The sequence below is a fragment of the Polypterus senegalus genome, chromosome 14, assembly GCF_016835505.1.
Source record: "Polypterus senegalus isolate Bchr_013 chromosome 14, ASM1683550v1, whole genome shotgun sequence".
NCBI classification, from domain to species: domain Eukaryota; kingdom Metazoa; phylum Chordata; class Cladistia; order Polypteriformes; family Polypteridae; genus Polypterus; species Polypterus senegalus.
Window position 1 is genome coordinate 28,698,195 of NC_053167.1, and position 144,179 is coordinate 28,842,373.

Below are 144,179 nucleotides of genomic sequence, written 5' to 3' on the forward strand. Positions count from 1 at the left end.
TGCTTTCTTAATGATTATTTGAAAATCCAAAAAGCTAAGAGACAAGTGTGGCTACAAGGAGAACAGGAACCTTTAGGTATCTTTTATTAGTGTTGTTAGAGTGAAATACAATTTGGTTTCTAAACTTACTTTAATTTGGCTCTATTTTTTGAATCACACACATACTTTCTTAAGTCATGGCACCTAAGAAACTGTGCAAATCACCCGCATGCCTTCCTTTTTTTAACTTGTAGTGTTGTAAATATTATGTTAGAAGATTTATGCTGATCTTCTGTAGAAATATTTCACCAAAGCAATTATCTGTTAAAAGTCTTCAAGTGGTCTAAAAGTATGTGAAAGCTATAAAGAGAAGTAATAGTGAAGCCTATTTCATTAGGTGTTTTTTTATCATAAATGTATACATTTTTTTCTTAATCAATAAGAACCAGAAAGTAGAAATAAAATATGCTCCAAGTGTTTGCACAGCATTTTGTCTTGCCAAAGCAAAATAAGAAACAAGTAAGATTTATTCCAATACATAACTGTTATTATGTGCAATAGATAGCAGGATAAGAATTAAAATATCACTGTATATATCATTTGCAGCAGTTAGGATGTCTATTGTAGACAACAATAAATGCATAAACACGATCAAACAGGTTCTGCATAAATTGGCAGCCTTGGTGACATCTTTATTTTTTGAAAGATCCAATGATTTTAAGACATACATTTCAGTTCTTTTCCACACATATCCATTAGTTTATCCTGTTTTCTTAACCAAATTATCAAGTGCAGGGTTGTAGTGAGGTGAAGCCTCTGCCAGCAAGCATGGGGTGCAAGGCAGAAACAATCCCTCTACAGGGTGCCAGTCCATGGCAGGTTTTCAAAAATGAGCTTTTGCTAAACATACCACCTTTTTAGAAATAGTTACGTTTGTGGTTAGATTTAAGCAAGCTGATTACATTATAATGTATTGCAACCTTTTTATAAAAGGAGTATGTTGGTTTTTGTACGGCAACTTAGGAAAATTTAATCGCTCACTTTCTTTGTCAGTTCTCCCAGGATTGGAAATCTGATATTAATCGTATTGCCTTCCCGAGAATGAATGTGCTGCTAGCAAGTGGCCATGTCTTATTCTGTAAATAGAGCTCCATGTTCTAGAGTACTAGCATATGTTCTGTTACCACTTAGAGACATTGCTAAACCATCGTCATACTGAAAGGTCACTTGTCTCTTGGGACAGATTTGTCCGACAGGGCACAGTTCGAACTTTCTGTGAACTGCAGTTTTAAAACAGTGGCTGGCAAATTGGAAACGAGGTGAAAGAAATTTAAACAAAACCAAAAATCTTCATCAGTAACATTGCTTACCACAAAGATGTTGATCGATTAGACTAATTATCCCAACATTTGGATAATTTCCAAGACATATACAACCTTAATTATGTTTATATTGTTAGTGTGATGGTGTATATTCCAAAAAATTAGTTAACATGATTTTTGTAAAGAATTACCCATGACAAATAGATAGATCAGGGTGTCCAACTCCGGCCCTGGTTGACCACAGGTTTTCATTCTAACCCTGTTCCTTATCAGCATGTAGTTTTCTCTGCTAATTAACTCCTTTTTACTTCATTTTAATAGCCCTGTTTTTAAGGATTCAGTCCTCCTCATTAAATGGCAGCCAAACAGAGATGAGATATGAAACGAGCCAACAGATGACCAGCTAAATTGGAACATCAAACTCCAGCCAGTTTCACTCCAACCAGTTTCTCAATGAGAAGCCAATTCTTGCTGTTAAATAAAGCCGTTATTGAATATCATGACTTGTTGCTGTTCTCATTCTGCCACAGCTGACTCTTGATTTTTGTTTTTTTCTAAGACCACCATTAAGATGTTTCTGTTACCTGAGCAGACCAACATGACAAGACCTTTGCCTCTCTTTATTTTTAGGTTAGCTGGTCATGTGGTGGCTTGTTTTGTGTCTCATTATTTGGCACTGTCAGAGATGACATTCTACTGTCCAGAATGGAGAACATGCTGGGTATCTCTGGCACTGCCCTCCAGTGGTTCAAGTCCAATCTGACTGATAGGCAAGAGTTTGTTAGTCTTGGCAACAGCAGGTCCAGCACAGCACTAGTCATACACGGAGTTCCTCAGGGCTCTGTCCTCGGCCCTCTTCTCTTCTGTATTTATATACTTCCCCTTGGCCATATTATCCACAGCTATGGACTGGCTTATCATTTTTATGCAGATGATACTCAACTCTATTTCAATGTTAAGAGAGGAATTTCATCAGGGCTTTCTCAGCTCACAACCTGCCTCAGTGAAATTAAAACCTGGATGGAGCAGAACACTTTAAAATTAAACTGCAACAAAACTGAACTCCTGCAAGTCGGGACTAAAATGCAACTTAATACAATGAGCTCCTTCCCAGTCCATCTTGGCAGTGATCTCATCAGACCTGCCTCTACTGCAAAGAATCCTCCCTTTCTTATTCCGCCCACATAAATCACATTAAGAAACTTTCTTACTTTCACCTCCGTAACATATCACGTGTTCGCTCCTTCCTCTCCTTTTCTAACGCTGAGAAACTTGTCCCTGCTTTTATCACATCCTGCATCGATTATTGTAATTCCCTACTGGCAGGTGCCCCTTCTAATCTTATATCGCAGCTCCAGCTTATTCAAAACTCAGCTGCAAGAGTCCTTACACGAACCAGCAGCAGCGAGCACATCACACCCATCCTGCTCCGCCATCACTGGCTCCCTGTGTCTTACAGAATTGAATATAAAATCTTACAAATAACCTACAAAGCCTTAAATAACCTCGTGACAAACTACATCAGTGACCTTCTCCATCACTATGTCCCTGTCCGCCCACTAAGGTCCTCTGATTCTGGCAATCTTGTTGTGCCCCACACTAATCTACACTCCATGGGTGACAGGGCCTTCGGCTGTATAGCGCCCAGACTCTGGAATGACCTACCAAAATTAATCAGGTTAGCTGACTCCATGAATTCTTTTAAAAAACAACTCAAAACTCATCTGTTCAGGAAGGCTTTTAACTCTGCCTATTACCCTTCTTTCAGTTTACCTCTTTGTCAAGATGCTCACGTAACCTGTGTGTGTGTGCTAGACCATCAACTATGTTGTCTGTTAGGCTTTGTTTTTTCTTTTTTTCTCTGAATTCACTGTTGTAATCTTCTTTATTTATTTATTTGGTTTGTACAATGCTATATACTGTACAGGTATACCCTGCCGTTCTTTCTTATATTCTGTAAGTACCTTGAGCATGGGAAAGGCGCTATATAAATAAAATGTATTATTATTATTATTGTTGTTGGGCTGCTCATTAAGGAAAAAGAAACAAGTAAGGGGTCTGAGTCACTTCAGTTAACACTAAGGCAAAATAAGTTAAAGAGCAGCAAAAACGACTCACTAATTAAAAAGATGGTTAGAATGAAAACCTGCAGCCACTGTGGCCCACCAGCACTAGAATTGGACCCACCTGAGATAGATAAATGCTAAAAAAAAAAACCTCATAAATAAGCAGGAAAAAAGACAGTGCTCATGGATGAAAGTAGTGACTGTCTGCGATGCTAAACTGATGGTTTGAGCTGCCAGAAGTTGAGAAGAATGTTCTTTACATGTTATCTTTTAAACACATCAGTGACAACCACCTTCCTTGTCAAACCATTCTGGGCATGTTGGAATGTTTAAATCATCCTGAGTTCCTTTTACAGCATGACCCCTGGCAGGAAACTCTTCATCTGACCTTTGGCCTGCTCTCCACCTTATTTTGACGTCAGATAAAGATGACACAATATTCCTGTTTTCTAGGAAGGTGTTGACCAGGGATTGTTTTTTACAGATTACTAGCCCATTGCCTACAGATTTAGTAGAAGTTTAAATTCAATCCACATCTGTTATGAACAATTTTGACATGATTCTAGTACAACATAAGTCAAAAATATGTTAACTTTGAAGCTCAATTAGCTCCAGCCCATTCAATTGATTTGGAATCATTCATAATAAGTGATTTATTGTATAGTAATAAAATATTCAAAGAATGAATTGCTTCATGCCTAAGTTAGGTTCATCATATTACTAGCATATCTAAAACTTTTGCATATTCCATGCTCAATAATAGCTAGTAGCCTGTAAAATACCATGTACTGCAACTCTAAGAGCTAAAGTGAGAGATGACATTATGTAAAAGGAACTGTGTTGGAATTAAAGCTGCTTAGAAAAGCAATTATATGTATAAATAAGGTATGAAGGGAAAGCTCTATTTATCGGTGAATATTTACAGCCAGCATTGCACATTCCTTGCTACTCATTGAGTTGAGTTTTTTGAATCCAGTTGCATTTGGGATAATTGAGTGATCCAGGTATCCAGCAAGGACAAAAGAAATGTCTTATGTGTGTGAGAGATAGATAGATAGATAGATAGATAGATAGATAGATAGATAGATAGATAGATAGATAGATAGATAGATACTTTATTAATCCCAGGGGGAAATTCACATAATCCAGCAGCAGTATACTGATATAAAAACAATATTAAAGAGTAATATAAGGGCATGTAAAAGCTGACAATAACTTTAAATAATGTTAGCATTTACTCCCCCGGGTGGAATTGAAGAGTCGCATAGTGTGGGGGAGGAACGATCTCCTCAGTCTGTCAGTGGAGCAGGACAGTGACAAAAGTCTGTCACTGAAGCTGCTCCTCTGTCTGGAGATGATCCTGTTCAGTGGATGCAGTGGATTCTTCTTCATGATTGACAGGAGTTTGCTTAGCGCCCGTCGCTCTGCTACAGATGTTAAACTGTCCAGCTTGATTCCTACAATAAGCCTTCCTAACAAGTTTGTCCAGGCATGAGACGTCCAAGTTTGCAGAGGTCTGTTTTCACATCAACTGTAAAGAGTCTTTTTCAGCTGATCAATGACATAACAGCCAAACTAAATCCTTTCTGATTTAGTGATATCTACTCTCTCTCTCTCTCTCTCTCTATATATATATATAGATACAGTATATATAAAATCCAAAGCCTAAAAGTGCAATGATTTTATGTCACATTTTTGTCATGCTTTAAATTGGGCTTATTTTAAAAGCTACATATGTATGTTTGGTATCATTCTTTTCAGAATTTATCAAACTTTATTGTGATGATGTTATATTTTCTGATTCTTATTCTGTTTTTAAATTCTAAACTAAAATATAAAGAACTCATAATCCCACGAGACAAGCCTTTGTGCCAAGAGATTTAACCACACTCGGAGCCGGAAATAAAAAACAAAGAGTAAGACGGCTGCTATACAGGCTTTTAAATGTTTAAAGCGCCGTGTGAGATGCAGATCATGGGGCACGGTGGCAACAGCAGCAGCTGATCAAGCAAAGAGGAGGTAAAAAAAAACTGTATTTGTTTTTCTCATTGTATCACCATTTAAGAGGGGGTTTCGGAGGAGCAACTGCATCTCCTTGGGGTGCGTTCAGTCCCCCTCTTCACAACACGAGTGGCAGAGACGTGAAGTGGCTGGCGCGTAGCGCAGGAAAGGGGGGCAGGTTGGCGAGTGAAGTGAGCAGGGGGTAAGCCCGCTAGTACAACAATAAAATGTGAAAACTTATAGGGGCCGAGTAATTTTTATAGGCACTGTATATGCAGTGCAACCAACTGGTTACATCACAAGACTGTCAAGAACAATTTAGAATTATCAAGAAATGGCCAATATTACTTACATTTGCAAATGCTATAGTGGCAGCCATATACAGTATATCTGATTGAAATATAACATCACCAGTCTCAGTTATGTATCAATAGACCAATGCTAAAAAGCTCTATCTGAAAAAGACAGTTTAAGAGTCGGAACAGTTATATACTGTAAATAAGGGATTTCAGTTTTTTTCTTTTGGATACATTTGCAAACCATTCCAAAAAATGTTTTCACATTTCCATTAGGGTTTATTATGTGTAGATTGATGGGCAAATTTATCCTTGTAAAATTATATTTACACGACAATAAAATGTACAGAAAGTGAAGGGGTCTGAATAAAACAAAAACACCAACATGGTTGCTGTCAGTAGCAGTACTGGAGAGGTTGCTCACAAAGTGCTTTGACGGAATAAAAAATCAAAGAGCTCATCGGTGAAAACTGAAATGTGAAAATCATTGAAATGAAGCTTCCCTGGCAGAAGTGCATCCATCACTTTATACATAAGGTTTGATTAGAGTTCTTTTGCAAGGGTATTGTCAGTCTTCTGCAACACTCACAAAAACCTAATAGTCAGGAAAGGATTTGACACAAAAGTAAACAAATGTATGTAGATTCAATTTTATATGCAATTCCCGATTCACATCTTTATTAAATAATAAAATCACCATGCAGATCACTTGTGGTGCTGTAGGCCAAAGCTATCATTTAATAAACGGGTGCTTACAGAGTTTCTTCAGAATTTTTTTTTTTTCCATAAACCTAAGAGTATTTAACCTCTCAGCCTCAACAATGAAAGTTGAGCTTGTTAAAAATCCATGAAATGGGCCTAATCCAGAGCCATCAAGGGTGATTACCTTAAGACACTTTGCTTCTGACAGTATGAAATGTAACCATATGTTCGATATTATGATGAGTACATCCTACTGACATTCTGGAGGGGTGTCTTATTGTGAAGAACAAAGAATTCTGCTGGTATTCCTAAAGCCGACTGTCCTTGCGATAACAAAAGATCCAATGAAAGCCTTAAAAGTGAGGCTCTGAAAAATAAATGTAAGGCATTCTCGCCAAGACAAAGGCAGTAGTGTTTTTGATTGTGTTAATACAAAAATTATGTCTAGCATTTATGCCGAGCCAGTGAAGACAGTTCAAATAAAATTTGTAATTTAATAAAAGCAACTGGCGTTGCGTGTAAAATACTCATTTTAGTACTAATAACTTTGAATTGCAGATGCACATCGGAAATATAAAGTTATGCTAGATCGAAATGGACATATACAAAGTATGACAATTCTTTACATGTTCATTTTATTAGTGTTTCTCTTACATAAGAATACATTGCAAGCACTGTATATACATTTATTCAAGACATCCATACTCCTCTTCATTTTCTGAACCTGCATCTTTCTTTAAATGGTCATGAAGAGCAAGATGACCCTATCCCGGCAGATTTTGAGCACATCTTCAAAAAAGTCTGGATGGAAGGACAGTACACTCTGGAGTACACTCTCAGTCACTGCTGAATAACTAATCCAAATGCACTTGTTTGAGAGAACCCCAGAGAGGCACAATGTGAGCTGGGAAGCAGGGCTGAAGCCATGGAGCGGGGAGGTAGCAGCGGCGGCCACAGGATGTACTTGGTTGGTCAAATTATGTAAATTCCAGCTTCTGCCCAAAGTACTTAGTGAATTGAAATTTTGAAAGTGCTTCAAAATGGGCTTTATTTTATTATTTGAATTTCCTTAAAGCATACAACTTATTCATAGGTTTGGGGAAGGTTTTGAAATTTAGTAAAGCAAGTCCAGCAATCTAAAAAACCAGATTAATAGAGTAGGGGTTTGGAAAAAGAGTTTGCAAACTGGAACAAAGTTTCTTTTTACAGATGCTCATTAAAACTTCTCAAATGGTGACAGACTGCATGTAAAATATCCTTATATTTATTTAGGTGTTTGTATCCATTAAACTGCTGTAAAACTGTGCCAAAATGTAGCTTTGCTCTATGACTAGCCTCGTCTTTATCGACAAATCTGTGAGAGGCCTTACACAGCCAAAGATGTTTCTCCTTACAGTGCTAAAGTTCATTTCCATTGAAGCACATTATGGACTGAAGCTGTATCCAATTAGCTCCCCAGGATTATGTAAGATAATCAGTTAATCCAAATATGATCTTCAGGACATCCACAAAACTTGTATCAGGAGAACTGCCTATGTTCTGGTTTGTAGCCATGGAAGGTCATCATAATTGACACAAAGTACTTAGCTCTGGGGTATCCATGTCCTAAAAATCAGCTCCAAGTTTGTTTCCTCATCCTCCCAGCAACTGCCATCAGTGTATTAACTGTAAAGTATCATAGTAAAAACATGGAAAGTTGCACCTTTTTTGGTTACGCCCTCACAGTCCTTCAGCACTTTCAAAGTGTGCTTGCCCCCTGTTTTCGTTGTAAATTCTAATTCTCAATATATGGGTGCGTATACAGTATGTGCGTTAAATACTTATATAATATACATATATATTCACTGTTATTATGTACATATATGTGTACTTTAGGACTTTAAGACTTAGTACACCTTGGCTATTCTCCTAAATGTGATGAGTTCATTCTATAGGATACTGAGGTCATTGTACTGAAGAACAGGAGCACTGGAGGCTTTTATTTCTTTATTTCCACCATAAAATAGCCAAAGACTTGAATGTAATGAAAAATAACCTGAAGAATCACCTTGCTGTGATGCACTACATGATCTTATCTTTTTATTTGCTCCCACTTCAAGTCCCTGTTGAGATAAGAGAGACACAAAGGAAAATATCTTGTTAGTACAAGTAAGTGGCAATATATTGATAACAGTATTCTTTATGCTGTCAAGGATGTATTTAAATAGTCTACACCACTTAAAAGAGTATGCACTGCACCCATATTCCCTGTAGTTTTTGAACAGGCTACATGCACGTTCTCTTCCGAATTCCACTTCAGCCAGCTGCTGCACTTCTGACGTTGATATGAAAACGGAGAGATGTGGTCACACAAGCAGCTAAAAAGGAGAAGGACTTCAAACTATATGTTTCAAGCTACATCAACAATTATGAAGGCAAGATCCTAATGTATTAAAAACATTTGTCTGCTATGTACTTTCATGGGACAAATGTGCAATTCTGTAAAAAAAAATAGAATTTCAATAATTAGCCATTAAACTTTATTCAGGGAGAAGTGAATACAGTATATATGTAAGCTTAATATTGCAACGGAGCTGGACAAGTTGTATCAGCCAGGGATGAGCCACCAAGTGAGCTGGCATTACATCATCAATAGCAGAAGCTCCAATAAAAACAGTAGCCCTGCACAGTCACATGTGCTTTTTCCAACTAGTGTGGCAAAAGGCAAGCAGTGAGCCTCCTCAAAGTGCCATGTCAAGAGCTGAGAGTCTATTCATTGTGATGCTTGGCGCTGATGCTACAATCCAAAATAACATGAGTCTGCTGGATATCTTACCTTGTAAAAAAGCAAATACCTGTCTGAGCCAGCAAAACAGTGAATTCAAACTGCTGCTTCATTGCTAAGAGTTTCAAATTGTTTAATCAGCTGGAGGAACTCCTCTCTGAGAGACATGTTTACATCAAGCGGCAGGTTGATAACTGCTGGATTAGGAGCTGAAGCGCAGCCATGGTCCTGGAGGATTTTATCATCCTCTGCCTCTTCGTCTGATGTGTCAACCTCTGTCGGTCACCTACTTCACTACTACTGAGCTGGCTGCGATTTCACCAGAAGTATATCAACATTACCCTGTGCATGTAAAGCATTATCCATTTTAAGTGAAGCTTAAAGAAGAAGGACTTTCCATGGGTGTCTGCCGAGGGGAGCAAGAAGGGAGGCCCTATTTACATTTACTGTCTTCACCTTAATTGAGTTGAAATGTATTACCGTGCCAAAACCATTCATTATTTTAAGCTTTCAACCTTTACTCTGCAACACTGGCTTTAGCTATTGTACTTAACTGTACTTCAATCCTTCATTATTTATAATTACTCTGTCCAACAACTGCTCTATTATACGTGTATCCAGAGTTCACTGTCCACATAAAAACTGTTATATTCTGAATCTGCATTAAAAAAAAATGTAAAAAGTGTGTGCAACAGCAGAAAGTGTAAATTACTCGCCCATCCAGAAAATAAGTTGAGTGTGCCACCGCCAGTCTGGTCATAGGGTTGCATTTTGCTGCTGTCACTGATTAATAGTGTTGTACTGAGCCCCTAAGGAAATATGAGGAAAAAAAAATGTAATAGTGTTGTGCTTTTAATTTTTTGTTATTATTTTTTGCCTTATTAAATGAAAAACATTTACAAAGAGTGGACAAGAAGAATACATGTCCAACATGCCCTCTGGTCACCATCCAAATACCATTCAGTTTTTCAGTTGGTAATCTGCCACATTTTATTTTGCTAAGCATTATATCTATTCCTTATGTGTTTTAAATGTTTATTTTATATTATAGTACAAGCCCATTAAAGAAGTAATTAGTGTGTCAGATTCTTTAAATTATGCTGAGGCCCCCCGTTGGCTTTTACATATATATATTTCCAACCCGTGTGGACATTTTGTTAACCTGGCAATAAACGACTTCCAAGGCCACAACAGCGAGCACAGATTTGACCAGTGGCTGACGACACAGTCCAGTACACACAGCACTGAAGTTTCTCAAAGTTAAAGACTGATAGTAAAGTATCAATGATTCCGATCCCGACTTTTTAATTTAAACATCAATGTTGATATTAAAAGTATTAATATTACATTTTCAATATTATGCAAGTTTATTATGTTTGGACATGTTGGTGAAGGGAACTGAGGAGATGAGGAGGAGATGAGGAGGTGATGGGTAGGTATGGTGTCAAGGAGAGGACTGAAGGTCAGATGATAGTGGATTTTGTGAAAAGGATGGACATGGCTGTGGTGAATACGCATTTTAAGAAGAGGGAGGAACATAGGGTGATATACAAGAGTGAAGGAGAAGAGTCAATCTGAAGGAGACTGAAGACTGTAAAGCGGTGGCAGGGGAAAGTGTAGTTACACAGCATAGGATGGTGATCTGTAGGATGATGTTGGAGATCAAGAAGCGGAGGACAGTGAGGGCAGAGCCAAGGATCAAATGGTGGAAGTTGAAAAAGGAAGACTGCAAGGTTGAGTTTAGGGAGGAGGTAAGACAGGCACTGGGTGGCAGTGAAGAGTTTCCAGTTGGGCAACTACAGCAGAAGTAGTAAGGATGACAGAAGGAAGGGTGCTTGAGTAACATCTGGACAGAGAAATGTTTGTTCTGAGGGTGTTAACGGAGAAGTATAGGGAAGACCAGAAGGAGTTGCATTGTGTCTTTGTGGACCTGGAGAAAGCATATGACAAGGTGACTCGAAAGGAGCTGTGGTATTGTATGATGAGGTCGGGAGTGGCAGAGAAGTATGTAAGAGTTGTACAGGATATGTACGAGGGAAGTGTGACAGTGGTGAGGTCTACGGTAGGAGTGACAGATGCATTCAGTATGGAGGTGGAAGTGCATCAGGGATCGGTTCTGAGCCCTTTCTTATTTGCAATGGTGATAGACAGTTTGACAGACGAGATTAGACAGGAGTCCCTATGGACTATGAGGTTTACTAATGACATTGTGATCTGCAGGGAGTGTAGGGGCCAGGTTGAGGAGACCCTGGAGAGGTGGAAATATGCTCCGGATAGGAGAGGAATGAAGGCCAGTAGAAACAAGACAGAATATATGTGTGTGAATGAGAGGAAGGTCAGTGGAATGGTGAGGATGCAGGGAGTAGAGCTGGCGAAGGTGGAGGAGTTTAAACACTTGGGATCAACAATACAGAGTAACGGGGATTCTGGAAGAGAGGTGAAACAGTGAGTGCAGGCAGAGTGGGATGGGTGGAGAAGAGTGTCAGTAATGATTTGTGACAGACGGGTATCAGCAAAAGTAAAAGGGAAGGTCTACAGGACGGTAGTGAAACCAGCTATGTTATATGGGTTGAAGACGGTGGCACTGACCAGAAAGCAGGAGACAGAGCTGGAGGTGGCAGAGTTAAAGATGCTAAAATTTGCATTGGGTGTGATGAGGATGGATAGGATTAGAAATGAGTACATTAGAGGGTCAGCTCAGGGTGAATGATTGACAGACAAAGTCAGAGAGGCGAGATTGCCTTTGTTTGGACATGTGCATAGAAGAGATACTGGGTATATTGGGAAAAGGATGTTAAGAAAGGAGCTGCCAGGCAAGAGGATGGCCTAAGAGAAGCTTTATGGATGTGGTGAGAGAGGACATACAGGTGATGGGTGACAGAACAAGATGTAGAGGACATGAAGATATGAAAGAAGATGATCCGCTGTGGCAACCTCTGCCACTACACTGCCCTGCATTTAAACTGGACGTGCTGCAGTCCACCAGCCAAAGCAGTGTGTATGTATGCACAACTGTGTATGTGAGGAATTGGTAGAAAGAAAGCAAAGCATTTTTTGGAGTTATTTTACACCACTGAGTGAACTTTAATGAAGCAAAATGTGATACATCTCAGAAAACCGTACGTTATTGCTGCAATGCCACAAATCTAACAAAACACATGAAAGTCAGTCACATTGAGAACCCAAGGAGTTACAACAGAGTTGAACAGAAGAGTGTACAGACACTCAAATTCAAGTCTACTCTTAAAGAAACCTGCCAGAAAGGCAGGCAGTACCCAGGTACCAGCTGTACATAAGATGATGTAAGGTTGTTGTGATTATTTGAATAGAAAATAATTAACGTCTGTTTTTAGGAAGGAGTACATTACATTTACAGTATAGCTTGATGAATGGACATACTTCAAACACATTTCCAAACTGTCTATATTTATTATGTCCATTTTGTAAGAAAAAAAAATATTACTCAATATTATCTTTAAATTCCTCTCCCTAGTATTTTATCTGAGTGCTAAAAGCGGTAGTGTAGAGCGCTACTCAGGCAACAATATAGGCGTATCTTTTCCTCTCACCTACAGTCAAACCTAAGTAATAATGGCATCTCGTAAAAAACGTTTATCAGCAGCCACAATGTTGCTCCTTAATGAGTGATATGACCACTAATGTTGAGGAGCCACTCATCAGTAGTGATGACGAAGTGAACCTGTGTTCAGGAAGTGAAATTGAAACGGACAATAAAACCGAACATGATTCTGATGAATCCACAAGTGATGCTTCCTTGGTATTTGCATCATTATACTTTTTACATTTCTGCTTGCTTACTTACTTTTAGTGTTTTGCACATTTACAGTAAAAACTAAAAAAGTAATTTTTTGAGTCAAAAAATGCAATTCTTTTTACATGCTTCTTCAAGAAAAAATGTAACACTATTGCTTGTTGTTCCACATATCATTTGTAAGAATTGAACATGTTTAATAATTTCTGTTAATAAACAAGCAAAGAACTTTGATCTTTGGCACTATATGTAATAGTCTACTATGCAAAATCTTTAAAATGTGACTTTGATGTCGACACATACTGTAGGTTTTTACAGAAGATTAACCATTCTTGCAAGATGACACTCAGGCTGCATCAATATTGGCTTCAGTATCACTTGATATCAGATTGAAAAGAAAACCAGTAGTATTACTCATTACTAGTGTTCATCTAACTGAGTGTTTACACTCAAGAATATTACATTTAGATGTTAGTTCAGAAAAAAAATAAGTACTGTCTACATCTAGACTAAACTTACTATCCACTATGAAATATTTAAAGTTAAAATAACAGAATACAATAACACTGTCCGTCTTGAGAGGCGCTGCTATTTCTTTAAGATTATAAATAACAATGCTAGTAATCCCAGAGTCTTATTTTCTACAATCGATCGCCTACTAAACCCAGGTAGCTCAAAGGAATGCCTCCTAAGTACTTCCAGTAAAACCTGTGAGGCTATCGCTGTATTTTTCAATCAAAAAATTTATGATATTAGAAATAACATAGTATATCCCTCCAACACTAAGGATCCTCCTAAACCCCAGCATTCTGTTATAAACAAATGAAACTCTTTCACTAGGATAAATTTACCCGATTTACAAAAAATAATATCTCAATTAAAACCCTCCACCTGTGTCCTTGATCCAATACCAACAAATTATTTCAAAGAAGTATCGTGCGTGCTAATTGATAATGTTCTTGACATAGTAAATTCGTCATTAGATACAGGGGTCTTCCCAGACTGTCTTAAGACTGCTGTAGTTAAACCCCTTCTTAAGAAACATAATCTCGACTCATCGGCTCTTGAAAATTTTAGACCCATCTCTAACCTGCCTTTCTTAAGTAAAATTCTGGAGAAGGCAGTCATTATGCAGTTAAATGACCACCTCAATAAACATGCTATTCTTGATAAATTTCAGTCGGGTTTTGGAACAAATCACAGCACAGAAACTGCACTCGTTAAAGTAGTAAATGACTTGCGGGTAAATGCAGACAGAGGCCATTTATCTCTTCTCATCCTCTTAGATCTGAGTGCTGCATTTGACACCATTGATCATAATATTCTTAGAAATCACCTTAGTCAATGGGTGGGCCACTCTGGCAGTGTCTTAAATTGGTTTGAATCCTAGCTGACAGGGAGAAAATTCTTTGTTAGTTGTGGTAATTACAACTCGAAGACACATGATATCCAATATGGTGTTCCACAAGGCTCTATCCTGGGTCCTCTGCTCTTCTCAATCTACATGCTTCCGTTAGGTCAGATTATCTCAGGGCACAACGTGAGCTACCACAGCTATGCTGATGACACACAGCTGTACTTATCAATAGCTCCTGATGACCCTGATTCTATTGATTCACTAATACAATGTCTGACTTGTATCTCAGAATGGATGAATAATAACTTTCTCAAGTTAAATAAAGAGAAAACTGAAATCTTAGTGATTGGCAATAATGGATACAATGAGGCTATTAGAAATAAACTGGATACATTAGGATTAAAAGTCAAGACGGAGGTAAAAAGCTTAGGGGTAACTGTTGACTGTAATCTGAATTTTAAATCGCATATTAATCAGATCATTAGGACAGTATTTTTTCACTTAGAGACCTCTAAGTTAGACCTCTTATATCATTGAAAGATGCTGAGAAATTAGTTCACGCGTTTGTTTTCAGTCGACTAGATTACTGTAACGCACTCCTCTCAGGACTACCCAAAAAAGATATAAATCATTTGCAACTAGTGCAGAATGCAGCTGCTAGAATCCTAACTAGGAAAAGAAAATCCGAGCACATTTCTCCAGTTTTTATGTCACTACACTGGTTACCTGTGTCATTCAGGATTGACTTTAAAATTCTGCTTATGGTTTATAAAGCCTTAAATAATCTCGCCCCATCTTATATATCGGAATGTCTGACACCTTATATTCCAAATCGTAACCTTAGATACTCAAATCAGTGTCTCCTTAGAATTCCAAGAACAAAGCTTAAAAGAAGTGGTGAGGTGGCCTTCTTCTGCTGTGCACCTAAAATCTGGAATAGCCTGCCAATAGGAATTCGCCAGGCTAGTACAGTAGAGCACTTTAAAACACTGCTGAAAACACATTACTTTAACATGGCCTTTCTATAAGTTCAATTTAACTTAATCCTGATACTCTGTATGTTCAATTCATCATAATAACTATTCATAGTGGCTCTAAAATCCGTACTGACCCCAACTCTCTCTTCTGTTTCTTATTCCGGTTTCTTTGTGGTGGTGGCCTGCACCACCTCCACCTATTAAAAGCATCATGTTGCTCCAGCAATGTTGGATGGATTAAAAGGCAGAAGTCTACATGACCATCATCATCAAGTCCTTCGGTGAGAACTCTAAATCCAAAGAGGACTGTTTCATTTATGTTAGGTAGATTGCCCAGAGGGGACTGGGCAGTCTAATGGTCTGGAATCCCTACAGATTTTATTTTTCTCCAGCCGTCTGGAGTTTTTTTTTTTTTGTTTTTTCTGTCCACCCTCGCCATTGGACCATACTCTTATTCTATGTTAATTAATGTTGACTTATTTTATTTTCTTATTGTGTCTTTTATTTTTCTATTCTTATGTAAAGCTCTTTGAGCTACTGTTTGTATTAAAATGTGCTATATAAATAAATTTTGTTGTTGTTGTATCTGACATTCACGCAACAGTGATGTATCTCTTATATAATCAAGATGAGATTAAGGCCGGAGTTATACTTCACGCAACGCAACGCATCCTGCAGAGGACGCTCCTGCTACGCAAGCGTTGTTCTGTTTATACTTGCGTGCGTACTTTACGTAAATCTGGAGGAATCCACCAGGTGGCAGTGCGAGATATTATCGCGGTGAGAACATGTTCGGCTTCTCTGTGTTGTGAATTGCCTAAAACACCTATTAAATTCCGATAACACCTTACCGCAATATCTCTGAAAAGGATGTCTATTGATTAAATCCATAAATCCAGGGATGTGTCCATTCCAGGAAGCATTGGGCACGAGTGAGAAACAGTCCCTTGACGAGGCCTCAGCTCATCGCAAGGTGAATACAAGCACACACATACACTAGCGTCATTTTAGCGTCACCAAATCCCCAAATCTGCATATCTTTGGAAGGAAAGCGGAGCACAGTGTGGAATACAAGCAGGAAATACCAGCAACATAACTCCCTGCGAGACAGCAGTGCTATCGCTCCGCCACCGTGACACCCCCATGTGTGTAATTATTCCCCCATGTGTGTATTTATTAACAGTATTCATTATTTAAACGAAATTATATGTAAAATGTAACATACACATTTTAATGCATTTCATCATGAAAGTGATATCAAGTATAAATCTAAAGATTCTAAATGTGCAGAGAGAGTTGGAATATCATACATTTAATTTGTTCTGTTTGGCGATCTATTGCTACTTTCCGCTGCTGAAGCAAAATGCCGACATACAGATGCATTCGTGGTGCTTTTATATTCAAGCGTCGCATATTCCCGATCGTAATGACATGATACATTTTAAAAGTCTCACATACCATCTTTTGTGCCATCTATTTTTTATTGTTTTACTTTACCTGCTGTCAGGTCCAAGAAGCTCGTAGCGATTAAAAACTGGGATGACGTTTACGACCGACTGCTTTAATGATAAAGTAAACTACGAAGTTAAAGTGGAAATTTCGAGATTAAAGCCGAAATTTACACTTTAATCACAAAGTACACGTTTTCACCGGGTCCTTTATTTTTTTCTCAGTGGCTCAAATATAACGCTATACATTATGTTGCTGTTGTTAAGTTGCGAAATTTAAAAAGTAAAAAAGACATATATAAATGACACGATACATTTTAAAAGTCTCACATACCATCTTTTGTGCCGTCTTTTTTTTTTTTTGCAACTTCACATCAGCAAACATAATGTATAGCGCTGTATTTGAGCCATTCATCAAACAGCAAAGTGCGCACATTGATCCCCGAAGGATCTCCATAGAGGCTTGCTGTCACATGTACATAGTAAACAGAGACTCTGACGTCACGTTCCGACTTTTAGCACACTGCGCCCGACTTTTTGCTGGTACTGCAACTCGCGACGCGCACGCGTTAATTTCTGAGGACCTGCTCAGAGGACGCGTGAAATGAACGCTGGGAACGCGTGGCAGCCATGATGCGGGCATGTACGCGTTCTGAGCGTGAAGTATAAATGAGCCCTTACACTCCCACCTCATTACCTTCACCAAAGACACACACATGTTACTCAAACATTATGCAATTCACATATGCAGGTAAAACATGCAAATAATAGTCTTCTCTACTCAACCTCACAATCTTAGGCTTAACCAGTTTATTGGAATATAATATCATTAATTAAAACCTATAGTAAAAAATCATTGTAAAATGTAGAAAATTTATGTTATTTGCTAATATTGCTGTTTAACACAATTTCTATAATCCAGTTGCATTGACCTCGTTGGTTATGAAAGTATTCAAACAATTTGTGCTTTCCTACCTAAAGTACATCACTGACCCTCTCCTTGATCCACTACAGTTCACATATGGGGAAAATCACTCAGTGGAGGATCCAGTTAATTTATGCCTTCACTACAGTCTTCAGCACCTGGACTTGCCTAACACCTAGTGTAGGGGTTTTGTTTGTGGATTTCTACTCAGCCTTCAATACTATTTTTCAGAGTTGCTTCAGAGTAAACTAATCCAGTTATGTGTACCCTATGGTTTATGCCAGTGGATTATGAGTTTCTTGACAGGTAGGAAGCAGAATGTAAGAATGGGCCTCTATATATCAGACTCAATGTCAATTAGCAATGGCTCACCCCAAGGCTGTGTTCTTTCACCCCTCCTGTTTTTACTTTACACAAATGACTGTAGATCCATGGACAAATCTGTAAAAATCCTAAAGTTTGCAGATGACACAACCATAGTGGGTTTCATTCCCAATAATGAAGTGTCTTTCTATGAAAGAGAGGTGGGCCGTCTTATAGAGTGGTGTTCTTGTAACAACTTGGAGCTCAATGCTGCTAAGACATTGGAAATGAGGATTGACTTCTAGCAGTGAGTCACTAATTGTCCACTTTTGCAAGTTAATGGCCAAACTGTGTCTGTGGTTCAGTAATTTAAATTCTTGTGGACTTTCACTAATACATTAAAAAGAAACAAGCACATCACCTCCATCATTAAGAAAGCCAGGGATTGTTTTTCCTTCATCAGCTTAAGAAGCTGGGCATATCAAGGCGTATATTGTTAATTTTTTACTCAGCCACCATTGAGAGTATTGTGACCTCCTCCATCACCGTTTGGTTTCATTCTGCCTCCTCTTTTTCTAAGTGCTGGTTGTAGCACATGAGTTTTTTTCAGCTGAGAAAATCATTGGCTGTCGTCTCCTAACATTAAAAGATCTTTCATCACCAGAGCGAAAAAGAAAGCAGGAACGACTGCTGTTTACTCCACCCACCCCAGCAGCCATCTGTTCATAAATTGCCATCACAGAGGGGGTACAGGTCTATTGTGACCTGAAGTACGCACCATCTCCGCAGCTTCTTTCCTCAGATTATTCCAATCCTAATAAAACTTACACAGGGTTACTCCTGTTTTTGCAACATATGTAACTGTGCTGTTTGTCTACAAAGTATTTGTAAATACTTCATACTTGCTCAAATTGTACTATTTGATATCTGTATAATCTTTTATAGTTTTCTATTTATTTGAGATAACTATTGAAGTTTGTAATGGTTTATGTGGAAGAAATTGTTGCATGTGTATAGTGGTTTCCACAGTGTCAGGTTAATGGTGGGTTGCAATTGTGTTGTCTCGAGTTGGTCTTATATCCCATGTTTTGCACCTAAAAAAAGTCAATTCTGGTATGTCAGTCAGTCAGTCATTTTCCAACCCGCTATATCCTAACACAGGGTCACGGGGGTCTGCTGGAGTCAATCCCAGCCAACACAGGGTGCAAGGCAGGAACAAACAATGGGCAGGGCAACAGCCCACCGCAGATTCTGGTATGTTTCACATGTTATCAATAAAGTGATTCTGATTCACGTTATATCAGAGGTGGGCAAACTTTTCTCTCTGAGGGCCACACAGACATCTGTAAGGTCTCTAGGAGACCACGTGTGACAAAAATCTACCATGTACAATTGAAACTTCAGTGTATAGTTTCCCACTGCAGTTTGGGTTCTTCCATTATGCATAGCACAAAGTGCACTTTCATAAACACAAGCTTCTGCTTCTATACATGTAACATTATTAACAAGCTTGCTCATTTGCTCACATGTTCCAAAATGTGCACTGATTATGTATTTCATTATGTCATTTTTGTTAATAAAATCATGATTTTAAACTTATGCGTGGGCCACTCACATTGATGTCGCTGTCATTTTTGTTAACAAAATCATGAAGGTTTTAAATTTGTGTGCAGGTGGAGCACAATTGGGTTATTAGTGTATTGCCAAATTGACATTATGGGCCACATATTCTTTTAAAACTGGAAGTTAGGTAGAGCCATGCCGCCTTCTGCCTTTTGTCTTTGTAGTGCTTTTGATGCGTGGATGTTTAGAATTCCAAATAAATGAGGTTATTGTTGAATTAAAGAACGATTTATTAATGTATATTGGTATGTTTTGAAATAAAAAGGAGCTTAGGAAGAATATTCATCTTAACAGTGTTAATTCTTCCAGCTAGTGTGAGATGAAGGGTTGACCATCTATGCAAGTCTTGTTTAATTTTTTCCATACAGGCGACGAAATTTTGTTGATAAAGAGCTTTATGTTTACTTGTGATGTTTACCCGAGGTATTTAAACTGTTCTGCAATGATAAAAGGAAGGGTGTCTAATCTAATATTATATGCTTGCGAATTCACGGAAAGAGTACACTTTTATTCAGATTAATTCTGAGACCAGAGAGCTTTTGAAATTCTGTGAGTGCTGCTAAGACTGCAGGCACAGAATTTTCTGGGTCCGATATATACAGTACCATGTCATCTGCATATAATGAGATTTTCTGTTCCAGTCCTTCTCTGCTAATCCCCTTTATCTGATCAGTATTTCGACAATGTATTGCCAGTGGTCAATGGCAATTCAGTGGTGACAAAGGGCATCCTTGTCTTGTGCCACGTTCTAGTTTAAAGTAGTCTGAGCAAATGTTATTGATGCAAACTGAAGCTTCTGGGTTAGTATACAGTAATTTAATCCATGCACAAATGTTGGGCCAAACCCAAACCTCCAAAATAGTAAAAGGTATTTCCATTCAATCAGAATGCTTTTCTGCATCCAATGATAATAATATTTCTGGGGTGTTTGATTTAGTTGGTGAGTATATTACATTGCGTCAAGATTTGAAGATAAGTGTGCCCCTAATAAATCCAGTTTGGTCTTGTGATAAAGCACTTTCTCCATCCTTCTAGCTATGATTTTAGAGAGTATTTTAACGTCGTTATTCAGAAGTGAAATTGGTCTGTATGATGCACATTGTAATAAGTCCTTATTTTGTTTTGGAAAGACAGTGATTAGTGCTTGGCGAAAGGTTTGTGGAAGAGATTGGTTATCTCTGGCTTCTGTAAATGTTGCTAATAGGAGGGAGCTAGCTAATTTCTTGTAAAACTCTGCAGGGTAGCCATCAGGGCCTGCTGCTTTTCCACCTTGGAGTGACTTTATAGCATCCAGTAATTCTGATAATGACAGAGGTTTATCGATCCTCCACACTAATTCAATTTGTGGTATCTGTAATTTATCCAGAAATGCATTAGATTGTATATTGTCTTCTTTAAACTCAGTAGTATATAGGGATTTATAGTAGTCTCTAAAAGTGCACATTATATTTTTGTGTTCGATGATTTTATCTCCATTCGTGTTAGTAATTACGAGACAACTTCTTGCTTGTGAATTTGTTGCTAAAAGCTTATTAGCTTTCTCTCCATGTTCATAATAATGATGTCTGGATTTGTAAATTAGTTGTTCGGTTTCTTTAGTTGTCAAGAGGTTTAATTCTGAATGTAGAGCCTGCCTCCTCTTATGTAGAGTCTCGCTTGGTAGTCTGGCATGTTCTTCATCTATTTTAGTAATTTCGCTTTTTATCTCTGCTACTTTCTTCGCGGATTTATTTCTGTGGGAAAGATATGAGATAATCTGTCCTCTTAAGAAGGCCTTAAGAGTTTCCCAGAGTGTTCCTGCAGAGATCTCAGGGGATGTATTTGTCTCTAGAAAGAATTCAATTTGTTTGGATATAAATTCAGTACAATTTCGTCAGCATCTGCGGGTGAAGCATGGTCCGAAATAACAATAGCATCGTATTTACAAGATTTAATAGGCAAGAAGTTATTATCTATAAAGAAGTAATCAATCCTTGAGTAGCAATGATGTACTGGTGAGTAGAAAGAATATGTTCTTGAATTTGGGTTTAAAACCTCCAGGGATCTGATAAGTTGTGATCAGTTATAAACTTTGTAATTATCTTTGCGGTGTTAGTTGCGTTCCCCTGTGGAGGAAGTCTTATCTAAAAGTGGATTTAGAACACAATTAAAGTCCCCAGCCATTATAAGTTTATGAGTGTTCAGATTGGGAATGGATGCAAATAAATTTTGTATAAATTCCTTATCATCAACATTAGGTGCATAAACATTTATCAAAATCATTTTACAGTTAGATAAGTCTCCCATGACCATCACATATCTCCCTTCAGGATCCAATACTACATCTGATGCTACAAATGGTACTGTTCTATGTATGAGAATTCCCACCCCTCTAGTTTTCTTTGTAAAACTAGAATGGAACATTTGGCCAGTCCAGTCTTTTGCAGCGGAACTGATCCTTACTTAGTAAGTGGGTTTCCTGTAAAAATACTATTTTAGCATTTAGACCTGTTAGGTGAGAAAGTACTTTCTTTCTCTTTAATTATGATTCAGGCCTTTAACATTCCAGCTTACGAAGTTAACTGTCCCATCATGGAGACACTGATTCTGAGTTTTTGGTGTCATATTATAGTCTTAACTGGAAGTGAAATAGTTTAGGTCTTAATTTCCTATTCCCCCAAGAGTTGTTGCCATGCAGCTTATTATTACGTTGATAGTTATAATTATAAAGATTGAGATGATAGATTAGATATAGATCAAGCCTGCTCTCTTTCTCTTCCCCTTAACCCCCACCCTCCCTTTTTGCCTCCCCAGGTGAGGCTAAAACCCACTTCATGCAGTCCCAGTCCTCTGACATACCCAGAGACAGAGCACGTCCAAAGCACATCAAGCCCCCATGCAGTGGCGCTTTAAGGTTAAAAGATAGAGATATCTGTTACCAATATAGTCTTTAAAAGAGGAAAAAGAAAGAAAAGAATTTTGCACTTAATATATATATATATATATATATACATATACACATATATATATATATATATATATATATACATACATACATACATATAATCTTCATCAATTTTAGTGCATTAAGATGATATCCCCAGATAATAAACCCAGGTGATGGTGTTAAAGATGTGTCCAAAACAAGCATAACAAGTCTTAATGCAGTAATAGCAATAACAGCAAACCAAGGGTATGATATTGAACAGTCTCATTTAGGGTACACATGAAATAATTAGAAAAGAAAAAAAGAGGAGGAAAACGTAATTAAGCACAATAAAACACAAACATTTAGCCCTAGTAATACTAAGTAATGATAAGTAATAAGTAAGTAATAATAATATAAGAATATGAGAATATATGCTGATAAAAACCCGTATTTTAAAACAAATAGATCAGACAGTAGATTATTAATCCTAGCTTTATCATTTACCGCCATGACTCACAATTATGTATCAGAATAGTCCCGGATCAGCTTTCTTAACTCATTTTCTGCCTCCTCCTTGCTAGCGAAAAATAGAAATGCCCTGCCATTCCACTTTCAGTTTTGCGGATACAGGAGGCCGTATTTGACATTGGCTTGCCGTAGCGCTGTTTAATATTATAGAAGGCGCGTTTGATAGCTGTTGCTGGAGAGAAGTCAGGGAAGACGCGAATGTGGCAATCTTCATATATAATATCTTCCTTTTTTCCTGAGGAGTTCCATCACCTCTAACTTAAATGATAATCGTTCAAAACGGACTATAAAAGATCTTGGTCGGGGTCTGACGGTGTTTGATCCAGACGCTGTAAGCCGCTGCTATCTCAGATTCTGCTTTAAAGTCGCCCCGATTATTTTAGAAAAAGTTCAGTTGCGAATTTCACGGGTTTAAACTTTCGATTCTCCGGCAAGCCTTCAATTCTGACATTATACCTTCTATTCCCATCTTCTAAAGCAGCCAGTCTGTCTCCAAGTTTTTCTCCGAGTCTTTTACATTCGAACTGACATTTACTGCTCTTTCCTCGGCACTGGCAGCTAGATGTTCGGCTATTTCGATCCGATTCGTGAATGTCTCACTAAGATGCTCCAATCGATCAGCAAGCGTGCTCAGTTTAGCGAGTTTTTCTCAATGCGCTCTTCAATTTTACCCAGCACCTGTCGAAGTTCAAGCTGTACCTCTTGACAGCCTTTCATTTGCCTGTTGGATTTCCTGTCAGACATTCATTGGCCTGTTTCATCTCCTGTTTCATTCCTGTTTCAGTCTCTCATGTGCCTTTGCCGTTGCTTTCTCATTAGCCTTCTCGCTTTTCTTTATATCTTGCCTGAGGTCAGCGAGCAACACTTTCAGTTCAGATAGCTCAAATGTGCCTTCTTGTACCGTAGATGAAGCAGCAGACTCTGCTGAAGCGGTGTCCCGCTGCTCCAGTCCGCGTGATTGCGTAACTGAAGCCGGACCTCCCGGCCTTTTCCAGTTTCAGGTAATCCTCTCCAATCGGCGAGCTATCCACATCTGCACTCACGATCGCACCTTCGCTCCCCTTTTCGCTCTCAGCAGGCGACGATGTAGCGGACCGTGGTCCCGAGGAGTCTGTACTTTCGCCCATCTGATCCAGGTCTGTCTCTGAGAGGCCGTATCTCGAACTAGGGCTTGCTGATCGCAGCTTGGATGTAGCTTTAGTCTTCGATTCTTTCGGACCCCCCTTCTTGTTGGCCATGTTTATATGTGTTTACATATACTGTAGCGGTCCCTCTCGGGTTGAATAAATACAGGATATCTCAGAATAATAAGCAAATAATATGAAAAATAGCACCACTGCTAGCGGAGCTCCACTTCAGACGTCCATCTCTCGCATCGGACGAGACCAAATTCTTTTCAAAGTGCCTCATAATTCAGTGCTTAGTACTTATGTACATTTTGGAATAACCAAGAAATGCTTAACAATATTGACATTCATAGCACAATGATTAGTGGTTTTAGCTGTGGTCTAACATCTCAAGTGAAAAATGATGTTAACTGCCTCAGTGAAGTGTTCACAGTTCCTGCATGAGAAAGTAGCAGAGATGGGCATGTCTACCATAATATTTAGTGACTGAACTTCTAATGAAGAAGAAAAAAAACTAACTACTGACATTTATTCACTTAACGGTGTCAGATAATGGGGTGATGTAATTTAAAGATGACAACACAAATTTGGACTATCAGATAATAATTATAATCATCCATTAACTATCTCTAGCAAAAGGTGTAAAAAGAAAATTGAGCCAAGGAAAAGAAACTGACATGTAGCGAAAGAGAAATGGTAGTGAAGACTACAGCAGGGAAATGGAGGAGAATAAAGGATATAGAGCAGTGGCTCTCAATCTGTGGGGTAGGCCCCCCTAGGGGGGCATGAAGATATGAAAAAAAGAAAACAAGAATTGAAAATATGAAAAATACATCTATTGAAACCAAAACAAATTAATTTAAACTACATTCTGATACTAGAACAATAAATATAAAGTTAGATAAATGTCGATAAAAGTTAAGTAGGTATAATAAAATATGCATCTATGATATATCATTAATTAAAAAAGAACAAATTGGTATTAGTGGGCTTCTTTCAAAAAAACTTTAGGGGGGCGCGATTAAAACTTATGAAAACTCGGGTCGCAAATACGTAAAGGAAGTTTGTACCTGTCAGGTGACACACCAACCAACAGAAGAGCGGAGCGCAATTGACCAAAAAATATTTCCTTGTAATTTTCATAATGCTGTGTTATTGAAGAAAATTAATTGTCTGCACCGTGTTGTTATTAAAGCTAGTTTCATCACTTACAATTTGAAAGGAGTTCTATTACAAAGAGTTATCTAAAGTGGTATCAGAAATGCATAGGTTGAGATGGGGATTTTGTTAAAAAGTTAACCAAGGCACAATATACAGATTTGTTTGATTAAAAAGTCTACACCAGTTGGAGAATAAATGGAACACATATTCCCAGTAGCCTTTCTAATGTCTAGCTTAAATGTAGTTTACAGAGCAAGGGCTGTCCTGTTTAATCTGTCCAACCTCCACCATTTAAAACTAAGGATCTCTGATTTAATATCTACTTCAGTGCCTGTCACAGCTTCTGCTTGCATTCTACATCTTTAATGAATCATACATTTAATATTCTCATTACATTTACTGCAAGCCGGTAGAATAAATTCTGATTTTTGATCTAGATTATGTAAATTCCTCAAACCTGTAACAGCTCACTCTCCTGCTTTAAATGAGGTCACACACCCAGCCTTAAATGGGACAGAGGAAAATGTTGCCGACTAAGGCAACATCAAACCATATAAGATTAAATCACATTGTTCCCCTCCAGGTCCCAGTATAAAATGAAAGATAAACGCATCATCAAGATGAATTATATGTACATATATAAACACTGAAAAACACTTATAGGTACCCATACATATACACTGTATAACAGTTACGCTGTTTTAATGGTATTAATCCACAACTCAAAAGAGTCACTATTCACATAACAAACATTCCACCCTCATACCTTGAAACACCCATATCCAAAATAAAAGTAAAACAATGGCAAAGTCCACGCAAGATATGTAACAACAAAGTCTAGATTTGAATAAGATACTATGCCAGGTGGAAACTGGAAATGTAGAAACAGCTACAAGTAAGTTGTTTGTAACTGTCATGATTGAGACAGAATTGGAAGATGGTGCTCTCCCCTCAAAAAAAGAAAAAACAAATTGATCTCACCATTCTGTTAGATAGAGATAGCCTGTTTAATGCTTTCGACCTGTGTTCAAGCCAACTTACTAACTGTGCTTTGTCAAATATAAGGAGATGAGAATGCCAATGTGTCATATTCAGTGCTGGCACCCATCTTCTTTGACCTTTTCTACCAGAACATGACATAGCTGGTTTTGTGAGTGACATATAGAAAATATGGAACCTTATTGCTTTGTCGTCCTGTTTTTTAATTGGATTCAATTAGGAAATAATACTTGAAAGAAACAAGAAGTATCACCTCCTAAGGGCCGTCACATTATCTGATGCCCTACTATTGCTTTAACGGAACTGGAAAAAACTCTGTACATGTACACTATCCACATGTACATTCAGCGAACAACAAAAATTTGCAAGCAGAAATCACATATCCAGTATTTACAGTATCTGCAGCACTATAAACATAGTAGAAACCAGATAGGAGACAATGAGCTCCACTCCAAATAATTAACTCGCACTTATGTTCCTCTTGGCTGTAACATGCTTTTCAGGAATTTTCAGATCAGTGAGTACTGTCAGGTTGGTCAGTGCTAGCTTCTCTTTTCTTATGTAATTGGGTATTATGTGGTGAGACTCCTTGCACACCTTGCAGTGTTTCTAGTGTCTGATATTCAGACTAACCCTAATTTAAAACTGAAAAAAAACTGAGACAGGTTGTGTGTTTATTTTCAGGGCCAAGACTTACACACATGGTTATGTAAAATACATCTGCTTTTTGGAAGATGATATAACTTCCTTAGACCTGGCTCATCTGAATTTTTTATTACAAATATAATTTAAAAAATATAAAAGTAAAGATTTGCTATGTGTAGAATTCCAAAAGAGAACTATTTTACATTTCTCTGTTCACTACATTGACTGTATGTTGTCACACACGTACGCTTAAGAGACACCTAAAGGGCTTGAGTAAATGTAATGCTACATCAGACCTGGGGGTGGCAGAGTGTGCTGACTGTCTCTCTCAGTTCCTTGCAGACCATTCCCGCGAAATCCCGCCAGGTAACGGCACTGGCATAGATGACATCATTTCCTCTGACAGCCTTTAAAACTGCCATCTTACCTCCATGTATTCAGTTCTGTTTTGGACTCAATCTTGTAAACAACTCAATCTAATTTCAACTTTTGCAACCAGGATCATAATATACAGGTGGCTGCCCTAAGCCTTTCTGACTGTCTGGAGTCTTTTTGGGACAATGTTTTAACTGTGGGGATTGGGTGTTCACTTTGTTCAAAAGATTTGCTGGTGGATTGGACAATACATGTCATTGCATTTTGCATGTTAAAAATTAAAACGTTTTTACTCAAATTGGTTTTTTGAGATTACAATATGCAAGGTTTCGAGGCAGCTCAGGCCCCTCCTTCGGGCAAGGTTTTCCCTCACTTCTCATTGCATCCATAATGGCTAACATGGTACATCACCCTACTACTTCATACTGGGTTTGAAAAAGGTACAGTTGAGTTGCAGGAGGGATTTTAATTTGGGTCCTCTAGTTTTCCCTCATGCTTGTTATTTGGTTCCTTTAGAATGGTTCAGCATGCCATGAGTCATGTGATTGACTAACTTCTGAAAATGGATTCAAGATCTTGTTCATTGTCACATTGTACAAAGCATACTGAAACTCTTACTTGGTTACTGCATTACAGGTATACTCAAGACTGCTGTGAGTTTAAATTGGGCAAAATTATATGGAAAATGGTTGGCTACATGGATAATTGTTGTTCATTAGCAACCTGTCTATTTACCTCTCTGTTTAAAAGACCAAACTTCTTTTAAATCTCATATATTCTTTTGTTTTTCCTTAATAAAGAGGATGAAGGACTGAAAATAAAAGAGCAATCTTTCACAGGTACTTAGGGATGAATAGCTCAGTCTCCACAAGAGACATGAACAATAGGAAAACACAACAACTAAGGCACTGTCTCCAGCTTTTAAAAACAACAGTCTGATCTTAACAAATCACATATCACCTGCAGTTATGGCATTTTGATCCCAGTGAGATGCAGGAAACACTTAAGATCTGTGGTTCTGATAAATGACCATGCTAGTAAAGACAAAGGGAACAGGGAACTAGTCATGTACAATTGTGCTCTAAGACACATTGAGTAATTTGGACTCTCTTATGTAACTGTGGCACTGTAGTTGCAACAAACCATACCGCATAAGAGCATGGCATCTTAAACTCTAAAGTACTATTTATTTCTGTGTTTTCCCTTATGTTGAAGCAATGTCTCTCTGTTTATTATATACTAACGGCCTAGTATAATATTTCAAAACCACAAAATCATTTAAATGTTTTATGCCATATTAAAAGATTAACTTAACAATTTGCCAGGACATTTCCTGCTGCTCAGCCAAGACTTTATTGTACCTGGTCTTTTCAGCTCTTACCTCAGCCAGTAACTCTCAGCCCACCTCACCTCAGCCCAGGCATTGACTTCTAATGGGATTCTGAACAGGTCTCCTCACTTCCCTGTCCACTTACTGGCTCCCATTATGACTCTAAATATGTTTCCTTGTTCCTCTGATTCCCAAAGTGACTCAAAACCACTCAGCTGCATTTACAGTTCGCCCACTGAATTCATGTGTAACACTCAATTACATCCCCTGTCTCATGAGAAAATCCTTTTCTCATTCCCATACTTAATTGGTATTCACAGTTAAATACTTTATAGGCATATAAGTAGAGTACCAGGTTTCACAAACCTGTTGGAGCACTGAAATGTGACAAATTAAAGTAATATTAAGTGAAATAAAGTAACTTCTCAGTAAAGTTATAAACTGTAATAATTTATCTACAATGAGTTCTCTTCATCATGTTTTGACAGTATGCATCCAGTTTGCAAAATGTGTCTCAATTCAAAATATGAAGAGCTGGGAGCATGATGCATGAAGCAAATATTTTTCACTCTGCACTAAACTACAACATACAGCAATAGGCAGAAACAATAATTTCAGTGATGTCTTATTTTTACAGTAAAAAAAAAAGTATTAGACTTTAGCAAGCTGTTTATGCTTATGTTTGTTCAAAGAGGCTCGAGACACAAATACATCACTGCAGCCGAAGTTTGTGAATGATTGAGGTGCCAGGTGCTGGAAGAGATAATCAAGATTTCCCCACTCCTAAGTATATTTAGAGAAATGTAAAATTAATGGAGAGCTCTACTAGCTATGATGTGAAGCAGGCAGGCAGTACACCTAATGCTTGACCTTTAAAAACAATTAAGCAGGAAACCTTCAGTCAGGCATTAAAATATAAGCAACAGCTATACTATAATGAAAAATGACAGACAATATATCTGTAAAGAATACAAGATGAAAAATATATCAGCATGCAGTTCTAGGGAATCCATTCCCGGATGGGTTTATTCATTCCCAGGAATTTGAGAATCCCGGGCTCCCAGGGATGACACAGTGCATGGGCATCTCACATGTGAATGGTTTTAGAAAGACCGACAATTATTTTTAATAAAACTACTGTAATATGTTGACACCAATAAAACACTAACCTTATATACAAGCAGTTCATGCTGTCGTATAAGTACATGCATCTAGTTCAGGGGTGCCCACACTTTTTCGGCTTGCAAGCTACTTTTAAAATGACCAGGTCGAAATGATCTACCTACATTAAAAATATATATATATATATATATATATATATATATATATATATATATATATATACAGTATATATATATATATATATTGCATAGTTTTACTCTCAAATAATGCAAAGAGTACGCAACAAGTGTTTCGCCCTTTATGTTGCGCCACGGCGTGTGGTTCATTTATTTGACAGTATGTAGATCGGGGTAATTACATTCATGGCATTCGTAGTCTGAATCACAATCTGATTGTATGAGTGCATGTGGGATGACCAGTGTGTTATTAGAAAGGAGATCTCAGACCGGCCGCCCTGTATGTCAATCAAATGGCAAATGCCATAGGGAGAATATATGATAGACTAACTAAAAAAATTTTTTTTTTGAATGCAACGCGATCTACCTGCTCAGATACTGATACACTTGTTCTAAACAATGCCCGCGCTTGCCGTTGCTCTGAAACACAACCATTTCAGCTTTTACTGATGCATCCAGTTTCTTGTCATCATTCTGTGATGGCAAGTTTCTTGGCACAGATAATGTGGATGCAACAGACTGACACATTGCAATTTCAAGTTGCTGTTCAAAGCTGTTGTCTGACAGAAATCAATGAAGTTTGCTCTGTCCCGGCATTCGTGAGCTGCAGAGTGCAGACTCCTCCCAGTCGACTATATTCAGTCTTAGTTGGAGCCGGAAGACTGAGGACTGCTGCTCTTTGACTGAATCAATCTGCAACACACTACACCATGGGCCAAAAAACCGTGCTACTTAATTATTTTCAACTATAACTCTGTTATTTCTTGATCGATTTTTACACGTTATACAGGTATATGTGAGCTTGGCTGTTCCTGGTTTCCTGGTAATCGGGAGCCCGGGAATGGATTCCCTATGCAGTTCTAAGTCATCCAGCATTACTGGATGACTAATCCTTACTTTCTGAGCCCTAGAAAACAAGTTTTCTTCCTTTTGAAAACGTTTGCACATGTTTTTCTTCTTTTTTTTACATTGTCGTAATTGCAGTAGTAAACAGATACTTTATTTTCCCCAAGGGGAGATTAAAATATTACAGAAGCTCAAAAATACAAATATTAAACTAAATCAAAGAAAAGCCCCCACAACAAACATAAGAACCTTTTTTTGTATAATAGAGAGCTGTTCGTATCAATAGCAGGCTTTTAGGTGGCAGTAAGGTTCAGCTAATGTCAGAATGATTCATTATTAGAATCTAAGTAACAGAGTGAATCATTTCTGTTGCTGAGTTGGCCGGGATGATGAAACTCATCTGCCTAGACAGTAACGTGGATGAACTCAGTCTGTAGTTCAATGTCTGGATCACACTTTTGTTTTAATTATAATGTGTTCACTTTGCTGCCATTGCTCTGTCACGCAGATGTCCAGTCCCCCTCATGGTTTTTCCACTTAGTCTTATTGTATCAGATGAAACCCATCCATTATTAAGGTAGCGACTGAAATAATAAAGTCAACACAGCACCATTCTGTGTTTTTATGATTTTGGATTGCAGGCAACATTTGGATATCTTCATGGATATGTCCATATTTATCGTTGCCATGCCTATTGCTGGTCATATGACAAGCAGAGCCCCCCTATATTTAAGATGATGGTATACTGCCTTTAGGGCTCGAACATAGAATTAAATTACACAAGACACATCATGGATTTTAGTGATACATAGGTGACACAAATACCAGTCATGTTTGAAGACCTTTTGTTACTCTGCATGTCCCATTTCCTGGTTATTTTCTTATCCTTTAAAAAATACTGTATCATTAATCATTCTCAATTCTTAGTGATGTTAACTCTGCTTTTAAATTAGCAATCAAACAAGCCTATTAAATTAAAAAGTGGCAAAATAACAATTAAAAACACAACATAGGAACGTTGTAAAATACCTGTGAACAAGACATTAACATTTAGTCTAGTCTTCCATGTTTATTTAGTTCAAGTTACCTTTTATGACAGCAGTGACCACAACATTGAAAGCTGAACTTATTTAACAATCTCTATTCATTTTATCCAGCAATAATGTGTAATTGTTAACTAGATATTGAAACAAACAGAATTCACTGAAGTATTTTCAAGATGTGGAATTTGATAAATGCTTTATATGTGAATGTGCTCAATGCTAAAAATAAAGCTGTAGCTGGGCAGAGGATTTCAAAGTTTCTTTTTAAATAACTCACAACTCAGTCTTTTGCCTAATACTTTTGTGCCCATTCAGCAGCAGGAGAATGTATAGTGGTGTAATCTGCAGCCTGCGTACAGATTGTGTTCTTGTGCACACTGCCTTATGAGTTCTAGCTTAATAAAGATGCAAGGAATTCTTCTTTGAATTCCAAAATGAAACAAACTTATCCTCTACTTTTGACTTATTTCCCTCTAAATTAGCACAAAATCTATGCCTTATACCCATTCATAACGTTTTTTAATAGAACATTATTGACAAGTATGGTTCCTGATACAATAAAGTTGATCATTGTCGGGCTATTATTGATATGGTTTGAATTTTGACATGAAAAGATTTAATAATTATAAGAAAGTTTCAAGCAGAATTTTTCATTCTAAAGCCATTGAAAAAACTAGAAGCCTTACAACTTTAAACACTAAAAACAATTTTGAGTATTTTAGTCTGGGAGTGTATTTGATAGACCACATAGTCAAAGGAAAGGAACCAGAAGATGAAATCAAAATCAAAACAAAGCTGACTTCAAAACCAGTAAACTAACATTTGTGCATCTAAACACAATGCAAAAACAAAGCTTGAAGTCTTTAAAACTTTTCTAGAAAAAGTTAAAAAATCAGAAAAGTTTTTAGATTGTATTCATAAGACTGGACAAGGTCTGTGATGCCAGCTTAAATACTATACTATTAACATTATACAACATACCTTCTAGGGGGCATACTTCCAGCAACAGACATCTTAATTTTAGAAATGGAAACAAAAAAAAATGCATCATGGTAGAGACAAAATATAATGATAAAAATAAAGTACTAAACCCCAAAACATGAGTAAAGCACATAATGAAACTGAAGCTAAAAAACACACAGATCCAAACCATAGGAAATAAATACAAGGTCTTCAACAAAAATTTATTAAGCCAACAAAAAAAAAATATCAAAGGTAATAAGAATCATATTGGGGACTGATCACAGCATAACAACTGCCTTACCTTTAGTTGTCAATGGCAATGTCTCCTGACAGAGAAAATGCTAAGCTATCATTATTATGCCGACAGAATCAAGTGCAGCTTTTAATACAACTGACTATGTTTTTCCATTAAGGCTATGTCACATTAGATGACCTTTCCAGAAATTTTCTGTGGTAGCCTTCATTTACATAATGAGGTGCACTCCCATGAAGTCAGTCATCTAATGTGTCATGCCCAGTGACAGAGACCAACTAGTCTGTGAATGGTTTAGCCAAAATCAAACTGGTTCAGTTACCTTGTTAGTCAGAGGGGCTGGCTATGTACACAGTTGAGCTCACATACAAATGAACCAATGAATGCTCATCTGGAAGTACAATGTGTAGAATGTAGCAATAAGGATAAAGGACACATGTTTTAAACCTCACACACAGGAGAGAAGCCCATCTGCCTGATGCCATGAACTTTACATACCATGACAGAATTGAAAAAAGGATACAAGGGCCGAGATTACTGTTGAACTTACTGTAGCTGTTAACCCTTCAGAAAGTGCCATTCTGTCAGGCAACTCTGTTTTGGTTGTAAGATAAAGGGGCAAGCAAGACTGCGCTGGAAGATTGTAGCTCAGTCGTTATATGTGACAAGGACAAGGGACAACTGCAATCGGCAAATCTGACATTTGACAAAATCTTACACTGACATTACAGAAGCTTCAAAACTATGTTAAATTTTAGGCTCTTTTTCTTTAGTGGGTTAGTTCATGCTTACCAAATATTTTTTTTAACATTATAAAAATGCATTGATAGTACTAGGTGGTTCTCAGGGCTTTGTTCTGGGGCTTGGACTGTAACAGTTTCCCTTGATATGCTACAATTAGATAATATAATTTTAAAACATACAGAAATTCTCACTTTTATTGACTTATCAATCAAACATAATGCAGATTTCATAATGGTGCCATTTAGTGATGTGAGGCACACTGATAAAAATGAGACACCGGTAGAAATTTTATTATATAGTTATTACCATGGTTTAGCACATCAGGAAGCAGTCTTTGTGACTTGTCACAAAAATGCATGTGGTGGGGATAGGTGATTTTGTTATACTGAAATGATGAACCATGTACTGTGTCATACACATACTTAAACGTATTGTATGTTGCTACCCAAAATGTGAATTGCTGTTTCACTTTGCTACAGATAATTCTACAATAAACACAGAAAAAATGTAACTTTTAATCACTAATATTTTTAGTACACGTAATAAAAAGATTATACTCTAGTTTGAAAATTATTGATGCTACAGTTATTTCAGTTAGCTAAAAAAAAAAGTATATAAACTCGCCTAAAACTATATTGCAGTTTTTTTGAACACATGGTGCACAAAGTACACTGCCAGATTCAATTTGACGTGCAGAAAGGAGAACACACTTGCTGGCCGCCTGTGGCCGGAGTGAGTTATGTGTAAAATATACAGAAGCGACTCACTTACAGTGCATCTGCAGACTTGACAAATGAAGTGAGCTTTCTTTTTGAAAATGGAAGAACTGATAGAATCATTAGAATGTGGTACTTGGCCACAAATTAGTTGCCTTAAAAAAAAAAAAAAAGCACGATTTGAGTATGGTTATGTTGAAATACTGGCATGCGCATTGAATCACATATACATAGCAGATGCATACACAAGTTAGAAAACCTATTGTTTATTCTTTCTTGAGATTCAAAGTACACAGACATCATCAACTTGATGTATACTGACAGCTTTGCTGACAGGTTTTTTTCTAAAATTATATTTATTAATTGGTAACTTTGTTCTCTGTTTGATTTGTCTGTTCAAATACAATAAAAATAAATCTTGTTTGATCTCAACTTTAAACAAAGTCAATAATAATAAATTTAATTAATTAAATTAATAAATAATTTAGACATTTATAGATTACTAGCCAACCCGCGGTGTACCATACGCCACATAATCAGGCCGGTTTTTTAATAATTTTTAAGCACAGGGAGAAAATTTAACATTTGCAAAATCGGTAATGTAATAAATCAGCAAGAAAAGCAACATTGTAACAATGCACGGAACGAACCAACACACAATCGTCCGTGCGGCGTAGCGAGGTGAGAGGGGGGTGTGTACAAAGTGCAGGAGCATCTAAGAAGACGCATGTTTGTCGCGGATGCGAATAGCTGTATGTAGCGTGTACAACACTTTGCTATACTGCACACGGTCGTGCGTCGTAACCGAAAACTCGTTTTTTAAAGACTGCTCACTTCATTGTATTTTAACCTCAGTTGTAAAGGAATGTTTTAATGATCCCATGGGATACCCCTCGCAAACAGTTTTACACGCTGCATATGGCGATTCACCTCCGCGAGAAACATGCCTCTATGAACAGTCAACGTGTGGGAGGGGGGTGTGTACAAAGGGTAGGGACGAAAATAGTGGGAGCGTATGAGTCGCACTTAGTGGCAATTCCACGGTTTGCAGCCCGAATGGGGTTCCAACGGCTTACCTACGCCTAGACACACGCTCAATCTCATGCATAATTATTTATTGAATGGTAAACACTTCTGGAAAGACACGGTTGTCTAAAACAGGTTAGTGTGAGAATACAACAGTAAGTGAATGAAAAGATGGAACTCTGGAGAGAGCAAAATACAACACAATAGTGAACCCGCGGCATAACAAACGCCGCATAATTATTTATTGATGGTTGAACACTTCTGGAAAGACACAGGGACACCCTTCGCAAACTGTTCTACACGCCGCATATAGCGATTCACATCTGCGACAAACAAACTGTTTTACACACTGCATACAGCGAATCACATCCGCGACATGATTTTTCCTAGATGGTCCTGTCGCGTCCACCCTCGCACTCGAAGCATACACACTGCCTGCTCATGTGTCCGGTCGCAAGCCGCGTCCAGCCTCGTTCTTGAAGCATACACACTGCCTCGTCATGTGTCTGCTCGCAAAAGAAACGCACGGAGAGCCGCCCACCAGCTGCCTGTGTGTGTGCCTCTGTCTGTCTCTGGCGCAGCTTTCTCTTACGCTGCCTCTGTGTGAACCGGTCAGGCACAGAGAAGGTCAGCTGCTGACAGAGCGTCTCGACTGTTGCAGAGCCTGCATTGGTGAAGCAGGTGAGACAGTAATGAAACAGAGGCACAGGGCTTATTGGTTTTTAAAGACTGATTCCGTCATTGTGCTTTAACCTCAGTTTTAAAGGATTGTTTTAAGGATCCCATGGGATACCCTCGCAAACCATTTCACACGCTGCATATGGCGATTCACCTCCGCGAGAAACATGCCTCTATGAACAGTCAACGTAGCGCGGAGGTACATGACATTAACCTGACCTGCACTGCATGTGGCCTCTACGACAGACGAACATATATGACGCCATTTTTTCTGTGTCGTCGCGTCCGAGTTGGTGGGCGTGGCCCTGCGAGTTGTTGTCGTATCCAATGGTCTTGGAGTTGGTGGGCGTGGCTCCTTCCTGTGTGCGCCATAGGTGTCTCACTTGTCGGCGGCTTAGTGAATCCACGCCCCTTCCGGCGTGCTTTTCATGGTTGTCTTGCCTTAGTGAATTATATATATATATAGATAGGTCTATACAATAAGAAATACCATTGCCGTCCTACATTATATAAATATCATGATATATAATTTTTCTGTTTTAAACATAAGAATAAACAATCTCTGCTAGTTTTGGGAAACGCATACTGCAAAAATATATTGTGAATTGCAACTAAGAGGGCTAAAGTGGGATACGGAAAAGTTAAGACGCATTTAATTTCATTTCATTTACTTTACTCACCGCTTTATTCATACTTTGTTCAAATAGTTTATTTCCAACATGTAATTAACACAGAATAATTCTACTAGCCCAAACTACAAATATAGAACTACTCTTCTTAAGCCTTTCCATTGGCTTCATGCAATTTAAGATTTGATTTAAAAATCCTCTTTCTACCATGCGAGGATTTAAATGCATTTGGCCAATTTACATATTGTGCATATTCAAGAGCATTTAAGTAAGTTTACAGTTGCCATGACTTCTAAACTTTGCAAAGATAAATACATCTGCTGGGGATAGTGGGATCCCAGATAAAGTATGTCTGCTAGCGTATGGAATGCCACATTGGACTCAGCATTTAAATCCAAGAAGAAGACTCAGTAATTCAGTACAGTGGATGCCTAATATAGATGCTAATTAGGCTGTTCAAACAGAGAGGTTGTTTTTGGCAATATCTGTTAAATGTGTGTCAATAACAATCAATGAGTGGTTAATGATGGTTTCCCATTCTGTTTTTCTGGGCATCATATTGTGACAATTGATGCTAGTACTACTTGGACCAAACCACTATTCCTGACAAGTGACACATCAGAACAGGTAGATACGTTACACATCAGCAGTTATTGAGACACCAGAAGGTAGGCCATTTTGTCTGATGGACTATGAACCCCACAGAGGTTTGTTTTCTCTAGAAATACTGTTACCTTCAGTTTTCATTTTTTTCTTCTCTGTCCACCAGTTATATCTATAACTGAGTTTTATATCAGTATGACATCAATTACATTTTAAACAAAGTTCATAACTCTCAGTATTTCTGTTTATTTAATTAGACATGCCTGGCTATGGACTATATGTAATGGTTCTATTGTTATGTAATTTATTACTGATGTATTATGTTTGTGGGTAACTTGCATTTATTCTCAGTGAACAGCACTGCAATTGAAATAAAATGACATGGTCAAATATTAAAAGTAGACATTATGTTGTAAGAAAAAGCATTTACCCTTTTTCCTCTTTGCTTGCTATACCTAGACAAAATGGAATTTGGCACACACTGTCAGAATTAACTTTCGATATAAATGTACTTCTTTTTGGGACTTGTGAGAGAACAAAATATAATTTTAACCTAAAATGACTAAACAGGGTTGCTTGACCTAAACAGAAAGGAAACAAATGAAATTAAAGTTTCAGCTTACTTTACACTGTATCAGAAGTGCCAAACGTATGTTCTCTGATGCTCTTCAGTGTAGGAGTAAATAAAAAAGACCCTTGACTAATTCTAAAAAGTATCAATTTGAGCACTTTATCTGGTCCAGATTTCAAACCACACTTCTTCCTTCATCTGGCAAATATAATGAACTATGATTATGGGGTTCAGAATAAGAAGAGTGAGCAACAAGCTGTTAGTCTATTTTATGAAGAAGTAAACAGCTAGCACAATAATTTCTATAATGAGGAGCAATGAACCAGAGGGAGAGGAAGGATTCAAGGAGGGGAGAGTGAGAGAGACAGAGAGAGAATCTGCTGCTGTGTAAAATGACACCCTCATAGTTGCAATTAGTATTCAGAATCCATCTCACTCACATGGGCAAGGTGAGCTACCTCAACTGGGTAAGCTGGTGCTTTCTCATTCAAAGTTTGTGTCCTCTCCAGGGGCCTCATGCATAAACGGTGCGTACGCACAAAAATGTTGCGTACTCCCATTTCCACGCTGAAATCGTGATGTATAAAACCTAAACTTGGCGTAAAGCCACACACATTTTCATGGTATCTCAAACCCTGGAGTACGCAAGTTCTCTGCTCGGTTTTGCAAACTGGCGACACCCAGCGTCAAAGCAGTGCTTTGGTTCAAGTGAGGTTTCCCTTTCTTTTTTAGATCCATATCCCTGACGCAGCTTTATCATATACACTGAAATTAACCACATATTGTTTATTAGTTTAAGGCATCTGATTTTAATTAACCTGTAACAATATAATGGTCCACGGAATGGCCAAACAAATTCCAAATACCATAACTGCTTTAGCATTGTTACTCTCACTGCACCTCAGATCCCACATCAGATCATCTTTTTCCATATTACTCTAACTGCACCACTCTGAGTATTTATATCACTGTATCTGAATGTGAATCACAGCTGTACAGCAGCTGATTGGAAAGAGAATTATCGGTATACAGCATCAAGCACACGCTGCCTCAGCCATGCTGTCTATTGAACTGCTCTCATATGACATACACTTCACAGCTTGTCCTGTACTGACCTCGCAGTTCAGAAACAGTTTCATCCCAAGAACAATGTGTGTATGTATGTATGTTCCAGCATCACACCCGAACGGCTGGAGCAATTTTCATGAAACTTGGTACACATATTTCTCAATGATCGACTACAAATACTGTAGGGTGAAATCAGCCCTAACCCACCCCCTTCTTAATGGGGGGGAGGGTGATCTTGCGGTCTTGTATGCATGCTGTCATCCAGATAACACTCGAAACGACCACCAGAGGGCGAACTGGAGGTGACTGCCAGCATTCTTTATGTTTGAGCACCACCGCACCCCTGTTGCTTTTGAAATTAAATTGAGTTCTATGCGTGCAAGTGTGTGTGTCAGTCGAGGATACACAAGCGAGGCCAGCACACCGGCAAAAGGAAACCTCCGAAGAAAGACAGTCGCATAGCTGCTAATGCACAAATAATGCAAGCATGTCGGCAACACGAATCCTCCTAGGAGAGAGATGCCCAGAGAAGTTCTGTAGATTTCAATACTTTCTAGGATCACATAGTTAGTATATAGCAGACGACTGCCAGCATTCTTTATGTTTAAGCACCACCGCACACCTGTTGCTTTTCAAATTAAATACAGTTGGCCAGTTCCGAGCATCAAGTGGATGATAACATACATACAAGACTACAAGACAAGGATATTTGTGAGTCTTTATTGTTTATTAATTTATTTGTATTTTTAATGTTGTTTTTTTTATTATGGTTTTCACAAACAATTAAAAAAAGTAACACCTTATATTCCTCCAAGGGCAACGCTGGGTATTTCGGCTAGTACAAATATAAGAATAGGGAGCAATCGGGTTAGGGCAGTAGAAACACCTCTGCTGACAAAGCAATGAAGAAAATGCACACATCAAAACCTATTAAAGCAATGTCAATGTACTGTATTTTGTGAAAAAGAAAATTAAATTCTGAAGAAAAAAATTATATATTCTGAAATCCTGAAGCTAAGTTAACATTCTCAAATATGTTACTTTTACTGTAGTGTTTGGAGAGATGAAGCCTATGTTGGTAGAATTAGGCGCAAAGATAGGAATCAGCCCTGGACAGGGCACCAGGTTGACCTACACACACAAATAAGTTCACCAATGAAATTTACCTGCACATCTTTAGGTATATGTAGGAAAACTGGTGGGCTGAGAGGAAAACCAATGAACACATGGTTATAATGTGAAAATTGCACATACTGTAAATAATGACTGAATGCTAGACCTTTTTCCTTTACCTTTCTTTTAATACTGTTGGTCATTCACTAATAATCAATATAAAATTAGAAATGGAATGATGTCTTACCTCTGCTTTCTTGCTCAGATAACCTACATTTTAATTGTTATTGTTATGTTTCATGGTCTGGCAAGGAATTTTCCTCTTTCTCTCAACTTTAAGCCCAAGTAGCTTTAGCACTATAGGAAACTATGCATTTTAAACCCCATCTAGGGTTCACTTCCAGGATCTCTCAGGAGTCACTCCAGGAGCAGTGGGCCTCAGGTCTAAGTGCTCTTTTATTGGCCTAGGATTTCTCTACAACTCTGAGCCAAGTTATTTTCTTAGGGGCATAGTAACTCGGGTCTGTGTCCTTGTAGGGCCACAGCAATTTACACCTATAATTCTCTGCTGCAACGTATTTAGGAAGACATAAACTGGGCCACCCCAAAGGTTTCAAATACCCTCCTCAGTGGGTGTTTTACTCAGCGTCTTAAATGATCGGGATCATTGCATAAATGGAAGTACCACTTCCTGGTGACAGCCCACATACATCAGTTAATGGAGGTCTTTCCCTCTTGCAATACTGTTTAACTCAGACCAGTTATAAGAGACTGTGGACACTTTTTCTATAGTGTCATTTCTTGTGACTGAAGACAGAGAGATATAATTAAAGTGAGTAAAAAATCTTTTATTAATACACACCAGGCAAAGGTAAGATGACAGAGAAGCACAATCCTAGGACACCTGCCCTTCATCTGCCTCGAGGGGTCGGTGTCCCAAATCTTTTTGTAGGGCAAAGCTTTGTCTTATGACTTTAGCTGCACAAGAATTTCAAGACATTACATCTTTACAACAATTTGCTTGGATCAGCATTTACAACATTTTTAAAGTTCATCAGTTGGTCACTTGTGGTTTTTTGTCTGTTAGGAAAAACAGGAAGTTGCACTTGTCATGTGCACTTATAGACAAAACAGGGCCTGAGTGGCTTTTGTCACGTGCACCAGATTGATCAATACTGATCAACTTTTTATTATTTTTCCACAAGACCTTCCCCCTCTCTTCTGACTTCTTTCACACTTTTCTAATTTATTTGACAGGTGTTGTGACTAACAAGCCACTTGCATTCAAGTCTTCAATTGAAATGCACTGAAATTACCTCTTGTGGCAGAAGTTTCTGCACCCGGAATCTCCAATGTCAGTGCAGTGACACCGATGTGAATCTGAACCCATCGATTCAGTCCTTGAAAGGTGCTCTGAAGATCGCTTTCCTCGCCGTGAGCCCCGATAGGCAGAGAGACCATAGGGAACAGTGCGCCTGCAGATAAGACAAAAAGTAGTGGGTAGGTTGCAAAATCTCTTTTTCTTTCTTATCAGAAATGGCATTATAGTTATTATTGGTCTCTTATAAGTCACGTATATGAATTTCTTTGACAGGAATAACAGAAACAGGAGACTGGACAGCAAGACAAGTTTTATAGTATTACTAGTAATTTACAGGATTGTTAAACTTTAATAGCATCTGTTTGCATGTATTAGTCTTGGGTTCTCCTTCACACTGATAGTCACTGTTGTTATAAATCAATGGAAAATATGATGGTTTTCCGCTGACATTATTGTATATCTCATGTGGAAAACGGAGATACATTTCTTAAAAGCTATAATAAATATACATGATTCCCCCATCCCCAAGGCTATCTTGGCATACCTTTAATCATGTGCAAAAATCATAAAATGTAGGAAAATAGAAACCGAGGAAGTGTGAATCACTTACAAACAGATTCAGCTATAAAATGAAAACTATAGTTGAAAAAAAAATTCATGACTTCTCAACTGATGCCTGAAACTATGTAACAGCTGTTTTCTGGTACTAAAATAAATTACTTCTTACTGTCCACAAATGAACGTTTGATAATGTAACGATATATCTGCAAGGTGTTGTTAAGTTGCTTATACATTAAAGGAGTAAAGTATTACGAATTGAATTTACATCCTAAACAAATACATATCTTAAACATACTGTGCAATATCCACATTTTTCACTTAAAGTGTTTATTTCTGCAATTAACTTAATATAATCACAAAGCATTATTCACTCACAGAAGATTGTTGTTCATTTATAAAATACCTTTCAATCACATTTGCTATAATGGTTGTAGTAATCTGATCTGCAGGAGCTCAAACAGCTTTGACAGGCTTAGCCCTCAGCCCATGTAGCCTGTGGCCTGTTGTCCATTGATTGTGTCCAAACTGCTTATCAATGACATTCTGTCAGAGTGATGCAGCTGTCTGTGAGTGTGTCCTGTGATGCACTAGCTTTCTGGCTGGAGGTTGTGCCTGCCTCAGTGCTGCTGGCCCGCCCATTACTCACAAATTGATTGAGCCGCTTTGAGAATGGTGTGTTGTTTGTAATGGCTAGTAACATGTGTTATAACTTGGCATGGAGCGTTTAGCACTAGGTAGTGTAGTCAGTACTGGAAAACACTACTTCACTCCTATCATGTGCCCAATGGCTGCTTGTACTGGAGTTGATCTTGCTAGTAAAGTAATTTGCTTTTTACATTTCTCAGGAGAGGGTGGTGCAGTGGGTAATGCTGCTACCTCATAGATCCACTGTCCAGGGTTCAAAAACAACATCTGGTAGTCGTCTGTATGGAATTTGCATGCTCTCTGTGTGCGATTCTTCCCATGTTCCAAAAGACATGCAGCTTAGGTTGTCAATCCAAATTGGTTCTGTGTGTCCTATGATGAACTAGTGCCCTTCCAGGGCTGTTTCCTGCATAGCACCCATTGCTGCCTGGATAGACTGTGAATTGGATCGAGTGGGTCTGAAAATTTTATTTTATGTTATAACTCAAAACAACTGTTCCAGTTATATAAGAATGTATGTGTAATAATATGCAATCAGCAGTTTGCCTTCAGCACTTAAACTGCTCCTCTGGCGATATAAATGTTTTGAGTTTTTTGTTGCTGACAGGGTAGTGTTAGGTTTCCTTTATTGCTCTTGTATTATTACTGACATGACTTCTGCTATGATGTCTTTTGAAAGCAGAATTTAAGCTAAAATTTTACCACTGGCAAAATGCACAAAAATGTTTAAACTGTTGAATATTTTACAATTATTACCAAGTGTAGCAACTGACTCCCAGTCATCATCCATCTCTTGTGGCATTGATCTAGCTGTTTTTTAAACCTGTTTTTTTTTTTAATTTACATTAACATAGTACATATTTAAGATCTGAAAAGGAATACCTACTATTATGTAAATCTAACAGTGTTACTGTATATGACTTTAGAAAGTTAAAAAAAAAAGGTTTGAATTACACCGTTTCACAACTTTTAAGATCAGGGTACAGTGTAGGGTCCTCATTTTTTCTCGGATGTCCCCCAGTGGTATGAGACACACTTATAGATCATTTTACTTTAGCTTAAGTCAGTGAGCTTATTGTGTATTATGTGGCTGTGCTCCAGCTCCTTACAGTCCTGAGTAGGGACTAGAAAATTTAGAATCTGGATAGACATGTTTGATATACTGGTAGCAGTAAGTTAGCCACTGGATGCTACTTCATTTCTTTTGTATGATTTCTTATTCTCATCAGTATTCTTCATTTGCATGTCCCAAGGTGTGGATTTAAACGGGGAATACTCAATTGTAGGGTATCTATTATTTATTATAAATAGATATTAACAGTCTGCACATTACACATTAGATTGTAAATACTTTCTCAACATAATATAAACACTAGAGAATGACTAACTTATTATGTTCATGATGTTTTATTGTTACATTTGTGGCAAATATAAGCTTTAATAAAATGTTCCTGTGTTGTTAATATCTGGTCTATAATCAATATCTAAACTAAAGCTATGACCAAATTATTTTTTTAATGTTATTTTAACAAAATAAAGAGGAAGAAATTCCATTTCATTTCTTGGGACAAACTTAAGACACATCATGAGCAATGATCCAACATTCCATGACGCTAGCCATTACTTATTCCTACATATATCAAGGCTGGCCTCTGGTATACACTCTTGAAATACACTTGCTTTTCATATTGGTTTCTGTTGTAGTAGAACCTCTGAAAGGACTGACTTATGGTGCCCACTTGTATTATGAAAGAAAAGTTTAAAAAAAAAAAAAAAAACGGGATCCAATAAACTGTGTACTGTATACAATGCGCATAGCATGAATGTAATCCAATGTACAGGATTAGTTTTGGAGATAAAATGATTTGTATGAAAATATGCATATTTTAAATCTCATATCTTTATAAACTCATACCGCATGCTTATAGCTTGATAAGCAATTTGAAATGGGTGAATATATATATAGATAAACACGCATACATATACACACATGCATATATAAATGTACACAATATATAGATTTTTTTTTTCCCATTTGAGCACCACATTTCAGAGCATGTTAAGGTATGGGAGGTGTGAGATGTTAGAGCACTTGCATACTGCATCAGACTAATCAGGATCTCTACTTTCTATCAGGAAGAGAAATTATAATCTGAAAGAAGGCATGTTTACAGAACAATTCCATCACTATAAAATTCTACCAGTAATGAATCCAACATCATATTTCATTTCAAACTCCTACATAATTTTCTTATGACAGCAAAGAATTTTACACTTCACCAGAATACACAAATGACACAGAATTGAACATAATACTGCTCTCTAGTTGCATCTAGTGGTAACTAACAGGAAATGAAACCGCACGCTTCTCTTGCCTGCATAATCTTAATCCTTAACCTACTTGTAAAACTAAATAACTGCTTTGTGACCTGTCCAACTAAAATTCTCTGAATGAGAGCTTCTCCATTGCAGATATTAAAAAATATCTGTATTACTAAGATTATTAACCAGATGTTCCCTCTATGATTCTTCTTTACCATTTTGTAGTGGAGGGTTCTTAAGTGCATCATACGTTCACATAACACATAATAGTGTTGGACAGCTAGTGAGAGACAAGATATGATGGATTTCAAAGCAGAAAAAAGGTAAGAAAATAAATATATAAATACATAAAATGAGCTATTCTTGGGACAGTGTCACAGGAAGTCACTCCTTTGGGTAATGTTGAGAGTGGTGATTTGGGGACTCCTGTGTCTGGCCAGCATCACCTTAAACAAATCATTTATGGTGACTGTGTGCAAGGCCAACCACAAGGTGATGGTTGGGAGTGGCTCCAGTGCCAACCAGTTGAAAGGCATACACAGGTAATGTAGGAGTATACTTTTGCTTTAGGAATAGGGTGTTGGGTAATGAAGAAATAAATTACTGTACCACATATTATCTTGCATTTCAAATACTAATTTGCTGAGAGACAGCTATTTTGATCACTTTTTACTCATGTTCCACAAACATGCTTTTACATTCTTCCCAAATTTGGAGTTTCATGTGTTCCTACCGAAGCAGGCGCTAGCCTCCCCTCAACAAGAACAAAACAGGTTTTAAAAATTGAATACATTTCAAAATGTATATCTTTTCTACAGTGAAGCTAGTTATGAGATACAGTGGAAACTTTCATTTTATTCACCTGTAAAGAAATACTCTTTACCTACCTGTTCCATATTTTACAAAATGTTTTAATACATTTCTCTATTTACAACTATGACAACTAGTTGACAAGCTTTTTTTGTATTTGAGATATGAGTTATTATGAAATTAAAAACCATCAATCAAAAACAGTGTCATTATTGAAATTAAATTAAATGGTCAGTAGTAAATCACTTACTAAAAGACAGTGATGGAACTTAAAAGGAAATACATTTGAAATAGAAGGCAGGAAGCACTTCTTCGTGAAACACATTTTTAGAATATGGAATAAACTTTTGAACTATGCAGTTGGATTGTTTTTAAAAACTGGGTGATGTGCTGCGCCAACTTAGGTGTTAGCTAATCAAGCCAATGTGTATCAGAGTCTAATCTCAAGGTCTCATTCCCTGCTCCACCATTTTTTATTTTCTGCTTTATTCTGGGTATCTTTTTCCCATTATTCGTAACTGTTATCAGTTTAGCTTGAAACCATTTTGGGCTAGCCTTCAAATGGTCACTTGCTCTCAAGTGTTGTAGCTAACAGAGCTGCAGTCACCTGAGAGAAATAAAAGGACTTTTTATGCCTCAGCATACTGCTATCCTATTAATTAGTACAGGCTGAAAAGTGTTATGGACAAAAAAGCTCCCAAGCACACAGAAAATACTTCTCAATATTCCCATGTGTGGGGGATTGACTGTCAAACCCAGGCTTGTCAGAAAAAGGCCAACTTAGTATCTTTATATACAAAAAGATTTATTAATACAAAAAATACTCTGAAGATAATCAAGCTCGAAGCACACAACAGGCACAGTAGGAGATGGCTGAAAAGGCAAAGGCAATCCAAGGCAAATAAATCCAAATTACAAATCCAGAATATGAAGTCAGAAAGAGAGCATTAATTCAGAAAATCCAGTAAATAACACAAAGTACAGGATAATTGTAGAAGATGCTCACTGCCACCAGGGCAGTCAATGAACCACAATGGATTATGGGTTTTCCTTGAGCTGTCCCTTGGGGTGATTGGCAAATGGTCCCACCTTCTGGGGGATCACCCTCAAAACACATGGAGCAAAAATAAGATGTACTGATATAAAGAAATGAAATTAACGCAATGTTAACATAAAAATAACCACAAGCCGGGGGGAACCCTGCCTGAAACACAACATAAATGTGTATGTGCATAAAGTGCAGGTGAGGCACTGTCCTCAATCCTTAACAGTAGGTGGTGTTTTACAAAAAAACTAAATAAGAATTAAATTCACTTCAATAATTTAACTTATTGATAAAATGTTAATAATAAACTCATTTAATCATCATAATCCAATTTTATAGGCTATGCTCAGCTCAATTTCTTGTCTATAAAAATATTTCTTTTTTTTGTGCCTGGCACTGCTAGTCTGTGTCTGGGTTACTTGTTGCAGGACCCTTTAACCTTGCGGTTTCTTATCATACCGTTGCTCGTGTGTTTAGATGTGCAGCCTGAACTTTTCAGTTCTACTTTGGTGCTTCAAGGTTACAGCTCTGTCAAGTGATCTATTTGTTGTTCTCCTGTGACACATTTTAAGGGGTCCATTAACTTGCAAATCTTGCTAGTTTGAACTAGCTGTTATCATTATTATGAATCATGTCCATTTCTAGTGTAGAATATGATTAATCAGTTTGACCACTGAATAAAAATTGGGAATGTATTCATTTTAATGTCCATTTCTGCTTTCAGTGTTGAGTTATTGATGTTGATGTTGAGATATCTTTTAATTCTGTCATTTACAGCGGACATACAGTACTATATGGAAAAATAATATGATGATAGATTTTCATTTTGTGCAATTTATGTGTGGCAATATTTGTCTCACATTTCACCATCACTGGTGCTAATAGCCTAAAATATTGTGAAATACAGTATCTCTCCTTTGTTTCCTCACACAAGGTTTACTGGAGACTGTCCGCTTCCTCTGCCTCCCTCCAATTCAGCTGCTGCTCCAGTCCTTCATGGCTCCTTTCATCAATTTTTTGCTGCTTTTTTTGTGCCCGCACATTCACACTGCCAACTCTACCTCACAATGCTTACTTAGGGACACAAAGTACACCATCTGCATCACTTTCCCCCAACTCCATTAGCAGGTCCAAGTTCAGGATCTTTTCTAAGACTCACCATGGTGCCAAGGTCAATGGATTTAAGCAGGGGAGCATATCTTGTAAGTGCTGCTCTCTCTCCCTCTCGCTATCATTCACATACACACAACGCACGCACACGCCTTTATGTCTGACATTTCAGGATGGTTTCACCCATTCTAATAGTCCGCACCAAGGACACCTTTGTAGCATCACTCTCTCTCTCTCTCTCTTATGGTTTTGTAATTATATTTGTTTTGCTACTCTGCTAGTTTTTCCAGTTGTTCTTTTCTGCATTTTTTTTAGATTTGATTTTATCAAATTTGAATTTTTGGTATTGTGTGTGCCATCACAACTGCACGGAATGTTTCTTTCTTTAAGGCCACTCCTCACTGAGTTAGAGATTTGTTTCTGGGAAAGATTTTGCTTTGTCAGTGTTTTTTGAAATGCTTTTAGTTTTTATATAATTTTGGGATTTTGGAACTGCACATCACAGTTCTGTTTCTTATTTTGGTTTAGTTCTGAAAAGTTGATTTTGACTCAGATTTTTATTACTTAATGCTGTTGGTGACCTTGATAATCACAATGAGGCCATAAATTTGCAACAATTCTTTAGTGTTTAAACCAACATTATGTTCTCTTTAGTATAGTTTGCTTATAATTCATGTAGGCCCTAATGCTCAATAGACTTTTAGGTTTGACAAGTCTCATTTTTGCCTTAGACTTCTGATTTTCATTTTGCGACTTGTCTTATGGTTGCTTAGACATTTTTTGACTTTCCGGTTTTGATCGTGTTTTTCTTCCCTGACTATACCTTGTTAAAATTACTATCTCCTGCTTTTTTTTTTGCTACTTATAATAATCCTCAGATTATTTGCTTATCATTTAACAGTTCTTATGTGGGTATTTGCAATGTTCTATCTATTTTTCTCATTTATGGAAGTAAGAGGAATAGTCACCCCTAACCAGTTTTCATGTCAGGGAACATTTAATGTTGGTTTATTATCATATTGTGGGTAAATAACAATTATCAGTACTCTAGCACTTGGCACAGTGAACATAAATGGGCAATTATTTTTACATTCCTTGAAGAGTAATGATCTATTGCCATATCCAGCAACCAGAGAAAATTCTGCAGGTCAGTGTGAGCAATAATTGTCTTAATTATTTTTTGCTGCAGTTTGTCCAGGATAGACATAACCTCTGTTTTACTGTTATTTTTTGGGTTGCAGAGAAATGATTACTCAGTGACATGCTGATATTCCATGAGTGCTTTGTTGGCTCAACAGCATTATTAAGATTTGCCTACTTATTCAACTTGAGTAACAATTCTTAACTAAATAACTGAAAGAGAAAACAACAAAACTTCATTTTAGATAATCTGTTCAGACATGATCATATCAATGACTCCATCTTAAACTTTTTTCAAAAATGTCAATGAGCATTTTTTGAAAGCCTACCAATGTGAAATAATGTAAATATGTAACAAAAATATTTTCTTATTCTTTTGCCCTCGAGGAATATTACAATAAAAAGAATAACCGATTTGCAAACAAATTAAAACTTGCCTGACTAAGAGGTTGTGCCTTAATTCTCACACCTTGAGTGAGAAAAGACAACTTAATTAACAGTTGCTGGCTCATTCTCTCCCTTTAGGGTCTGCTCACTAACTTCAGACAGGCAACTTCAAAGAAGCTGGCTTGTTTGAGAGTGACCTGAGGGGAATGGGTATGGCTAGGAAGCTATTTCATTCATCTATTTTGTAACTGAAGTAACTTCAAGTGAAGAAATATGCTTATCTGACATAGCTGAAAGACACATTTTTGCTAAATTTCTTACCTGAGCTCTCTTACCAGGTTAAAGAGGAGTTCAAACATTTCATGTATTTGTATGCAGACATTTAGCTTCCAAGAGCTACGTCTTTTTTGAGTATTCAGAGGTGGGCAGCATTATTTGAACAATACAATCTCATTGATGTTATGTGAATTTCCCCTTGGGATTAATAAAGTATCTATCTATCTATCTATCTATCTATCTATCTATCTATCTATCTATCTATCTATCTATCTATCTATCTATCTATCTATGTCTTGATCAACCTATAGTTGATGAATAAGTGCATGTAAGGTACATCATTTAAAACGGAAAATATGGTAATTGTCTTAAGTGACTGTTCAGATATTTACAGTGAAGTGTGAAGAAACAATATATTTGCAGTCCAGGCATGACAGTGTTTGTTGAATAAAGGAAATGGACCATATCAAGAGCATGAAAATGAATAACTGTATATATAAAAAAAAACAATGAATACTCTATTAAAAGCAAAAGGGTTATTGAAGAGGAAAAAACACCTTCCAACTGAACAAAAAAAAAAAAAAAACTTTCCGACATACAGTATACGGTCTATGCATATAGAGTCATAAGCAAGTCCCCCTTGTTACTCCAACCTGGAGTAACGTCAAGTGAATCAAAGGATATATTCAATTGTGTTTTATATCCAAAAATATAAATAGGCATGAACAGAATTAGAAAGCAAAGAATCAAGTCATCTTCCAAGAATAGAAATCTTACAGTCAATCTGGGTATATCTGAAGTGACATCTTTGCTCAAGTTTATCCCTTCCTTCTCTTTAAAATCCACATTCATATTGGGCCGTTCACAGGATGAGGCGTGTAATTTCATGATCCTGTCTTCTATGATTTCTTATCACTTAAATATTTTGATACGCACTGCTCTCTGAATGTAACGTTGAAGCAAATAAGGTGGTAATAATAATGTGATGCATGCCCAAATTGTTATATACAACTACTATAATGTAGATTTGTCCCTCCTGTGACCTCAGAACAGCCTAAATTTGTCATGAAATTGAATCAATAAGGTGTCAAAAGTGCAGAACAAGGATAATGCCCTTCTTGGCACCAATGCATCTTGTCATTTTTGCAGATCAACTGATTGTGGATCTCTTCATTAAATGTCTCATTCTATTCCATCCTTAAATTAGTTTAAGATGAATTGGCTGGAGATGATGTTGCATTAAGATTAATTCAATTCCATGTTTCTGAAGCTATTCCAGGTCTTTTTCAGCTACGTATTGTGGAGCATTACCCTACAAAAAGTGCCATTTGCTCTTGTATCAAGAGACACAGTATATATCATAAAAACTACCAGCACTCAGCTTCATTCAGAACACATGGCAGAGTGGATCTATGAACATGGAGATTGTTTACCACTGGGTACAGGGATTCTCTACAGGAGGCATTTTTCTAGTCAATTAATGTCCATTGTATAGGTTACTAACACCACTGCACCCAAACTACTTTTGGCAATCAAGACACGATTAGTGTGTTGCCTGCCATACATGGCAAGAAACAACAAACAGGTTTCTGATCAGCATCACTTGTGTATTCACTGACTGGGTGACTGATTGAAACTATTCTGTTATTCTACACAACTTATGTCAGATTCTATCAAACCACATGACCACGGTTACTGGTTCTAGTAAGAAATCAAATCACGATCTCACCCATCATTGATGTACGTTTTCACAGGGAGTGGCCAGATACAAACCCAGGGCCTCCAAGTCTGAAATGGCTACTTATGCAGCTTTGCTAAAGAAATTTTGCTTCCCCCAAATAAATATGCAGACCTCTGACTTCCACTTTAGGTGGGAGCTGATATCATATTATACAGTGGCAGGTTCTCACTCTCAGCCTTAATGCCCTTTTCCTACAGCTGGCTCAATATTTTATGATGTATCCCAATATAACCTGTCACAATATCATGCTTGAAAATTTTAAAAGATGTACTCTTCCTGATACACTCATCCAACTGCATTCTGTATCAACCATCATGCTGCACATACTAACATTTGGATCTGTGTCTGGAACATAATTATTTTTATTTGTATGTGTGCATATTTTGACCATTATTTTTGTGATATAAATACATTGCCAGTTTGTGGGAGTCTTTCTGCATGGGAACTTCTGTTTTGTGTGCTTGGCTGTTATAATAGCGAATGGCTGCTGCTCACGTGAGTACTGTCTGCACCAGGTGATGTTATTGTAGAATTTTAATCAGAACTAGGAGATGGAACAAAGTCAGAAAGCTAGTCAAGACTGTAACCACAAAGTCAAAAAAAGCATATCAACAAGACCAAGGATGTGAAGCCAAAATCTTAGTAAAGAAAACAGAGGAGAAGGTCAATAGCTAAAAACAAAAGGGATCATAACCAGAAAATGGTGAAGAACAGTAACAAACTAGTGCTATGTATAAAAGTGCGTATCCAGTTAGGAAGTGTACAGTGCTGATCTGTACGCTTGATCCAGAGATGTCGTATGCTGAACACTTCCAGGTGACCTTACCTAGCAATTGTTTGGCAACCACACCAAACAGAAAACAGAAAAGGGATATACTAGTATCAAAAACAAAACAGTGCCATGGTTAAACATATTTGTTTTTTTAACATTGTAACCACTGTATTTCTTGACCTGCCAAACCCTAAAACATACTTTTTTATTGGCCAACAAACAACTACTAAAAGGTTAAAATTATGAGTCAGCTCATGACAATGCAATATGCTTGCATTGTGACCCATAACATCATGGCGGTCATGACAGTTAAGATGCCTGCTCTCACTAAGCAGTCCAACCTGTAAGCAATTAAAGGAAAGACCCGACAAGAGACTAGCACTAGAGCAAACTAGAACTACTGTGGGGAAAGATTTGGGCTTTAACTTTTGTTATGACTTTTATTTGTTTGCTCTTAAAATCTGGGTGAAAGTTCAAACACAGCGGTGGGCTGGCGTCCTGCCCGGGGTTTGTTTCCTGCTTTGCGCCCTGTGTTGGCTGGGATTGGCTCCAGGAGACCCCCGTGACCCTGTAGTTAGGGTATAGCGGGTTGGATGATGGATGGATGGAAGTTCAAACAACTTTTATTTATCCCTTTCTAACAACCATGACAATCTTTTTGTTTTGTCCTTAAAATACTCTATTGATCTCTGCCAACTACTGTACAAGATCTGTCTAAAAGGATTTGCAGTAGGAATTACTTCAACATGGCAAATAAACACACATGTCTACACTAATTCCATAGTACCCACTTTTAAAAAGCATTGATGCCTTATACAGTGTGGCAGTGGCAATAATTAAGTAGTAGCAAACATCAGTGAGCATTTAATTCAGAAAGGAAATATAACCCAAGAGAACCATTGCAGAAAACCATTAAATTGCAGTGAAAAAATTTAGCAGTGTTACTCCCGCAGGACTGGCTCAGAGAAATCACTTATTTCCAGTCATACACTGTAACATCTGTTTCTGAACAATAACACAGGTGAACAAGTCATTTTCATTAGAGATAATTATGTGGGTTGTGTAGTGTTTTTCATGCTGGTTTCAAGTCTCTGGTTAGTTTTTTTCTGCAGCATGCCTAGTTTTTGTGATGAAGCTAATTATATATTGCATGATATTTGTTATAATTAGCTTAAGCGTTTCAGAAGATTTAACGACAGTTCTCTGTATTTTTTGTTACAGACGGCAATAACTGCGATTGATTTCAGTTGTTATCATGCCTAGAAACTGTATTAAGCATTCAGACAGTTTCTGTTATGTGTGGTTAATTCATAATGAGAAAACAACATCGTCCAATTACCACAGATCTTAAGAAGATACACACATTGTAGTTCGGCTGTCCACTTGGTGACCAGGCTAAATCTTGGGCTCCACATGTCATCTGTACCAGTTGTGCCAATGGAATGCGTGACTGACTACATCAGCGAAAGGCAACAATGCCACTTGCAATCCTGATGTTGCGGAGGAAACCTTGAGGCCATCTCAATGACTGCTACTTTTGCTGTGTGAACTCAGATGGATTCTCAGCTAAAACTAAGCACAAAATGTTATATCTCAGCCTAGTTTCTGCTTCAGGCATGTCTTTGAAAATACACTTCTTGCAATCACATCTACAGTTCTTTCCAAAAAATCTTGGTATGGTGAATGACAAGCAAGGAGAATGTTTTCGCCAGGACATTCAGTTAATGGAGAATCACTACCAAGATTTCTGCAATAAGAGTATGATGGCCGACTGCTGCTGGATGCTGTACTGTGACAATCCAGACACAGTATACACAAGAAAATCCTACTCTAAGCATTTGTGAAGAAACAGCGGTAGCTGACTGACACCGTTCAGCATATCTAGGCCACAGGGTGTGCCTATTTGACTTTTCGCTCCATCTTATATATCGGAATGCCTGACACGTTATATTCCAAATCGTAACCTTAGATCTTCAAATGAGTGTCTCCTTATAATTCCAAAAGCTAAACTTAAAAGAAGTTGTGAGGCGGCCTTCTGCTGCTATGCACCTAAAATCTGGAATAGCCTGCCGATAGGAATTCGCCAGGCAAATACAGTGGAGCAATTTAAAACACTGCTGAAAACACATTACTTTAACATGGCCTTTTTATAACTTCACTTTAACATAATCCTGATACTCTGTATGTTCAATTCTTCATAATAACTATTCATGGTGGCTCTAAAATCCGTACTGACCCCTACTCTCTCTTCTGTTTCTTTTTCCGGTTTCTTTGTGGTGGCGGCCTGCGCCACCACCACCTACTCAAAGCATCATGATGCTCCAACAATGATGGACTGAAAGCCAGAAGTCTACATGACCATCATCATCAGGTCCTTCCATGAAAATATGATGATTTATGTTAGGTAGAATGCCCAGAGGGGACTGGGCGGTCTCTTGGTCTGGAACCCCTACAGATTTTATTTTTTTCTCCAGCTTTTGGAGTTTTTTTGTTTTTCTGTCCACCCTGGCCATCGGACCTTACTCTTATTCTATGTTAATTAATGTTGACTTATGTTTATTTTTTATTGTGTCTTCTATTTTTCTATTCATTTTGTAAAGCACTTTGAGCTACATTTTTTTGTATGAATATGTGCTATATAAATAAATGTTGATTGATTGATTGATTCTCACTGAATATATTGAAACTTTTACTTCATTGGTGCTTACGTTTTAGTAAAAAACTACATGGAAGAGCACTGTAAACTTACATTACTCATAACTCAAAAAGCTGATGTGACTGGAAAAGACTGAACATGAATCTGAAACCAGCTTGAAAAACTGATTTAAAAAAGGGTGTTGTGGTCTGTGATGATTACCAAAACTAATTTTTTCTTGCCTTGTGTAATCTAAATTTTAAAATTCTACCTCTTGAAAGAATAAGGTTGTCAGTAGTCAATGAAAAAAAGATTCCATGAAAGGAAGGAGTATTATGAATCCTTGTACACAAATCATGCCTTGCTGAGTCAAAGGACTGGATGTATTAAGGTTGTATGAGGCTGCAAAGGTTTCAAATACCTTAAAATTTTAAATAGCTTAAAAAACAAAACTCTTCAAACTTCCCAGGATGAGAGCTGCAATTAAAATACTGTACAAGAAACTAAGACTTAAATAAAAATTTTTTGTACTTTTGCCTTAAAAGATTACTCCGCCCAAAAATTATTTTTTAAACTTTACTTACCCAAAGTAATTTGTACTGAAAGCAGGGGAAAAAAATGTAATCTCATGTTTTCACAGCCTTTCCAGCAGCTACGTGTATGACTTTATCTTTCTACCTTTTTCTCTATTTCACTGATCACTCCTACCACTTTCTTTTATGTGAACTCGTTCCCTGGACACTTTTTACTACTTGGACATGGATTTTTACACGCTGAAACTCGTCTATTCAGGTAGTCAACTTCAAGAGCTGAGAACAAATGCCCACACCGGCATGGTTCCCTATTTTTCTGATGAGGTAAGAAGATGGTATCGTGGCAGCAGAGCCGGAGCAAGCTAAATGCAAAGCGGCTTGCGAGAAAGTGGCGTTACAAGCCTTCGGTGCCTTCTGTGATCCTGGGAAATGTGAACTCACTACCAAATAAGATCGACGTACTGGCTGCGCTGGTGAAAAATGTCAGGACCTACAGAGAATGCAGTTTGTTGTGTTTTTGTGAAACATGGCTAACAACTACCACCCCAGATGCTAACATGGAGCTACTCGGGTTTAGCACAGTTTGAGCGGACAGAGACGAAAATTCCTGCGGGAAGTGGAAAGGAGGAGGACTCGCTCTCTATGTGAATACAAGGTAGTACAACTCTTGACATGTAAACGTTAAAATCTCCACTTGCTGCAGGGACATCGAACTGTTGGCCGTAAGTCTGCGTCCCCATTACTTGTCCAGAGAGTTTGGACACATCATTGTTGTTATTGTTTACATCCCTCCTCGGGCAGACATGGAAATAGCGGGTGACATAATCCATTCCGCTCTTGCTAAGTTACAAACACAGCACCCTGAGGAGCTTGTGCTAATCACTGGAAATTTTAACCATGTGACGCTGGACAAAACATTACCTGCCTTCTCCCAGTATTTGGATTGTAACACCCGGGGAAATAGGACTATTGACCTACTGTATACAAACGTTAAAGACGCATACAGCGCCACCCCGTTGCCTGCGCTAGGGAAAGCAGATCATAACCTGGTTCTGCTTCAGCCTCACTACAAACCAATAGTGAGGGAGCTACCTACAACCACACACTTATTCAGGAAGTGGTCCCCTGAGGCAGAGCAGGCTCTGAGAGACTGCTTTGGAACTACGGACTGGGATATCCTGTAGGGATCATATAGCAAGAACATTGAGGAGGTTGTTGAATGCACTACTGACTACATCAACTTCTGTATGGACACTGTAGTTCCAGTAAGAACAGTACGCTGCTATGCTAACAACAAGCCATGGATTACGAGTGACATCAAGGGCCTTTTGAACCAGAAGAAAATGGCTTTTAAAGGCGGTGGTCAGCATAAGCTCAAGCGAGTGCAGAAGGAACTCTGAGTCCAGCTCAGGGCGGCGAAGGAGCAGTACCGGGGAAAGCTGGAGCAGAAGTTGCAGTATAACAGCATGAAGGAATTGTGGGATGGGATGAAGATCATCACTGGCTGCAGCTCAAAGTGGGGTTTCACCATTGAGAGAGACGTGGAGAGAGCAAACCAGATGAACAACTTCTTCAAGAAGTTGCAACAAGGGGTTAACAGGTTTGACCACCCTAACCCACTCTCACGTCGGAGTACTACACCCTCCACCCATCCTTCTGCTGATACCAGCATAGGAGAGAGTTTCCCCCCACGCACAATTACAGCAGCCAAGGTAAGCAGAGAGCAGGGGAGACTTCATGCCAGCAAAGCAGAGGGTCCAGATGGAGTATCGCCATGACTGATGAAGGCCTGTGCACTGGAGCTGGGGAGTCCTCTACAGCGCATCTTTAACCTGAGCCTGGAACAGGGGAGAGTCCCGAAGCTTTGGAAAACATCTTGCATCACCCCAGTCCCAAAGGTATCATGTCCTAGTGAGCTGAATGACTTCCGGCCTGTCGCTCTGACGTCACATGTGATGAAGACCATGGAGCGGTTGTTGCTTCACCACCTGAAGCCACAGGTCCGCCATGCCCTCGACCCACTGCAGTTCACATACCAGGAGAAGGTGGGAGCGGAGGATGCCATCATCTATATGTTACACCGATCCCTCTCCCACTTGGACAGAGGTGCTGTAAGAATTATGTTTCTGGACTTCTCTCGCACCTTCAATACCATCCAACCTCTGCTCCTTAGGGACAAGCTGACAGAGATGGGAGTAGATTCATACCTGGTGGCATGGATTGTGGACTATCTTACGGACAGAAACCAGTATGTGCGTCTCGGGAACTGCAGGTCTGACATTGTGGTCAGCAACACAGGCGCACCGCAGGGCACTGACTTTCTCCGATCCTATTCGGCCTTTATACATCGGACTTCCAATACAACTGGGAGTCCTGTCACGTGCAAAAGTTTGCTGATGACAATGTTATCGTGGGCTGCATCAGGGGTGGGCAGGAGGAGGAGTATAGGAACTTAATCAAGGACTTTGTTAAATGGTGTGACTTAAACCACTTACACCTGAACACCAGCAAAACCAAGTAGCTGGTGGTGGATTTTAGGAGACCCAGGCCCCTCCTGGACCCTGTGATTATCAGAAGTGACTATGTGCAGAGGGTGCAGACCTATAAATACCTGTGAGTGCAGCTGGATGATAAATTGGACTGGACTGCCAATAATGATGCTCTGTGCAAGAGAGGACAGAGCCGACTATACTTCCTTAGAAGGCTGGCGTCCTTCAACATATACAATAAGATGCTGCAGATGTTCTATCAGATGGTTGTGGTGAGTGCCCTCTTCTATGCAGTGGTGTGCTGGGGAGGCAGCATAATGAAGGACACCTCACGCCTGGACAAACTGGTGAGGAAGGCAGGCTCTATTGTAGGCATGGAGCTGGAGTTTGACATCTGTGGTAGAGCAACGGGCACTAAGCAGCCTCCTGTCAATCATGGAGAATCCACTGCATACACTAAATAGTATCATCTCCAGATGGAGGAAGAGCTTCAGCGACAGACTGCTGTCACTGCCCTGCTCCACTGACAGACTGATGAGATCGTTCTTCCCCCACACTATGTGACTTTTCAATTCCTCCCTAGGGGGGTGTAAATGTTAACATTATACAAAGTTATTGTCTGTTTTTTAATATTGTTTTTTATCAGTATGCTGCTGCTGGAGTATGTGAATTTCCCCTTGGGATTAATAAAGTATCTATCTAAGACATAACAGTGATACTGATAGAATGGGAGCCAATGGTGACCAATGATGGACAATATAAAAAGTCTCATTACACATGTCTCATACTCCTCATGTCAAGTCAACCAAACATATGCTCACAGTCTGCAGAATACACAGATTTTTTCATTAAATATTTTTAAATAACTACAGAAATGAAACTAGTCTACAAACAGGAAGTCCCTTCACATGGAGTCATGCTGTTCCAGAAGCATTTTTAAGCAATATATTCTAAAAGATTATTGTGTTTTACACATTGTGAGTATACGACTGGATAACTTGACATGGGAATTATGTGAAACGAGGAACATGAATTTTTTCATAGGCATTTTTATGATTCGTTGTGTAAAGTTGGTTACCAATGTCTTATTTTATCAGAAATGTTAGGTCTGCTCTCCATGAAAACATGACATTAAACATTTTTACAAACCACAAGGAGTAAGTTACATAACAAAATGTCACTTTTAGATATATTGTTTCTTTAATGCAAAGGTATTTGCAGAACTTTCTGATATGAGGCAAAAGGAAAATAATATTAATATGATGTTAATATTTGGTAAAACAGTAATTGGTTAAATACTATGTGTTCATATTAGAGTATGTAGTGGTAAATCTATACTGTACTGTGTTTGGTTTTAATTCCTATAGTTCATTTATAAAAGCACAAATTAACAGTGATATCTTTGAAGAAGATAATATATTCAACTCAAATTAAACTTAGAAGAATCCCCTATTTCTTTTTAAGACAAACAAACCCATAGCCTACATCGTTCTAACCATTTCTAATGTTACGATCTGGTCACAAACGAATGTTTCGGCACTTTCCTATTGTTTTATGATAAGCCATTTGACCCACTTATTAAGTTTTAGAATGTGTGGATTTCAAATTTTAGATTTTTTTAATTATTCAAAAGTGTTGGATTATTTTCCACATTTTCACTTCAATTTTGTTTACAGAGGGCATGGTTATTTTGTGGAGCAGTTGTTACTGCTTTGCTAGGTAATCAGGCCATGTATAGGCATTAAAGTTAATTTGGCTCATAAGAGTCCATAATCTCAGGGAAAGTGGGACAGCACTCCGTAACAAATGTAGACAATAAAAGTAGTAGCTCTAGTATTATTATTATTGTATTATTGTTATTATTAATTTTTCTGACACTTATTTATCTTGATCATTACGACAATGACTTTATAATGGGCACAATTTTTGTACTTGCTTCTCATGTTCTTTAAAATAACAGCGGCTGTTGCTGACACTGTGATCACCAACGTCGATACTGAAGATGCTTCCTGTTCTTTTAATAGAGGACTGTACGGTAACATGGACATCCATGTACTGGGTTCCATTGGGAGAAAAAAAAAACGTATAACTTGTGTTAGTTAATGCCAATGAATTTAGAGAGTGAAAAACCTTTATTATGACTGCTACCTGCCTCTTAACGTTGACTGTCTCCTGCCGCAGTCAGTACCATCTCCTAAAACTTTTAATATATTTATTGTTTTACTCATATTTTTTGTACAGTTTCATTATTGTTAATTCCCAAAATAGCCCTTAGATTTTAAACTTTTCATTTCTAGCAATGTTTTCATTTCTGGGTCTCTCGGTCCTCATGGTGACATGTCCAAGGTGTTCTCTTCCTTTAGGCCAGCTCATTGGCATGCTGGTAAAGTGCTGCTGCCTGGCAAGTCCAAGGACCGGAGTTCTGGGCCCTGGCTGAGTCGCTGTCTCTGTGGTGTTGTCCACGTAGTTTTGTTCATGTGAATTTTCACTGGGTGTTCTTGATTTTCTCCACCTCCCAAACACATGCAGATGACGTGGATTGTCAACTACCAACTGCAGCTTTTTGAATGATCGTGGTGGTGTGATAGTATGTGTCCTATCCTAAGCTGGCTTCTGCTTCATGCTTAACAAAATCTGACCAGTCCTCTAATGTGCCTAAAGCAAAACCTTTAATGAAACGGGTGTATTTGAAAGATTGAAGGATATATTTTGATTTTAAATACATTCTGCTTGTTATTATAAAGTGATATCTGAACAGCGTAATCACGTGGTTTAGGATTCTGCATCCAACCATCCACAACTTGAATCCACTTCATTCATTTCATTCCTGTGGGAAATTACAGCATGGGGTACACGGTGGAACCAGCCATGGATATAGTAATGCAGGTAAATTGGAGGTCTCCCTAACACAGGACTAGTTTAGAATTTCCAGTCAATATAACCAGCATTTGGAATAGATGAACACTGGGAGAGCATGCAAATACTACACAGGCAATTAACAGAGTGAGATGTAGACTGAGCTCTATGGATTGTAAGTGGGCAAACGGTAATTACTGTGCCACCATGCCTCTTTGTTAGTGCCTGTGCCGACTGTTAAACTTGTTAAGCATGTGATTGAATTTAAGAGCCTTACTGATTTATGGAGAAAGCTGCTCAAATGACTGTTTATATATTTTGATGAAAAGGCCACCAAGGCCATGTAGGAAACTCTTGTATAAGAAGCTTGGCGCACAGTTGATGACACATAGTGAGATGTGTTTAAATTCAAGACCTGAAAATGATTAATCATGTCATATAGGAGTTACTGACAAAAGATGTACATCCCGCATTTAAAGAGGAAGGCGGCAACAGGATTCTTTGAAATGCAGTCCAGGATCAGGCCAAATGTGACCTCAGATTGTAGCCTTTTTGGCCTCTGTCACGCCAGCTGTGCACAATCAAAGGAATATTTAAAAAAATAGAAAGCACTAATAGGAATCTCTGTGGTTGGGACCCTGATTAGTTTATGCTAACCTGCTTAAAAACAGGTCAGCTGGAGAAAAATATGGCTTTGCTTACACTCCATACCACTTGGCAGATGTTCAACCCAGTGGTGCAAAAGTACAAAGTCAAAAACAAATATATATAATCCGGAGGAATGAAAATATTATAAAGAATCTGAAAAATATCCGACAAAGCCTTTTACATTTACTAGGAGCATTAAATAAATACAGAAATACAATCTTGGCTAGTCAATGACATGTTCAGCAGAGCCTTAGTGTTCACTTTTAGAAAATAGCTCTTCCCTAAATTGTTAACATATTTGTGCCTTAGCTGGGGAAGTACACATGGACAAATCACAAGGGTACTTGGTGCTGGAGAGTCATTGTACTAAGAGTAGTTTTAACTTCCTTAGCTACCCTCAGTGGTGCCATGACACCTGATCAGATTTTGAACCACCAGGCTTCTTACAGGCATAGTTCTGGGCTCCAGCTTGTTATATTTTGTATACACAGGATTCCCCGAGGGACACAGTCAAACGCCTTTTCCAAGTCCACAAAACACATGTAGACTGGTTGGGCAAACTCTCATGCACCCTCCAGGACCCTGCCAAGGGTGTAGAGCTGGCCCACTGTTCCGCGACCAGGACGAAAACCACACTGTTCCTCCCGAATCCGAGGTTCGACTATCCGACGGACCCTTCTCTCCAGAACCCCCGAATAGACTTTTCCAGGGAGGCTGAGGAGTGTGATCCCTCTGTAGTTGGAATACACCCTTCGGTCCCCCTTCTTAAAGAGGGGGACCACCACCCCCCCGGTCTGCCAATCCGCAGACAGAGGCACTGTCCCCGATGTCCATGCGACATTTCAGGATGAGAGACGGCGCTGTCTTTTGAGAACATTTGACTGCCCCTTCCAGTTAGGCCAGACACCCCAGAAGGAGGTGTTTTTCTTTTGGACCAAGCTGACCACCTGATGGAGTAGACCCACTCGAGAAAGCCATTGAAACTTGTCTCGAGAAGCTATTTTTTGATTTCCTTTGTTTTAGAAAACTTTTGCTGCGCCAATGTGCGCTTGTTTTGGAATAAAGCAGCAAATAAAATATTTTTTTCCTTCCAATTCTATCCCTTTAATTGCAAATCCTAAAAACAATTTCATATTCTTATGTTAAAGTTCACTTTTAAAAATGTAAATAATTAGTTTTATGATAGAACTTAAAAAATTTAAACTCTTTGAGCTATACATTTACTTGCTCTCAGACACCTAAAATTGTGTTAAATGGGCTAGAAAATGGATACATGGGTGGCTATGAAACATTTACAGAAGAGTAATTTGATTTCCAGTAGTTTTAGTGGCGCTGTTAAGGTCATATGGTTGCTTAAGTGACTAGGTCAGGGAGGACATCAGAAGGCCTGCCCTACACCATGACCTAGGCCATCTCATTGAATTTGGCCATTCTATCAATTTAATATGACAGGAAGCCCTTTCTTCAGCACATAAGATTTGTCCAGACTGTCTACATAAGAAAAGGTGGACTAATGTCAGCCAGGACAGGAGGGCATGCAAGGCAACTGCCATGAACAATTAAAGGTGGAACTTCTGGTGCTATTTTGTTAAGGCAGACCTCAGACTTTTTGAGGATGAATCGTCAAGTGACAATAATGAAATGTTAAGAGGGGTCTAAGACTAGTATCTGCAGTTAGGCCAAATATGTTGTAGTGCAATTGCCAGTTTTTCCCCAGAAGTGTCCCTGTGAATGTACTTTAATAAAATTGTCAGTGAACTGGAAGGTCAACACACTGTAGAATCATGGCTCTTGTGATATTCTGTCACATTTATGCTTTTCCTTGCCACATACTTTCCTGAAGTCCCGTTGCCTCCAGAAGAAGTTCTTAGTGATCTACACAGACTGCAGCACACTAATTCAGATTTTGAAATCTGATTTCAACAACCTCTTAAAAGTTTCATAACAATAGTATATTGTGGCTCCTTCAAGGGCCGTTTCCTGCTTTGTGCCCAATGCCAGACTTATTTACAATGGTGACATCAATTTCAAAAGCATGGGAATGTAATTCTTAAAGCCTGATTTCATATTGGCCTTAGCTCCTGTGTAGGGCTGTTCGATATAACGATATATATCGGATGACAATATGAAAACGTCTATCGCTGCACATTACGCTATCGTTTGTTTCGTGGTGTCGCAAAATAAACTGTTTACGGCAATATTTTTTTCATTGTTTTGATGGCCACCACGTGGATGCAGACACACTAGCATGGCTGATGAAGACGAGGCAACACCAGGTAGCTCCACACAGAAGGACCTTGTTCCTAAACGAGGGGCTACCTCTGTAGTATGGAGATGGTTTGGATTTGAAGAGTCTGACACGGATCAGAAAACGGTACTGTGCAAATTATGCTGCAAACCGATCGCTACCACAGACTCCAACACGACAAACCTCTTCTACCACCTCCGCAAAAAGCACGTGAGCGAGCATGCAGAGAGTTTACAACTGAGAGGCAGGCCACGTAGGATATTACAGTTGTAAAGGTACTATTTAAACGAGCATGTTAAAAGCTTGGAAGATTAATTGCTACCAAAACAATTTGCTTAAGGCATAATTTTCCTGCAGCGCTTGCTGTCAGCGCTAATCTTGTTAAAATTACGCTTACGCCACAACTGCATTACACGGCAAATCTCCGTTAACGAGTTATCGGATTGCCCGTGCTTGGGGCTGGACGGCATCAACACGCTAGCCGCCCAGTCCCACGCACGGGCATCAGCTGTAACTCATTAACGGAGATTTGCCACACTACGATGTGCAAATTAACATTTTACTAGAATGTAGCCTAAAAATATTATATTTAATATTATATATTTAATATATTTTTGTCGTAAGCCTTATTGCTGCTACAGTTTGAAGTACAATGTTTACATTTGGTTTTGACAGTTAATGTTAGACTTGTATTTATTTTGTTTAAAGGGTTTATTGGCCTTATATAGTTTAGTTGTTAGTGCTTTGATCCTTTTATATTTAATATATGTTGTGAGAGTTATTGCTGCTACAGTTCACATTTTGTTTATGTCAGGCATTTTATATAGCAGTATTTTATATTGGGCCTTTAGTAATTTGTTTTTGAAAAGTGTTTTATATTTGATACATTAACATTTTATGTTTACATTCTAAGTCAAACATTTGCTCAAATGTTCTAAATAAAAGAACAGAAATAATTACAAGTTGAGTACTTCTCATTTTTGATTTTTTTAATTTAAATGAAAAAAAGGAGTGGTGATTATATAAACTATTCAATGAATACAAAGAAAATGTACTATATCGTGATATCGGGATATGAAATGAAATATCGGGATATAAGATTTTGGTCATATCGCACAGCCCTACTCCTGTGGATATAAGCAGCTACAAAATAGTGATTTGCCAGAGGAGAATGTGCTTTTAATTAGAAATCATTTTAGTCCTGTTACACTATTTTAGATTTCATTTTACAAAATTACAAAATAAAAACTTTGTTAAATGAAGTTATAAATGAAAGCAGATGAGAAATCTCTCACTATGTTTTACTAGTGCTGATATGGTAATCAACACCAGTAATAATAAATTAATACATCATAAAAAAGCACTTGTTTTGTAGCTCTTATGTTCAATTGTTTTATAGTAAGTAATGGAGAAAAATATGGAGAGAAGTTTTTTGCATTTGCTGCATCAAGTCAAGTCAAGTCGGGAAGCATGCACTGTGTGGCACGCGGCTGGGGGTGGTACCCAGCAGGGACGCCCAGGAGGACAGGAGGGGGACTTGTGCCTCCTCCAGACCACGAGGGGGCGACCGCCCTGGTTCTGTTGGGGGCCACAGGTAGAGGGCTTGGAAGCCCAACCCTGTAGGGGCCCGTGGTCACCGCCAGGGGGCGCCCCAATGCCTTGGGAGCCCTGGACCTCAGCACTTCCACCACACCAGGAAGTGCTGGGGGGAAAAGGATCAGGGACACCCGGAGGGCTTCCGCCACACAGAGGTGTGTCGGCAGAGGCTCCTCAGGAAGCACCTGGAGTCCATCCGGGGGTGTATAAAAGGGGCCGTCTCCCTCCATTTGATGGCTGGAGTCGGGTGGAAGTGGACGGAGCTCGGAGGAGAGGAGTGGAGGCGGTCTGAAGACTGAGCAAGGCATTGTGTTGGCCAGGACTTGAAGAGGTGATTGGTGCTGCGGCACTGGGTTTGTGCACTTAGCTGTAAATAATAACTGTAAATAAACGTGTGTGTGGTGAAACATGTCTGCCTGTCTGTGTCCGGGCTGTACCCCACAACTGGTACAGTGCGTTGCTGCACCCAATACACAACGAAACAACTCGGGATCCCGGTTGGCAACCCCCCTCCCCAAGGCAGACACGCGGTCCAGTCCCATCCTCCGGAAATGACCCTCTATCTGCCACAGCCAGCCTGGTCCAGCCACTTGGATTCCCAACAGTGAGGATCTTAGGAGCCAGATCACCCTCGGGGAAACGCGCCACATGACCGTAGTGCTGTAACTGCTACATCAAATAAACCAATAAAATGCTCCTGAAATAAGCTGGTAATAGCTACAGTATGTAACTCGTTATAATGGACAGCTATACATGATATGAAATGCCTGTTGTCTCATCTATTGGCAAAAGAACAATTTTTGACCTGATCTTTGATCTCCTAAAGAAGCTAACATAAAATAATTTGGTGTAGACTTTGTCATGCCAGAATTCCAGAAAACTCAGATGACAATAAATTGAGCTGCCAATATATGAACGTTCTTTGCAAACCCTTCTGTAAATTATTTGAATTTGCCTTTGATATAATCTCAACTTAGTCACAAACTCATGACAGCAAAGCAGTGACATTGTATCTACTGTACCGGACACCTGAAGCTCTGTTCTTTCTCACTATTTCATTGTGCTTTGCTTCTTGATGTCCCACTCCCTCGATATGTGGCACTTTCACCCAGCCATGTATTCTCAGTAGTGTACAAGCACCTAAATCAGAAGTTCTTAACCTTTTAAAAAATGCAACCTTTCCCTCACTGCCACACAGTCCACTAACTACTACTCCAAATGTCCCATCTAAACTGCTGTTGCACACAAAATGGAATTATTTACAAATATTAAAATCTATAGTTTCATAAACTACAAATGGCAGCAATAGGCGAACCACACTTGAGAAATTTCAACAGCTGTCTCCCTTGCATTACACAATATGAATCCACTAAGCTCCTAGGGGTGTAAACAGCACAAAGAAAGCAGATCAATGAAAAACGTATGATAACAGCTGTGACCTTCAGGGGTGTAGCAGAGCCACAATAACCCAGACACAACTACACTAACACAGTCTTGGGTTCAAATAAAGTATTCTCATTTCAGCAAATACCTTTTACAGACATCTCCCAAAATACACAATACAGCTTGTTTCCCTTTTCTCCTTTCACCAATTCCTTCTTTTTCTCCTCTACTCTGCCCAGGTGTGCTTTGTCCAACTCCACCCCATCCCATGCAGCCCTGCAGGTCTTCAAGCTGGAGCCAGAGCACATATCATATTAAGGGAACAGCTTTGCCTGGCAGGCAGCTTCCCCCAGTCCATATTTTCTTCCTAACAGGGAAAGGGAATAGGACAGATCCCCCGAGATACATATTCATCCCAGTTGGGATATCAGTCTATCCATTACATCTAACACATAGCCGGTCGGGTACATTTAGCATTAACTATTGATAGTTTGTTTCAGGAAGTGATTAAAAATGATGTGTATGAAGGCTTGTTAATCATTGAACGTTCACAAGTTTGACGGTGGGGGTCCCTGCGCTTCAATGGGCATGTCTGTCTACAGCCAAATAGCAAGTTGCGGCTTCACTATTGTTACTGTGGTAAATGCCCCAGTGTAGTGGCTCCCCAGTAAAACACCACATTTTGTTTCAATGGAGAGTCAAGAGTACTCTAGATAGCTTTAACAAGGCTTATTACTTATCACTGCTTTTTGTCCGCTTCTTACAAAAAAAGGAAGAGAGCATTTCTAACAGTATAAGAGGGTACTTGGGAAAACGGGAAAAGGGACAGGAGCTTGAGCCACTGTAGCCACTCTTCTATACATATCTATGGAACTAAGGGGATAGGGTGACGCCGTGTCCTCCACTGCTTTCTCACAACATGTCCCTCTGTTCTGTAGTCACTTTACTGCCAGTCAGCTCACCCCCCAGCCCTTGCAGCACCTGGAATAACTAGCAGCTTTCTACCCAATGAATCAATAAATCTTCTGAAAACGTAACTGCTATTATCTGTCCAATCTCAAATAGTTGTTGTTAAACATTTTTTCTAAAAAATTCTAATAAAATGTGTTTGGACTTGAAAATCAGATTCCTTTTCAGTGAGAATTGCAGTGATAAAGATGTTCCTGTTGCAGCCCACTTCAATGGCCTTGGACATTGTGAGAGGAACCTTAAAGTCACAGTGCTTATGGGCAACTTCAGAACAAAGCAAGACAGAAACGAATGGGAAGTTAAACTCATGCTAAAATTTAACACATTACAATATGGTTTGAATAGAGACAAGAATTTTATGGCCAGATATCAGGATTGTTTGCATCTCTCGGACTGACACTTGGCAGCCTGTCTACAGATCCACAAAGACAGTAATCTTATCCAAAGACCTTGACCATACATTGTTCTCCTCTCTTGCTAAATGAATACAGTATTAGCCTGGAGAGGTCTATTAATTTTTTACATTTAAGATGTCTCATTTAAAGGTTTTCCAATGTTGTTTCTTGTCCTACTGTGTGGATATAAACACAGGGAACTCCAGTTTTTGTATTACATCTTGCCTGAAGAAGGGGCCCGAGTTGTCTCGAAAGCTTGCATATTGTAATCGTTTTAATTAGCCAATAAAAGGTGTCATTTTGCTCGACTTCTCACTACATCCATAATGACTAACATGGTAAAATACCATAGTACTACAGTAATAATTTTAGAAAAACAATTCTAGAGCAATTACAGCAATTTTGAGAAGAACAGGCCATCCAGCCCAGCAAAGCTTGTCAATTATATTTTCCTAAATAACTGATTTAAAATTAACTAGGACATGCAAAACAGCCAAATGCAACACATATAAATGTTACAACAATTTGACAGTGTAAACTAGGAGTTGGTGGGGCAGCTGACTGTGCTGCTGGATTACAACTCCTGAGTGTGAACCCTGGTCTGGTCACTGTTGCTGTGGAGTTTGCACATTGTGTCTTTGTAAGTTTTGTTCTAGGCACCCTGATTTTCAACAGAATTATATGCTGGGCTAACTGGAAACTTTAAAATAGGCCTGTATGCATAAGGATGAGTGCATATGTGTGTATACGTTTGTGGCCTACAACGGACTGGTATTCCACTCAAGGCTGTTTTTTCCCCCATGTATACTCTCCTCCCTTGGGTAAGTTCTGGCCTCCATGACTCTGAACTGGATTACCGTAAGTGGATTCAATAACAGATAGAAAAAGTAATAATTTGGTGTAGTTTTCAAATTCCGTTTGATTGAGAAAAACAATACAATTCTCAAAGTGTCCAGTGTAATCTTAGTTCCTCAATGTTACAAAAGACCAAATTTTAGGTTGTGGTTGTCCCTTTATTAAAGTACTGCTCCCGCTTTACTCACTATACTCATCGAGATGCCTGACCTGATGAAAGAATCAATGGTCTAACTTTGCTAATATATAATATATATAGTATCAGAGGATCAGGTACAATTCAGTTTTTTGATTCAACCTGTTGTTGTTTGACGGGCTCTTAGAGATTTTTCCCTTCAAAGAGTTCAGTTTTGTACCTGCCATTCCAAACACCTTTAGAAATATAGACAATGTTGCCCAGGCCTCTAGGAGTCTCATGTCCTCTACTTTTCTCAGAGGTATCATTTATACTGAAAAACAGAAGTAATGGAGGCATGACTAAAATTGTTTTAAAACACTTTTCCTTATTTTACTTGAATTGATTTCTGCATCTTTTAAATGAGAGGAATGAAGATTGTCTTTGAGTGACATTATTTTTACTTGTAAGCATGTAACTAATGCATGTTTTTTCAATAGTTAACTGTAAATGTCTCACATGTCCTACCCATAGAATGAGCTAGTGAAAGTTGATCATGTCATTATCGTTACGCCACAGCCTCATTTGTGTGGTTTTTATTTGATGATCTAAATCTTTGAAGCCAGCTGAGCAAGATTGCCATGCTGACACCAACTTTTATTACAGTTTACCAGAAAAAAAAAGCAATCCACACTTGCCTTAGCAATTCAGAAGTAACACACAATGCAATAGGCATCATTTACCCTTCTTGTTTTAATAAAGTATATATGCATATTGGTTTATTATAATACTTACTATCACTCATATAACAATTTCATTCAAAATGTGTACAAAATGCTCTTTCAGTTTCCATCCCTTTACCCCTGTAGCATCGTACCTGACAGAAACACTGTAGAGGATAACTTTGTGTTGTTTGCTAGATTTTCCTTCCTTGAGCTTTTAGTTGATAAGGTACAAGAAAATGTATTTGCTTTACTTACTGGTTCTCTCTTACGGACCCCCAAAGACATGTGCAAGACCAACCATAAGAAGTTATCAGCATGTAAGAGAACTGTTATTATACATAAATACGGAGGAAGCATGTGGTAATCTGCCTACTAGGCATTTACACCTTAAAGGGGTAAAAGTCCTAAGAACAGGGTAAAGTCGACTTTTGTGGAATAAAATGCTAAAGCACTTACCTGTTTAAATCGTTGAACAGAAGGGTGAGCTTTTGCAATTATTACTTTCTCGTATACTACGTATAGGGAAAGTACTGTTATTCTCCGAAAATTTCATTTCGACATTTTGATGAATCTCAACGTTTTAGACCTCCCCGAGTCCGAAAATACCATTTTTGGAATGACGACTATGTGTCTGACTGCGTGTGTGTAAACACGATAACTTGAGTAAGCTTTCACTTAGGTCAACCAAATTTTGCATACAAGGATTAGGTACAAAACGTAGATTTCTATCACCTTTTGGGCTATTTCCATTAACAGGTCGTGGCACTTCACCTTTTATTCATGCAGCTGCACAGTCCGATTTATTCAACTTTACTTTGATAATAATCGTTCAATATACTGTATTACTAATTTGATTCGATTTGTTGTTGATGGTCCTTTGAGCACATAATATAAAAATATAATCATTATTTTGCAGTTTACTCCTCAAATATCCATCCCCATATCGGAGTATAGGAGAAAATCTACGGGAGACCACTCCCGAACTTTTAACTGTGGCTTCGGCAGGTTCACACAGCGGAATGTCGGCGACAGGTCAGGCCTGCTGGAGGACGCATCGGGTACCCCGTCTTTTTAGCCCCAGCCGTTAGCAAAGAGAATGGTGAGAAGCGTTTAGTTGGCGCATGCATCGGTGTTAAAAGGGGATCCCCAAGAAAAAGTAACTTTACTTCTGCAGCGCGTCAGAATTCGCTCAATTTTGCGCGCGCGAGGCTAGCCCTAGTATTTAATATATGGACAGGCGCACCTGGGCAGAATGTACCTACGTCAGTCGCAATTGGTGAAATGGAGCAGCGTGTCACAGGATTGGCTGAAGATTTGTTCCCCGATTATAAGACGCACTTCCTGCTTTAAACGGTTGCCTTTAGACTCAGTGGTGTGTACAACAAATTTGTTTAGTATAGCAAACACTGGCTTGTGCTTACATTTGTTATATCTTTTATATAGATATCTTCTTCTTGTAGTATCGTTTTGGTGGAGGTATCTTATAATTTGGGTTTATGGTGCACTTTTTGTTTTTGTTGTATACAGTATACAATTTTTTTTTATTATTATTAAATATTTGGTTTCGTTGTGTGTAGTTTCTTCCAGCTTGTTTTTTTTTCTTTTCTTTATGAAGACTACAATTTTGTGCATATACATTTTTGTCTTTATTTTTCATTTTAGTGTATGACAGCGTCACTGTAAATATTTTAGATTGGTGTGTTATTATTGTGTTTTTTGTGCACCTGTAAATAAGACCCTCTTCTGTTTTGGAAATTACCACCTATTTGTTTGTGTGTGTGTCTCCATGTCTGACTTCTCTCAAGTCTGCTTCTGGTCGGTCCTGAAATACAAGATGCCCACTGCGTAGTCTGGTGCCAACCTTGCCATTACATGGGGTGTCACAAAGCAACTTACTCTTCCTCCATAATCCAGTTGTAAACAAATAAAGAATTATAGAACAAAGTTGATTTCCCTTTTCCTGCAATAAAATGTATTTGTATTATAAACCCTTTTCATATTAGTTGTCTAGACAAGAATAATACAGTGGGAGGGATAATTCCAGTTTCCCAAAGTATACAGCTTTATTGTCACAAACCAGCAGAATGTAGGCTTAGAATATACAATGTCTATAAAAAATATTCACCCCTTGGAGGTCTTTATACTTTATCGCTATTTAACATGGAACATTTAATTTGGCTTTTTTGACACCGATCAACAGAAAAGGGGCTGTTTAATGTGAAAGTGAACAGAGATCTTTGCACAGTGGTCTTAAATTAATTACAATTTATGGTGGATGGCTGGGACCCTTGCCCGATGATGATAGAAGGACTAGGGGAGAGGACATATCCACAATACCTCCCCTCGGGACGCGGAAAGGCAGACTCCCTGGATTGCATTGGGGACACTGGCTTGGAGCTGGAAGGCTCAACCTTGTTGGGGTACGTGGTCACTGCAAGGGGGAACCTGGACAGTCCCAGAGCCATAGACAATGGAAGTGCTGCCAGAAGAGGATCCGGGAACAAGTGGAGTGCTTCCAAGGACCCTTACAGTACATCCGCCGCACTTGGGAGTGCTGCTGCAAGAAGATCAGAGTGCACGTGGAGCACTTTGGGGTGCAGTATAAAAGAGGCCGCCTCACTCCATTCTGAGAGCCGGAGTCGGAAGGTGGTGGACAGAGCTTGCGTGGAGGAGTGTAGGCGGTAAAGAAAAGAGAGAGAAAGAGAAGAAGAAAAGAAACTGAGCTGTAGAGGTAATTGTTGGTGATTGGTGCACTGTGTGCTGAAAAGAAAAAATTAAAAGGGTGTATTTTGCACTTGTGTCTCTATGCCCATGTGTGTAGGGGACTGATCGTTCACAAAATATAAAACACTAAATAATACATATTCACCCCTTTTAATATGACACATCTAAATCAACACTGGTGCAGCCAATTGGCTTTAGAAGTCATATAGTTCAATACTGGTAACTAGTCTGGGGTTTTATTTCTTTGTATATAAATGCTCCTTATCCTGAAGGTAGAACTTATGCTGAGTCAGCATGGTAGCCTAACCTACATGATAAAGACAAAAGAACACCCCAAGCCACTCTGTCAAAAGGTTAATTGAAAAGCACAAGTTAGGATGGATATGAGAAAATATCCAAATCACTGAATATCCCTTGGAGTCCAGTTAAATCAATCCTTAGGAAATGGAGCAGGCAGTCTGCAAAAAACAAGTGATCATGCAAGAAGAAGACTAGGGAGGGATGCTCTCAAGAGATCTATGAGAACTCTGAAGGAGTTACAGACTACAGGGACTAAGACTGGAGACACTGCAGTATTGCTGATTCACTAGTCGCAGCTTTATTAAAGACTGGCAAAGAGAAAGCAATTAAAAAACCAAGAAAACAGCATTTGACAACTCTGCACAAGGAAGACTCCAAAGACAACTGGAAGATGTTTTATGAAATGAGACCAAAATTGAGCTTTTTGGCCATGAGACTAAACGCCAAGTTTGAATGCTGCACATTATCAAAAACACATTATCCATCATGCTGTCAGAATTTGTCAAAGCAGCAGGCCCTTGAGGGCTTGTGAGGGTAGAAGGTAAAATAAATGCAGCCTGATGCTATCTAGAAAAAATCTGAACCTTAGGGGAAGATTTGTTCTCCTGCTGCTCAATGACCTCACTCATGAAGCCAAAGCTATACAGGAATTTCAAGAAACAACGTTAATATTCTAGTGTGGTTGAGTCTAGATCTCATTTCAATTGAGAATTTGTGGCTGGGCTTGAAAAAGGCTATTCATTCACAATCTGCATGCAAACTCACGAAGCGTAAGCACTATTATAAAAAGAAGAGGAAAAATAGCAGCGTCCAGATATGCAATGCTGATGTGAACAGACTCAAGGCCTTAATGGCTGCCAAATTTGCATCTGATAAATACTTGTAGGGGGTGAATACCTCCTGTAAATGACTAGTTGCTTTGTGTTTTATATTTATAAATGATTTAGATCACTTTGTAGAGACTTCTTTTCACTTTGACATTAAAGAGTCTTTTTCTGTTGATCAATGTCAATAAAGCCAAACTAAACACACTCTGATCCAATGTTGTATAAAAATAAAATGTGAAAACTGCTAAGGGGTGAATACATTTCTTAGGCACTGCACGTTATAAACCCCAACTACATTTTTCCAGTGTTAAACTGGGAAGCATGTTTCTCAGTAAGATTAGCTACTTAGTAACGCTTACTTCTGTTTTAAGAATTTTTTACATCATTGCACTTCAACTTGGAGCACAGTGGGTGGAGTTGCCATGGCCCCTGAAGTCAGATCAGTTCTCAGCTGGGGTACTTACCACGTGGAGTTCTCAATGTGGGTTTCCTCTAAAGATTCCATTTTGCACCCACAGTCTAATGCTAGTTGAGGTCAATTGGAGACTAAAGTTTCATGATATGAGTGTGTCTACCCACAAAATTAACAGATGTTTTTTTCAACCTTTGTTATCTGCAGGACACCTTTGCAAAAGTCTAGGCTTTTCTCTACTAAGTATGTATGGCCCATGCACACATGTACAAGTAAGGCATACAATGCAGATGACATCAAGTAAAGCATATCTTTGTTCTCATTCCTCATTATTCCAGTGCTTAGAGACCAGGAGAATGCATCTCAGCATGATTTTCTAAAGAGCGATGGGCTCATTTATGAATCATGTTCAATCTGACTGATCTTAGGAAATTGCTCATGCAAATATTCCAGTTGTAGTTGTTACAAATGTGTCTTTATGCACCATAAAGGGTACTGTGTAATTCTTGCTTGCATGTCCAACCAACAAAGCCACAGGAAACAAAATGCATTAAAATAAATACAGTAACTTTACATTATATTTAGCTTACATGACATGTTCCTCACCCCCATTTCCATACCACTTGTTGGATATGCCCCCAGATACTACTTATTATCTCTAAGGAACTAGGACATATATTCATCTGCACCAATCATTGCCCAGTATTTCAGCCAAAAAATGATAGCGCATAGGGGAACAAAGTAGAAAAAATAAGATTCACATTTTCCAAGAATAACACCCAAATAAATTTCCTTTGCCAGAAATTTGCAGTTGCCATCTCTGGAGCTGATATGTGATTTAAGGGCTTTGTATGACTATTTTTCATTAGTACACCGTAATGATCTGAAACCCCATTCTAGGATAGTCCCTACCTTGTTTTGAATGTTGCAACCATAGATTATGAGTCCCATGACCCTTTTCTGGATTAATTGGGTTTGTAGATTAATGTTCCTATAGGTAAACCCAGTGGCATGGGCTTAAACCAAGGAAATCATGGGAGAGGGTTCTAGTAGAGGTCAGAGGACTCACATTATCCGTGAGTCTCTAGTACTGAAGCTGTCAACACACGTTAACCTAAAGTCTAAACAAGTATGAGATGTTTTCCTTTAGTATACCTTAATGAGGTCTTGGCGCCCTCCCAGCAGCCGTGAGTCGAGGTAATTCTTGGTAGCGAGAACCAATCGGATCGCTCTCCGCTACCAAGATTCTACCAAGAATTGAAAGCACGGGCCAATCGCGGCCCGTATCGGCTACCAAGAATTGACCAATCGCGCCCCGCTTCGGCTACCAAGAATTGGCCAATGACGGCTCGCTCTGCTACCAAGAATTGACGAATCACGACTACCAAAACTCGGAGAGGGAGGGCCAACCTCTTGTCAGTTAATGTATTCTGCAAAAGTTTCTTCGAGTCGGCACACACACAGACGCTTCGCGATTTGCGTGCGCCTTTTGAACTTTCTAAAAATGTTACTCACTAGTGTCGGTTTGTGCAGATATATTTACGTTCACCTACACATGTTCTGAATGATTTTTTTAAATATTCTTGGTTACGTTTATTTACATTTACTAAATATTTGTGCAACACGTGTAAAGACAGATATAATAATGTATAAATACGGTATAATAAACATTGAATTGTATAATCATAGTTTAATTTTACAGAGTGAGCTTTAAAAATACTAATATGAAGTGCTCATTAATTATAAAAATACAAATCATAGAGAAAATCAACTATGTGTACATATTTCCTACAAAAGACCCTTGGGAAGTCTTTCTGGTATATAAAGACCAATAAAATACATATATATATATGTGTGTACCTGTAAAAACAAAAGATTGGTATGCTTTTTTTTTTAATACTTAACACTAAATTATTCTTATAAAGCAGACCTACACCTTTAATACTCAGATGATTCTACTCATGCTGTAGAATTGCATATATATTATAGATATACATGCTGTAAAATAGCATACATATTATAGATATATAGTTAATATATATATATATATATATATATATATATATATATATATATATATATAATATACACAGTCAGCAAAAAAAGAAATGTCCCTTTTTCAGGACTGTGGAATCCTGAATTAATCAATTAATTAACATGCACCTGTGGAATGGTCGTAAGACCTTAACAGCTTACAGAAAGTAGGCATTTAAGGTCACAGTTCTAACAACGCAGGACACTAAAGAGACTTGTCTACCAACTGTGAAAACACCCAAAGAAAGATGCCCAGGGTCCCTGCTCATCTGCGTGAACGTGCATTAGGCATGCTGCAGGGAGGCATGAGGCCTGCTGATGTGGCTAGGGCAATAAATTGCCATGTCCGCACTGTGAGACGCCTAAGACAGCGCTACAGGGAGACAGGAAGGAGAGCTGATCATCCTCGCAGTGGAAGAGCCCGGATCTCAATCCCATTGAGCACGTCTGGGACCTGTTGGATCGCAGGGTGAGGGCTAGGGCCATTCCCCCCAGAAATGTCCAGGAACTTGCAGGTGCCTTGGTGGAAGAGTGGGGTAACATCTCACAGCAAGAACTGACAAATCTGGTCCAGTCCATGAGGAGGAGATGCACTGCAGTACTTCAAGCAGCTGGTGGCCACACCAGATACTGACTGGTACTTTTGATTTTGAGCCTCCCTTCATTCAGGGACACATTGTGAAACATTTTAGTTTATGTCTTATGGTGTTGACTCTTTTAGTTTTCATACAAATATTTACACATTAAGTTTACTGAAAGTAAAAACAGTTGAAAGTCAGAGGACGTTTCTTTTTTTGCTGAGTGTATATATATATATATATAGTTATATATCATGCAGTAGAATAGCATATATATTATAGATATATATATATATAGTTAATTGTGCTTGTTTACTAGAACACATATAGTTATTTTGCACTAAGTATATAAACATTTCCCTCTGCAATATTGCAATATTTCCAAATATTTATTTTTACCTACTTCAAGAATGTCAGTTTGTCCAGATATAATTACATTTACCTGCACATTTTTGAATGATTTTTAAACATTCTTGGTTAAGTTTATTACATTTATTAAATATTTATGCAACAAGTGTAAAGACAGGTATAATAATCTATAAATATAATAAACATTGAATTGTATAATCAGTTCAATTTTACATAGTGAGCTTTAAAAATAATATGAAGTGCTCTATAATTATAAAAATACAAATCATAGAAAGTGAAAAGTTTTTTTTCTTGACTTTATCTTTGCCAGTTTAAAAACTTTAAACTGAATTGTTTGGGCAAGTTCATTTTATCTGAAAATGATAAATCAACTATGTGTACATATTTCCTACAAAAGACTCTTGGAAAGTCTTTCTGGTATATAAAGACCAATGAATTACTGCAGTAAAAATTATATATATACTGTCTATATATGTACCTGTAAAAACAAAAGACCGGTATGCTTTTTTAATACTTAACACTAATTTCACAAATCGTTCATATCAAGGCCAATATAGAATAATAATAATACTCTATATTAACATTGATGTTATAAATTATGCTTATAAAGTAGACCTACACCTTTAATACTCAGACAATGCTATATATATAAGTGCTGTGTATGCTGTTAACTGTTTACTTTGCAATATTTCCAAATATTTAATTTTACCTACTTCAAATTAATTGTCAGCATCAACTAGAATATATTACTTCCCAAATGTTATAAATATATACAAACACAAAGCTGTGCACTATTATTTATTAAATCTTATTGTGCTTTCATTTTTATTTTATCTTTCTTGATTATCTGTGCAGCCGTCTCAGACGATAGTAAAGGCACTTTATAAGGAAGTGAAATGCATTATTATTTGTTATAATTATGATTTAATAGAATGGGCAGGCAGTTTGTTTAAGTGTGATTTTTAACTTTGCTTGTTGTCTGTGTGTTCCTTGACAAATCATACACTAAACAGTTTTCGTTTAATCAAAAAAGAAAAATAAACAAACTACAACTGCAATGTAGGATTCAAGGCACCGTTCGTTGAAAAGAAAGTTTTTTTTTTTCCATTCGGCAATGTGCCTTGAGCGGGATTCGAACTCGCGTCCCTGCAGTAATTTTTGGTAGGTCGTCTCTCAAGAATTGCAGATTACCTCGACTCATGCGCGATATCCTTAGGGCAGAGTGGTGGCTCTGAGACTAAGGATCTGTGCTGGTATCCAGAAGGTTGCCGGTTCAAATCCCCATCACTGCCAAAAGAGCTCCAACTCTGCTGGGCCTTTGAGCAAGGCCCTTAACCTGTAATTGCTCCAGGGGTGCTGTACAATGGCTGACCCCAAGGGGTATGCAAAAACTCACAAATTCCTAATACGAGAAATTGTATAAGGCAAAAAAAACAACATTGGCCTAAATAAATTAAACAGCAAAATAGGAGCAATGTGACCATCTGTCACATCATTTGCCTTTAAAATGCAGCTCTAAGAGACTAGTTAAGTGGACGAATGCTCGTCATCTACACATTAAGTATGGTTTGGCAACACCAGTACTGCATTTGCACATCAAATTTCAAACCTGCATTCCAATGGACTTTCCTCCTGTTCTTTCCTTGTTTTTGCTTCCTTATTTTAAACCAGAAATTGGTCAAGTATATTCTTTACAAGTGAAAGCCAGTGGCTGTGAAGAATTTTAAATGTATTTAAAGGCATCATAAAAATCTCCAAGGAAGTCAAACACTCACCAGCTGTGTTGACTGCAGTTCATATACATTAAGAGAAATATTTACTCCAAATTAGAGGGCAATCCACCAAACTGGAAGACTGACAGTTTAAGTGTTGGTCTTAAAAGGCATCTAGTTTTAAAAAAAAGTCTTCCAAATGCCAAATATGCTGCATACTTTGCTTGAGATTTGCAGTGTTATTATCCAGTGATTTCAGTATCTTTAATGCACATTTGACAATTTTAAATCAACTTACAATGTACAAAAGTAAACACATATCCTCAACTCACTGTCTCTACTATTTGTGTCACAATCATAATTTATATTCTTGTTAAGCTACCAGAATATTTTTAGCAGCATATAATCATCTCAAGGGATATGACTAGATATGACTACAGTATTTGAATTTGATGAGTGCTCAAAGTTTTACATATACAAAGTATTTTAGGATAATACAAATTGTGTTTTTAATTAAATCATAGTTTGTCATTACCTCTGTAATTTTAGAGCATATCACTTTTAATTTCATTATATTATTTGCTCAAGTGGCAGAGGTTTACACGCAATCATAGAAAAAGTGGAAGTCAATCGATCAGGTGAGCATTCATATTGGGGCAAAAACAGAAAAGGCAATAAGGATTTCTGGATTGTAAATCTAAAATCTTTAATCAAAGACATTCTGGGTCATTTCTTTGTGCAAAGATTTATATTACATTTAAGTTTAAGTTCCAGCAAGATATTTTCTGCAACCCTTCCCACCTAAATGACATGAGTCAGTCGTGTCCTCCATATTTTCATGTGAAATGTCAACAGGAAAGCTTCCATAGACGCAAAGCATTATGCAATAAAATGATGTTTAACACTCCTTAGTGACAAGCTGACAGAGATGGGAGTAGATTTATACCTGGTGGCATGGATCGTGGACTATCTTACAGACAGACCTCAGTATGTGCGTCTCAAGAACTGCAGGTCTGACATTGTGGTCAGCAACACAGGAGCGTGCAGGGGGCTGTACTTTCTCCAGTCCTGTTCAGCCTATAAACATTGGACTTCCAATACAACTCGGAGTCCTGCCACGTGCAAAGGTTCGCTGATGACACTGCTATTGTGGGCTGCATCAGGAGTGGGCAGGAGGAGGAGCATAGGAACCTAATCAAGGACTTTGTTAAATGGTGCGACTCAAACCACCTACAACTGAACAACAGCAAAACCAAGGAGCTAGTGGTGGATTTTAGGAGGCCCAGGCCCTTCACGGACCCCGTAATCATCAGAAGAGACTGTGTGCAGAGGGTACAGACCTATAAATACCTGAGAGTGCAGCTGGATGATAAATTGGACTGGACTGCCAATACTGATGCTCTGTGCAAGAAAGGACACACTTCCTTAGAAGGCTGGCGTCCTTCAACATCTGCAATAAGATACTGCAGATGTTCTACCAGACGGTTGTGGCGAGCAGCCTTTTCGATGCGGTGGTGTGCTGGAGAGGCAGCATAAAGAAGAGGGACACCTCACGCCTGGACAAACTGGTGAGGAAGGCAGGCTCTATTGTAGGTATGGAGCTGGACAGTTTGACATCCGTGGCAGAGCGACAGGCACTGAGCAGGCTCCTATCAATCATGGAGAATCCACTGTATCCACTAAACAGGATCATCTCCAGACAGAGGAGTAGCTTCAGTGACAGACTGCTGTCACTGTCCTGCTTCACTGACAGACTGAGGAGATCGTTCCTCCTCCGCACTATGCGAGTGTTTAATTCCACCCGTGGGGGTAAACGTTAACATTATACAAAGTTATTGTCTGTTATACCTGCATTTTTATCACGCTTTAATTTAATTTTTTTTATCATCAGTATGCTGCTGCTGGAGTATGTGAATTTCCCCTTGGGATTAATAAAGTATCTATCTATCTATCTATCTATCTATCTATCTATCTATCTATCTATCTATCTATCTATCTATCTATCTATCTATCTATCTATCTATCTATCTATCTATCTATCTATCTATCTGTCTGTCTGTGTCTGTCTATTGTCATTTTTTGGGCAATCATTTGATCCCACCTATGTTGCCTTTAATTTTTTTTCTACTGAGTGGATGTGAACAACATGCTGTATGTGCAAATTCCAAACTTATATTCGTTCTGAGTTTCGATATGGTCCCTGATGAAGCAACGCTGCAAAGCTATGACACAGAATTGACTGATAGGGTTGGTATTCCCATGAAGCAGTAAGCATAGGGTTGATATCAGCTCTTTGTTTTATGTAACCATTTTGCATTTGAAACTGACATGTTGTGCTCCATAACAAATTAATTAGGAGCGCTATTTTTTCCATATTTTGTACATGACTCTAAGAGTATGAAAATAATCTAGAATACAATCAACAACTATAACTTTTCTTAATAAAAAATGTATGTTTTTCTTTTTAATTTTCTTTCTTTCTTTTCATTCTGGTGTGTTTTTGGACTATAGTGTGTGTGTGTGTGTGTGTGTGCATATACACTATTATCGCCTCAGATGTGAACTCCATTATCCAAGGCTTGAATCCATTACAGGAGATGCCTACAAGGAACACTGTATAGAACAAAAAATCTGAATAAGTAGCCAACTCCAGCTTTGTGCAAATGTTGTCATAAGTGATGTCAAGCAGCAAGCCACTGTTAACATGACAGGGAGCACCCTAAGCATTGCACAATTCCTCTTGAATCACAAGCAACACTTAAAGCAGACATAATTGATAATGAATTAATAATACATACATAAAATGCAATTCAGCCAGAACTTCATACAGTATACTGTGCATAAAAACATGGCTAGCACAATAACCATAGCTATCAGGAGAAATATCTATTTAATTTGTAATAACATAAATTTATGTAATAAAATATTAGCCTAGTACCTATGATTATATTTATTATAGGTGAGAGCAGCTGAAATGGCACATATATACCACACAGTGAAGCACAATAATAAGCTATAATAGTCTAGATTGTGTTCTGAAATTAAACCTAAAAACTTTCTCTGACTCAAAAAGTCTTCCTTCCATAAGCAACTAAAAGTACACGTGGAAAAAGACAAAGTTAAGACAAATGTTGCTATAATAGTCCTGCTTAATGTATTTGCTGTTGTTGAAACTATTGTAACAATGTTTTAGAAGTTATTTTCTTTATTGTGAGGTTTTAGTTTGTGAGTGTTGTCAATTAATATGGTTAATGCACTTTAAACATTAAAGTTTGGATTTGGAGGGTTGATTATAAACACACACCCTAACCCCCAAACCCTGAAGAGCAGCAATGAGGGACAGATGCTGCACAGCAGTCTCAGTATACTGCTTAGGAGGTGGGGAGCAAAGCAATTGCACCTGCGTGTCAGCTTAAAAGCACTGTGTGGCAAACAAAATTCCACACCGGAGTCTCTTAGAAAACTTTGCTTGGATTTGAGCATGAATATATACTTATGCCAAAAACAGGAAAATGTGTACACCAAAAAGAATAAACCTGCCATTCATGTATTTCTATGCACTTTTCTTTTTGTAAATATTAATCATCTTATAATCGTGCATGTGTGAATGCTCCTAAAAACTCATCTGACTTGTGCATTAATGGAATGTCACTATTGATGGTTCACAAAAGCAGCTTCATTCTTGCTAGGTGCTCTTATTATAATATGAGAGCACTAAATTACACAGATTACATTAGGAAGTCCAGACCATCACACACACCAAAGACAGTTTGCTTTAAAATTAATGAATCAACCCACTGATCCACAACGTTTGTCAGTCTTGTCTTGGCATCACAAGTGAGTTGTGCATTAATGCCCTGTAGTGCTTACAGTTAACAAAAGCAGCTTCAATCTCACTAGGTGCCCCGCTTACAGTATGAGTGCAGTAAATTGCTCTGATTACATTAGGAGAACCGGACACTGATGCAAATTTTTTTTTATGTTTGGTAAAAACATGTTATGCTTTATGTATGCACACCCACAACATACAAAAACTAAATGTAGCACCTCGTCAGTCAGTTAATGGCTTCCAGCACAGCAGGCATGATGGAGTGAAGGTCATTTGAGATGTTCCTGACCTATCGGTCAGTTACATGAGAAGTGACATCAAGTAGCCTATATAAATTCATGAAAAGTAAAAAAAAAACTTTCTTCATTTCAAATACTCAACATTGGCTTTCTTAAAAGGGAACTACAATAGAGTCTACATCATATTCCTCACTTTTGAGATTTAATATCTTTAACATCTCAATGCACATTATAATAATGGCTCAGTGAAATTAATTATTATACATGTGAGTCATCATTTAGCTGGTTGAGCTGAATTACACTAGCTGCTCAAGGGTGTCCCAGAATATCTCAATATATATGTGCTGATTTTCCAAAATCCAAAAATTTTTGAAATCCAAAATACTCATATATATATATATATATATACATAGTAGGTGGCTTCGACCCCTGCTTGCTTTGCTTGCCAAACCCCCCACTGCCACACCCCCCAGCATGCGATAAGGGGCCAGCCATTTTGCGTCTCTACCTCTTGCGTTGTGAAGAGGGGGGCTGAAAGCACCTCAAGGAGACAAGGTTGCTCCTCCCAAACCCCCTGTTAAATGGTGATACAATGGGAAACAAATATGTTTTTTTTTACCTCCTCTTTGCTCGATCAGCTGCTGCTTTGCTGCTGCTGCTGTGCTGCGTGATCTGCATCTCACGCGGCACACTTCTGTCATATCACCATATATTCAATTCAAATGTCCATATATTGAATCTCTTTTCGCTTTTACTTTTTCATCAATATCGCATTGTATTTTGATTCCATTTTTGGAATTACATCATGATAACACAATGTATAACTGCCCATGAGTGAATATCGTTTCTTTCTACAAGAAATGTGTCTGACAATAGCATTAACACAAATGAGAAATGATTTCTCTCACGGGATTTCACTTTCACCAAACAACAAATCCTTTAATTCTCACAGTTACGCCTCTTCATTGGGAAAAAAACACTACTTTTTTTTTCCCTGATGGCAACATGAATTAGACGATCTGCAAGTCTGCAAGTTTAAATCTGAACAATATATTTGATCTGTTTTCTCTGTTCAATTATTTCAAAGTGTAATCATTTCCATTTGTTTGCGCTAATGCGATCTTTACTATCCTTCTTTTGAGACTTTCAAATTTTCGTACTTCCATTAACTCTATCCTGCTCTGTATGTGTACCACGCTAATGTTTTTGAATTCTTTACGATGTTCTACTTTGTCATCTACTCTTTGTTTTATTTCCAGCCCTGGGTGTGGTTAAATCTCTTGGCACAAAGACTTGTTTGACGGGGACATGAAAGTGTTTCTCTGAGAAAATTACGTCTCCTCTTCTTTCAACCTTCCAAGATTTTCTTTTATAGCAGATAATATATATACACTAGGGGGCTTCGACCCCTGCTTGCTTGGCTCACCAACCCCCATGTCTGGTTTTCTGAATACACACTTTTAATTTTCGAACATTAATATGACAATCAAATCTTTTTAGCAAATATGGGGGATATGGTACAATCACTGAATTATCAATCATGACAATTTTTCGATCTTTCTTTCCGTGAATAGTGTGTTGTTTGTGACGATTATCTCTTCAGTGATAATCTGGAAAGCCAGCCTTAATCATATCTGTTGTTTGAATGAAAGCTTTTGGAAATTTTTTTAAACACTTACTTTCTTTCAAGTCCCAACATCCTGAATCTTTTAAATGAGGTCTGTGAGACATGTGTTTAATGACTTTGTATTATTCAGGATAGGTTTCTCTGTTTGGAATTTCAGCACAGACAAAACGATCTACATCATCAGCAGTTAATTTTTTTTTTTTTTTTGCAAAGTAACCAATAAATGCATGTGCAGCAAACTGCGTTTTTGAAATTCGATCGTGTAAATGTATGCTCAGATTTGACCAAACACCGTTTCGAGTTCTTTCAATAAAATTAAGACTTTCTGATAAAACAATCTTCTTACGAAACTCGGAATATCCTGAGCCGATGTAGCCGAAGGCATTGCTTTCAAGAATCTCCAGATTTCTGGCCATTGTGGATTGCATGACATTTTAATAAATAAATCTGGCTGACTGACAGTTCTGGATATTGCCATTGCACCATGATATAATTGTTTCAATGCTCTTGGACTACCTTGATATGATGGTGGTAATATTACTGCTTTACCTATTGTGAATTTGTCTGAACTATTGATATTTGAATTTTGAATGTGATCAATAAGACCGTGCATAGACCATATTCTAAGTTTTGCTTGATTCGATTTAATAAAGAAGAGATGATTAGCTTCGACTTTTAGATAAACATTGTGTACTGTTGCATTACACGTTGAGATGACAGAAGTGGGTTAAATACATTGGAATGTAGCGCAAATTTTGCCCCGAAATATTGTGTTGCCGTTATTCGTTTTTTCTGAATCTGTGTGTTTCATATTGTATGACCATCCTGTTTCTCCATCTGGGAAAAGCAAAGGAAAGAGTAATGGATCGGAATGTGGTGAATTATTAGACAGAAATGTCAATTCAAAAGTTTTGCTTTTGGATAAACACGAATACATACTCTGTTTTTGATATTTCTGTCTTTCAAGCTATTATCGATGATAATTTGTCACATGGTGGTTTATTATATGTGTGCGTGGTCTTTCTGATTCACATAGAAATCAAGAAAACTTCTTTGTCCGTGTTTTGCAGATAAATTTCGTGTAAAGTGCGATACTTTTGTAGGTATGGATTTGTATCCAGTATTGGCTGTATTATTTCTAATACGTCTGATCGTTTAACTCTTTCGATTCTATGTTGCATCGCTTCTCCATGATCATAAATATACACCTGACCAAATTGTGGTTTCTTCGAAACTAAACTTATTTTTGCTTTAATTGTTGCTGGACCACAGATTCTCATAGCGTGTTGTCCATTCTTGTGTAAATCTATGTTCTGAGCATTGAATGATGCGAATGTGAAAAGATTATGATTTCACTTTTCCCAAACATTAGATCTTTTAATTCTCTTGGATATGCCTCCTCATTGTGTATAAACACTACTTTTCCCTGATGGCAACACAAATTAGACGATCTAAAAGTCTCTGACTTAAACTTCAAAGCCTTACAATATTTACATACTTCTGACATATTAACAATGTCCATATATTCAATCTCTATTCAACTTTCTATTTTTTCTCTGAGTAATAATTTCTCTTTGTTTGCGTTACTGTGATCTTTACTTTTGCTTTCATAATCTCTAACCTGCTCTGCATGTGTTCTACTTTGTCTTTTACTCTTTGTCTTTTATTTCTGAGACTAATTAGACCTTTTTTTTTTTTTTTCAGTTCTACTTGTTCCGGGCTGATTATTACTTTCCTTATTATCTGAATTTGCACTTAGATTATTCTTTTTCTTTTTTGATATTTTTTTCTCAACAACGCTTTTGGGTCTCTTTTCTCCATGCTGCTCTTTCTTCTTCGATTATTTATTGACATTACATCTATAACGTATTGTCCTTATATGCTTTATATGCGCTGAGAGCCCTGGATCTGTGTGTGCTCAAAGCCTTTGCACGACTGAGTGTTTTTCTGCCCGTGGTCTTATTTGATATTGGTTGTAAGTAGCTCCTGGGAGAGTGGAAATCATTGCGAATGAGTGTGATCGGAGCCATCGAAGCCAAACTTTCTTTGTAAATTGCGCTTCATAACTATTTACTGTCCCTAAAGGTGAGTCCAGGTCACTAAAACCCCGCAACATTCAAGGTTGCTTTTGTGATAAATTCTTTTAAGACTTTTACCTGGTGTCTGGAGTCGTGGACAGGGGTTCAAGGGAGCGAGAGGCCCCCCTATCGTTCACTATATATATATATATATATATATATATATATATATATATATATATATATATATATATATATATATATATATATATATAGTTGTATTTGACAGCAGAAACCATAGGGATTAGCTATGGCTCACTTGAATCCATTCTTAATGAATCATTAAATATGAAGACAGTGGTGTACATAAACTCAACTCCTAAAGTGAGGCATCACCACACACAATATTCCGAAGAGAATTTCAGCTTGATCAATTTGGACTGAGAGAAATGTAAGTAGCGTTGGATAACTAGCAATGAAACTTGGATATATATTTAAGACCTAAAGTCCAAGGAATAATTGCTACAATTGAAGCACAATGATTCCCTAACATGTCAAAGCCATTGCCATCAAGATCATGGGCACAATTTTTTTGTGAAACTCAGGGTGTATTCCATATTGATTAAATGCCTAAAAGGTCCCACATAACCAGTTAGTATTATGATGTTTTGCTTTACTCCTTTCAACAGTCAATCATTAACAAGTGGCATGAGAAACTGTTGACCGCTCCTTTTCTGTTTCATGACAATGTCCTTGCAATGCACATTTTGCAAAGACTGCTGCATAAAAGTGTAGAAATCCACCTTATTCTCTAGATCATGCCCTATGTGATAGCATGTGTTCCTCATTCTGGTAGGCTGCTTCCATGTGAAGTTCAATGCCAAGGATGAAGATGCCAAGTCAACTACAGATGAATTGTTACAAAAGGAAGACAGGATGTTTTATTTGGGTGGTATAGAAAAGCTTTCTGTTATCAAAACTGTTTGTGGAGATTACAGTATATTGAAAACTAAAATGTGTTTGGTTTTACTGGTGTTCTCCTAATGTATACGGCTGAAGGCTTTCTCATCATCCCTTGTGTCTTTCTGTTTATACAGAAGAATCTATATTCTGAAACTCTTCCTCCACCAGACCCTTGTACCCTTTCCCCTCTCTTTCTATCACTGCAATTCTGTTCCAACCTCTGATTCCTCCAAAAGTCTTACCTCACCCCTTCTTACTGTACTGCCTGCACTGAGTAGTAGCAGATTTTGATGTAACGAGAATCAAGTTAAGTCACAAATGCACAATAACCAGCCAAAGGTCAAAACCATGAAGGTGTGAAATAAATTAACAAAACTCAGGGTGTGAATCAAAGAACGAGGTTGGGATGCAGTTCAAGATATGTAACCTGAGCCAAGTTAAGCAGACATTAAACAAAGTCAAGGAACAAAAGAAGAATAAACTAATAAGAATGATGACTAAAGGTGATCAAACACAAGATCAGAGAACACCCACACTGATTGTTATATAGTCACGATGCTTACATCACACATATCACACTCCTGATTGTCTTGCCTGGTAACTCCATAGCAACCATCAATGTAATTAATTTCCAACATCATTAAAATACCTTTGACATTAAACCATTGATATAAACAATAGATTCCTTGATTGATGAAACCCAGAAAATAATATTCTAAAAAATTTAGAAGCCCAAACAGCAACCAGAAAAATCAAAGTCACCAGCTAAAGTTCCCGTCACTGCCAAAAGAGGTGCTACTCTGCTGGGCCCTTGAGCAAGACCCTTAACCTTCAATTGCTCCAGGGGCACTATACAATGGCTGACCCTACGCTCTGACCCCCAAGGGGTATGCAAAAAAAAACCAACTAATTTCCTTCGGGATTAATAAAGTATATCAAAAAATAAAAAATAAAAAAAATCATGACACTTACTTTCTGCACTTTACCCTGGATGAAACCACTGAAACTACTTTATAACCCATTTGAAGGCACTCCTGGGCAATCTGAGGGAAGTTCCTTTGTTCCTGAGCTGACTCCAGAGGCCTCAGATTTCCTTTTATCTGCATGCCATGATACATAATAAAGACCAGGCATCGTTTGTGGCTGCCACCTCTTATGTTCCAAAGAACAGGATGCAAAATGACACCGCTACTCCATTGAGGGTCACAGGATGCCATATGGTGGTTTGGGGAAACTTACTAAGTTTTGCCCAAGCACCATAATCCTTCAGTAGCTGTAGAATAAGGCCCTATTGCATGGGCTACCTGTGCCTTACTTCCCTGGAGAAGTGTTGCATTCTTGTCCACAACTCTATCTAGTAAATATATATTTAGATACATGTTTTTAAGATTTCAGCTTAACAATATTCTTTCACATGGCACAGGTACACATTTTGCCCTATCTCCCTGATATAAATCTTCATTCCTTTAAGCAGAATATATCTTGATCATGAGATGATGACAGTATGTATAGGCTCAATGGTTACTCTTTTATAATCAATATTGTTAACTAATGTCACTTATAATACAAGCATGAGCTTAGGCCAACAAAAGCTATTGTACATACTACAATTCCTTTAAAGATAAACTAGCAAGCCACTTCAAAAAAGAATTCCCAGTGACTACAATAAACTGAAGTCATCTCCTCTGAATAATGCTAATCCCCCAATGCTTATTCCCACCAACTGAGCTGTGAGAACTCATTACTCACTCTGGTGTATTGATCCAGATGATGTCCAGGTGACAGTAATAGACGCACTCCTTGTCCTTGTAGGTGTAACAGGTGCATCGCCTGGCACGTTTGTGGGGCTTTGGAGGCTGCTCCTGAGCGCCAGTATCCAGAGGTTGTTTAACATTCACCAGTTGATGTGATGCTCCTTGTGTCCAAAGGGAGGTGCTGTTTGCGGTCATCCTCTCTGCTTGCTTCACACTCTCTTGCCACATCACAGTGGTCACAGATGGCCTGCCGTTTAGGAAAGGGGAGCCTTGGATCACAGTAGGTGAACAGTAAGAGAAAAAGGAGATTTAGAAAAGTGTCAGGAAATAGTTAAACAGGTTATAATCCTCACAGTCTATGTAATCTATGGAATTCACGGTAATTATAATGGAAAATGTTCTGAAGGACAAAAATATTAATATAGATAAAGTCAAATTTTACAATGCTTGCAAAAACAATCATCTAAATTATGAAAATGTAACTAAATCTAGCTACTTATCTTTTTTATTTCCCAAGTTAACCCATTAAGAGACTTGACAAAGCCACCATACAATGACGGATCACTGTCTGAATGGGACGGATGATTCATTTCAAACCCTGAACATGCAGTGAAGTACTTGTTTTAACTTACTGTCCAGTAAGCCTGTGGTCTGTCCAATAGGCAAGAGCCCTAGAAAAATACCCACGTGAACCCAGGAAGAACATGCAGACTGCACAGTGTAGGATGAAAAAGATTAAGAAGGCATTTACTGTTTGAGAGTCACCACTTGTCATGAAAATTTTTTTTAATTTCACAAAGCAAGCATATATAGCATGTACTGTACACACACTTGATCTTTTGAAAAGACGTGTATTGTTAATTACATAGTTTGGCTGTTTGCATTCTTCATCTTCTTCTGCTGTCTACAAGAAGTATCTTACTTAGGATTATCAAACTTTTGGGTTTAAAGCTGTCCAGAAAATGAAAGTGACAGACATGGACATTAAATTTTAAGCAAGAAAAGTTGTGTTCACCAAAAAATAACTGATTTTTGTGCTACAGGCTGCTGTTTTCATTTTTTTACTATACCAATACATGTGTAATTTCCTTGCATTGCGTATTGCATGCATTGGAAGGACAGAAAAACATTGGATACACTTGCAGGCTTGAGATAACTTTCAGTGTGATTTGGCTTCAAATGTCAATTTAGAAGTTACTTTTGGAACTCTGTGAAAAAGCAGCTTTTTAAATTCAGCCACTCATTTATTCACTGACTGTCTTTTCTCTGTCTGATAGCATCCTCTCTCACACACGAGTGTGTCAAGCAACTCACTGAGGGTCTCTGCCTTGTCAACAGGGTGAACCTACAGTTCTGGATTCAGCTGTAAAGAGGAGAATATCTATGAAAGAAAGACATAGACTCAGTGTTTAAACTTTGGACTTCTAGCCCCCGTCTCCGCTTTTTATCTATGTCCCATTTTTAATTATTTATTTTTTAATTTTTTTTTAGCATTTTATTGATTTTATTAAAATTGAATAACATTCCATACAAGCAAGTCAAGTTTAACAAAACTAGGTTTGAAACAAATCACTCCCCACCCATGAGAAAGAGAGCTAGGCCAGCAGAGTAAAACTATAATAATAGTAAAAATATGTAAATAGATAAATGAATAAATTAATAAAAATAAATAGAATAAAAAAGAGGGAAGAGAATCCACTTCCTCAATTTAAAGGAATTTACTGATTAGATTCTGCCAGATTTTGAAAATGTTTTGCACAAATCTTTTAAGTGAGAATTTGAGTTTTTCCAATTTCAAATAACATCAGTTACCCTCTGACGTAAAAGAGGAGAGTTAGGATTATTCTATGTTCCATTTATTAACCCTTCACAATGTCTCCTGTACCTTCCAGGATTTTTTGTACCCAATTTAAACACACCTTTCTAGGTTCCCTATTCTGGACAACAGATTTTTCACCCCAGACCTCTTTTATATACAAGATACAAGATGTTTATTGTCATATACACAGTAAAAACACATGTTAAAACCATGTATTGAAATTCTTACTTTGTTTGCTCACCTTCATATACAAAGACAGAAACACAAAAGAAGTATAAAAACAAATAGTAATTACAATTATCCATCTATCCATCCATTATCCAACCCGCTATATCCTAACTACAGGGTCACAGGGTCTGCTGGAGCCAATCCCAGCCAGCACAGGGCGCAAGGCAGGAAACAAACCCCGGGCAGGGTGCCAGCCCACCGCAGAATTACAATTATAAGATTACAAAATAAGGTGCACAGTGCCTGCTGACATACCACAGCAGTCAATACTATTTATGAGGCTATGAGTTGTGGTTTGGATTGACTTTAACTTTTAGCATTGTTGAGGAGTCTGATTGCTTGTGGAAAATATGCGTCGGTCTTGTGGTGTGTGATTTCACACTCCTGTAGTGCCTCCCTGAGGGAAGCAGGGTGAAAAGTGTGTGTTGAGGATGAGTATTGTCTTTAATTATGTTGCGCCATCCTGATGACCCTATCGATTGGCCATCTCAGCCTGTAACAATGATCATCCTAAGTTTTAGAGGACATGACATTTAAAATATTTTTCATTATTATTATTATTATTACATGATTTTATTCAATTTGCCCCCTTTATTTCTCAGGTTCAAATTTTGCAATCAGTTTTAACCCAATTTTACTGAACCAAATTCCTTTAAACTTTGTATTCAAGCTGATCTACAGTGAAAATACAATATTTCATCAGTTTTGACCCAGGATCTGTTCGGTAATTATGTCAAATTTAAATTTCTCATTTCTTTATATTATACTTTAAGTGAATACACATATATCTACCCTATATGTATAAAATCCTAAGCCTAAAAGTGCAATGATTTTGTGCAACAATTTTATGTGATGTTTTTATGTCACGCTTTAAATCGGGCTTATTTTAAAACCTACATATATGTGTTTGGTATCATTCCTTTAAGAATTTATTGAACTTTAATGTGATGTTGTTAGATATTCAGTTTCTTATTCCGTTTTTAGGTTATAAATTAAAAAATATCAAGTACTCACGCCCCTGAGGCGAGACTTAACCAAGAGTGCCAAGAGATTTAACCACACCCAGGGCGGAAATAAAAGGCGAAGAGTAGGACAGCTTCTATACAGGCTTTTAAATGTTGTAAGTGCCGTGCAAGATGAATATCACGCGGCAAAGCAGCAGCAAGCCAGCAGCTGATCGAGCAAAGAGGAGGTAAAAAAAAACTGTATTTGTTTCCCATTCTATCACCGTTTAAGAGGGGGTTTCAGAGGAGCGACCACGTCTCCTTGGGGTGCGTTCAGTCCCCCTCTTCACAACGTGAGTGGCAGACTGGCTGCAACTGGAGGTTGGGCGCCAAAGCACCAGGGAGGCTTACCTCAATATATATATATACAGTATAGTGCTTTAAGCCAACACACAATATATATATATATATATATATATATATATATATATATATATATATATATATATATATATATATATATATATATATATAGCGGTGTTGGTCAAGTGGTTACTGTGTTGACGCTGAAATGAAATGGTCAAAGGTTCAAGACCAATGTAGCCAAATTAGTAAAAAAAAAATCACTTTCATTAATTGCTATTAAAGACTTGTCAAATTACTTTGATATGATAGTTCAGCAGCATTGGTCAAGTGGTTAGCATGTTGGACATTCATTTAAATGGTTGAAGGTTTGAGACCGATGTACACAAACCAATTTTTTTTTTAATTTTACCAATTTTTCATTAGTTATATGCAAATTTGGCAAAATACTCTTTTTAGTGATTTGTCGATATTGGCTTAGTGGATAAAGTGTTGGGCTTTTCTAAGAAAGATTCAAGAAAAATTCAAGGTTTGATTCTCAAATAGACAGACGCACATTTCCAGTACCTCACATGTACAGTTTCACCATTGGTAGGATTTTCTGAAATGAGAAATGGACAGGAATGAATGTTATATTTCACTTTAAGATCATAGATCATTGGGGCCAGTCTGCCCACCTTACAGGACCCGTATTAGTTCAGGGTCATAAAACGGGTATGAAAATCATTACTGACCCTTCACACCCAGGCCACAACCTTTTAAACTTCTTCCATCAGCCAGGCATTATAGATTAATATATGCCAAAACAAACAGATATAAAATCAGTTTTTTTCCCACAGGCCATCAAGCTCACAAATGGTTAGTTTCCTCCCACAGGCTTCCTAGGGTCTTGCAATACTGTTCACATATTGTAAATACTTTTTCTTCCAGTGTTTATTTCAGCATTTCTTGCACTGAGTTCCACTCTGCACATTACAGTATATGGATATATTTATATTTTTACATTTTTTTAATCTCTCTGGTGTGTGATAAACTGTTGTGTGTATGTTGATTATGTAACTTATAACTGAAGAGTCACCAAAACTGGAGTCAAGTTCCTTGAATGTGTGCATACTTGGCCAATAAATCTGATTCTGATTTCTCTTCACTCATTTCTGTCAAATCATCTTCCCACCCAAGTCAAGGTTTTTGTAACGTGCCAAGAACTATGTGGCATTAGGATGTTACAAAATATATTAAAAAAAAAATTATAAGTGAGACAATTTTATGTAAAATGCACTAAAAAGTATTTTTGTTTCTTTTACTAAGATTTTGCAGATCATATGTGACTAAAAATAAAAATGTTGGTTGCCCATAAAATAATGAATTTACCGTATTTACGCGTGTACCACACGCACATTTTTTCCCAAAAATTTGCATTAGAAAATCAGGTGCGCGTCTTACATGAGGGCGCGTGGTACACAAGTAAATACGGTAATTCAATTAAAATGCATAGATTACTTAAATGATTAAAAAAATAACTCATACAGTTTGAAAATTTCTCATATTATAACCATTATCCTACATACTTTAATCAACTTTTATATGATGTGTTATGTTCTTTCCTTAGTTAAGCTAGTTAGAATTATATATTATATATATATATATATATATATTTAGTGGAGCCCTCCCTGCAGCATGGAGGTGCCCTGAATGCCAGCAGGGAATTATGGACAATGGAGTTTTTATCCACAGACCTGCTGGATACCACAGGGGCTGCTAGAAGGCTGCAGGAGAAGCAGCGAGTATTTGGCCTACAACCCGGAAGTGCATCCTAGTCACATGGACAAAGGGAATGAAGTGCTTCCGGGTTGAAGAAGAGGAGTTTTCATCTGACCCGGAAGTGCTAGGAGGTCATATGGACTGCAAGTTCAGAAGCACTTCCAGGTCATGGACTATAAAAGGACTATGGAAAATCCCAGACGTTGAGCTGAGCTGGGTGGAAGGGTGGCAATGCGTCTGGGAGTGGAGGATTATTGTTTATTAGTGATTGTTTTGATTTATGAGTATTGTGGAGAGGAGGGTGCTTTGTTCATTGTATATTGATAATAAAGTCGATTATTGAACTTTTACCTGGTGTCTGACGTATTGTCTGAGGGTTCAAGGGGATGACAGCGCCCCATATCTGTCACTATATATATATATATATATATATATTGTCACACACGTGCGCATGGGAGGCAGCTAAAGGGCTTGAGTGAAGGCAGTTCGGAGGCATGCCGGGTGTGGCAGAGTGCACTGACTCTTTTCTCCTTGCCTGTAGACCATCCCCGGGGATTTCACCTGGATCTCCTGACATCACTTCCGGGACTGAGCCAATGGAACTCGGCCACACCAGCTCCAGTCCCTCTGATGTCACCTCCGCTCTGAGCCAATGGTGGAAGACCACGTGCCAGATCCATCGACCTCACTTCCTGTCTCCCCCTTTAAAACCTGCCCCCTTTCCTTTGTTTCCTCAGTCTTGTTTTGGACTCGGTTGTATGCACTTCAGTGCTCTGTATTTCTACAAGAAAACGACTTTGCAGCCAGGATACCACAATATACGGGTGGCTGCCCCAACTCTTTATCTGTCCATGTCTCGTTCTTGTGACAGTGGCGTAGCGGCAGGATGGAGAAGTCCCAGAGAGAAGGGGACAGGACCTGCAATATACCCAGGTGGGGCGTGCGGGGCGAGTCTTCAGGCGGGAGGGTGCCCGTGGTCGGCGTGACCGGTGCGGGCTCCGCTCCCAGCACTCATAACTAGGCCATCTGGAGGCCAGGGGTGTGCGGGTGGGGCTCACAGAATGGGCTGCCCTGGAGGGAGGCAAAGGGACTCAGTATGCTCTCTGGGGAGAGTGCCTGCCTCCCTGCGAAACCAAAGCCCCATTTACCACCTAGGGGTGCCCCAGACTGGCAGGTGAATAAAATAAAAATGGAGGTTGGACCCTGAGCGGCCGACCAACAGACAAGCCTGGTCCTTATGGGCAATGGTAGGGCATTGGCTACGGCCATTTGAAAACACGCCCTACCAAATAATAGAGCAGGTAGCTTGCTATCTGCTCCTGGAAGCGCTTCCCCGTGGCTTCACCCAGCCGGATTGGCGGCGGTTTAAGAACATGTCTGAGCTCATAGAGCTTATGGAGACGCAGAGGGCGGCCTCACACTCTGGGGGAGCAGAACCGTCCTCATGTCAAACCCAGCCGGGGGACGTTCCAAGACCTAGCCCCTCCCTGTACAATCCGAGCTCATGCGGGCGTCGCGCCGCTGGCGCGCAAACCGCTTGGGGCAAGGAGGAATGCAGGTGGAGGCGAGGAGGGTTGGTGTGCTCTGCTAATCCGTTGGCGGTCCCACATACTGGCGTGGTGATCGCCCAGCGGACACAAGACCACAGGTTTGTTCGACTCCGGCAGCAACATTTCCATTGTTGCCCGCCGCTTTGTGCAACCGCAACAGTGGCTAAAATTTAAGACCGGTATAACCTGTGTCCACGGAGACATCCGCTGGTACAGGTCCGCCGCATGTGTCATCAGTTACGGAGGGTCAGTTCGTAAACTCACCGTAGCGTCCTACCTGATCCTCCACACCCGGTGATACTAGGGCGGGACTGGTCTAAAATCAAAGCGGTGAGACACATACCACTCCCGGGGTTAATTTGGGCCTCGTTATGGACGGAGATAACCCGTCTCAAGCTGCCTCCACGCCGTGTAATCAGCCGGCAGAGAGACGGCGTCGCCCTGACTGACGTGGCAACTCCGGGCGTCGCTGGCTAACACGTCATCCACCAGCGACGCGCGGCGCGGGAGAAACCACGCCCATTGAGGTCGACGCTGACCCTCTCTCCGTGTTGCGGTTCCAATTTAAAGAAACGCGGCTTCTTTTAGAAGGGAGCAATGGAATGATGACTCCCTGAAGTTTGTAAAAAATGCAGTGGTCCTTGTCAATGGCCAGCGCACTAATCAGTCGATGCCACAGGGCCCCTACTTTGTGCTAGATAATGACCTCCTTTACCGTGTAGCAATGCATGACGGGCAGGAGACGAGGCTGCTGCTGGTGCAGCGTACCTTCCGCGGCAGGTCTGCGAGCTAGCACACGCCCACCTCCTAGGTGGCCACCTGGGCACCGAAAAACTCTGGAGCGGATCAAGCTCCGTTTCTACTGGCCAGGAATTAATGAGGAGGTTCGTCGCTTTTGCGCTTCCTGCCCGGAGTGTCAACTGCGACAAATTCCTAGGAGGGACCGTGCTCCTCGTTCCTATTCCACTGATTGGCGTTCCCTTCCACAGAATCGGGGTCGACCTGGTGGGACCCCTGGAGCCCTCAGCCCGAGGACACAAGTACATTTTAGTCCTCGTGGATTACGCTACACGATACCCCGAAGCTGTTCCGTTGCGCTCAGCTACCTCTAAAGCCATCGCACGGGAATTACTAGGGGTATTCGCGTGCGTGGGGATCCCCAAAGAAGTCTTGACAGACCAGGGGACCCCATTCACCTCGGAAACGTTCAAGGAGACTGCCAGATTACTGAAAATAAAGCATTTAAAGACCTCGTGTATCATCCTCAAACCGACGGATTAGTAGAGAGGTTTAATCAAACTCTCAAGCAAATGCTGCGTAAGGTGGTCAGCGAGGATGGAAGGAACTGGGATCAGCTCCTCCCCTCGTCCTTTTGCCTATCGGAAGTCCCACAAGCCTCCACGGGGTTCTCCCCTTTTGAACTACTGTACGGGCGACAACCTCGGGGCATATTAGATATTTTGAAAGAAGGCTGGGAAGAAGAGGCTCTTCCCTCCACAAACATACTGGAGTATATCGCGCAGTTCGCGATAGATTTGGAAAGATTCGCCTGTCCTTAAAAGTCACATGGAGGAGCTCAAGCAGCACAGGCCGGTACTACAACCGCGCACGTCTCTTGGGAGTTCCGCCCGGAGATCGGGTCATGGTCCTAGTGCCTACCTCCCACTCTAAATTGCTTGCCCACTGGCAGGGCCCCTCCGAAGTTAAGGAGAGGAAGGGACGGGGCGACTATTTGGTGAGTCAACCCAATGCGTCGGCCAAAGGAGCGGTTTATCATGTGAACCTGCTGAAACCGTGGAAGGACAGGGACCCCGATCCCTCCTCCGGCCAGCCCGCTCACTCTTCGCACACACACGACCTTAACTTCGCACGGACTTAAGTCCCAGACAGCGGCAGGAGCTGGAAACAGTTATCCGGACCGTCGGGAGGTAGTCAGTGAGAACCCGGAAGGACCTCTCTGATTGAGCACAACATCGTGACAGAGCCGGGGTTGTTGTCCGAGAACGCCCTATCGTCTTCCCGAGGCAAAAAAGGCTGAAGTGGAGCTTGAGATCAAGCGCATGCTGGAGCTAGGTGTGATTGAGGAAAGTTATAGTCCCTGGTCCAGCCCCATTGTGCTCGTCGGTAAGCCTGACGGAAGTTGGAGGTTCTGCAATGACTTCCGTCGGCTTAATCAAGTCTCCCAATTTGATGCTTATCCAATGCCACGCGTGGGCGACCTCCTCGAGAGGCTTGGACAGGCTCAATACCTGACCACACTTGACATGACGAAAGGGTACTGGCAGGGTCCTTTAACGGACTCCGCGAAGGAAAAAACGCGTTTAGTACCCCTAGCGGACACTGGCAGTATCGTGTCCTTCCATTTGGGTTACACGGGGCTCCAGCAACCTTTCAGCGTCTGGTGGACAAAGTGCTTCGCCTCATAACTCATACAGTGCTGCCTACCTGGATGACGTGGTCATCTATTCCAGCACATGGAAGGAACACCTACAGCATGTCCAAGCGGTATTACGGACACTTGGTGAGGCCGGGCTCCGGATTAATCCCAGGAAATGCTTCTTAGGATTAAGCGAGGCCAAATATTTAGGCTACCTGGTGGGTCGGGGTACCGTAAGGCCACAGTGCTCCAAAATTGATGCCATTCTGAAATGGCCCCGTCCGCGAACCAAGCGGCAGGTCCAAGCCTTTCTCGGCTTAGCCGGGTACTACCGCCGGTTTGTACCTCGGTTTTCGGAGAGAGCGGCGCCCTTGACTGATTTAACAAAGAAGAGGGCCCCGAACATTGTGGCATGGACTGAAAAAACAGGCGCTGCATTTGGTGACTTAAAGCAGGCCCTTACGCCCACACCTGTTTTGATGGCACCTAACTTTTCTTTGCCTTTCATCCTCCAGACGGACGCCGGACACAGGCCTGGGCCGTGCTGAGCCAAAGCGTCGATGGTGTGGAGCACCCCATCATGTTCCTGAGCGGAAACTGTTGGACCGGGAGACCAGGTATGCTGCGGTGGAGAGGGAGGCTCTGGCGATTAAATGGGCGATTACTCAGCTGAGGTACTACCTGTTGGGCCGGGAATTCACCCTTGTCACGGACCATGCACCCTACAGTGGATGGCCCTCCACAAGGAGTCGAATCGCGGGTCACCCGGTGGTTTCTTGACCTACAGCCGTACAAGTTTTCGCTCGTTCATCGTCGGGGCGCTCTCCACGCCAACGCTGATGCCCTTTCTCGGGTTCACGACCTCTCGGTTAGGGTCGCCCGACCCGCCGGGTCTGGGCTAAGGGGGGGGCCTTGTCACACACGTGCGCATGGGAGGCAGCTAAAGGGCTTGAGTGAAGGCAGTTCGGAGGCATGCCGGGTGTGGCAGAGTGCACTGACTCTTTTCTCCTTGCCTGTAGACCATCCCGGGGATTTCACCTGGATCTCCTGACATCACTTCGGGACTGAGCCAATGGAACTCGGCCACACCAGCTCCAGTCCCTCTGATGTCACCTCCGCTACTGAGCCAATGGTGGAAGACCACGTGCCAGATCCATACGACCTCACTTCCTGTCTCCCCTTTAAAACCTGCCCCTTTCCTTTGTTTCCTCAGTCTTGTTTTGGACTCGGTTGTATGCACTTCAGTGCTCTGTATTTCTACAAGAAAAACGACTTTGCAGCCAGGATACCACAATATACGGGTGGCTGCCCCAACTCTTTATCTGTCCATGTCTCGTTCTTGTGACAATATATATATATATATATATATATATATATATATATATATATATATATATATATATATATATATATATATATATTTTATGTGATGTAAACAAACAGTACCATAAATGAAGAGTAAAATTTTCTAGAGATAGATAGATAGATAGATAGATAGTTGACCTGAAGGACAATATACTGTTCAAAATGTGTAGCAGCTGTACAAAAATGTGACATTTGGAAAACTTTTTTTACTTTTTGTAAAGTTAGGGCACTTCATTAAAAGTCTTACAGTCTCTGAACTGAAAAAATGGCCATTTAGGTGCTTTTTATGGGTTGTGCAGAAACAATCTGCATTAAATCAATTTGGGAAATGCAGGAAAAGTCCAACCGTTTCATCCTGAACAGATGAAATTTAGGGTGCTTTTACTGATGTTAAACACAAAAGAGGGTAAAATTTGACCAGAAGATGTTCTAAATGTTAAATAAATTTTTTATACATTAACACTTTTTGCAGTCAAAAACTGCTTGGCTCCTAATTAACCTTACTTACAAATTATTAAGTTATTTATTAGGCGATACACCCCATGATTTATATTTAAAGCTGTTTTGACATATTCGTTGAGTAACCTGTCTAATGTCTCATCTGTTTACTTAGTTGAAGGGTTTGGCTTTTGCAAGTGTTACATTGTGCTTTAATCATTTATAGTGGGATATGCAGAGTGGTTTGCCTTTCCTTTTATACGACCGTATTTATGGTTTACAAGCTGCTTAAGAAGAACATCCTCCCAGACCTACAAACTCGGTAAGCTGGTCACAGAATAGACATACTGAACAGGGTGCATTCCGAAGAGCTAAATTTATTTCTCAGTGTAAGAAAACTATTCTGGAGTGCAGATTTTTTAAATGAACCCTTATTTTAAAGTCCTAGGGGAGTTTTCTTTCAACTAATGAAGAATTTATGTTTCCTTCTCTTCATTCTTTTGGCACCTGCATTGCTTCAAACACATCAGCCCACAACCTTGAGAATATCTAACAAGTTTAAACACATTCAAGCCGTGCTTGCTAAATTGAGGCGACGTATAATTTCACACAGTTATCATTTTTTCATTTATAATTTCCAAGCAGCCTTCTTAACTAATAAAACAAAATTTGGTGTTAATGCGTCACTATTCTCAGAAGACGCTATTCTAAAGTGATTACCCCACAATGGAGCACAGGTGCAGTGTGTGCTGATTATGGGATGTTGGAAAATGAGCCTCCAGCTTTCTGCTTTACAGACCATGTCTGTTGCTAGACACCATTCATTCTGTTCTCGGACTTGTAGTAATTTAAATTTTCATTAAAAACTAAATGACAGGCAGATAATATGAAATTATTGCAAGCAGGCACTTCCAGACACTAGCTAAACACCTTTCTTCTCGTGTCAATGGTTCTGATTTCAATGGAAGCAAACAGTCCATTTGTTTCATGATTTTTTTTTTTTTGCAAAGTGAAACCCTGAGCTTCCCTGTGAATTCAGATTCTTAGAAACTGTTTCACTCATCAGCAATGTTCCCTATAATTTTTTTTTCTGCTGAGTGGATGTTCTAATAAATTATGTCCAGGTACTTTCTACACTTTGCATTGAAGATCAAATAATTCACCATTGGTTCACCCTTGGAGTTTAGAGCACCTTGACACAATAACATAAAATTGTTGAGTTGTGGCTCCAGGAGTTTTGAGTAACACAATTAAATAACACACAATCAATTAGCTCTGCCTGTTGGGTTTCCGTATGATGCTGCAGGGCAGTTCTAAACTGCCATGCAGGAACAGAAAAGAGATGGCTGGCTGCACACGCACACAGCATAGAGTCAACATTGCTTATCCCTTTTCACTGCAGAACTAGTGAACATGTGCTGTAGTGGTCTAACACAATCCAGCCACTCTGTTCCACCAGTTTGGGTCACACTGGCCACTCCAATGTGGTAGTTGTGACCTCTTCCATACAGACAATGTTGGCTTTCACAACACTTACTGTAGCTTCATGAAAGGAGCCTCAACTCTATCAAATATGGTAGCACTAGTGAACTACTTAGGTACTCTCATACAATCTTAATGCCCAAGATGATACCAAAACAACAGACATGATCAAAAAATTAAAGATCATCTATGTAACTGATATACAAGGAAGGATTAAACAATTTGCAAATAAACAGAAGAATACCAAATCCTAGCTGACCTAATACTTGTGGTGTTTTCGGGGGGCTCTACCCATTGCCTTTCTTACAGTTCTCAAACAGAACACTCATTCCCTTCCTTATCATCCACCACTCCACAACCCTGGCTTTTTTACCTGCCAGTAGTTGAGTTTTTGTCCTCTCCAACTGCTTGACTCCACCTCGTGGTGAAGATAACTACTGTTAAGATTGAGACAACTTTAAACATGTCATTATGTGGTTAATAAATTATTTTACTGGTCTCTGCTTTCTTCATTGGGGGGTTTTGAATATCAGGGGCCATTTCTGGAAGTATGTGTGTTTCTTTTGGAACCTCTGGAATCTGTTACATTTGTTATTGTTATATTTTTGTAATACTACAACACCACTTTACTTGTTTATGGGTGCTGGTATTTTCATTCTCATGAAACAGTATGCAGTTCTCAGTTGTCAGAGGGCAAGGTGCTAAAAGTCAGGGAAAGCAACATCATAGACACAAAGCTTTTCAAAATATTGCAACGAAACTTTACCAGGATTATCAATATTAAATGTAATTGCATTGGAGCTTCTGATTGATTCACAATGTAATAATTCTTCACAAAATATTTAAGTGAAATTGGTTGCTGTTTTGTTTATGTGTGTCATTCTTAGGGCCCTTGAGCAAGGCCCTTAACCAGCAATTACTTTGTCTCGGGTATGACATTAACCTGCATCCAGCCCTGCAAGCAGGTCCTCCACCCTACAGGGAAAACTTGGGGACTGGCACTCCAGCTGCTGTGAAAACCTCACATTGTGTGGTGCTGAGGTGTCACCAACTGTCCAGGTGGTTTGGCATGTGGTGGGCTTGGCAGTGCAAGCTCCCACCAGTTTCTGACTTTTACTACACTCCTGTTTCCTTTTTTCTTCACTCTATGCACCTCAGACTATAAATGTAACACCAGATCATGTCACTTGCAGAAATTCTCACGTGATTCTGCACTTATGGGGTGTATCAAAAAAGGGGGATGAGACAGAGTATAGGAGTTAGGTGGAGAACTTTGCTTTATGCTACAAGGTGAATTGCCTGCAACTTAACATCAGCAAAACCAAGGAAATGGTCATTGACTTTCTCCACACCAGATAGCCTCTATGTCTTGTCACTATTAAAGGAGTGGATGTAGAGGTGGTCCACTCCTACAGGTACTTAGGGGTCTGCATTAATGACACTTTGGACTGGTCATGTAACACAAAGGAGCTATATAAGAAAGAGCAGAACCGGATCATTTTACATAGAAGACTGTGTTCCTCAAATGTGGGTAGTGACAGCCTTTATATCTTCTCTAACTCTGTGATGGCCAGTGTGATTGTGTAGGCTGTTGTGTGTTGGGCTGGTAACATCACTTCAAGAGAGGCCAACCAAATCAACAAGCTAATTAAAAGGCAAGGTCAGTTTTAGGACATACTCTGGGCCCCCTGGTGGTCGTAGCAGAGGAGAGAATTAAAACAAAACTAAGTGCCATTATGAACAATGCTGAACATGCTCTGTGTGACACACTAAAACTGAGGACTTTCAGCAAATGAATCATTCAACAGGAGTGAATGACAAGAAATACGACTGGAGGTCCTTAATACCAACAGCAATACGTCTGTATAATGCCTCACTGTGACTATGACAGCTAAGTCAAAAGTTCTCTTTCTTTTTAATTTTCTGCTTTGTTCAGACCAAAGTGTGTGTATTTATTTATTTGTCTGTTTATGTATTTAAAAAACTTGGTAAAAACCCAAATTTCCCCCTGGGGACAAATAAATAAAGTTCTACTTTCTATTTTGTTATGGCTACAATCCATCTCCTGATGCTTTTTACCAATCTTTTTTTGTTAAAGGGGATTTTTGGGTTTACAAAACCCACCTGAGCTGATAGCTTTTGTCTAGCATTTAATTGAAAAAATATATATTTTTCTTTAATATCTTTTTTTCCTTGGCAGAATAACTATAGCATACCCTCTGGGTTTGCTTCCAGCTGTACATCTGGGATCAGGGGGTGTTTATAATGTGTCTAATACAAGCCTCTGAGACCACTGAATACTTTTTAAGGCAACAAGCATTAAAGACCATTGGCCACAGACTACCTACTGTGCAAATGTAAGATTTAAGGGCCTGTATGCCCTCTAGGAGATTATCGCCCTGTTCTCACTCCCTTTATTGAGAACCAGCTGTGCTACCCATCTAATACGGGTCGAAACCTAAGTAATCAATATTGACCTCATGTTTTTTCTTTGATGCATGGGTTGTCCATTTGGTCTGGTATAATAATATGTATCCGATCCCCTTCCCTCGTGGTGGCCTTTTCCTCTTTGGATAGAGCTTCCTGTTTTTGCCTCTTACTCTTGCCATTGCTTGTCAAAGTGACCACTGTTATAATGTGTTGCTGGGAAAATGTGGCAGTGATCACAACTGCATTGGCCTGGTTTGGTGACTTTATCCTAGTCATGTCTGAGCATTGGCTTCCTAACATGTGTGTCGATTTATCAATATTTTCACTTATGCATTGTCCACCACATGAAGTTAAAGGTCATTAGCATTACACCTATAAGCCTTGTTCACAAGACTCCAGTGCAGCTAAGAAAGTCACCAGCACCTTGCTATTGCTGGCTTAATGATGCACAGCAGAATATACTGATGAGACCAATTTTATTTTTAGACCCTTATTTGGGATTTTTATTATCATCTTTTTTACCCTTCTTCCACGTTTTCCTATTTTTAAAAATTTCTTCCTAACCAAAACAACCAGGCAGACACACAGGTACACAGACAAACACAGACAATTGTCCTTTTATTAAGATGGAAGAGTCAGGCATCCCTGTCAGTAGCTGGGTCTCCTTTTCTAGAGCATTCTTGAAAAGAATACCATGATGCATGCACCACACACTCATGACAATGATGCTCTACTGCCCTGCTTCTTTCATGATATGCATGATAATTTACGCCATCAGCCCAATGCAAGGGTTTTTCAGACTGCCTGCCTGTTTTTCTTACCTCTACCTGTCTCAAGTTGTCCTTGTTCACACGGGCTCTCCTTAGGGGCTTATATGAATTGGATTTCTGCAGATATCTTGTTTGGTTGTGTGTGTGTGTGTGTGTGCATGCTTCTTTCCTGGAGGTGTATGTTTCAATAAAAGTATTTTAAGGTTTTTGTACAAGTGGCTGACCAGAGAGAAAAATTAAGAAAACTTGACATTAAACCTATTCCAGAGAAATTTTGAAGATAATACTTTTATTTTAATACAGGTAAGTTTATAAAGTGCATAAATTACCCAATCCAAAAATTATAAAATATGAGTGGCTTAAAACCCTTCCTCAAAATGGAGTAGCACAGCGGTTAGTGCTTTGCACTCAATGGACCTGGGTGTAATTCTTACTGTAATCTCTTTCTGTGCGCAGATTGCATGTTCTCCATAGGTTTCCCTACGATTCCCAACATTCCAGACTCTTGCAGGTTTGCTCGATTGCTAGTTTTACACTGGCTTCAGTCATTGAATGTGCCCTGTGATGAAGTGGCACCTTGTCTATTGCTGATTTTCTTGAGCCCAGGGCTCATAGTCTCTTGTGGCCAGGTCTGAAGGTAAACTGAATAAACTTTATCTTAGGGCCTCGCAGTCTCAAGGAGCCTATCAAGATCTCCAAGAGTTTTTTTTTTTTTTTTGATAGTTTTAGTTTCTGATATCTTAAGTTCTAAGGAAGCAAACTTTCCCTGCACCCCTCATGGGTTTCGTATGCATGTTGGCATTCTTGTCAGATTCTCGCCTCACACAGCCTTATGCTATGTTAAACTTTGCTGGACAGAGCCTCTACAACTTCCCATAGCGTATGGTTGCACCATGAAGTCCAGTCCTATCCGTAACTTAAAAAAGAATTAAATACACAAAGATACCCTTCATCAATCAATCATATATTATCATTGTTGTTCCAAAGCTGAGAGTTTTTTGTCATGTTTATCCATTAAACTTCTTTCTTGTGCTATGCCTGAACTTTCATTTACAAATGTGGTCTCATTATGGTTGTCTGTCATGTCTTGAAATGCCATCTTTCCTTTCACCTGACCATAATGTTCATCATCAACATGCCTAAAACGTTTCCAGTCTGTCCTGTTTGTAAGGACTCTCGGGTGTGTGTAGCGCCTAGGTGGTACAAAATGGAGCGCATTCCACTTTTATTATTTTTGAATTGTTTCCAGTTTCTTAAACTTTATAAATTCTGTAAGCAGCAACCAGGGACATTCGTTTTTGGACCTTTAACACAAATTATTTTTTAAAAACTAGAATTAGCATAAAGCGATTCAATACTAATGCAAAACAAGCCCCTGTACTGGAATAGGTAGATTAGGAAATTCTTTTACAAAACACACTTAAGTTAAAGGTCACAGAGCGTATTCTGGCACTTATTGGCTAATGGCTCCTCTTACGGACAGTCCTGCCGGCCGACCACCGTGTTTTTCGCGCTCACGGAGAGCTCACTAAGACACCGCTCTCTGCGCGGATTATTAGAATGTCCAATGGATGGACAGATTTATTTAAGGGTGTCTGTATGAGGCGCAGCTTCTAAACGAAGACACGTCAATTGATGGCCGTTACGGAATAATAATAGTGGAGTAAGGTGTCCAACCACCTACGCATTGGCCATACTTTCAACACAGCCGTCTAATTTCAGGTCACAGAAGCTGGTAGCCCGCTATGGTGTGCAGTTAGTTGCTCCATTACCTCTTTTACATAAGTCACTTTCTCGCTCTCCTACAAAATATGTTCTCCTAATGCCTAATGAACTTATTGACCTTGATCGACAAGTTGCATAACACGAACCATTGCCCGCGGGAAGCGCACCTCTTTACATTCCTTTTACAAATCAGCGAAATCCAATGCATTGACGACCCTCAGTGGATCCAGTCGGTGGAAGGGAAGGGAAGCTAATTATGAGTCGACTATACATATAAAGTTCGGGTTGCTTAACGATTTTACGAGGAACAGTTGACGAAATGGGAAGTTTTTTTTGATCGCCTTCTCTGTTCGTAGTCCCAATTCTGGGTTCACTAGGGCGATCGTTGTGCCCCTTAGTTTATATATGGCAGAAAAAAACGCAGGCTTTTATTGCAGAGTTCATGTTCGCTATAACGATCCGAACCTAAATATGCATATTCACGAAAACACGTATGCGTGGAGAATGCAAAAAACGTGGCATGCTTCTTTATGCACCTATTGCTAATCTTTACAAATATATATAGCACTCATGTTTGCTGTGATTTTTTTTTTTCAAAACATTATGAAAATCTTGTATATGTTTTCCTTCTGATTTTGTTCAACAATACATCTTTTTCTTAGTAAAGGGGTTGGCACTTCCAACAAGGGTTAGGACGGCTGCCTCGCTACTAGACTCCGTGGATCGACATTTTCGATAAACTTGATCGCAAGGTGTTATATTGTCTGTTCCTGTTCAATTAATACTGATTGATAAATCGCATTTAAATGTCGAGATGACCTAAATGTGAGTTTTTAGTTTCACATCTTGTGTTGGTATATTCAAATACGCTTTTGACAAAAAATATTACAGTTTTGGCTCCACATCGTAATATTCTTTCTACCAGTTCATGGTGTTGGGAGGCTTTATTCCTACAACTGGCGATCGATATAAGAATCGCCTCGACCTGTTTAAGCATCTTTACGGACACAGCGATTAGATTCTCCTCACAGCTTAAGGGAAGTGGGATCGATTGTAAGTACCTGCTCGCTTTGTTCACCTGAGTTACTGCTCGTCCACAATCACTTTTTGATTTCAGAGACGTGCACGCCAACGGAATTATCGAGGTTTGGACGAACAAGTTTGAGTGTCTGTGCATGTCTAGCGATGGGCTGCCATCCCGTCGACGGCTACTTCTTTCATTTATGGCACCCAGGCTACTGGAATTGCTTCGAGTTCCCCAAAATCTTGTAATGGAAATACACTGTTCTTAAATAGGATTGATGAACTACAAAAATTAAAAAATAAAATATATGGGGCTTTCACTGTTATATTAAATTTTAAGACATTTTCCTCAGTCTGGTCTAAATACTGTCTATGTATTTAATTACTGCACATTTTACAAACGGTAAAACATTTTATTGTATCGGTATATTAATGTTGCAGTGCTTCTAGTTTCTTGGTTATGGTTTCAGCATAACATTACATATCATTGACAAGCCCGATTTAATCGAATTTATTATGGTCTCGGGTGCGAAGCTTATTACACTTAGCAAATGTAAGTAAGCTCGCATCAAGCGTTTTCTAAGAAGGCGGTGAGCCGGGCACATAGTATTTGTACTGTTTCCACTTTAAAAGCCAGTGCTCTTGCCAGTGCTCTCACTTGCACTTTGTCACACACGCACGCTGTCGTATGCACACCTACACAGCCTGTATAAACAAGCGCTTAGCAGTATAATCATCGTGATATTCAGCTAGCTTCACCCGTGCAGACAGCCCACTCACATCATTAGGATCACTTACCTTTTACCAGCGCTATACTCAGTACCATTATTAGACACACCCCTGGATCCATCCGGAGAATATGTGCCATGCCAAGGTAACTCCGAGAAAGACGAGCAATAAACCCAATGCAGCTGTTGAAAATCAAAGCCAAAATCGGTATCTTAAAGGTAAGACAGCTGGAGCCTAAGTCATATCCATTTTTTCTGTGAAAAAAATGCAACGAAGCAATAAACTTTATTTCCTTTTGTATCCAGGTAAATTGATGCAAACAGATGAAGTAAAATCCTTTAGACAGATGAAATAACAAACAGAAGATGACCGATGATATCTGGTCACACAGCTCGTGGTACGCCTGGTGGCACGGATATCAAGTAGAAGGGTGAATTGCTCTTCAGAAGTGGAGCCAGTAGCCCTGACTTGCAGCCGACACGAGTCTCTGCAGAAGTGAATAGCGTCTTTGTGCCTTGTGTACTGTATAACGGCGAGCTCTTTTGGCTCCCTCTGCTGGAAACACGTAATTCCACGAAGCAGGTTGCAATCGAAGAGGATGAGTGAGTTGCGCTGATGACTTCCTGAAAGATGGGCAACACCATTCATTTCATGTCTCCACCTTCAGATTTCTTAAAATGCATCATGATCTCATTGTGTAATACGACACAATTACATAAATAAGATTTCTTTGAAGGATTGTAAATGTATGCATAACCACCCTGATCAAGCCGGTTTCCGTGTGCAAACCAGGTTAGCTGTTTTCAGCTTTTAGTCTTCTTTTCTTTACATCTGTTTTTTAGTTTCTACGATGACGAAGTCTATTGTTGTTGCAATACTAATGCCAACTTTGTTACCCTGTTCACATTTCTTAATGCATTCAGTTCTTTATTTTTTCCTTATGACTTGATGTCAGATCATTTGCAGATTATATGGGGGCTCGGAATTGTCCCATGTATTTAACTTGTATTTGGATTATTCAATTAAGTAAATGTATTTCATTAGAATTGCAGTCTGCTCTCTTGTGCTCCTGTCTCTTAAGGGGAACTTTCTACGCCATTGGTTTCTGTGGGGCACTGGATAGATAGATAGATAGATAGATAGATAGATAGATAGATAGATAGATAGATAGATAGATAGATAGATAGATAGATAGATAGATAGAGTGCATCCGGAAAGTATTCACAGCACATCACTTTTTCCACATTTTGTTATGTTACAGCCTTATTCCAAAATGGATTAAATTCATTTTTTTCCTCAGAATTCTACACACAACACCCCATAATGACAATGTGAAAAAAGTTTACTTGAGATTTTTGAAAATTTATTAAAAATAAAAAAAATAAATAAAAAAAGTATTCACAGCCTTTGCTCAATACTTTGTCGATGCACCTATGGCAGCAATTACAGCCTCAAGTCTTTTTGAATATGATGCCACAAGCTTGGCACACCTATCCTTGGCCAGTTTCGCCCATTCCTCTTTGCAGCACCTCTCAAGCTCCATCAGGTTGGATGGGAAGTGTCGGTGCACAGCCATTTTAAGATCTCTCCAGAGATGTTCAATCGGATTCAAGTCTGGGCTCTGACTGGGCCACTCAAGGACATTCACAGAGTTGTCCTGAAGCCACTCCTTTGATATCTTGGCTGTGTGCTTAGAGTCGTTGTCCTGCTGAAAGATGAACCGTCGCCCAGTCTGAGGTCAAGAGCGCTCTGGAGCAGGTTTTCATCCAGGATGTCTCTGTACATTGCTGCAGTCATCTTTCCCTTTATCCTGACTAGTCTCCCAGTTTCTGCTGTTGAAAAACATCCCCACAGCATGATGCTGCCACCACCATGCTTTACTGTAGGGATGGTATTGGCCTGGTGATGAGCGGTGCCTGGTTTCCTCCAAATGTGACGCCTGGCATTCACACCAAAGAGTTCAATCTTTGTCTCACAAGACCAGAGAATTTTGTTTCTCATGGTCTGAGAGTCCTTCAGGTGCCTTTTTGGCAAACTCCAGGTGGGCTGCCATGTGCCTTTTACTAAGGAGTGGCGTTCGTCTGGCCACTACAGGCCTGATTGGTGGATTGTTGTAGAGATGGTTGTCCTTCTGGAAGGTTCTCCTGTCTCCACAGAGAACATCTGGAGCTCTGACAGAGTGACCATCGGGTTCTTGGTTACCTCCCTGACTGAGGCCCTTCTCCCCCGGTCGCTCAGTTTAGATGGCCAGCCAGCTCTAGGAAGAGTCCTGGTGGTGTCAAACTTCTTCCACTTACGGATGATGGAGGCCACTATGCTCATTGGGACCTTCAAAGCAGCAGAAATTTTTCTGTCACCTTCCCCAGATTTGTGCCTCGAGACAATCCTGTCTCGGAGGTCTACAGACAATTCCTTCGACTTCATGCTTGGTTTGTGCTCTGACATGAACTGTCAACTGTGGGACCTTATATAGACAGGTGTGTGCCTTTCCAAATCATGTCCAGTCAACTGAATTTACCACAGGTGGACTCCAATGAAGCTGCAGAAACATCTCAAGGATGATCAGGGGAAACAGGATGCACCTGAGCTCAATTTGGAGCTTCATGGCAAAGGCTGTGAATACTTATGTACATGTGCTTTCTCAGTTTTTATTTTTAATATATTTGCAAAAACCTCAATTAAACTTTTTTCACGTTATCATTATGGGGTGTTGTGTGTAGAATTCTGAGGTAAAAAATGAATTTAATCCATTTTGGAATAAGGCTGTAACATAACAAAATGTGGAAAAAGCAATGCGCTGTGAATACTTTCTGGATGCACTGTATATAGATAGATAGATAGATAGATAGATAGATAGATAGATAGATAGATAGATAGATAGATAGATAGATAGACTGTAAAAAATAATAATAAAAAACAGCTAACTATACACAAAATAATCATTACTTTAATAAAAATGGGGTTTACCCTTTTTATTGATTATTTAATTCTAATTCAATAAAAAAAATTAAGAATAATGTTAACTTATTATTTTTCTTAAAATATAAACTTTTTTTATAACTTATTCTAAGTAAAAAAACTATACTGTGAATTGAACACATTTAAGTTAAGTTAAATTTAATGACACGGCACTTCCTCTCACATCGATTTCTTGGTCTTTACAACATCGCATTCAGCTGTAACGCTTATCTATAATAAGAGCTACTTTACTACAAATGTGTAAGTATAAAGCACATTAATTCCATAATGAATAACTAGTTTTTCATTTCGTATAGTTACAGACGTAAGCATTTGTTGTTTTCACAAAACCTTTCCCTTCATGTGGGAAACATGGCGGGCAAGGTAGTGTCTTTCTAACAACTTACCTCGTTGGTTTGCTTTAAAAAGCAAGCACATGTCTCGGATAGTTATGTATGTTCATATATATATATATATATATATATATATATATATATATATATATATATATATATATATATATATATATATATATATATATTATTGTTTAAAATTTTTATTTTACACAGAAAAAGAAAATGACACTTTGAGATTAGTTTGAGAACACTATGGCATTTGTTCTAAACTACGACCTGTATACAACATAAAAAGACATTTGCCTAACCGTCACGGTATTATTTGACCTCTTCTTTAATTAGTGTTCTACATAGGTCATGTATTTTCTGGTTAATTTTTAACACTGTGACTTATTTAGCAATGTTTGATTTCCTTCGTCCTATTTTATTTCAGGATTTTCGCTATCGCATACTGAAAAGTAGTGGAAAAGGCGGCCATTCTTTTAAGCAGATATGTTGGCGTAAATGCAGGAAGTGTTTGAAGAGCGGCACCTGCTGCAGGATTTCACTCTTTCACTCTCTGTTCCCTTCCCGTTTCCCACTCATTCCTGGGACATTATTTGATTGAGAAATACTTTTTGAAGAAAGTTTAAAAAAAGAAAAGAAAATTTTCATTGACATTTGAATGTCAGTAATTCAGTAAAAATTATCCTCAGACATTTGATTTAATTTTCCTTTGAAAATATAACTCCGTTGTTGTGACTATCTGTGTATGTTCAAATAAATAAGGATATATGGATTTTTAGCATGTATTTGTTATACAGTCATTACTGTCCAGCGTTGCATACTCACTTTTTTTGAGTACTGTAATTCAAATGAAAATCTGAGTAAAATTAAACCATTTTTGCCACTACTTATATTTAATCAAACTCATTTATTTTAGGTAAATTTTTGTAAATTAATAAATTAAGTTTACTCAATAGTACAGTATATTAAATCTGCTCAAAAATATTGCTTGTAATCTGTTGCCTTTTTTAAGTACTTTTAATGCATTTTTTTTACAGTGTAGATAGATAGATAGATAGATAGAAATGAATATGTTAAGTATAGTCATTAGTTTATTTGTATGAATAAGTACATTTTATGTATAAGCACAAACTGTTTGTAATAGTTTTCTTTCTTTTTCATTTAAGCTTAGAGAGAAAGCACATCATCATTTTTCATTTCTTCATTTTTTTATTTTTTTCTCCAGCCTTTGGAGTTTTTTTTTGTTTTTTCTGTCCACCCTGGCCTTACTCTTATTCTATGTTAATTAATGTTGACTTATGTTTATCTTTTATTGTGTCTTCTATTTCTCTATTCATTTTGTAAAGCACTTTGAGCTACATTTTTTTGTATGAATATGTGCTATATGAATAAATGTTGATTGATTGATTGATTGAGTACCGTTCCAACAATTGCATTTTTATACAGTATTTATCTGTCAGTGAAACTTCAAAAAGATTGCATAGATTGCACAATGAAGCTTGAGGGTATAGTCAGGTTGCATTGTTGGCTTTGTTTCTAATCATGCTAAAATGTCACATTGGTCTTTAGACAAGGAAATAAAGAATTTACTCAATTAAACTGATGATATTCACAAAGAAAAAGACAACTAGAAACACAATTAGATCACAGTGCAGTATAGTAGACACTTCGTAAACTTTTAAGGATCACTTTTGACAAAATAAATCCTGGTGGTGCAAACCCATTATGGTTATCCTTACAGATCTGTCCACTATCAAATATCTGCCTTTACATGAGACCAATTCCTGCAGTTCTCTTTTTCTTCATCCATTTACGTACTGCTTTCACATTTTGTGTGTGGATTAGAAAATAACTTTTGGCAAATCTGGCAGAAGCTGGGAGGTTCTCCAGTAATTGGATAAATGTTTCACACACGTTTTATCTGCCATGGAGATCAGTTAGTGGTGGGTGCAATACAGATGCACAAAGGTCTTAGTTTAGTGCAGTAGAAATCTGAATGATTGGTTTCTTGATTGACTCCTTATTGTAGGTGTGCGTGTTATAAATAAAATACATTTGAACAATCTAGATGAGAACAGGCCATTCAACCCAACTAAGCTCGCCAGTCCTATCCACGTATTTCTTCCAAGAAAACATCAAGTCGAGTTTTGAAAGTCCCTAACGTCATACTGTCTACCACACTACTTGGTAGCTTATTCCAAGTGTCTATCGTTCCTTGTGTAAAAAAAAACTTTGTAATATTTGTGCGAAATTTACCTATCACAAGTTTTCAACTGTGTCCACGTGTTCTTGATGAACTCATTTTAAAATAAAAGTCTCGATCCACTGTACTAATTTCCTTCATAATTTTAAACACTTCAATCATGTCACCTCTTAAATCTACTTTTGCTTAAACTGTAAAGGCTCAGCTCTTTTAATCTTTCCTCATAATTCAAGCCCTGTAGGCCTGGAATCAGCCTAGTCACTCTTCTCTTGACCTTTTCTAGTGCTGCTATGTCCTTTTTGTAGCCTGGAGACCAAAACTGCACACAGTACTCCAGATGAGGCCTCACCAGTGCATTATAAAGGTTGAGCATAACCTCCTTGGACTTGTACTCCACAGATCGTGCTATATAACCTAACATTCTGTTAGCCTTCTTAATGGCTTCTGAACACTGTCGTGAAGTTGATAGCTTAGAATCCACTGTGACTCCTAAATCCTTCTCATAAGGTGTACACTCGATTTTCAGGCATCCCATTGTGCATTCAAACCTAACATTTTTACTTCCTATGTGTAATACTTTACGTTTAGTCAGTCAGTCAGTCATCGTCCAACCCGCTATATCCTAACACAGGGTCACGGGGGTCTGCTGCTGCCAATCCCAGCCAGCACAGGGCGCAATGCAGGAACAAATCCTGGGCAGGGTGCCAGCCCACCACAAACTTTACATTTACTGACATTCAGTTTCATCTGCTACAAATCTGCCCAAGCCTGTATGCTGTCCAAGTCCTTTCTGTAATGATTCAATGAATTCTAGATTATCTTCCAATCTACCTATCTTGGTATCATCTGCAAACTTAACCAGCTTGTTACTTACATTCCTATCTAAATCATTTATATATATATTACAAAAAAAGCAGTGGCCCTAGCACTGACCCCTGTGGAACACAACTCTTAATGTCAGCCATTTCTGATGAAGTTCCTCGCACCATCACCCTCTGCTTCCTGTGTCTGAGCCAATTCTGCACCCATCTTAAAACACCTCTCTGAACTCCCACTTCATTTAGTTTGATGTACAGCCTGTCATGTGGCACCTTATCAAATGCTTTCTGTAAGTCCAGATAAATAATATCATAAGCTCCACTTTGATCATCAGCTTTTGTTGCCTCCTCATAGAATTCCAGCATGTCAGTAAAACACGACCTCCCTCTTCTGAACCCATGCTGACTGTTGAAACACTCCTATTCTTGCCATGTGTTGCTCAATCTTATCCTTAATAATTCCTTCCATTAATTTTCCTGTGATGCATGTTAAGCTTACTAGCCTATAGTTGCTTGGATCTGCCCTGTCACCCTTTTTATATAATGGGATGATATTTGCCATTTTCCAGTCCTTCTGAATCTCTCCAGTGCACAGTGACTCCCTAAAAAATATGTGTCAAGGGTTCATATATGTACTCGCTAACCTCCTTAAGGACTCAAGGGTAAATATTATCTGGGCCTGGTGATTTGTTTCATTTCAGATCAGAGCAGCACTTCTCCCTCTACAATTTCCAGTTCCCTCTGGGAGGTTGTCCACTCGCTCACTTGTAAACACCTCAGAAAAATGTAAGTTTAGGGCATCCGCTATTTCACTGTCTGTATTTTTTAATTCCCCTTTACTATTCCTGATGCACTTGACCTCCTCCTTAACTGTTCTTTTACTACTAAAATACTGAAAGAATCTCTTGGGGTCTTCTTTCGCCTTATCTGCTGTAGTCCTCTCCAACTGTCTTTTAGCCTCCCTGATATCCTTCTTAATGGTTGCCCTCATGTTCTCATATGTTCTACGATTCACTTTGTAGTCATTAGTCTTATATGCCTTATAAAGCAGTTTTTTCCTTTGCAGCTTCTTTTTTAAATCTTTATTAATCCACTGTGGCGTTTTGTTACTTAATATGAGGTCATTGCTTTCAAGACCCGCTATGCTTTTGTCAAAGTCAATATTATTAAAACAAAAGCCTCACATTCATTGTTATTTAATTCCGATCAGGGTTGGGGAGTGCTGGAGCTTATCTTGGCAGCACGAGACACATGCGGAAGCGCCACAGCGGTGTGGCCAGCCTCGAGTCACCAATCAGCCCAACAAGCACTTTTTTCAGATGGCAGGCAATGACCAGGCGCAGTGTTCGAACCTTGGATGCAGGATCTTTCAGGTACTTTTGCTATGCTATTGTTATTGGTTTTAATAACAACACAATAGAATATTTTAACCCATACCTAATGCAATTTAGGGTCACAGTAATTTACCTTTTTTGCTCCAGTTTTATTTCAACAGAACAGATACCCTATTGCAGTTTTTGATCTCCTTTTTTTCAGGTTTTTAGTGTGGCGCACATTCACGGTTTCACTGTCACCGCTGTTGGTCTTGAGGGTCATTTAACAACTGCATTCCACTTTTTGGTTGAAGATGGGGTTTAATCAGCTGTAGTTCAGACTTCCACTTTAATACTGATTGCCCCAAGCCGCTGATGGTAAATATAGGTGAAATGAACAGCGTTGTGTGAGTGTTTCTTCTTTTTAGCAGTTTATTTACATTTTTGCAAGTTTCACTGTTGTTTAGTGATGTAAACGAATTTCAGAGTCCCAACAATTGGAGACTGGATTTATTGCTGGCTGATGTGCCTTATTTGTGGAGTGAGCATTTTCTCTCCAAGTTTTTTGGTATGTCACCATTAATAATCTTAGACATCTTTGTAGGTTAACTGGGCAGCAGTGGACTGGTGGGGGTGAATTTGGGAGTCTGTGTTCAGCTGCTCAGAGGCGATTCCTCTCTTGGGCCAGTTGCTGCTAAGATTCAGTCGCCCATTGCTCTAATAGACAGGTAGGCTAAGTCAGCAAGACTTGTAATATAAATGTAGTGACACACATTTGTCATGCATGTCTGTTTTAATTATCTGGTAAACCTGTTGTGTGGGTCCCTCACATGTAGCTACACCTTGCCCCCACCAGTTAAGAACACCTTTGACACTAAAAATCTGCTTCTCGTTTTGTTTAACTCATACTTGGCTTCAGCGGTGTCAAACTTCTTAAAAGCCATCATTTCTCCTTGTAGTGTGCTGCACATGAGAGGGTTGATGAGAATGCCAGATAACAGTTATTTAAATTTTACTGAACATCAGAAAAAATGGTTTTGATTTATATGACCCAAACCACCTCAGCAATGTCCACACAGTCTGGTACTATTTAAAACACCCAAATTCTGGAGTCAGCTGAGAACAATATGTAAGCCTCTGTTGTATTGCTGTGTTCTTTAAATCCCATGAAGTGAACAAGACACATGCAGTGCTGCCTTTTAGACATTATCTCAGCAGCAATACAGAAATTACAGCTGCTGCCTCACAGCTCCATAGCCAACTCCTGAGCTCCTGCTCATTGCTTGTGTACAGTTTGCATGTTTTGCCCATGTTTGGGTTTCTCCAGATTTGCATATGAAATTAGTTGGCAGCTCCATACTGGACCTGTGAGTAAATGAATGTCCTTTTTTCTGGGTTGATTATTGTCTTACAGTTAAGCTAGTTAGAAAACGAATGGATGGATTTTAAATTGTAACCTAATAAAAAAGTTAACATTTCCTTACATTAAGGTGTCATTGTTAAAAGCCTTGCATACTACCATTTTGATTTGTGGAGACAGGAATCCGAACAGACATTAAAGTTCTGTGGTAAGCATTTTTTCATTTGCTGCCCTGATTTCCCTTCATTAGCGACACAGTGTCCTAAGCAAGCAACACAATTGGACAGAATGCCCTGTCAAATTATGAAATATAAAGAGTTTTCAAGCACAAAAGTCCCACAAAATACTCAAAATACATACTGAATACAACTATCAAACCCTTGGTAGTCACAAAAAGGGAAATGAGGAATAATATAAATAAAACAATGTAGTATTCAAAAAAGGCCCTGTTTAACAAGAAGCTCTGAAGAGCACAAAACACACTGAAGACAATACCTTCAAAATAGTCAATCCAAATAGGAATCATAGACCCATTAAGAAATCCCAGAGGCGAAGTCAACAGACATAGCAAAAAGTCACAAAAAAAGAAAATAAAAAATGATTATAATAGCAAAAATAACCTACCAAAAAAACGAGAAACTCCTTATCCATCCAGCACATTCAATGAACTGTAAAGGACTGTGGGAAACTAAATATAGTGGCGACTACCTATTAAGTGCCACTTTAAGCAAGACTGAAGATTTCTGACGTGTTAAAGTACTTGTAACGTCTTCCATGTAATTTAAATAACTTTATTACAAAATACAGATAAAAATAAATAACAAACTTGTTAAAATTGTCAAAACATACTTCCAAAAATACCATTTTCTTTACCTTAAACCTATGTGCCACTAAAACGGTCAATAAACTACTGCCCCATGTCCTGTATCACACACGTGCACATGGGAGGCAGCTAAAGGGCCTTGAATAATGGTACTTCCATGCCAGACCTGGGGATGGTGAGGTGCACTGACTTTCTCGATCCTCTGCAGACCATCCATGGGAAATCCCACACATTTCTGGCACCCATGAAGAATGAAGACATCACTTCCATTTCTGGCCACAATGATGATGTCACGTCCGGTCCAGATGACGGCACCAATGATGACGTCACTTCTAGTTCCAGCGCCAATGATGACATCACTTCTGGTCTTGGCCATCTTTGTACCTCTCAATCAGTTCTGATTTGGACTGTTTTGGACTTTGTACCAAGCACAGCTCAACAAAAGATACCCATTTGCAGCCAATGCATAATATACTGTATGGGTGGCTGCCCCAAACCTTTGATGTCTCCTGTGTATTCTTGTCACACCTGTTTGACAGCAATAATCTGACCCAGCCCTTTTTACAGAATTAAAGCTAGAAGCAGAACAGACTAATAGAGCACCTACTTATTGTACATAAGGCATGATTAAAACAGGCATTTACATACGATTATACGAATGGCTCTTACAGTAAGTAATCAACACTATTAACACAAATAGACCAAATGTGACATTTGAATTCCAGGTGGGGAGAACCCTGGCTGAAACATGACACAGTCATCATAAGGAAGACATTCTTGTGTCACTTCCTGACTCACTCACCCCCACACTCACACCACACTTCCTCAATTGGCTTAACAGCACCTTTTAGGACTGTGGAGGCCCAAGTGGGCAGATCACTGGGTGCTAGTCAGGAGCCACCCCAGGTGAGAATGGCAACTTTTAACAGGCCCCATTCAACGTAGTCACGTCTTAGTTTCATACACTGTATTAGTCTAAGGTGCATATTTTTGGATTACATCAGGAAACAGGAGTTTATGGAGTTAAAAAAAACAAACATAGAGACACATGAGGAACATGAAAATTCTATTTGTTATTTACTGCAGTTCCCTTTTTAAAATAACCATCTAAAAACCATGTTCAATTAATGATTATATTTTTAAATACAGTATGTCTTTCATTGAATGTGGTCAACATCACTCAGGTGCAGGTGAAATACTAAAAAATACAATGTATAATACAATGTAACACTACTTTGTTGTACTTAAATGCGTCTTTTGTTTTTGTATTAAAAAAATAAATATTAGAAAAATGACCAATTTTTCCATAAAGTCAGTATGTGTAATTGAAATTGGATAAACAGAGGTAGATCCTGTATAGGTTCTGATTTACTGTATATGGCACTTTTCTTAACATGCAGAACACTTTAGATAGACAGTGTGGAGCCCCCTCAGCCCCCGCCAATGTGTAGTGTTCCCCTTCTGTAGTGATGTGATGTTACAGAATGCTCACCACACATGGTGAGTGACACAGGTGGTGAAGGGGAGACAGTCAATAAGGGACAGGGGAACAGCCAGGCAATGGAGGGCAGTTTAGCCAAGATAATAGAAAATACCCTACTCTTTTCAAGAGATACCCCAAGATCTTTCATGACCTCAGAGAGTCAGGACCTGAATTTTAAGTCTCATCTGATAGACAACACCATTTTCCCAGCACACTGTCTCCATCACTAACTTGAGCATTGTGATCCACGCATAGACTACAGTGTAAGTTCCCCCTGCTGGCCTCACCAACACTTCTTCTAGCAACAACCTAAGCTTTTCCTGGAACAGGGGTCTCCAGCTCCAGTCTTGAAACACTACTGTAACTGCAGGTTTCTACTTTAACCCTTTTCTTAATTGGTGACCAGTTTTTGCTGCTAATTGACTTCTTTTCTCTTTATTTTAATTGATTCGTTCATTTTTAAGATTCAGTCCCCTGAAATGCTTCATTTTTTCGAAATAGAAATGAGATGTGATGTAAGCCAACAGATGAGCAGCTAAGTTAGGGTCTTAAGCAGGGCTTTCTTAACATATGGGCACTGGCTAGGGCCTGCAGGAGCATAGGGGCCTGCAATGTTTCTGATGCCTTTATATGCTTCTGTTTTGCTATCAAAACAGGGGCCCCAGCACACTGCTATGCTTAGAGGATAATGATGCTGGTAAGGTGGCCTTGATCTCAATCTACAACTAATTTTATTCCCACCAATTCTGCCACTCATGACTTCCTCATACAATACCACAGCTCCTCTCATAGCACCCTGTCATATGCTTTCTCCAGGTCCATAAAGACACAATGTAACTCCTTCTGGCCTTTTCTATACTTCTCCATCAACACCCTCAGAGCAAACATCGCATCCATGGTACTCTTTCTTGGCATGAAATCATACTGCTGCTGCTCACATCACCTGACTTCTTAACCTAGCTTCCACTACTCTTTCCTATAACTTCTTGCTGTGGCTCATCCATTTTATCCCCTGTAGATAGTACAGTCCTGCATATCCCCCTTATTCTCAGTACCAATACACCTCTTCTAAACCCCTCAGGCATCCTCTCAGTTTCCAAGATTACATTAAACAATCTGGTTAAAAACTTCATTGCCATCTCTCCTAAACACCTCCATGATTTCACAGATATGTCATCTGGACCAACAGCCTTTCCATTCTTCATCCTTTTCATAGCTGTCCTTACTTCCTCCTTGCTAATCCGTTGAACCTCCTGATTCATTATCTCCACATCATTCAAGCTCTTCTCTCTCTCATTCTCTTTATTCATCAGCATCTCAAAGTACTATTTCCATCTCCTCAATACACCTTCCGCACTTGTGAGTATGTTTCCGTCTTTATCCTTTATCACTCAAACCTGCTGCCCATCTTTTTCAGCTCGGTCTCTCTGTCTAGCCAGTCGGTACAGGTCCTTTCCTCCCTCCATAGCATCCAACCTCTCATACAAGTCATCATACATCTTTTCTTTAGCCTTTGCACCCTCTCTCTTTACCTTGCGCTTTATCTCCTTGTACTCTTGTCGACTTTCTGCATCTCTCTGACTATCCCACTTCTTTTTTACCATCCTCTTCTGTATACTCTCCTGTACTTCCCCACTCCACCACCAGGTTTCCTTTTCTTCCTTCCTCTGTCCAGATGTCACTCCAAGCGCCCATCTTTCTGTCACCTTTACTACTTCTGCTGTAGTTGCCCATCTGTCTGGTAACTCTTCACTACCACCCAGTGCCTGTCTTACCTCCTCCCTAAACTCAGCCTTGCAGTCTTCCTTTTTCAGCTTCCACCATTTGATCTTTAGCTCTGCCCTCACTCTCTTCCTCTTCTTGATCTCCAACGTCATCCTACAGACCACCATGCTATGCTGCTTAACTACACTTTCCCCTGTCACCACTTGTGGCAACATGTCCATTGAAATCTGCCCCAATCACCACTTTCTGTCCCTTGAGTATACTGTCCCTTACTTCATCCAACTCACTCCACAAATCTTCTTTCTAATCCATTGCATACCTAACTTGCAGGGAATAAATTAAACTGGTCCCTGATTTCATAAATGGTTAGAATGAAAACTTGCAGCCACAGCTTAGCTCCAGGACCAGAGATGGAGACCCCTGTCCTAGATGGTCTCCCAAGTGCTGGTCAGGCTCAAACATGCTTAGCTTCAGGTGGAAGTGCATGTACTAGCTTACCTTTATGCTTGATGTGCAAAGAAAAGTTTAGTGTTGCTAGTATCTTTTATTTCTTCAGGTGATCAATATAAATTTATTATTGGCATAAAGCGGATTAACTCAAAAAGCTTTCATTTTGTTTCACAAAAAGGCTCATTAAAGATCAGGTTTACTTCTATGTATATGCCTGCAGAAAAAGAACATATGCTAAATATATGCTGATCTATAATGGTACTTTTGAAATATGTCCAGTTTTAAAATTAATTGTTTTGAATGGTGGAAATGCGTTAACATAAATATATAAACAGAAAGACAAACAATTGTGATTGCATTCACTACACTTTTGGCACGCAGACTTATTCTGATAAACTGGAAGAACCTAAACTCTCCTTTTTTAAGTCAGTGGGAAACTGATGTGTTATACTATTTGAAATTGGAAAAAATCAAATACTCAGTTAGAGGATCCGTACAGACTTTTTTCAAAACATGGCAGGATCTAATGAGTAATATTTTAAAATAAGTTCATAAAGCACATAGAATTTATTAATTTAGGCATGTTTACAGGTCTTAAATTTCACACCGTTTGGCTTGCTCTGGGGTAGGGATCGATTTGTTCTTAACTCAATTTTTCTTTTTGTAAAAACTTGATTGATTCGTATGGATTGTAATAAAATTAATAAAAATAAAAAATAAATAAATATATAAACATTTATGAAAACACTTAAGAGTTAAAAATGTGCTTCTTTTCTTTAGAATAAGTCCTAATGACTACGAATCTGATAGTTAAGTGGTGCTGTAACCTTCCAAAGGTTGTTGACTATAAATAAAACTAAATTTAACTTTTTCAATCTCTGAAGTACGCCCTCACTGCAGTACGCAGTTAAGTTCAAGTAAATTCTGTATGTGGAAGCAGTCTGGCACAAGATGCCCTCTGGCATGAGGAAAATCAACCTGAATAAGAAGGAGAAACACAAGACAAGATGGGAGGAACTCGTACAAACATAAGAAGAACACTGTGTTGTCACATTAAGTGCTACATGCCCTGTTTCTCACACAAAGTGAACAGCAATGAAATCATCCAGAGAAATGACTTAATTTCCCAATGTATATTTATGTTTTTAGCTTATTGTAATAAAATTATGGGTCACTGAAAGAAATATTACAATAATTTCTACTTTGTAAGTATTACTGAGTGAACTTTCTCTTCAGTATGATTCATTTCCATTTACAGCCACTATGAATTACAGTACAATGAATTAAGTAGTGTGATATGCTGTATTCTGGCACTTTTAGCTTGTTATATGACAGGAATCTTTGGGAATTGTCACATTTGTCTGTCAGCTTGTCCAAATGAAACAACTTCACTCACGGAAGCCTAATTGTGTTGAAATTTGGCACACTTATTCTTTTCAGATTTCTTTGAGATATCTGGAATAAATCGTTCTGTACAAAGTTGTGAAACTTCAAAAATCTTCCCTTGAAAAGCATTTCCTAATTTGCAAATCAAATATACTAAACCCAAACATTCTGTGTGACTTCAATTACGTATACGTTTACTGATTTATCTTCACCTTCAACTTGTACATTTTGTATTTTTCTCTTCAGCTCTTCTGGTAATCACTTCTGATGACAAAACAGATGTCCAATACAACTTAGTTAAACTCCTGCACATTATAATGATTCAATATTTCTCCGACACTATAATGCATTGGCAAAACTTCAGACCTGTTCTCCGTCATAGTTCTTTGAGACTTCAACTGAAATTTTAGCTCTCTGTCAGGTACTTCTTCCAACAATGTTATGTATAAGAAATTTGAACTGCAATTAGTTCCAGACCATCTACAGCCAGCAGCTAACAGCAGAACATCATTCAATGCCTTCTTTACATCACTTGAACTGGAATCTACTGTCTATGAGAGCTATTAAGCCACACCACCTTACTTGGGCTTTGTTTGTTTCAAACAACATGACACTCTAAAGTTTAATAAAAAAAAATAATAATTCTTTGCAATTAGATATATTTTCTCACTAGGCAAAGTGCTCTCCATGCAGGGAGAACCCGGGACATTAACACACAATCTCCTTACTGAGAAGCAGCACTATAAAGCATGAATTTTACTCATGCATTTAACTGCATTCTATTTACATTACAATTTTTGAATATGACTCTTGTTAAAAAAATACAGTAATTAATAAAGAAAACTGCGATAACTCTGCCTTTGATGAAGTACATAAAAATGTTAAATGGTCCAGCTTTCAAATTATTTAACTAAGTCCCTGAAAACACCCAAATGTTGAGCCATGAATATATTTTCTTACTGGTTAAAAACCTTTTTGGCTGGGTTTCAGTAGACATAAGAGTTCACGTCATAATGTTTCCAACTTTACATTGGAGAATGGGTTTGGAGTGTAGGTAGATATACAGTATATAAAGATAGGCAGATAAGAAATGCACTATGCAATAGATTGGTAGTATTGATGCCCAAGGGGATATTCATTTGCTTGAAAAGCAACTTAGAATGTAAAGAAAACCCATGTAATTATTTTTTCTCTAAACAGCTATTGTCAATGTGTCATTTGTAACTGGCAAGTGCAAAGACAAGCTTAATGGAGTCCAGTGTCAGTCCTGAAATACAACTGGCCATCCTGATCAGTTAATTTATACTGTATATACTGTGAACTGGTGTTACTGTCCTAGCAGAACTCAACATATAACAATGCACTGGCCACAATGGACTGGGGGATCATCCTTTTAGAAAGACCTGTGTCTCCTTGCAAACAAGATCATACTCTGACCCTTTCATAGAGCAGGTCTTGTTTGTCCACCCAGTATACCCCACTCAGATGGACTCCCAGCTTTTTACATATATCACACCCACTCCTCCTCATTAAAGTGACTTATGTCAGGTGTCCCTGGGCACACAAGAAGTTCACTTCTATATCCTTTGTTTTAGTAGTACTTAGTATACTTCATGGAACAGAAGCACTGTAGAAAGCCATAATGTAAAGGTGAGGATCATGAGTGCTGAAGAAACCCCCAATGCACCTCTTGTCTCCCTAACAACCTTTTCTTCACTCATAAATGTTTTTCAAGAAGAAACATTCTTCAAATATTTTGTGTATACATTCATGGATCCGTATTACTGAACATGTTTAATCCAATTCTAGGGCCACAGTTTTGTGGAGTCATTCCCGGCAGGCAGCATTGTGGAAGAAACCATCCTCTGCAGGGCACATTTACAGTTAAATTCACCTAGGAGGCTCGTCTTTGGAATGAGGGAGTAAAAATCAGAGTATTCAAAAAATACAAACCCTTGCAGAACACACAAAATCCCGTAATTATCCACTGAAACATTTCAAAATTAGCCATTTGTCTCCCCACGGTGACATCCCGTCTCACTTTCCGCCAGAACCATAGCTAACCCACAGTATAACAGCTACTTTTCTTGGTTTATATAGTCAGAAAGGGCTGTCTCAATACTTTAAACACTGACACAGTAACATTGCCCTCCTTTTCTCACTTTACGCATGGCAGATCCTCCACACCTCCACTCTGGCCTTAGGCTTGTTTTAAAAACTGTAATTGTCACAATCATTCGCTCCTTTCCACATAGCTCTTATTGGAGCTGGCTGTGCAGTAGCCTCAGGCACAAACGTGGCCAGCCCTACCAGGAGTGCGTGCACATTGCAGTACCTCATCACATAGCTACACGTAGTACACGTGCATTCAGGGAACTCACCAGTAAAGCCTACACATAATCTCCTTCACCCAATCTGCAGGTCTGGCCTAGATTACAGCGAAGCCGCCTTCCTTCATTGATCTCTCTCTGCCTCTTGAGGTTTCCTTTTCTGTATTTGAATCATAATACCGTAGACTGTAATCCTTCTTTTTTTATATACTGCTAAAGGAGAATATTACAACACGATTTTGTTGTTAGTTTTCCTCTCTAAACATTTCACTTTATTCATGTTTAGACACAACAACAGGATGCTTCTCATAGGCTAAGCGGAGTTAGTGTATTTGAATGCATTCCAGGGGTGTTCACGTGTGCACTCTTAGGTAAAGAAAGAATTTAGATCAAATTACGGTTATGTAATGGGAATCATCTAATGAAGACTGTTTTGTAATTGCTGTTATTACACCTTAGTGACATTCTTGCAAATTTAAATTCACGCTGCAGAAACCTTTCCTTCAGTAACTACTTAATAAAGCTGTTTCATCATTTCTGTCTCAACATGCATTTATGAGCTTAGCAGCCTGGGGTGGTTAGTAATAAACAGTGTGCAGAACATCCTGATGAAATGAGGCAAAGAATGGCTCTTTGTGTTGCCGGGTGAAGGGGATATTAGCCCATAAATAGCCCTGTATGTGACCTAGTGCCACAAACTCAGGTTTAACAAAGAACAGGGATAAAGGAACACAAGTCTCACACAGAGACATAAGTCGGAGTCATGTTAGACAACTCGAGGTGGAAGGCAGTTGCTGATCACATGCCCTGAGGATGTCAGATTACAACTAGCAATTGCAGGGGATGACAAAATACACACACCTTTGATGACTATTTGAAGATCACAATTTTTTTCTGACAGCCAATAACTTGCTGTCTGATTGTACTGGTGCTGTGCAAATACTTTATAGGAGCACCAAGTTCAGCTGGCCTTCTTTTTCTTTTTACCTTTCTGCCATTGTACGTAAAACATGAGGCACCAGACAGAAGAGCGTCTCTTCTATATGCAAGGTCTAAAAAAACCCGCTTTCTCTGTCTCATTGCAGGCTGCACCTTTTTCACTTTAGTCTTATTAGACTGAGTCACTGGAGAATGTCAGTCTACAAGACTGGCAGGCACAGGATGACTTCCCGTGACTTGGTATGGTGTAGTAGTTAAGGCTTTGGACTTCTGTGCCTTGTGGGTTTGAATCCTGCTACTGACACTGTGTGACCCTGAGCAAGTGCTCCAATTGGAAAACCAAAAGGATTGTTACCAATTATATCATCAATGTTAGAAGACGCTTTGGATAAAGGAGTTAGGCAAATAAATAAATGTTATATAAATGAAATCTGAGACTGCAATTCCCTCCCACAGTCACATAGTTGTGTATACTAAATGAAACTGATCCTTTTTTCATTTATTTTTTTAAGCCATTGGGGACTCTAGCCAAGCAGCATTGATGCCAAAGCAGCACCCATCTGTGGATATGTTCTTTTCCATTGCCAGGCACACCCACTTGTAAGTCCACACACCTTTCATTTGCAGTTGTCATTTACCTAATGCATGTGTCTTTGGTATGTGTGATAAAATTAATTTACATTCCATTATTAGACAAGTGTAACTGGAGCTGAAACTGGACAAAACACCATTTTGTGAACACACCCACACTTACTCAGTTTCGGGGTGCTTTGGATATGAGAGCAAATTTCAATGGAACAACATTAATAGAAGTATTTGCCTTTTAAATCACATATGCGTATTTAGTCTTGTTATTAAATTCTCATTTATTGGTTTCTTTGGTTATTTTGTTATTTCATTATAGAAATGTTTGAATATTGTGGTGGATTTGTTAAAACTAGTCAGGCCTTCGGTGCAGTGATCAGTACTGCTGCTTCATGGGTTCATATCCTTTGCTCTTTCATCGTCAGTGCAGATTTTGCTTCTAAGTGTGTGCATTATGCCTTGATTTTGATTAAGCATCTGTGAGAATTTTATAAGAATTACGTTATTGCTCCAAGCATTCAAGAGTCCCATATGTGTATTGGTATATAAAGTTATGGTTATGTGTTTTCACTTACATTTGCATACCTGCAAGCTTACTTCACCCAATCTTGGGGCGTCATCTTCTTTTGGGAACCCTCATTCATCTTTCAGATAAAAATTCAACTTAAAGGATAAATTTGGTAGTTTTCAGAGTTATTTCTTCACAATCATGGTGTATATTAATTAGCCCATGACTGTCGTAGTGGGGAAAAACAGGGAAAAACAATGTTTACCCAGGCCCACTGGCTTTCAGGCCCTCAAAGCCTAGAATGAAAAGTTGGTTTTCGAGAATAAGGGGTCCACAGAGACTACATATATACAGGACCCAGAGTTTTGTGCTACAGTTCTGATTAGCCACATGAAATTTTGTTTTGAAGTGAGGAATTTGTATACATTTCAAAACATACCCAGTCTGATCTTTGTAAAATGGAAGTCATGAGGCAGGTGTCAAAATGTGAAAACAAAACCCTTAAAACTTACCCGATGCATCTGTTCTACAAACCAAGTATTGGTCTTCATCTTGAGATTGCACACAAATTGCAAAACAGTGTATCCCCATTGTTTTAGGAAAGACTAAAGCAAAAAAAAAAAAAAACACCTTTGTGAGATTTAGCTATTTTAAAACTTCACCTTGCTCTTTCCTCAGCAATGTTGCAGTCCCACAAGTGTACTTTCACTTTTAAAAGATGTCTGTTTTTCGAAAAAAGTGCTGTTATTACCGTTATTAAATGTTGAAGCCTAGAGGTTAATTGCTATCTCTGTTCTGTAGACAACTAGACAATAGTTAAACGATCACAGTCTTTCACTACATGTCATAATAATAATTAAAAGTTAATTCAAAATTGCAACGAATTGCAGCTCAGAACTACCTCATCATATTATGGGCTTGAGTAAATGTCTATCAGGAAGAAACAGTGACATTTACTAATTACGTTTACTCATTCAAAAATGTTGTCCTTATTTCTTATTTCCTTATCCTCACCATGCACTGTAAAATTCAGTAACTTCAATCACTCTCATCATTGTTTGTCTGTATTGCATACTCTACCTTTTTCTCCTTCTCAGTATTTTTTTGAGATGTGTGCACATGACACACAACAAAAGCATAACTTAAAAAATGCAATGCAACTCAGATTTATTGCTATGTGTACAAAGTATAATAGAACGCTTTCGTGCGCTCTTCACCACTACGTACCACGCTGCCACTTGGTGTGAATCTCACTCTGTAGGTTATGAAAAATATCAGTAGGCAAGAAGTAGGAGCCATTTGGGAAAAATAAATAAAAAATCAACATATGAGAGTGTGCATCTGCCATTAAACCCCTGTGTCTGTATGTGATTCAGTATGTGTGCCAGCACTGCCTATAAAAAAATATAAAATATGTATCCAAAACATGAGAAAATTATATGGTTTAAGTGTGCATGTGCTACCAGCATTGGCTCACATTTTGAATCTTTGCACTTCATGTCTGACTGGTCTGCTGCTATATCAGACACTTGGCACACTGGGGCATCATTTGTTACAAGCCATTTCAGAATACAACTATTGAAGAAACAGAATTACAGAGACAAAATTAGGATAGTACGCAGCCTGAAGCTATGGAAATTCGACAAACTGGGAGCGTACTCGAGGTCAAAGTCAAACTCCACCCAGGACGGCTGCTGTGAGCAGACAATGAACTATAAAGGTTTCCATGCTCCAAGAAAATAGCAAAGAGAATCTGTAATAAAATGTATTAATTCCAGCTTACCTTTGCTGGTGCATGCATGCCTCAAAAGTCTGCAAGGTGTGCTTTCTTAGATATAAATCTTTGCTGCTTCAAAATGGGTGTATTCAGCAAAATGTAAGGCTTTTGTTCTCCCATTTGAAACACTATGACAGAAACAGGCCAGGCATATTTTTAATTTATAAAAAATACTTCACTTTAGAACATAACTTCCTCTGGCAAATGAATACATGATTGTGAAGAAAAAACCTACATCATTCTCTTACACAGATTTGTAATCTATGTTATGTTTTTTAGTTTAATGTTCTTACATTAGTTTGCTAGTTTGTATCAAATTATGTTTAACAGTATAGAAATGTACTCTACGTTCTGGAGTTGTGGCGTCCCTTAATGTTTGGACTGTAGCTGTGTCTCTTGATATGATAAGAAGGGTTGAAACAAGAGCAAGGATACCCGGTTACCCTTGATAAATGGTGGGAGGGACATAATTGATTTCCTAGATTAATATACTCTTATTGTAGGAAACTGATTTCAGGGTCCAATAATGGATACGGCCTAAACCAGCATTAGGCAAGTAGAGGAAACTGCTGACCCACATGAAGAAGAAATGGGCATGAAATGAGCCACATCTTATATTTAAAATCTCATTCTGGAGATCAAATAGAAGAAAGGAGAAAACTAAAGAGATGTGTTAGTCCTCATAAAGTCCTTTCCTCATATGTCAGAACACATGAGACATCCATCCATTTTCCAACCCGCTGAATCTGAACACAGGGGTCTGCTGGAGCCAATCCCAGCCAACACAGGGCACAAGGCAGGAACCAATCCCAGGCAGGGTGCCAACCCACCGCAGGACACACACAGGCCAGTTTAGAATTGCCAATCCACCTAACCTACTTGCCTTTGGACTGTGGGAGGAAACCCACACAGACACAGGGAGAACATGCAAACTCCACACAGGGAGGACCCGAGAAGTGAACCCAGGTCTACTAACTGCGAGGCAGCAGCGCTACCACTGCGCCATCGTGCCACCCTTACAATGAAACCATAAACAAAAAATTACTTTTAATTATCTTGGGTTTCTGAGTTTACTATGGGTGGAGTAAAAAGAGCATTGAGCAATTTATCTGAAATAAAACAAAGAAACCTGATGTGCAGAACACTAGACATGTCTGTGCCTATGTAATCTTCCTTCTGTGGATAAACCTGCAGCATATTTGATCAAACAATATAAAAGACATTTAAAATGTATTTTCTTATAATTGCACCTGCAGCTAAGGGGACAATTTATGTTCACAACATAAGTGATGAATGGTGCAAACTTGTGCACTTCACATCTCATCATATTTGACATTCTTTGCATGTGTGCTTTACGAGTGAAATATTGAAAACTCCTTTTGGTACATTTCTGGCATAATTCTTGAAATGTTATTGGCACATTCTTGGCTTTTGGCCCCATCTAAAGGTTAAAATGCTGAAAACAAGTGAACTATTTAACTGGACTAGGTCCATAGTAGGTGGTTAAAAACCAGGATGTACTCATTGCAGGCATTTCATTTTCTGCAAAAAAAAAAAAACTAAAGAAAATTCTACTTCCTTTTCTGTCCATCATGGACTGCAAGAGTAACGAAACCTATAAAAATTTTAAAAATACTAACAACGTTACCGTTCTATAACAGCAAAGTCAGAATATACAGGGAATGAAAAAAAGAGGTTAAGGCAGTGGTTCTCAACCTGTGGGGCGGGCCCCCCTAGGGGGGTGCGAAGTAACAAAAAGGGGGGGCGCGAAAATGTGAAAAAAGAAAACAAGAATCAAAAATATGAAAAAACATCCATTGAAACCAAAACAAATTAACTTAAACTACATTCTGATACAAGAACAATAAATATAGAGTTACATAAATGTCGATAAAAGTTAAGTAGGTATAATAAAATATGCATCTACATTTCAAAAAAATGTTAGGGGGGCGCAATTAAAACTGTTATGAAAATTAGGTTGTAAATACTTAAAGGTTGAGAAACGCTGGGTTAAGGGGTTAGTGATTCACAAGACCACAAGTTTAATTCACACCAATACCTTATGCGAATACTGGCAGAGTTTCTTTTTGCAGCCTTTGTTGATTTTGTAACACATTTGACTCAGTTGGTAGAGCTTCCCTGTGGGACATCTGAAACTTCACTGGATCCCCTAAAGATTTCTGGATATCATGGCCGGCTAGTGCACTGTTACTGTGAGTGCTATAAAGAGTTGAGGCAGAACTTCTGTGTTTTCCCAGTTGATTCTGGGGACCACAGGTTGTAATTCACACCAATACTCTGTATGCAAATAATGCTTATATGGTCTGGGTGTTGAGCAGGATCATGGAGTTGCTGAAAAGGGGTGTGTGGTGCTCCCAATATCTCTGCAAAAAGATGAAGGTCCAAGTCTTTAGAGTCCTGCTGCTTCCTGCCTAGCTATATTGTTACGAGACATGAATGCTATCCAGTGACCTGAGATGAAGCCTCCTTTGGTACTGTGTCTCTCCTGAAAGTCCTTTGGTACCATTGGTTTGACTTTGCATCAAATGAGCGATTGCTCATGGAGTCCCGAATGAGGCACACTACCTGCATTGTGAGGGAATGTCAGTTACAGCACTACGGCCTTGTGGCACGATTCTCTGAGGGTGATCCATCTCGCAGCTCAGAATCATTTCTTTAGTTTTGTTTATGTTGAAAGTGAGGTTGTTGAGGTGGCACAAGTTAGCTGGACTGATAATCTCCTGATGGTAAGCAGTCTCATCATTATTCATAATCAGACTGATGAGTGTAGTGTCATCAGCAAATTTAAATATACTAGCCAACCCGCGGCGTACCATACGCCGTATAATCAGGCCGGTTTTTTAATGATTTTTAAGCACAGGGAGAAAATTAACATTTGAAAAATCAGTAATGCAATAAATCAGCAAGAAAAGCAACATTATAACAGTGCATGGAACGAACCAACACACAATTGTCCGTGACCGCCATCGCTCATGTGCCCACCTCCAACTCGTCACTTGAGTCATTGTCATCTTTGCATAGTCCAGATGCACATGTGACTCACGTAGACTTTCCGTGTTTCTGCAGGAGCATCTAAGAAGACGCATGTTTGTTGCTGATGCAAATTACTGTATGTAGCGTGTAAAACAGTTTGCTATGGTGCACGCGGTTGTGCGTCGTAACCGAAAACTCGGTTTTTAAAGACTGCTTACTTCATTGTGTTTTAACCTCAGTTGTAAAGGATTGTTTTAAGGATCCCATGGGATACCCCTCGCAAACCGTTTTACACGCTGCATATGGTGATTCACCTCCGTGAGAAACATGCCTCTATGAACAGTCAACGTGGCTCGGAGGTGCCAGGAGTTGGTGGGCGTGGCTCCTTGCACCATAGGTGTCTTACTTGTCGGCAGCTCGGTGAATCCTTCCGGCGTGCTTTCCATGGTTGTCTTGCCTTAGTGAATTATATATATTGATGAAGTATGTACAGCTTTGGGCCCAGACAGCAGTCCTGAGGAGCTCCAGTGTTCAGTATTAGTATTTGCTCCCAATCCTGACTACCCAGATTCTGCCTGTTAAAATGTCTAACATCCAGTTACAGATGGCACTGAGCAGGTACAGTTCTTTAAGTTTTATAACCAGTTTGTAAGGGATAATGGAATTAAAAGCTGAGCTGTGGCCAATAAACAAAAGTTTAACGTATGTGTTCTGACTATCTAGGTGATGAAGAGCAGTGTGGATGGTCTGTGACACAGCATCATCCACAGGCCTGTTTGGCTGGTAAGCAAACTACAAAGGGTCCAGAGAGGCAGGAAGAACACTCTTGATGTATGACTGTGGTAGCTTTTCTAGACATGCCATGGCCACTGAGGTGTTAATCGTTCAGACATGGAACTTTGGGACTTTTACCACAGGAACAAAGCTGGTATTGTGGAAAACCTGTAGGATGGCTGTCTCTTTTAGTGATGAGTTGAAGATTTAAATGAAAACTCCAGACAGCTCTGAGGTACAGATATTTAGCACCTGTGGCCGTAATCCATCTGCTCCTAAAATAAAATGGGTGATCTTAATGATAGTCTACAGTATTTGGCAGAATAGTGCAGAGTGATAGCAAATCTGACCACAAGTTGGAAGTATCACGGTTTCAATCCCTTTTGTATTTTTCATATCTTGATCTTATGTATGTTTTGCATGCAAAAATATTTGAAAAAATTCAAGCTACATGCCCCTGATTAACTGCTTGTCCAACTAACTGACTAACAAGGAATTCTTTGCTATTTGCAGGCAACCTAAGGAAAAATGATTTTAACCAATGAATCAATTACTGAAGCCCTTAAAAATCCAAATACACAAAAAAGTTTATTTAATCAGAAACAAAATGCAGTGATGTTTCAGACTAAATAGTAGCAAAGGGCCTTTCTTAGTGCCAGTCAGTGACATACTTTGAGAGGTGTAGGTGGCACATGGGATGGATGGACATCCTGGCCAGAAACCACGATGGGAGGCCCTAAGAAAACGTAAAGACAGTAGAAGGAAGGAGGTTGCACCTCGACTGGGTGGCCCTAATAGGTGGCTGGACATCCTGTGTGCCACCTACAGAGGTCAAAGAATATTTACTTTGTTTATTTTCAGTGGCCAAAATTATTATGATCTTTGGAAATTATACATTTTTTTGTATAATTCCTAATGGAACGTCTAGTTAATTACATATGAAACATAGGGTTTTGGCTCACAGGGTACATGAATTTCAAGTCTATTTTATTGTATCTTACTTCATTTAAAAAGTTAATAATTTGTTTATGTTTTATCATGATGGACAGTGCCATTTAGGTCTCCATGAAAATCCTTCCCAGAATTTCCCGGCAGGTGCTCGTTTGTGAGATCATCCAGGTGACAGGTTAAAGGTCATCTTCAGTAGTTCTCTTAGATCACAAATGAAAAAGTTTACTTTTCTGGATTTTTTTCTTGATCTTGAATTTTTATTTGTGTAATTGGTTTTGATAAAAAAAACTATTGACTCTCGATTTCGACTTTGGCAAATTCTTTGATTGCATATCTTCTGGTCATTTGATTTGTTCTATTACTCTCTTTTTTGAGTCAATAAAAAAACAAAATGAAAGTATCAAATTTATTAAAAAAAGTTACACCTTATCTTTCATATTACTAAAAAAATAATGTTAAGACTTATTTTAAAGCAAAAAACAAAATCTTTACAAAAAAAGTTTTCTTCAGAGAGAGATTTAAACCTTAGAAGAAAAAAGTTTGAGAAACAAGACTCCTCACAAATGATGGGATGTTCTATAACCTTAAAAATCAGATATGGGTTTTTGGGTGCAGCTATGTTTTTTAACATGCTTTGAAAGATGTGTTTTGTAATGTGGCAATGTGAAGCATTGAAAGAGAATGACAAAATCCAGGAACACAAATTGGCAACTGCTAATTAGACCCCTGTCCCGAACTATCTGGTTAAGCAGATGCAGCTGTACAATTAACATCAAAATTTGAAAGGTAACATGCCACAGGTGCCAGTACAACCACTTCTGCCCAAGTGAGAGCACATGTGCCACTGCATAAACTGTTCAAACCAACATTTGTGGCCCCTCTGCACATATTTGGGGTTAACTTAGTTGCTTCTTGCGATTTTCTGCCCATGGTGTAACCTTTGACTGCCATCAGCCTTTACCAGTTTAGGCTGGCATCACCACCATGAGACATCACAGCTATGCAACCCTCATCATTTTCCCTATAGACCAACCCTAGAGTTATTTGCTCACCATATGCATTCGGTTAAGAATTTGGCCCACTGGTCTTGTGCTTGTACCACAGCTGACAACCTCAGCAGGGCTTCTGTATTTTCCCAATTAAAACTATACCTAACATTGGAGCCCATATGACTTGCAAATGTACCAGCTACACCTGCTTCACCAATTTTCTTAGTATAAATTTCTTTAACAATAGTATTAATTATATTAATTATCCCCCTTAATTAATTAATACCCAGAATCTATAGTATATGAACCCAAAATTAATCCCTGTATTTTGGCATTCCTAACTGGTTTGTTCAGTTTCCACCCCTTGGAATATACATTTGCTGCAGTAATGAACAAACTTTTCCTTTTAAACTATAGCTATTGTGACTAGTCCTATTATGGCATGATTTGTGGACTTGTTATTCACTTAAACCCCAGTAACTGTCTTTTCCTTGCTGTCTCTTCAGTTCTTCTTCATGTCTTTGTCTTTAGTCTTTTCTTGTTGTCTTTTCCTCTTTTTTTCATTCCGCTATGTAGGCAGGTCTGCAAAATAGAAGGTGGCAAAGCAGTTTCTGTCCATCTCCTCTTCTTGGTTGTTAACCAGGTGCCAACATGCAAACTTTGCTTCCAGGCATTCATTGGAACAGCTTGGCCACACTGCCACTCTGCTCCAATGTGCTGATGGTAACTCGATCTCCTACATGGATTTTACTCTGCTAATTGCCTTCACTATTTATTACCTGCACAAACCCAAAGTCCGTAAAACCTCAAATAATAGAAGTAGCACTTTTGCAAAAGGCCAGAAAATTGAAACAGAAATAACTGTTTTCCCTTTCCTGTCTTCCTGCACTACCCTTATTTTTTCATTGCCTGTATGTCTTTTTTTATTTTATGGTAACTGCTACCTGAAAGTGTAGGCTAAAACCTCTCCAAAATTCAAGTGCAAAATCCAGCATCTCTCCTAAAACTGACTTTGTTTTTTTACTCAAGACCAGCTCACTTTTCTCCATTTTATTGCAGGGAGATTCATAGGCTGTCTTTTTAAAAAACTGGTCAGTCAGGTTTCGAATTACTGAACCTAAGTTTGTGTGTCTTTTAATTATTGACTGGCCTAGGAGAGCTGTTAGGACTTTCACACCCCTGTGCATTCCTGGCTTGCTGGCTGAGCTTGTAAATCTTCCTGCTGCACCGTCCCCCATCCTTTGTTCTTTGGCTTGTCTTTGTTCATTCAAACCAACTCCTAAACTGGTGCACTTTTTTTCCAACTCAGTCATTCTTGCATTAGCACTTCCAGACGTTTCACACACAAACACCTGAATTCCTTTTATTTCCATTGTTCCTTGTTTAAATTCTACACTTTCTTTACTCAGTATCCTTAAGCCATTATCCAGTTCATGCCCTTAAGTCAACAATTGCCATTCACACTCACCAAATTCTCTGCCTTCTATCTGATTTCTTTGTCCAAAATTAAATTTCAGCACAACACTTTTTACCTTTCCTAACAGTGGTGAAATATGTATCAGTGTAGCATGTTCGTTAAATACTGGACAGGCCTCAGAATTACCTGGAGATTGTGGTGCAATGGAGAATAATGGAATGAAACACCCTTGCTGTTTTCCCTTGCTTTCATCCCTCTCCTTTTCCTTAGACTCACATTCCCACTCTTTATCTGAGCACTCATCTGTCTCAGGTAAGTCACCCACCCATGTTTTAGGGTTCCAGTCTTATCCGGTTACTATTGCCCTAACTTTCACCATTGATGGTTTACATTTCTTTTCTCCACTGCTTTCACTGCTTTCTACTTTAGCAGCGGGTGTTCTCCATGCTCGCACTTCACAATTATCACACCAACTGTTACATCTTTCAAAACTCTCACACAACATTCCACAACTTTCATTTTTCATTTACTTTGCTATGTTCTTTCTCATACTGATTTTCCTTATTACCTTCCATTCCCTTTCCATTTTGTGGCACACTCAGCTCTGCTTTCTCTACCTGCACTACAGGTTTGCATTTCCTAACTTTAACCTGCTGCCCCTGCCACTCCACTGGAAGATGGCTGACTTTAATACAACCTTAGGCATTTCTGATTCCACAATATTACTCTAATACAATTTGCCAAATTCGTTATGGGTTGGCCTACTTTTGCCCCTGTAAGCAAACATACACATACATACACAAAGATCTTAAACGAATAAGTGCCGTATGAATGACGAATGCATGTCCCATCACCCACTAGCACTTTAACCACTTAAATGCCGTATGGATGACACGTGCATCTTTCACCACTCCCCAGCACTTTAATTAGGGACTCACTACCAGCACTAACAAACATGCGGGTGTCCTAGTGACACACATAAAGTCTTTACACTTTGTTGATTATATTCAATTCAGCAACCAAACAATGTTTTACTTCCAACCGCATTTGTACACTGGGTGCCCTAAAATTCACATACATAAACACATACATATACATCAACAGTATTTGCAAACAGGATGCAAAACATGGTTACCCCAAAATCCTGCCGACTATGCCAATTGTTTTATCTGGGTAGAATAATATTTTTTGGTCTACTTTCCCCTTTTGTATTATTAATATGTAAAATACTAAATTGCATTGCTTTGCCTAAATTACAAATAAAGACATACAAAATATTCTTCAAGTTATATGCAAAATCTCACATTAGGGTTAACAGCAGCAAAAAAAATTGCAGAATAATCATAAAAACATTTTAACAGACATATAGCAATAACAAAATCATGTTAGATTTGTGGTTTTATATAAAGAAATACAGCATACCCATGAAAAAAAATTATCAATAATATGTAAAGTTTTATCAAAAACCAAAAATACATTATTTATTACTGTAAAATTATTTGTTATCTTAAAAAAACATTGTCCAGTATTGTTGTTGTACTGCTTGTGCAATGTGACACCAGTTTTGAGAGGGGAAGAGATCAGATGATGGTACAGAGAACTCAAAATTCACATAGGGATCATAACTGGGAAGACTATAATTAGAATAGCTAAACTCAGAACATGCAGCCAGAATCATAGTCAAAGAACAGAACAGTAAGTCATAAGCCAAAAGAGGGACACGGGACCAGAGCCAAGAAGTCATAATCAGAGAGCCGAAAATATTGTTGTAGCCAGAGAATTAAACAATAACAGTATGAAATGATTCAAGGGTTTATTCTGTTGTGATTCCAATCTTGGACAATTTATGTAAGTGTGGCACTGGCTTTTAAAATGTGATAATAGAGATGTCATGATGAATGACCTCTGGGAACCCAGTAATGGGATCCTAGTAACCAGACTCCATCATAGCACCATCTTTAAAGAAAAGAAAATGCACTGCAGGAAAATGTAAATTGTGTTTAACAATGTTAAAAACATAAGGAAGCAAGGAAATGAATATACATTCATTGATCCAGCTTTCAAACCCATTATTTTCAGCCCAGCAAGCAAAGGAGACATTAAAACATTAGAACAATCTAGACGAGAAACAGGCCATACAGCACAACGAAGCTCACCAGTATTATCTACTTAATACTTCTAATATAACTTCAAGTCAAGTTTTGAAAGTCCATAAAGTCCTGCTGTCTTCCACACTATTTGATAACTTATTCCATGTTTCAGTGGTTCTCTGTATGAAGAACAAAATCCTAATGTTTTTTGTAAAATTTATCCTAAGCACGTTTCCAACTGTGTCCACATGTTCTTAATGAACTAATTTTAAAATAACAGTCTTGATCCACTGTACTAATTCCCTTCATAATTTTAAACACTTCAATCATGTCACCTCTTAATCTTCTTTTGCTTAAACTGTAAAGGCTCAGCTCTTTTAATCTTTCCTCATAATTCAACCCCTGTAGACCTGGAATCAGCCTAGTCGCTCTTCTCTGGACCTTTTCTAGCGCTGCTATGTCCTTTTTGTAGCCTGGAGACCAAAACTGCACACAGTACTCAAGATGAGGCCTCACCAGTTCATTATAAAGGTTGAGCATAACCTCCTTGGACTTGTACTCCACAGATCGTGCTATATAACCTAACATTCTGTTAGCCTTCTTAATGGCTTCTGAACTCTGGCAGTTGTTAGGGTAGTCCACTACAACTTCTAAATCCTTCTCATAAGGTGTACTCTCAATTTTCAGAACTCCCATTGTGTATTCAAACCCAACATTTTTTGTCATGGGAGGTACAATCCCAGTCAGGGTTGTAGTCCATCATAAGGTAAACACACAGACATAGAAACACACTCCTGGGTCAGTGTAACATTACCAGTCCACCTAACCTACATGTCATTGGACTTGGGCTGACAAAAACAGGTTTGAAAAATGGATGGATGGATATTAATTTTCTTGCCTCCTTGTGTTTTTAACATTGATAAAAAATATTCAGTCTGCATATGGGAGCAAACTGGAGTACCTGGTGGAAACCCACACAGACACAGAAGAACATGCAAACACCATGCAGGGAGGACCGGGGACATGTGATGAAGCAGAGCTATCACAGTCAAAAATAAATATAACCACTAGATTCCTTGGCCTTAGAAACCCCAAAAACAAATCATGGTCACAGGCCAAGGAACATTTAGATAAAATTAAACTTATAAGCCACATGGTGACAGTTGTAAAAAAGTAACATATTCAAACTGTTCAGTCTTTACTTCTGCCCATTTCTGATGTATTAAGATGTGCATTTAACTTTGTATTATTTTATTATCTTGAAACATAATAACTTCTGCTGATTTCCTTTGAATTTTCCATTGCCTTATTCTGTAATTTAAACTAATTTCATTAGTAGTACCCCATAAGAAATCAGAACCATCTGGATCTCGATCGATCCTGCATTGTTCTTTATTAGTTCTCATGTCTGACCTACTCCAACATAATTATTTAGCTGGAGTTTCAAATTATCACTCCAGTTCATAAGTACATTATTAGTATGTTATAAATTTCTCTTTTCCTATATGAACTCGATAGAATGCAAGCCTTAATTACTAATAGTAATTCTAAATAAAATATAAGGAATTATACAGTTGCACTTTTGGAGTCTTTGAGTTGTAGTCCAAACAGTGATGTACTATACAATATGAAAGGTAATTATACAGTATACACACCTCATATGGTATATATATTTCAATATATATCACTTTATTACATTTAAACTCCAATACTTTGATTAGTATTAAATTATTGAAACATTACAGTAGATGTTCCTCTCACCCAATAATCTTTTATTCTGAAATACTACTGCATAAAATATTTTCTGCAAGCATTTGTAACATCCATTAAATACTCTAATATCATAAACGTAGTTGTTCAATTAATCCTTGCAGGCATGTCTCCAGCTGAAGGATTTGCACAGCCTCCGGCTCCATCAATCCCTCATCTGAGTTCCTGTTTGCAAACACTCACACAATAGCTTAGACACGTCCCAGCTGCTTTAGGGAGTACAGCTACTGATTGGTGTGTAGTGTTTTATTTTTAAAGCTTTGTTTTTTAACAGAATTGCTAAAACCAATCCCAACATAATGCATATGGCCTATGTTCTCAGTGCTGGTGATAGTGATGTAAACATCAGCCTTCAAACTTATAGAAAGTGTAAACATACTGTATATACCATAAACACCATATAGGGATGTTTACCACCATGCAGGCTTATGTGCCTCCACAAAACGTATTTGAATTTGCCAAGTTTTACAATATAAGTGCATTAAAAATATTTATTTGTAATTTAATTAATTTCTATGGAATATAACATCTGTTGTTTTTCTGAAACCTCTTTTTACATTGCTTTTTCTCTTAGAATTGAGTGCAGGGCCGGATGTGTGTTTAGAAGAAAACTGGAGTACAGAGAGGACGCCCTGGGTACAGAAATGAGCACACTAGACAGGCACCAGGCCAAGAACAGAACCTGAGTCCTCGAAGCTATGGTACATCTGAGCTAACCAGTGTGCCACCTACAAGAAGATATGTTGAGTTGACAATTTGATATTAATAATAATAATAATAATAATACATTTTATTTAATAGGTGCCTTTCTTAGCACTCAGGGTCACCTTACAATAAAATTAAACAACATAAGTAAAATTAAAACAAGAGAATGATAAATCAAAAAGCAATAATTAGCAAACAAACAAAGATAACTGACAGTAACAGTACAAAATTCACAATTGGTATGCCAGCTTGAAAAGATAAGTTTTTTAAAATGTGTTATTGAATCAAACTGACGTACAGTATATGAGAGGGAAGAGAATTCCAGTGTTGAGGAGCACCAGGAGAGACGCTCGAGATCCCATAGAACAGAGTTTGATGTGTGGTACTGAAAGTAGAGCTGCTGATGAGGATCTGAGTGAGCGAGAGGGAGTGCAAGTCTGTAGGAGATCAGTGAGACTGTGCAAAGCTTTAAATATTAAGAGCAGTATTTTGTATTGTATTCTGTAGTTAACAGGGAGCCAGTAAAGTTGAGAGAGAATAGGTGTAATATGTTCAGTGGATTTAGAACAGCAGGTTATTATCCTGGCAGCAGAATTTTAAAGAAGTTGTAAGCGATGGATAAGTTTTTGTGGGATGACAGATAGAATACCATTACAGTAATCTATTTGTGAGGTGACTCAGGCATTAACCAATACTTCTGTACTGTGTTGCCTAAGAACAGGACGAAGTCTAGAAATGTTTCGGATATGGAAGAAGGCAGTCCGAGGAATGTTACTTATATGGGAAGAAAAAGAGAAGGTACTGTCTAGAATGATGCCCAGGCTCTTAACTTGGGAAGAGATGTTTGGCACGGTGGCTCAGTGATAGCACTGCTTCCTCACAGTTAGGAGGTCTAGGTTCACTTCCCAGGTCCTCCCTGCATGGAGTTTGCATGCTCTCCCCATGTCTGTGTGGGTTTCCTCCGGGTGCTCCGGTTTCCTCTCACAGTCCAAAGACATGCAGGTTAGGTGTATTGGCAATCCTAAATTGTCCCTAGTGTATGTGTGCCCTGGAGTGGGCTGGTACCCTGCCTTGGATTTATTCCTTCCTTGCACCCTGTGTTGGTTGTGATTGGCTCCAGAAGACTCCCATGACCCTGTGTTAGGATATAGCGGGTTCGACAATGGATGGATGGTTAACCTTAGCAAGTGTGGATTTATAACCAATGAGGAGCACTTCAGTTTTATTGCTGCTTAGTTGGAGAAAATTGTGAGTCATCCATGTCTTTATGTCTTGGAGACAAGCCCCAAGAGTTTCTGGAGGGAAAACAGAAGTAGATTTAGTGGATAGATATAGCGGTGCTTCATCAGCGTAACAATGAAACTTAATACCATGATGCTGGTAGATATTACCTATTGGGAAGATATAAATGAGAAAAAGAAGCAGCCCCAAAACAGAACCCTGCGGAACTCCCTGATTAACGACTGCATTCTCAGATTTGAAGGCCTTTATTTGAACAAATTGCTTCCTATCAGTGAGGTAGGAAGAAGACCACTGGAGAAAAAGGCCACAGACTCCAAAACTACCTAGTCATTTCAAAGGTATCTAATAGGATATGGTGTCAAATGCAGAGCTGAGGTCAAGAAGCACAAGAATTGCTAAAAGTCCCATGTCAGCTGTTCGGAGAAGATCATATGGATTTTGATCAGGGCAGTTTCTGTGCTGTGTTTAGGGTGAAACCCAGATTGAAATTGTTCAAATAGGTTATTTTTTGAAAGATGGGACTGGAGTTGGGAGACAGCTATCTTTTCGAGAACTTTAGATATGAAAGGAACATTTGAGATAGGCTGATAATTGTTAAGGATATTTGGGTCTGAACCAGGTTTTTTCAGAATTGGAGTAATTGAGGCTGTTTTTAGTGAGAGGGGGACCGTACCTGTAGTAAGGGAAGAGTTAATTATAGTAGTTATCATGGGGGAAATATGTGACAGACCGGACTTAACAAAGCTTGTACATATTGGATCTAATTGGCATGTGGAAGAATTAGATTTTGTTATAAGCGCCGAGATATTATTTTCCGCTAGTAAACTTTAATCTGAGAATAGGGTGGTTGGTAGGGGAATATGGGTGACAGTGGAGAGTATGTCATTTTCTGCAGAACTAGAGGAAGCAAGTTGCTAGTGGATTTTTTTCAATTTTTGAGTTGAAGAAATCCAAAAAAAGTGCAGCAGTATTTAACAGAGAGGTTATAGTGAGCAACACTTTCTGGTGGTGTAATTAGCGTTTTCATTGTAGAAAAAAGATCTCTATTATTTTTCCCTCCTATACTGATAATTTTAGAATAATATACAATTTTGGCAGCAGAGCAAGCATTTTTGTATTTTAACATGTGATTTGACTACATTTCCTTGTGTACAACAAGACCCGTCTTTTTAGCTTGGCGCTCCAACTATCGGCCCATGGCTTTGAGCTGACAGAGTTCAGATGTAAACCAGGGAGCAGTGCGAACAGTCTGTGTTTTTAAGGGAGTTAGTGTATCGAAGGCAGAGGACAGAACAGCATTGTAATGGTCTACTAATTCTGAAGGTGTGGTAGGGAAAGGAGAAACAGGCTGGGATTGAATTAAATGTATAAGGGTCTCTGGGTTTACATGCTTGACATTACGAAATGAAATTACACACTGAACCTTTGATTTACTGAGAGGTAAGCTACAATCAAATGTGATCATTCTGTGATATGAGATAGGTAATTCAGTAGGAATAAGATAGTGAGGTGTGAAACCAGAACAACTAACTAAGTCTAAAATATGACCCTTGTTATGAGTCGAAAAGTTGACATATTGAATGAAATAAAAACAGTCAAGGATTTCATTAAAATCATTTGTCAGTGCATCAGTTGGCACATCAACGTGTATGTTAAAATTACCCATGAGGATGACATCAGTAGACACTGTACACAAAGTTATTAAAACAGTAAAAAGTTCAGCAATAAAAACACTTGATAGTTTAGGAGGTCTATATAAAACAGCAATTATAATAGGTGAAGGTCCACAGAGTTTGCCAGCTAACAGTTCAAGGGATGGATACACTCGAAAAGGAATTGGTGATAATTTTAAGTCTTTACAGTGTATTATTGCAAGACTGCCTCCACTCCCCGAAGAACGAGATTTGGCGATGCAGACAAACTCTGGGGGGAGCACTTGATTTAGATATACTCCCCTGGTTGCTGCCAAGTCTCCGTAAGACATAAACAGTCCATCTTAGTGTCTATGATAACATCACCAATCAGCAGAGCTTTGTTAGAGATAGATCATGTATTAAATAATGCAAACTTCAACGCGCCTATGGACATATATTCCGGTGAT

At 38.7% G+C, this 144,179-nt stretch overlaps 1 protein-coding gene across 1 annotated transcript; it reads right to left on the minus strand.

The window, feature by feature from the left end:
- Positions 1-6,978: 6,978 nt before the first annotated feature.
- Positions 6,979-108,622, minus strand: LOC120514772 (endothelin-3-like). The gene is made up of 4 exons (XM_039735318.1): positions 108,196-108,622; positions 89,118-89,391; positions 41,476-41,634; positions 6,979-8,468 (listed from the first exon to the last, which is right to left on the minus strand). The coding sequence occupies exons 1-4, from the start codon at positions 108,263-108,265 to the stop codon at positions 8,438-8,440; spliced, it is 534 nt and encodes a 177-aa protein (XP_039591252.1). The 5' UTR covers positions 108,266-108,622; the 3' UTR covers positions 6,979-8,437.
- Between the last annotated feature and the right edge of the window lie 35,557 nt (positions 108,623-144,179).

Bases quoted from the DNA above. Each gene is read 5' to 3' on its own strand.
- LOC120514772 (XM_039735318.1), bottom strand. From the start codon at position 108,265: ATGGCACATATTCTCCGGATGGATCCAGGGGTGTGTCTAATAATGGTA. The intron at 41,635-89,117 runs GTGAGTAATGAG...TCTTATCTGCAG, and splicing joins ATCTGGATCAATACACCAGA to GCGCACTGTTCCCTATGGTC. The intron at 8,469-41,475 runs GTAATTTCAGTG...TTATCTCAACAG, and splicing joins AGAAACTTCTGCCACAAGAG to GGACTTGAAGTGGGAGCAAA.